Consider the following 144,179-nt stretch of genomic DNA (forward strand, 5'->3'; position numbering starts at 1 on the left):
CTAGTATTTTTTTAGTAACAAATGTCTTCGTACTTCCTTCAATACCTTGTCCGTATTTGTAAAGAAAAACTCAAAATTACGTGTTTGCTTTGAGCAGAACCTTTCATATGCAGACCTGTGGCCATGAGTGAAAATAGTAGAAGTATTAAAACATGTCTTGTGACGGATGATGAAAACGGTTGACTTGGTATAAAGCTGGTTGCATTGGTTCACACTGTCCCAGTCCCCAGTTTATGGAGTGCTAGCTCGCCCTTAAAAAGGTTAACACCCACACACACACACATTCTGTATGTGTCCGTTTCTAGTCACGAGACGTTAATACAGTGTTTGTCGTTTGTTTCTATATACTATATTTGTTTCTTATTTATTTTGTACATCAATCAGGCCGTTAGATTTTTCGTTTGTTTTACATTATTCATTTTGGGAATTGAAGACTATGCAGTATGAATTTTACTCATTGTTGAAGCCCGTACGGGACCTATAATTGTTAATTTATGTCTCATTTAGAGAGTTGTCTCATTTGCAATCATATCACATCTTCTTTTTTTATATGGAATACTTTTGAAGTTTGGGGTACGTTGCAATGGAAAAAGGGGGGATATAGTTTCAACACCTATAATGTAATAGATATTAACCAGAGTAAAATACACAACAACAGATAATACTATGGAAGCAGTAATAGTTGTAAGAGAAAAAACCAAAGCAACGAGTAGTTGATAAAAAACCTAAAGTATGCGCAAATTCAATTTGAGGTCATATTTGACTGTAGTGTTTTATTGCTTTGGTTTGATACCTCACCCAATATTATAGTTAAAAAAATAATTTTAAACTATTGTCCTGCATGACACTTGATTTTTACCTGAAATTGAATTTTTTCATAAGGTTAAGGTGCTCTAAACATTTTATAGGTTGAAAACTTGATTTTGAAGTTTTGTTTATAAAACGTCGTTTTAGGATTTGTTTTGATAAAAAAAAATCTCAATGATTAAGGTTTATGTATAATAACAAACATTACTAAAGCCAAAACAATATCCTTTGTATTAAGGTAGAGTTTAAAATAGAAAAAAATATCAAAATTGAAACCCTCCCAAATTTTCACAGATTTTTACATATGACCTTTGACCTCAATTTTCAAAAAATGTGACCATACCAAGTACTGACGACAGACATAATGTTATAGCACAAGGTTTCCTCTTTCCAATGATATATTATATAGGTGTGTGTTCGGTGGGGAGATTAAATTTTAAAAAATCAGCCTTCAGTCACCGCACTATATGTTCCTTCAAATTATAATATATACTGACTGTTAAAAAAGTATTTCATGCCAGAATCAGTTTGAATTGAAGTGGCATAAATTCCTAAGGCCTTACGGGCAATATATAGAAATGCAAATCAATTGTAAATTGCACATTGGTGTGTTTCTTTTTTTATAAAGATAAGATTTTGTACCAGTTTAATAATTTTCACATTCGTTCTGGCAAATACACACAATTGCTTCAAACAAAACTGAATTAAAATCATATAGACACAAATATCCATTCTGAGGCAGTATATATCATGTATATGTTAATATGTTAGCATACACTAATATATTTGTCACCCAGTTATAGCTTATTTTTCAAAATTCGTACAATATCTGCAATTATTTTAACACCAATGTCCATTTTCAGAGGCCCATGGGGAAACATTAGAGCATTGTGAAATCCTTCAGGATAATGAGCCAGTTCTGTTTTAACATTTAAATATTTGAGTTTCTCGTGAAACATTATACCATCATCACGTATAAAATCATATCCACATGTCATAATGTAAGTAAACGGAAGTCCTGATAAAGTCTCGTCATCGGCTATCAATGGCGAAATTAAAGGTTCTTTAAGATATCCTTCTACTTTTTTAAATAATTCTTGATTTCCAAAATCTTTCTTATATTCAATATTTTCCCATAAGTCCTTCGTTCGAACGTATTTTTTTGGCATCCATTTTTTCTGATCGACGCTGTCAAAATATTTAGATTTTTTAAATTCAGGTGATGTGTGATTGTTTATCAAAAATTGATGTGCGTACGCAGGTGATAAATTGAGGTAGTTCGTAAGAAAAACCAATGAATTCGGTGAGTTTATACTCTTGTTAAGGTAAAGTACATTTTCCATATATCCTGTTGTCTGCCAATTGATAATTTGTAAAACGGGAACAAGCACGAGTTGTAAAGCTATCCGTTTTTGAAGCCGAAGAGATATTGCTGCCGCCATGTTTCCTCCAGCGCTGTCGCCTCCTATAGCAACTCGTGACGAATCAACACCTAGTGTGTCACTGTTATCCAAGACATACTCCACAACATCAAAGCAGTCGTTTAGTGGTACCGGAAACGGATGTTGTGGACTGAGTCTGTAGCTTAAATATAAAAATAGAACATTGTAAATACAATGGGCACCTTATCTGACAATTAGTACACAACATCTCTTTTTCAATCAAATTTGACTGGTTTTTAATTGAGTAAGAGGTTACAGTTTTGCCAGGTTGCAGTTCGTCTGCCAAACCCCGCGAAATCGCTCAAAACCCCTCGACATCGCAGGTCGGATTGTTTACATGTTGAAGCAAACAATACATTTGAAGAAAATGACAAAAAATCTACAAATTGCAATGTATTTGGCTATTGTCTTATCTACGACGAAATTCGCGGAAAGTGAGACATACGAATTGCTTTAAGTTTTCCCTATGGAATAGTCCAGTGATTTTTTATTAATAAGCAATGTTCAATGTCATGTTTTCTGTTCAATTTTGTTTGATAGGAACTACTTGTAATATAATAATGATTAGTTCTATTGTTTCTATGACTTGCCGTTGGCATTACTATCAGTACACATCAGTTTGATGACTATTTCGAGGTCCAATGTTATGATCAAGCGACTTTGAATTTTTGCTTTCCATCAGATCAACTTGTTTCCATTTTTTTGTAACAGGTGAGAAGCATGTCTGTGTCAACAGTTTATTCAATATAACGTTTAGTTTTTTATACTCTTTAGATTTAAATGTTGTTTTGCAGAAAACGCTTATACATGAAACCTTATAAACCAAAGTCAGCCCATGGAGCAGCAGGTTTGAATAAAGATAAAGAAAAAAAGGGGGGGGGGACATTAAGTTTCCGAGTAATTCCACAAACCAAAATAAAAGATCGGGCAGAAAGAATAAGTATAAACCAGATTATATATGAAATATGAAAAACCATGAGCGTAACAGACTTGAGCATATCATAAAGTTATACGTAAAACTATTTCCTACAAAATTGTAATCTCGAAACAATAATGTATCTGTGGAATATTAGTTTAAGTAGCTTGATCAATTAATGCATAAAACATAATCAATAATATAGAACGGAACATTATCATAACGAAAAGAAACATAACAAGTCTCCATACCGGTCATTTTGAGAAGGAATATTGCGATTTCTGTTTTACTTTCAATATGTATATTCAAAAATCCTTTAATCATGTTAATGATGATAAGTTATGCAGTTGGTGTTTAAAGCAAACAACACGTGAGTGTTTAGAGCGTGTAATATGATAACAGAATCTGGTACCTACTCGACTGATATAACAACAACATCGCTTTCCCGAGATATCTTCCTCATGATTGGGTCGTAACAATCTGAAAAGACAATAGTTCTGTAAAATTATTGGATTAAACATGTCTCAAAAAAATATTAATGTGATCTTAAAATGTGGGCACATGAACATACTCCGTCCGCCAATTAACATAAACTAAATAGTCTTCATAGCTGAAATGTCCATTTGATTTACAAATGATAAAATTGAGAATGGAAATGGGGAATGTGTCCTAGAGACAACAACCAAACCAAAGAGTAAACAACAGCCGAAGGCCACCATTGAGCTTTCAATACAGCTAGAAATTCTAGTACCGGGGGGGTACTTCAGCTGGCCCCTAAACAAAAATTTATCATAGTTCAGTGATAATGGACGCCATACCAAACACCAAGAACTAAGATTTAAAATCATATAAGACTAACAAAGGCCAGAGGCTCCTGACGTGGGCTAGGCGCAACATTGCGGCGGGGTTAAACCTGTTTTTTGAGATCTCAATCTTCACCCGTTACCTCTTACCAATGTAGAAAAAACAAACACACAACAATACGCACAGTAGAACTCAGTTCAAACAAACACACATTGGAATTTAAATTTTCAAAAGCCATTCAGAGCTAAAAAAAAAAAAAGAAGGTCTTCAGCAATACACCTTTGCATAGATATAAGAAGATGCGAATTACATGTATTGCCAATGAGACGAATCTCTATCCAAATCCCAATTTGTAAAATAAACCATTAAAACAGTACTGTATTTTTCACGGAATCTTGGTTATCACCGAACAGCAAGCTATACAGGCTTAGGGCTCCCAACATGTAAAACCACTTAAAAGGGAAAACGAGTAACTTATTAACCACATCAACAAACGACAACCACCGAAACATTAGGTTACTGACTTAGGAAAGGTGCAAAACGAATACAGCGGGTTTAGACGTTTTAAATTAAAGTATATATTATGTATTATGCCTTAAAGTCTCCCTGTTTATACAAGCAGTAAATATATTTACCGGCCGAAAGTAAGCTCCATCCTCCACCGTGAAAATACACAAGTACGGGACGTTTCTTTTTACCAAGACTGTTTGCTGGCTGGTATATTTTTACTCTCACATCACGAAGTTTAGTATCAGTTATCTGTAAAGAGATATTATGTAGCTTAACTCCCAGTCGAATTTTAGTGACACGGCATCATCATTACAAGAAAAAGAACCTTCATGACCTAGCAGAATGATATTTTGGTCTTTGAGAAAAATGTAAATGAAATTGTGCTTCACATAAGTACAAACACAATTTGGTCAGTAGGGCGCACTCATGTATTTTGAAATAACAATCCACATTTGTCTCGTTTCAGCTTTTATTATTCGGGCAATGTTACGTTTTTTCACTATTTTTTTGGCATTCAAGGAATAGACATTTTGCACTGAAGGAAGAAATCATGTTCACAAATAAGTCAAAATAAATAACTAACTCCGAAATATGCATTTGAAGCTTGCTTACAAATTGAGTAAAGATGAAAATACTTGTTTTATCATAATAATGAAAATTCAGGTGGATGATTTCCTACCAAATACGAAATTAGCCATGATGGTTCGTGCATGTTCTTGGTTTTCTTAAATTATTCTTACTTGAAGTCTGGAATCTACACCGGAACCCCATGGGAAACCCGTCGTCATGGTAAGTATGAACCAATCAGCTATCTTCCTGTCGGCGGGAGAAAAATATTCGATCAGTCCTAATGAGGTCATACCAGACATCTGAAGGAAAAACAAATATGTGCACATGTATGACTCGTAGTTAAAAATCCTGGTAATTTAATTTTGGATGTAACACGTCTTCTGATAGGCTGACAGTGTTTTGTCTATCAGCTCAAAAAACATAATTTTGTCATGTGACCGTGACGTCATCAACGTTTTCCATGATGTAATCCGGTTCGTACTCCTAGATTACAGATGCTGCGTTTAAAAATAACTCAGACAGAAAAGAACGGAATTATTGCCATTCTTCAAAACAGAATATCTTATGGAATTATCGCCAAATTCTAACTTAAGACAGCATATCTAATGGAATTATCGCCAATCTCTAACTTTAGACAGAATATCTAATGGTATTAACGCAAATCTCCAAGACAGAATATCTAATGAAATGATCGCCAATCTCTAACTTAAAACAGAATATCTAATGGAATTATCGCCAGTCTCTAACTTAAGACAGAATATTTAATGGATTTATTGCCAATCTCTAACTTAAGACAGAATATATAATGGATGCATTGCCAATCTCTAACTTAAAACAGAATATCTAATGAATTTATCGCCAATCTCTAACTTAAAACAGAATATCTAATGGAATTATCGCCAATCTCTAACGTAAGACAGAATATCTAATGGAATTATCGCCAATCTCTAACTTAAGACAGAATATCTAATGGAGTTATCGCCAATCTCTAAGACAGAATATCAATTGGAATTATCGCCAATCTGTAACTTAAGACATAATATCTAATGGAATTATCGCTAATCTCTAACTTAAGACAGAATATTCCATAAAGTCATCGCCAATCTTTAAAACAGAATGTAACAGAATTATCGCTTATTTCTAGTTTATTTTTATTTTTAAGTGTCCGAAAGGACAAAATATAACACATTGATTTAACACATTTGTTTATATCACCAGTATAAAGTTGTTTATATCACCAGTATAAAGGGCAGACAACAGATCAACCTGACATTACACTTTCCAAAATGAGAGTAACGGCTCCAGTTAATTGCAAATGATAATGGTGAAGTTTTTTTTTATATTTTTCATTTTCAGAAATAATATCCGCAAGCAATTTGAAACCCCCAAACAGGTAAGATTCAACACAGAGTTTTACACCCTCTATGTTGTTTATTGTGTTTAAAACAAGGACGCAATTACATTTTACTCGGAAGGGAAAATGTCGTATTCAATTGCTAGCTTGAATATGAAAATACAAGAAATAAACGTTATGCGCTGTAATAAATAAAATGAAAGCATGCCTACATTGCAATGCAAAGTTTAAGTAAATTAAAATGTAATATAAAAGGTGTGGTATAATTGCCAATGAGACAACTATCCACAAAAGACCAACACGACACAAACATTAACAACTATAGGTCACCGTACGGCCTTCAACCACGAGCAAAGCCCATACTGCATAGTCAGCTGTAAAAGGCTCCGATAAGAAAATGTAAAAGAATTCAAACGAGAAAACTAACAGCCTCATTAATGTAAAAAATGAACGAAAAACAAATATGTAACACATAAACAAACGACAACCACTGAATTACAGGCTCCTGACTTGAGACAGGCACATACATAAATAATGTGGCAGGGTTAAACATGTTAGCGGGGTCCCAATCCTTCCTTAACCTGGGACAGTGGTAAAACAGTACAACATAAGAACGAACTATAAAAATAGGTTGAAAAAGGCCTAACTCATCAGATAGACAAAACATACAAGTGGACGTGGCCGGGTAAGGCCGATTTTGCTTATTATCTAAATTAATGTCACATCCCCTGACCAAATTTTAAAAACAAACCGGGCAGGTTTCCTTTTAAAGTTGTATAATATAACTAACAGTCTTCCCATTTTAATATGAGTTTAAGTAAAGCATAATAAAAACGTGCAACCTTTATTCATAGTAATCAAATTTACCGTGTAGAACGCCACATGTGGTGTGTCGGCTATGCTTGACACGGGATGGCGGTTTTGAAGCAGAGGGAAATGATCACGACAAGTTCAAGTATCAACATGTCTTTTGAGAATGATTGATACCAAATAATAAATTCCACGTAAATGCCAGCAGAAGTAGATGTTTGCAATGACATGTTTTCTCAAACACCTCTGTGTTTAAAGTACAAAACTGTTGAATAACAAGCCTATGACTACAAAAGTATATAGGTTTTTTTTCTAAACAAAGTTGCACAGGAAAGAAACTAAAGCTAATTCTACAAACAGATCAATCATTTATCTTATCTGTGTTTCAATGTCGTAAATGAAAAGATATATTCGAGATCAAAAATGATTTGCACATATCTGTTAGCTCAATACTATAATGTATGTATGAATGACAGAGGCGGATCCAGGGGGTGGTAACCCGGTGTCGGTGACCACCCCCTGGGTTTGCCAAAATGGTGCAATTTCAATACGTTGCCGATATTCGTGTAATAGTTGCCACTGGATATTTAAAAATCAATTATTTCAATGCTTAGTACTAAGATAATCAATTTCTCTAACCTCTCGATCAAGAAATTAATTAAGTATTTTACAAAAGCACGCAATTATCACAGCTTTATCTATTTTATGTGTACAAAAACTTCAACAGGGAAACAAGTTCAGAAGCAACAACACTTTTGGCAGCTATTACAAGTTTTAGTTTTGACATTACTCTTATCACTGTAAACAAATCTTATGGGTAACACAGTTGGTTTAAGCAGAAAACTTCAAGGAAGAAGTCAAGACATCATATCTGCATATATGAGTGTCCAATCAGTATTGTCTCTTCTGATCGAGGTAAGAGAAAAAGTTAATTTCAAGTTTCTTGGAGAAACACCTGATGTTTACTTTCGACGTACACTCTGTATTCCGCATATTCATGAACTGATCGGCTTTGGCATTAATAATAGATTTTATTCTCTTTCTAAACCCGCTGTCATGGCACTTGTTTAAATTCCGGAAATGAAAATCCAGAAAAAACACGCTAATGTTTCTAATTGACTGAGAACCTAAAACCATTTCTTGATTTTATAACTCTGACTTGCCTAGTCCATATGGAATTTCTTCGGTAGTAGATATGTAGTTGCATTTCTGGAAACATACCAAAGATACATTACCAAAGTCAGCTGTTGAAACCATTATGAAATGCAACAAACTTGTTTACCCGAAAATATATGCTATTCTCAAAATTATTTTCACAATGAGTGTAACAAGTTGTGAATGTGAGCGTTCGAATAGTGAGCTCGGATTACTAAAATTATTTTTACATGCAATGGGCCAGGATCGACTAAATGGACTTGCACTGATGCACATGCATTACAATTTAGATTTAGAACTTGACATGATTGTTGCCATGTATGCACGCAGGCGTCCAAGAAAAATGAAATTAGAATCAATTTTATAAATCTTGTGTATTCTATTTTCATGATGTCAATAAAAAAAATGAATTTTAATTTAAGATTTCAAAAGGTGACCACACCCTGACAAATTCCTTTATTTGTTTACTTTAAGACTTTTTCTCTTATTTCTACATTACACATGAACACTACTTAAATATGTGCGAAAAGAAATACTGAAAGTAAAAGGTAATGTGTCATCATAACAGATTAGGTAGTATCAGATATTAAAAGGCCGAATTAAATGCATTTTTAAATGAAATAAAGTCACTGCCCCTAAAGACGCATATGTGCGACATGTTTTGATGAAAAAAGAGATTTTTAAAAAGTTAAACAATATTGTTTCCCTAGAAAGTGGCAAATGGTTAAATTTTATGATTGAGTTCGTTTCTTATATCGTAAATCATACAGGAAAAAAATCGTCAAAAGTAGCATTTTATGATGAGACTCGCATATAAAGCCTCGAAATCTGTGACACGGAAAACTAAGGAGAGGTGTTGAAGAAAACTGGCCACTGCAAACATGTACTTCAAAATGCAGGAAATAGATTATGGTTCTGTTCCTTCCGTACAATATATTATTTGGTACTTTTAATTCTCAAAACAGAAATTTCGATACATGAACCTGCCGTACGTGATCATTTTTCTTCGCTTCAAAACCTCCATCCCGTGGTAAGCATAGCCGACACCCCACATGTGGCGTTATACACAGTGATATAGTAAAAAGAACATGTGGTGTTATTGACGATGAGACAGAAATTAATAACTTTAGGTCACCGTAAGGCCTTCAACAATGAGCAAAGCTTATACCATATAGTCAGCTATAAAAGGCCGCGAAAAATTACAATATCACTCGAGAAGTGTCTCTCAGTTAAACAACCAAATACGATATAATACTTACAACGTGTCCGTAAGTTTTCATGAAAGCGTCCATTATTTTCAGTTTAAATTTTTGTGGGAATTGTTCCGGTACATGAGCGTCCAAGTAAAAATACAAAAAGACGCTTAGCAAAACAGCCACTATAGAAAACGTTGTACGAGAAGCCATGTTTATAATCCATATGTGTGAAAGAGTTAAAGTCCAACCACTGATGACAAACTAATGACATATGTACACTATCTGTATGTTTAGTTAGCATGTAGATAGCACAAAAGGAGGGACGTTTTTGTTATTGTAGTCTAAATTTTATCATATACTTAATCAAGAGGTCACATTACCTACTTGATATAGCTTAAGATCTACTTAAATTCATTTATTGATAAATAAACCGTGATCTATATTTTCTTATTGACATATATATCTATATCCGATATAAAAATAGATGTATTCCAAAAATAATTTAAGTACATGCATTTATTTATATCGCACTTCATTTGCCACTTGAAATTGTGCAAATCACGTGACAACGACAGTATCATGATATATCTATATTAATATCTATTCCTATAAAGTGACTATTTTTGGATTGAATTTAATGAGGATCATATTTAAGTTAGTTTCATAACAGGGGGGATTAACTGGAGATCAATCAGACGTCAGTAAGATGGACGTGTCCTAAACATTAATACAGTAGATAAAACGAAGTTTGTGGGGGTTGAGGGTGTAAAAGATTGGAAATAGAAATGTTTTTTTCTGTTTATTTAACAATATAAATTTAGGTAAAATAACGCCTTTTCGGTTCATCTTTCTCTAAGCATATCATTGAGGAAAAGAAATTCAAAAGCAATTAATCCTAACTCAATAATCCTTTCAGTTATGACATTTTCATACACCGATCATTTGAAATTACACAATTTGTTAAAGTCTCAATCGTCACTGGTTAAATAAAAATTGGGAATTAATTTAACAGAAACGATAAAAAAAATCTACCATTAAATCGCAGTTTTAGAATAAGTATAATTATAAAAAAAAAGTTAATTTAAAACTTACCAAAGTCGTATTTCCCCCTTTCATTACCCTTACAAAAAACTTTCCTAGGATCCGTGGATTGTGGAAATCGTCCACATTTCTAAAGCATTCACGAAAATTGATGGCGTCATGTGTTAAAACAGTTATTGGCCAATCAAATCGGTATATACGATATAATCTGCACGCTTTGGATGACCCTTTAACCAGAACTCCTACGTCGTTCGAGTTAATTAGGGTTACCACAGTCGTGCAGATTAAATCGTATATACCAACTTGCTTTGTTAATAACTATAACATATATACCATTGATTCTATGTACGTATGACAGAGATAAACATATCTCAAATGTCCCAATTATTGGTGAACTTTACCATAAATCCATGCAATCGCATTAGTCCATCCATTAATTTAAATTTGAAATTCTCTGGGAATTCATCTGGTACCGGTGTATCCAAGAACACACAAAGAAACAGTGCAACCCATAATACAAGCACGGAACAAACGATCACGGAGACACTGAATCGTAACTTCATTTCAAATATACGTTCCTTAATATATCGTATGTTTTCCTAAAGATTTGGTTGAGATAACTAACCTTGGTCAAAATATTTAAGATAAGACCATTTGAGGTATCTGAAGGGATTGTAAAGTCGAGTAACACATTACATGAAATAAATAAATAAATAAATAGATACATATAAGCAATCACTAGAACACACCCCGTGATATCGCGGGTCCGTGACTCAATTAAAGTATAAAACTATGCGTTAGCATTCAGCATTGGGATTGTCATCTGATAAAGTCATGCCGATTATAAAATACACAGTTTTCTCTGCTTTCAAAATCTTTCTGTTTGAACCCGTCGACCTGGAGCTAATCAATTATTGGTAATATTAATTATTTGGAAAACAAAAGGTCCTAGAATGGAGTTTTTATAAGCAACAGCTTTGTCATATATTTATTAATTTAGTTATAAATAAAGTTGAATTCTTTGATTTGCTGTTTTATGTCATGCCCGCTAACAAATCGAAAACTGTACCCTTACGCCTTATTTTAAATCAAGAGTTCTAGTATTCGTATTGTCATCTTAGAAAGTCTTTAGTATTGCTTTATATACATATACTACAATAGAGAACCGAAATTTGTTAATTATTGGCAATATTTATTTAGTGGAAAACAAAAGGGTTGGAGTGGTGTAATTTTAGTCAACACCATTGTCTAAAATTGGATATATATAAAATTGAATTCTTTGATTTATCATTTTTAACCCATGACGGCTGACAAATTGGACCTCGTTATTTAGTATTAAAGATGATCCTTTATACCACACCGGAACCATATCAGCTATTTTAATCACCACGTTAGGTCTTCAGGAACATTTATCTTAATTTAATTGAAAAATAAGGAGATGTGGTATGATAAACAATGGGACACATATCCACCAAAGCTTGAAAGATGTTGATGTAAACAACGAAAGGCAACCGTATGGCCTTCAAAAATTAGATAAACCAATACTGTATAGTCGGCTATAAAAGGCTCCGACATGAAAATGATGAAAATTAAGAAATACTATAGTAATACAATTAAGAACATATAACAGAATATATTTGTTAGCTTTACTCAGCTCAAACCATATGAGATCGTATTGTAACAGCACATCTTAAAAACAAACTATGAAAGAGTTGTTTCATTGGCACTCACACCACATCTTCCTATATCTATGTGAAAATCAGTTGAAAAGGTATTAACTCATCAGATCGATACAAACCATAAAAATCACCTAGCAAATACAGAAAATCCTATAAAACATACATCAGTTTGCTTGTTTTCTTGTTTGAACTGTTACCCGCTTATTCACATACTTTACCTGAACATGAAAGGTCATTTATTTAGTTTGTGATTGAAACATCATAGAGTACACAACAATTACCCTCTAGATAAAAGGTGCTGAATCTTAAAATAGATAATGATTTGATAAAGAAAAGTTAACAAAATGCGATTGAAAATCTGTCAGAATATGTTGGTTTTACCGGTTTGTGTTTAACTGATATTTTCTTGTTCAAAACAAAAAAATATATAATCAGAGCGCCTGATCTCACTTTGTAAAACGTTTTTTTCAAAATGTTTATACTTGGCTTTAATCGTGTAGTAAAGACTACAGAGAAACAAAACATGAACAGATTGTTTGTAATGTCTTTTCAATCCTTTTGTTAGATGAGTTTATACTTTGTCGTATTTTCTTCCACAAGATATAACATTTATTAAGTATTCCCACTTTTCCGAGGAAAGACCTATGGCTTTTGCTGTGATTATTCTTTTCATTTTTTGCCGGCTAATTGTTTTCTTGCACTGTATAGTTGTTTTAAAGGATGTCGCATGTTATATCGAACAGCTTATACGCTTTTACAACAGACACTGCTTAAGATAATATCTAAGTTTATTAAAGTTATCTCCCCGTACACAAAGATTTCAACAAATCTATTTTCCTAAATTGCTCACTTAATCTTCAGGATGTTGAGTTTGGGTTTCACCGAAGAGTTACGGGGACTCCATATGAGAGTAATCTCTCCTGATGTATTTGATATATGTGATTTCCATGGTAAATAATTATTGATGGAGACCTAGAGTCTTTGGATTTGAGGTCCATGTTTTAAAAAAAAATAATAAGTTTAAGGTCTTATTCTAAAATTTGATTTTGGGTTATTTTCACCTCTTTTCAAAAAACCGCATAAGATATCGACAACATGATTGTACTAAATTATTACTTGCGAAATGTCGGAACACATACATTTTGGAACAATAGACCACTTTCGAGTTCATCCGTCACCGGAAAAAACTCGTCAATTATACGCGCCTTTATCACCGTCATCTGTGCGTTTAGGGGCGTCGTCACTTTCTTACAATGTTGAGCGAGTGGTTGGAAAATTATAATTCTATATTGTACGAATTATTCGGCAAATTGAATTCTGAAAATAGACAATCAACACTGCTGTCATTAGGGAATTGTCAGTAAGTACCTACAGAGCAACCATTATTTCTAGTTTATCCTGCACAAAAACGATCACTTAGACGCTTGATGAACGTAAATAGTGCAGGGATACAGGCGAGCCCCTCTATCTGGTAAATGACGTCATAAAGGCGTGTATAATTGACGAGTTTTTGCCGGTGACGGATGAACTCGAAAGTGGTCTATTGGTTCGCTTACATTTAATTGGAGTTTACTCCCCTTCTGCATTTAAAATTACGTGTATGGTGATATAACTTATAAACCAGTGTTAACCATAGATAATTAAGACATAGGGTTTTTTGATTTGAGGTCAATGGTTTATGACTTGAAATTGAGCTCAAGGTCAAAAGCATATTTGTTTTCCTAGATTTTGACCTTTGCTCTTATCTCAAATGTATACTGCCATGTAACTTTTTGCATTAGAATACCGGAAGTTACTTTTTGTAAACCAGAAGTAGCTTTTTTGTACTTATTTAGTGTAAAAGTATACAGAAACATATATTTAGCGAATCAGTGTCAATATATCTATGATTGTAGCTGGAACTGATAATTCTAAACCGAATTTTGATAATTTTTCATCGAAATAGATCTTTAGTTGTAGAAAGCACTTTACAATTTCTAAACAACTGGTTTTAATTGACTTTTCTTCGGCCGAATATTTTTGATGCGCTGTATCGTTATTTCAAAAGATGTCGCTTAGTAATTTAGTATTTGATATCGAACGTAAGAACACTGTTTTTCTTGGGTGAACTACTCCTTCTCAACCGTAAAAGATTATGACAAATTTATTTTACCAAATCACTCATTACATCCTCAGGTTGCCAGAAATCATTTGGATCGAATGGATCTGAGCATTCAATATGAGGGTTATTCCTCATGATGTCTAGAAAGATATGTTTCTGGAATAAGTGTCAAGTAAACTATCAACAGATACTTTAGTTGTCAGTTTTCAAACGGGAAGTAATAAATCATATCCTTTTTTCCAACAAAAGTGTATAGAAACCATATATTTAAGAAATCAGCATACAAGAAGCTATTGTTTGACACTGGAAATGACATTATAAACTGGTTTTTAATATTTTCATATCAAAAGATATCAGTTCAAGAGGAAAAACCCACTATTGTTCTCTCTGAACAATTGGTTTATAATTCTCTTTTTCATTTGAATTTTGTTATATTCATCATCGAACACTAGCGTGGCGAGTAAGGGAATAACCGGATATAGTTATAATGGCTGAACAAATTAGACAATAATAAAAAGTAATTTCAATCAATTATTTTATTTCATTTTGGAATCAGAAATATTTGTCTGTTGGTATGAGTATGACTATGGCCCATTTGCTACTGTACAGGACTGTAATAGAAAACATGAATGATAACGTTAAGCCTTATACACATGACTTAATAAAAGCAAATTTAAACTGTTAGTTCACCTTATCAATTTAATGTATGATTATGATAGGATTTAACTTAAATATTGCAACAATGATGGGTCAACACATTCAAAAGTAAAATATCAAAAATTAACAAACGCTGAGGAAAATTCAAAAAGGAAAGTCCCGAATTTAAATAAACTTTGATAGTACTACACTACTTTTATAAAATTTACGGAACATGAAGGGAGTCACATGTTGAACAGAACCTGGTTACTTTTCAGGGGAGTCCAATATCATCCATGGTTGTCAGTGTCATGACGGGTATTGCATATTGACCAGGATCTGATTACCCTTCATTCGCATCTAATAGTATCCCTGGCTTTCAGTGTCATGACGGATGTCCCTTGTTGAATAGAGTCTCCTTACAATTTAGAAGCGTGTAATATCATCCCTGGCTTTCAGTGTCATGACGGATGTCCCTTATTAAATAGAGTCTCCTTACAATTCAGAAGCGTTCAATATCATCCCTGGTTGCCAGTGTCATGACGGGTGTCACATGTAAACATAGTCTGCTTACACTTCAGGAGCGTTTAATATCATCCCTGGTTGCCAGTGTCATGACGGGTGTCACATGTAAACATAGTCTGCTTACACTTCAGGAGCGTTTAATATCATCCCTGGTTGCAAGTGTCTTGACGGGTGTCACATAGTTAACATAGTCTGTTTACACTTCAGTAGCGTTTAATATCATCCCTGGTTGCTAGTGTCTTGTCGTGTGTCAAATATAAACATGGTCTGCCTACACTTCAGGAGCGTTTAATATCATCCCTGGTTGCAAGTGTCTTGACGGGTGTCACATGTTTAACTTAGTCTGCTTACGCTTCAGGAGCGTTTAATATCATCCCTGGTTGCAAGTGTCTTGACGGTTGTCACATAGTTAACATAGTCTGTTTACACTGCAGCAGCGTTTAATATCATCACTGTTTTCAAGTGTCATGACGGGTGTCACATGTTCTTACACTTCCGGATCACCTAATATCATCCCTAGTTTTATTTGTTTGTTCGTCCGTCGCAGTTCTATACAGTGTTTTTATTAAAAAAAAAACCTATAATAGTAAGTTTAGCTTCGACTTGTTTAAAACAAAAACTTTTTCTAGTATTAAGGTTTACTTTTACAAATTATAACTTTGATGGAGAGTAATCTCCTTGTCAATTATACCATATTTTCTTATATCTGAGAACAGATTAATTTCCTTCGACCAATTATTATTCTCGTTGATTCGAAAAGCAAAATATGTAAAGTGTAAGTCATGAATTCATTGATACATACAAATAGATGTCTTAGATTTGTGAATAAATATCATATTTGAAATGGTTCTTCTATCTGTGAAATACATGCAAAGTATCGTACATTTGATGGCGTCAACGTAGGCAATATCCTTCATCATAAAAATTAGTTCAATCGAAAATACCTCCTTATTTTAAAGACCAGTCTGTACCGATCATTTCTTATACCTATACCAGACCTATTGCAACTAAAATTTTCAATTACAAACACGTTTTGCAGGATGTCGATATTGACGACTTTAAGTGTAAACCTCCTGATTGTACTTGTGCTAGTTCCCAATTCACACACAATCCTGCTGGCCATGTAATAACCGGTGATCTCAACATTTTTAATAACACTTCTCTACGAAATGTGTTATCGAAAGGTGCGAAATATCATTAGCCTAAATCCATCAATTGGAAATACAATTTTAAAATTCTGATGGATTCAGTCGAGGATTATGCCAGGCAATGGGCTAAGCGCGAGAGAGAAGACGTAGACACTCTTTCCGAATGGATTAAGGCAGTGAGATCGTTGATACAATCAGAATTAAGAAACTGAATGAGTCCATCAATCTTTAAAGAGCCAAATGTTGCAAAACACCTATCCGACCTCCATGACAAATATGTTGTTGTCACCGCCGATAAAGCCCCAAATAACATCGTTTTTGTATGTAAAAGTCATTACATAAACTACTTGATAAACGAATTAGGTATTGCCAATTCACTTGGAAACCCAACATATACCCTCACGACACTTACGAAAGAGGAAATCCTTGATAATCATAGGTCTGTTCTATATTCCTCTGGAATTTTAACCAAAGATGAAGAACTGGATCGTCCATCACTGTATTGGAAACCTAAACTACATAAGTGTCCTTACAAACAACAGTATATTGCTAGGTCTTCCAAGTGCTCCACGAAACCCCTTTCCACATTATTATCATCTATTTTATCAGCAATCAAAGACGGGCTTCACAGTTGTTGTAAAACTGCCTATTCTAGAGGTGGCGTGAATCAGATGTGGATACTTAAAAATTCCAAAGATCTTTTAGAGTACATACACTCTAACTCTTTTTCATCTTGTAACAGTATTAAAACATTTGACGTTTCTACTCTTTACACAAGTATTCCACATTTCAAACTAAAAGACAAACTGAAAGAGTTGGTATTGCTTTGCTTCATAAAAAAGAATGGCCAACGTAGACAAGTATCTTGTCTCAGAGAGGAATAACATTAATACAATAATACAAGAAAAAAAGGTAGAAAACTTGACCTGACCAAATTAACTTTGAAACTTCTTATATCCTGACAGCTATGAACCCGCGATTTTTTTGGTTATTAACAGGATAGACAAACTCAATACATGGGCAGATTAAAACATTTAATACAATGATACAAGAAGAAAAAAAGAAAAACTTGACCTGACTATCTACATGTTTCCCGTGACTAATGTCCTGACCGATGTAAATTGTTTATAACTCTTTTTTCTTTGAAGGATCGGCTTCAAATTTGATGTCAAGGAAGATTCTGACAAATAAAGAGATATAAGAAACGGATCATTTAAAGAATAATAATTAAAGAGTTAGAAAACTTGACCTTACAAACATCGACTCTGCTCAGACGTATGGCCTGACCGATGAAGAAAATGTTAATAACTTTTTTTATTATTGCTCATTATCAATCTTTAAAAATGTATTACTTTACTTTTAAATATTCTGTTTCTTTAAAGTTTAAGCATCTGAACGATTTATCTACATATAATAGACTGAGTTTTATCACAAGTCTTTATTCTTGGTATATGTTTGCAATAAATACTTTTTCATGATGAACGCCGTATTCCCATGAAATTTTGTTTTGAAAGTAGAAATCTAATCTATAGAAACTTAGGATGATGTGTAAAAACACGGGGAATTGTTGGTACATCTATTAATTCGTGTTAAAATGTTCGTCAAAAACACCGCTCGGGCAAAATGGAAAAAGGAAATTTATCTGGGTGAGAATACGGATAGAATTAGGCGATAATGCACAATACAAGCAGACTTTGCAACTCATACAAAAATAGTTTGTTTGTATGGAAAACAAGTTTTTTCTTTCAATTTTAGCATAACATATAGTTGCAGCTGAAGGTGAAACAAACAATTTTTTTTTTCTCAGGGTCAAAAACAATTTTTTTTTCCTCCAAAAACTATAAACAAACTTTCTTTCCAAAAAAATCCATAGTCTAGAAAAATCAAATGGTTGCTGCCTTATCGTCGGGAAAAGCCCATGAAGTTTGACAGTATTTAAAGGAGTTTTTAGAACAAACATGCATCTACCATGTATGCATTTCTTTCTGTGGATAAATATACAATATAAAAAAAAAATCATATACATGTATGTATATTGTAAGGCCGGCTAAAGGTAATATATGAAATATACACTCATATATTTCGTGTGTCAGATGCGCTTTACTGAATTCCACTGCATCAGTAACCTTCGAGCCAGGACATTTTTATGCCAGGGAAACTTCGGTAATCCTTACACTTATATTAAAACAATCACTGCCTTTGCCTATATTTATGACAATCATTCAAAACACAATGAACCAAGTGTCATTTTAAAAGTCTTATAAGACTTGATTAAATATTCTGTTTAAAAAAAAACCGTTGACATGACACAAAATAACAAAACCAAACGTCTAGAGGTTACATTAACTAGGGGGTTTTAACACATTACCAGGTATTAAACAGAAGAGAAAACTATTTAAATTTGCTTTGGGTTTTATTAAATGGCTTAAATTGTATGTTAATGGGTAAAGTTATGTTTAACTTCCAAAAGATGTTACATGAATCCAAAAAATCTTGTTTCTTTTAATTTTATTAAATTAAAATGATCACTATTTTTGTGAAGAGATATAGGAAGATGTTGTGTGAGTGCGAATGAGACAACTCTCCATCCAAATAACAATTTAGAAAAAGGAAACCATTATGGGTCAATGTATACGTACGGCCTTCAGCACGGAGCACTATTGTTGTGAAGGTTCACAATGTAACATGAGATGTAAAGAAGTAACTCCATACCGTGAGTAATCGTTTCCGTTTCGGAACTGTTTTCCTTTACTCCTTTAGCCAAGAGTTGTATGCGGATAGGAGATGCGACTGCCAGGCAGTTTGATAATAACTAGGTCAAGGTCATGAAAATAATACAAGTCTCTATTGACAATGTTGAAGTATGGCTCCATTTATTTATTCAAAATACATAAAAAGCGTTTAGAATTCATCTGCCGAAACGTTCCGTTTTTGAATTTGCTCAAAGCAAATGACCAATGACAAATCTGGTGGACTAACGTCATATAGTTTTAAAAAATCTTTTAATGTCACCGGAAGTTCTAACATGTCAACAGCAGGAAATATTGACGTATCTTTGTTGACGGATATAATATGACTCCGTATTTTGGTCCGAGCAAGGTGTTTTAAGCTTGCAAGACGACCAGTAATTTGCATGAATTCGTCATCTTTTCCAAAGTCAAAACGGTCTTTAATATATTTATTCTCAACATATTTAATATCTGTTGCGGTAAGTCTATAACCAGCAGCTAAAAACGTTCTCAAAAATAGTTTGTCCTTGACACAGTAATCGTGCTTTCTGAAATGTTTAAAGTGTGGTCCTAGTTGTTTCATGATATGTCTGAGACTATAAAGGTTCGGGTCTACTCCATGTTGTAGCAACAGTACGGATGATGTACAAACAAACCATGGAGGTGGAATCCAAGTTGTTGGAAATTTAACTGTAAAAACTCTTCCTCGTCTGAAAAAAAAAATCCATTAAAATATATGTTTATTTAAACAAAATGGGAAAAGAAAATTCAAAAGAGAAGAAAAAAATGTATAAAAAAATGTATAAAAGTTACCGTTTTGGTTTAATTATTCATATCATTATCATACAAATGAGGAAACACATGTGCCATTCTCTTAACAATTTATATCTTACTGATTGTAGAGGATAGTATTGTAAATAGTACTAAATACATAAATCCAGGATAAGTAAAATGTTTAAAAATTACGGTAATATAAATTTTTAAGTAAATAATAACACTATAAGTATGTAGCAGTTTATATAAAACACTGAATAGGTTGTAAGCCAATGTAGCGGTTGACGCGGGTTTAAAAAAATTGTCACCTGGACTTAGCGTTCGACAGTGTGACACATGCATGTTTGGTTGTGTTCGTTTTGTTGAACAGCATGTATATAGACAATAACTGTTCAGTGTCTTTAAATATGATTAAATATCAGCTGTATGTGTACGAGGCTAGGAAATTAAACAAGGTGTATGCGAGCTTTTAGCGAGCTACTACACCTGTTTCGAGCCGAATACAAATACAGCTGATATTTAAAGACACTAAACAGATATTGTCTTTATCCTGCAATTAATTCTGTATATTGTTTGTGTTTTGAAAGACACAAAAACTAACATATTAAGCATTTATTTTCGATTTGTAACCCCTTGAGGCCCGCGTAGTAATATCAAAATCACACATTACGCTGAAGACAGGTTCGCAAAAATGAATCTCGAATGGTCATTAATAATACATCACTCAAGGTGAATAATTATCTATCTTAACATGACAACTAATTTCAAAAGTAAAAACAAATAACAAAACATTGTCAAATTTGAAACAGAAGTGTGCGAGTTGTCCTACGCTTCAGACTTGACATTCACTAAACATGCATGCTGAAATTGACATGGTTGATTTTGTAACACAATCAAACACATTCAAGTTTGGAACGACAATTGTCATCGTCATTGGAATTCAACCGGAATACACATTCTGAGGTCACACAGGTTCAAACAATACTCAGTCCGACAGTGGGAGGAGCTTTAAAGCGATATCTGTATAGTATACAGATACAGCATAGCGATATCTGTAGGGCTGTATCTGTATAGTACGACACCCAATTGCAGGATAAAATACGCAACCATGTCCGAAGGGAACGGGAATTTTATATTCGATATCCCTTGTTTGGAAATTTCGAATGACAAGCATTAACCACCTTAGGTATTGTTTAAATTGTTTTCCTCTTGAATATGCTTAAAAAATTAAACACTGGAGCGTAAAACAATAAAATCAATAACTTATAAAAAAGAAGATGTGGTATAATTGCCAATGAGACAGCTCTAAACCAGAGACCAAATGACATGGAAATTAACAACGATAGGTCACCGTACGGCCTTCAACATCGAGCCCCATAAAGCATAGTAAGCTATAAAAGGCCCCGAAATGATAAATGTAAAACATCGGGAGGTGAACTTAAAATCGTAAACATCGTTGACAGACATTATGGAACTGAAAGCCCTATTGGTAACAATGAAGGTGAATGGAAAAGAACAGAATTGGAAATTCACGGCCAGTTCTGACCAAGTCTTAGTTCAGCTTACTTGGATTAAGATCAAGGAACCAGATACTTCATATAGGAAACGTGGGCCGGCCCTGATAAGTAATAACAATCCACCATCTACCAATGTACCAGAGGAGGCAAGGCTAACCGTTACACCCAGTGGATGGCCACATAAACAGCCGTTGTACCCGCTGAAGAAGAACAACAAACCACCAGTGTAGACCACACAACTCAGACCGAAGCTAGAGACACCATAGTCGGTCAAGTACTAACACCAACAAAGTACAAAGGGGAATCAGTTGGAGTTGTAATAAACAGGGATATTGTCACTAGTATTTACAACCCCAACAAGGCCTGTCATCGCCTGATCTACTACACCTCTACAAAAGACAGAGGCAAGCGTAGTAGGATCGAATTCGATGAAGGGTTTGCCATCAACGACCCAGACCTACTGCGCACACTACCACATAAATCGCACGTCAGAATAGAATAAAAAAAGGCAATGCAAACGGCCATCTTGGCAGAACGGCATGATACTCCGTACCAGCCACAAGATCGCAGTCGCAGTAAGATGAAAGCCAAACGACATACATACCCAAATCTGTAAATATGTATATAAGTCTACAATATCAAAACAGGATAGCCGGACGGTAAAACACACATATCATCAATGTAAAACAGTTCATACTAGAAAACTAACGGTCTACATGTACAAACAAATGAACGAAACACAAATATGTTACGCATCAACAAACGACAACCACTAAATTAAAGACTCCTGACTTTGGACATGCACATACAAATGTATATACAGAATATGGAGGGGTTAAGTATTTTAGCGGGATCCCAACCCTCCCTTAACATGAGACATATGTGTTACATTACAACATAAGAACGAACTATCAAAGTCAGTTGAAAACTCATCAGAAGGATACAGAAAGAAATACTATACAGAGTTGACGTGGCCGGGGACTAAATCATCAATCAGTACACAGCCAACATCAAGTGGATTTAGTGTAAAGACGTCATCAGCGGTCAGAGGAAAACATGACTTTGTGCAAGCATGTTTTAATGACTTATATGAATCATGTCATATCTTATTCATTAGTTAGTTACACATGGTAATAGTATGATGTAAACTTACCCTAGGAAGAGGCATGGTCCCCATGATGTTGTATTGAGTTTCACACCAGCGTTCAAATACAATTCAAGAACTTTAATTAACAACTTGGGGTCAGGTGAAGGTTTGTTCAGTCCCCACAATGTGTTGGGATAACTGTAGGGTCCAATGATTGCACGTGTGTCAGACGGGTTTTCTATGTTGATATCCTGTGGGAGTCCCTGGAATTTGTTGACGTCCACGCCTACAAGAGATTTCTTTTCATTATAATTTTTCTTTACAGAGAGATTGACTTTCGAAATTTCGCGACCACTGATTACCCAAGTACGTATACATTGCTTAAAAACAAATGCGTTCTTTAGAACAATTCAAAAGTCTTGTGTCAAATACTTATGTGAAGAATAAATCATAGATTGATATACCCAGTGGCGGATCCAGAACTTTTCATAGTTGGGGGCTTGCTGATCGACTGCCTAAGAGGGGGCCCGCTCTGGTCATGCTTTAGTGATTCCTTATATAATCAACCAATTTCTTCAAAGAAAAAGGGGGGCTTACCCTCTGGCCCCCTCCAAATCCGCCTTTGATACCAACCTGCATCAATAAGAATGTTCAGTATTTCTATGTCGCAGTTGATAGCAGCACAGTATATTGGTGGTACATTATTGTGGTACTCGAGACTAGATTGTTCGCCATTGGCAGGATGATCGACGTTTGCTCCATTCTCTACAAGCTTTTTCACAAGTTTTAATTCACCAAACCTATATTGAACAAGAAATGGTTATTTTTACTGTACTGTATTTCATATAAAACAAAGAAGATGTGGTATAGTTGCCAACGAGACAACTCTCCACAAGAGACCAAAACACAGAACTTAACAACTAAAGGTAACCGTACGGCTTTCAACAATGAGCAAATCCCATACCGCATAGTCGGCTATCAATTCATACCGGTTTACCAAATTAAATTTTGATTTAAGTGAACTAAATGTTACCTATTAGCCACAAATGAAGTGATCCTTTTATTGTAATTCTATTGTTGGCTAGATGATCTTGAAACATCTTTTTGCAGATCAGCGAAGGCCTGTGATATAGATGTAAGTGCCAATGAGACAACTCTCTACCCAAGTCACGTGCCAATGAGACAACTATCTTCCCAAGTCACGTGCCAATGAGACAACTTTCTACCCAAGTCACGTGCCAATGAGAAAACTCTCTATGTATATTATATTGCACCGACTTAGATAAGCATTGGCTGCAAGTACGGGGCGCCGAATGGGACTCTTGTGGTTTTGTACAAAATTCAATTCTGTCATTACAAAATCATTTTTGTCTTACAAAACTATGTGCTACAGACTTGTTTTGTGAAAACTTCAATTTTGTGATGACAAAATTCATTTATGTAGACAAAATTCATTTTTGTCATGACAAAATTCATTTTTGTAGACAAAATTAATATTTGTAATGACAAAAGTCAATTTTGTCTGAAAGGTATGCAAATATAAACATATTTGCATACAAAATTGACTTTTGTTACCTGATATGGAAATTAAATCACAAAAGTCAATTGTGTGAGGTAAGATTCAATTTTGTGAGACAAAATTTACTTTTGTGAGACAAAATTAACTTTTGTGAGACAAAATTAACTTTTGTGAGACAAAATTGACTTTTGTGACAAGTTTGTCAATTTTGTTCAGACAAAATTCAAGTTTGTCAATTTTGTTGAGACAAAAATCAATTTTGTCAATTTTGTTGAGACAAAAATCAATTTTGTCAATTTTGTTGAGACAAAAGTCAATTTTGTCAATTTTGTTGAGACAAAAATTAATTTTGTCAATTTTGTTGAGCCAAAAATCAATTTTGTCAATTTTGTTGAGACAAAAGTCAATTTTGTTAATTTTGTTGAGACAAAAGTCAATTTTGTCAATTTTGTTGAGACAAAAGTCAATTTTGTCAATTTTGTTGAGACAAAAGTCAATTTTGTGACGACAAAATTCAATTTTGTGACGACAAAATTCAATCTTGTAACAACAAAATTAACTTTTAGGAGACAAAATTGACTTTCGTGAGACAAAATTGACTTTCGTGAGACAAAAATCAATTTTGTTGAGACAAAAGTGAATTTTGTCTCACGTTGGTCAATTTTGTCTCACAAATGTCAATTTTGTCAATTTTGTTGATCACATTGGTCAATTTTGTCTCACAAAAGTCAATTTTGTCAATTTTGTTGAGACAAAAGTCAATTTTGTGTAACAAAAGTCAATTTTGTGTAACAAAAGTCAATTTTGTGTAACAAAAGTCAATTTTGTGTAACAAAAGTCAATTTTGTGTAACAAAAGTCAATTTTGTGTAACAAAAGTCAATTTTGTGTAACAAAAGTCAATTTTGTGTAACAAAAGTCGATTTTGTATGCAAATTAGTTCACAGAAACCAAACTAAACTAATTTGAATACAAAATTGATTTTTGTCGCCCAATTTTCAAATTAGATAACTAAAGTCAAGTCTGTGTAACAAAAATGAATTTTGTCATGACAAAAGTGACTTTTGTCCGCTGATAGATAATTTTGTATGACAAAATTTTAAATTTGTAGTATGATACAAATTTTGTTAAACTGAACTTATTTTTGTTGAACAAAAGTCATTTTTTGTCCGTACAAAATTGAATTTTGAGTACAAAACCACAAGAGTCCCATTCGGCGCCCCGTTGTAAGTGCAAATAACATAGAAGTTATATAATTATAAAGATTGTATAATCAGCATAATGTCTTTGTTACAAAACGATATTTTGAGAAAAGATATGTATTTAATTATAGTACAAGTACTTATACTTGCTTAAATCCGTGTCACCTGTATTACTTTGGATAATTGTTTTATTGACAAAAACAAAAACTCATATTTTTATCTTTATATCCGCAAATCTCTTATCAAAATAAAAGATTTTTTTTTATATAAAACCACAGAATACTAACTTACAGACACGCTATTGTAAGAGCTGTTAGTTCTATCTGCTTTATCAACACACGGTCATTGCGACCAGATCGTTTTATAATCCTTTCTTCTGTCATTACAATTATTTGATCTACATCGTCACTGTCAGCTAGGCAAAAAAAAACAAAAAAAAACCAAGCATCACATGACATTTTTATTTTTATCTGAATGGTGTATTTAAATCGAAATAAAACAAGTAACAAGTAACAAATTGTGAAAAATTGCATTCAAAACTATCATTAAGGTTCAAATGAAAACCTAATTGTATATTATTGCATTTACCTAAATCCAAAAAAAAAAGAAAACAAGTATTTAAAAATAAGTTTTAACACCAGCAATACTATTTTCATGTAACCAATGTGTGTTTCAGAAGTGAATATTGTTTCGACAGTAGTGTATATTGTTTCGACGGTAGCGTACATGAGGGAGGGAAGAGGGGTCCTGATCCCGAATTCCAGGACTTAAAAACATGAGATCCCGAAATCCCGGGCTTAAAAACACGAAATCCCGAGGTCTCGAAATTCAAAAGCAAGAATTCCCGGATCCCGAAAGTGTTAATACCAAAATCCCGAGATAAAAAAACACCTGATTCCGGAGTCCCGATAAAGGTCCTATCCCCCTCGTACATGCACATGTATATTGTTTCCACGGTAGCGTTCAATACGAATACGAATATTATACGAAATTGTTTATTATAGTGACAATGTGTATATATACAGTATATACAATGTGTGTACACCCGGTCCATTGGACCTATAAGTCACTTAAAAAATATAAATCTTTAAATCATTTCATAGGAGAGTCATGTAGTTCAATGATGTACATAAATGAATTGTCTGCGTTTTGTAAATGCATACCCAACTATATCAGTCCTATTTCAGGACCGATAACTCTGTCGATATCATAGATAATATCGGATACATACAATATTGTTAAAACCAAACCAATCGTATTATTCGTCTCTGTTGGAATGTATACAATAACTATATGTTTTACATAATTTAAACTTTATATCGATTTATTGCCTGGATTTAGCTTTAAATATTGAATTAAAAAAATAAATAACTATAAAATGATATTCAATGATCGAAATTCATTTAAATTAAAATTTGAATCAGATTATTTCTTTGAAATAATTAAAGAAACATAAAAACATTAGAATGCCTTTTAAGCAAAAAATATTTTTTTAAAGAAATTTTCATAATATTCATATTTTCCTAAAGTTTATTATGAAACATACTTCTTCTGATTTGACACGGGAAGGAGAAGATATTTATTTGTACATTTATGAAAACTTTTGTATATCACAAAATTTAAACTCTGGTAATACATGTATACACACTGACAGGATGTTGAATGTCACCTGGTTGCTTTTGGTTTGCACGTCTACCTGACAATATATTATGATGTAACATTATAAGATTAGATTTCACCTGTCCGGTCAAGGAATGATATTTTTAAGGTATAGAATTTTTATCTATTATAATTGGACATTGTTTTATTTTCTCTTAGGATGAAAACATTTTTTGTTTGTTTTAAAATGAATGTATTAATATATTTCTAAAGAAAGATAAAATATACAGAAAACTTGAAAACACCTTTAAAAAAAAGGAGAGATTTTTTTTTATTTAAGATATTGTAAACTTTTTTCTGGTAACAGTATCTCCTGGATGAATATCTGTCAAAATACATGTGTCACACTTAAAATATTTTTTTTTATTAAGAAATTTTGAAATCAATGATATCGAAATATCACTAAAGGAAAATAACAGAAACATCAGAGATTATTTATAGAATCTTAAATATAATCTAGAAAAGTCTTACTATAGAAATCATTGATTTGATGCAACATTTCCATATGATACATCAGCCGCCATTTTGAAAAATCTCGGAAAATTCCCTTTTTTAAATCGATGTTTGACCGAATTTGCCCTGAAATTAAACTGTTTTAAGTAGTATTTTTCGCCAGCTATATGTTTGAATATACTTAATCGATTTGCAAAGTTTGTTTTTTATTTACAGAATTTCTTTATTTGTTGTAAACGTAGACATGGGTATCGGTAATTTAACATTGAGTCAACGGAGAAATGACGAGAAAAAGTGCATATTTTACGATTCCGATTTGACCGAATTTAATCAAAAATTAAACTGTTAGGACCAACATTGTTTGATAGAAATATGTATGAATATCAAGGATTGATTTGCAAAAGTAAGAACACGGATCAGGTTTATGAGAAAATTAAACTTTATTGAAGCATATATGCTTTTTATATGGGGAAATATAATACAAAATGGCGGCTATTATACGTCACAAAAGTCACGTGATGTCTAACTTAGTTGGATATGACGGTAAAATATATTTAGCTATTTTTCTTGGAAAATAAATAAAAAATTGTATTAATTGTTCACAGATTGGCAGTGATAAAAATGTTTCTTTGCTTGGCATGGTTGAGTATAAAGTTCATTTCGAAGTTCATTATATAAATCACAGTACATGTATATTGTTTCGACGGTAGCATACATGTATACTGTTTCGACGGTAGCGTACACGTATATTGTTTCAAAATGGTACTTACCGTCTGGTAGGACATGAGTCAGTTCAACGCCAAGAGGTAAAAGCAACATATTTTCGGCAAAATGAGAAGCCTTCCGTTTCTATTAACAAGAAAATTATCTTTGAACATATAACCTTCCCCTGAAATTGCAACTCATCTTATAAAAAGTATGTTTGATTACACTTATTTGAATGCGTTTTCTTGACCGAGTACCATGATGTCCTACCACTGGGTAAATAACCTGTCGAAAAATTATATAATCTTCTCTTACAAATTTCCCATGCCGTTGTTAAAGCTGTATCCTTTCCACACGTCCTAACATTATACTGCTGGACTTTTGAACTATGCTGTCTCAAGTATGTACTTTGATCATATGATTGAGACCAGAAGTCTGTCATGTCCAGAGAGTGAAAATTTTACCATACTATAGATGTCTTGCAAATTGAATATTCTTTTGAGTATTGTTTTCACTGAAATAAAAATAAAAGTGATTTGATTCTTTATCTGTGTGTGAAATTAACAGGGCTTATAAAGGGGGGGGGGGCAATTTAACTTCAAAGTATGGTTATTTCCTAAAAAAATATTCTATCCCAAATTTGACAGATGACCAAAAGATATATATTCTAGATCTAGATTTTTCTCATATTATATTTAAATTTTGAAAAAAAATTAATTTGATTGATAGTTTCAAAAAACTTAATAAAAATTTTCGCGCTTTGTGCGATTTTTTCCCCTGACAATTAACATTGGAGTCGAACGCACACTCAAGCTTCATGTAGGGTTCGAAATAACATTCAACCCCAGTATTGACAGTGACACAGTAGATTCACTGGGTAGTTAAATTCTTAGACAACTCTGATATCAATGCCCCCATTGTACTTTGAGCTCACGACATTTTACTTCAGTTAAAGGCGCTTAGGTTAATTTCTTCTGATTGTAAAGTAATAATTCACGAATGTGATGATATAAAATAACCATGTTAATATTTAAACCGCTGCCATGGGACACTGAAATCCATCAATACATCTTCTGTTTTAGTCGGGTCATAATATAAATTAACAGATTATGTATTATAAATTGAAAGTTATTATTATATTTTAAGTAATTTGCAACCAAAAATAATTGAAAATATTTGCTAAACGGCCCAATATTGATTATTTAAACTACATGTATGATATAAAGTTCCACTCACCTTTAACCACACATAGTACAGGTAAACATATTCACGTTGTGTAATCAGTATATAGATAACACGTCTTACGATAATGCGTCTATATTTCATTCTACTAAGATCATCATTATCATTTCCCTTAAATATTTAAACCAAATCACATGTTTATCATATGAACCTGAATAGGCAGATTTAGGAGGGACCAGGGTGCCCGGGCCCCTTTGTTGTGGGAAAATTATGTTGATAATATAGGGAATTACTAACTAAGGGTCAACTGTGAGGGACCCCCTCTTCAGCAGTCAGTGCCCCACCAACCTTCTGCATCGGCCGCCGAATCTTGCAAGTCGTTCCTCCAGTTGTTGTCCTCTAGATATCTTTTAGCTATTTTCGTCGCTTGCTCGTGTCTTGTTGCTATTTGCCTAACATCTCATTAAACGAGAGTACCACGCTCTTTGCACGTTACGAACCCTTGCAACAACTCTTTGAGGGGTCCGTAGGTGGCCTGTTGCAAGGCAAAATGTTGGTCCCTATCCAATATACCCTCATTTTCCTGTTGCAGTTCATTTTCCCGACCATCATCGCGAATGGCCTCTATTATGACCAGACCGACCTATTGTAATTATTGTGAACTTGTTCTCGTCCTGAATATGCATGAAATATTTGCCACTGGACGTTAAGCAACCAACAATCAATCAATCAATCTCATAAAACGAATGATGAAAATATATTGAACAAATTCGACCACGCTCCTACTGTTACACCACAACTCATTTCAAAGACATTAGATTTTTTCATTTTGTTCATTTGTATCATAAACTGGCAAACAGATTAAAAATGAATCAAAATTCGCCAACAATACAGAGATGAAGATATCTTTAGAATTGCTACAAGTATTCAAGTAAAGTCCCAAAAATATTGAAATCCGTGGAAAATTCAAAAAGGAAAGTCTCTAATCAAATGACAAAATCAAAAGCTAAAACACGTCAAACGATTGAATAACAACTGTCACATTTCTGACAACAGAATCAACGGACAGTCGGTATTCCGATTGCAATTAATTGTGCATCCCTACTTGTCGACTTGATTCTGTACTGATGAAGAGACGGAAAAAGAAGAAAACAACATTTTGGCAAAGTAATTAATTCTACTAAAAGAAATTTCAGCATTTTTCATCTTCCAAAGTGTATATAAGCATAATCACTACTAGAACAGTTACCAATCCGCCAATTCAAATGTTAACTAATGTGAGATACAGCCAGTTTCTGTAGATGATATGAATCAAATATAATCCTCTATTTCAAGTTTACCTGCACATGAACTAAAAAGAAGAAACACATTAGCAAGGGAAATAATTATTTAGACATTGATCACAGTACAACAGGTTGACATTAGGACGAACCACCTTTAAAATAGTGGCATCGTTGTATTCTTCCATATTTTAATAATGAAGTTCGTGATCGTCTTAAACAGCTGTTAACTCACTCTTTCTGGTCTTCCAACGTTGCTTGACACGATAAAGGCAAAAGTTTGCTGAGTTTATGCGTAGAATATACTAGTAGTCAGTTACATCATCAAGTACAACTGTGTATGTCTGAGTAACTCTTACTCAAGATATCTCTGAACTATTCAATAATTATTTCCCTTGCTAATGTGTTTCTTTTTTTTAGTTCATTTGCAGGTAAAGTTAACATCAAAACATATATAAAGGCGTAAATGCATTGCCAAGGAGCGAGTGATGCACGAGCACAAATTTAAAACACTTCACATGCTGGATAGCATAAGCCGAAAGTCATCACATTCTCTAAGTCATTGAACTTCATACTAATGCATTGATGATTGTTAAACGTGCTTAATTCGCCGTTTCAGAATCTAATGCATCCTGGGTAATATTTTCAAAAGCGTACACCAAAGCGTTTTGATTAGTTTAAAACGTTATAAACAATGGAAATTCAACCAATGACGTAACGTTATTTTGACTTTGGGGTACGAACAATGAAATTACCCATGATACTTTAGATTCTGAAACGGCCAATTGTCTCAGGAGCAGGATGATAAGAAGGATCACCTATGCCAATTGTTGCCTTGGTAAATATGAGATGAAGTAACCTGTCCACAATTTGGAGTTCTTGTCGTTAAAGTGTCAAATGAAGTAAAAATGTCCACTAATACATACTTGGCTTCACCGTAACTGTAGTTATAATTACAATCAACTCAAGGATGAAGGGTGTCACACGTGGAGCAGCAGGCATAAATTATCCTTCGGGAGAATCTGTTTATTTCTGTTTTTTTGTTGGGTTCAATTGTTAGATTTCTACGAAGTGTTAAGTTAACTTTTTCATCATTTCGTCGTTTTTTGACATGGCGTTGTAAGATATGATTTTTGAATTTCCCATAGGTTCCCTACGTTTCTTTCCTTCATTTGTGTATTGACGTCGACATTACTTGATGCTTTCGGATATAGATGGATCGCAGCAGTTCTGACCTCCTACATAATCGACATTTTTTACAAATCAGAAAAGGCTAATGCAGGTGCTTATGGATTATCTATATATTTCCACATGTGGGACTGGTTGTGCTACATCTTCCGGAGCACCTGAGAACACCCCTAGTTGTAGGTGGGTGTATGTTTCTTAGTCTTGGGTTTTTTATGTTGCGTTTTTGTGATCTGTTATTTGTTTGTTTGTCTGTTTGTCTGTTTCTTTCTTTTTTGCCATGGCGTTATCAGTTTATTTTCTACTAAATTAAATGTGTGTGAATGTCTTTTTGGTGTCTTTTGTCTCTCTTTTTCATGATCAGATACCATTCAGACTACCTGCAATAAAATCAACGGTACCAATTTTGTTGCACCAGATGCGCATTACGACAATACATGTCTCTTCAGTGATGCTCGTGGCCAAAATATTTGAAATCCAAAGCATATATAAAAGATGAAGAGCTATAATCCAAAAGGTCCAAAAAGTATAGCCAAATTCGAAAAAGGAATCAGAGCTGTGCATGAGGGAGATACATTCCTTAATTTATAATAATTCCTAATATTTTGTAACAGCAAATTTCAATAACACAAAAAATCCGTATTTTGCAACTTGCACGATACCTTACTCAACGATTACTCCTAATGAATTTGTTGATCTGTCACTTTCATCTTAGAAATTAGTTAGATAGAAATCGAAATAAGACAAATAAAGATTAATGAATGAGTAAATTTTCTGGAAATTAAATCACAGAAAACCAGATACTAGTAAACAACAGCTAAAATTCAGTGAAAAGAGTTGCACTTGAAAATAACGCAGGATATAAATTATCTACAAGTCCGGTAGTCTAACTGCATGAAAACTAGTAGAATTAAAAACCAATTGTTCAGAGAACAATTGAAGGTCTTTCCACCTAAACGAATTTGCTTTAATATGAAAGTTGTAAAACTAAGTTTAAAATGTGATTTCAATAGTTAAAAGATAGCTTATTGTACGCTGATTCCAAAATGAGAGATAGGAGCGTTCATATCGCTTCGGACAGACTAGGACAAATCTTGCGAAGTAAAATAAATCTGTCGTAATCTTTCACAGTTGCGAAGGAGTCGTGGACACAAGGAAAACAGTGTTTGGGGAGATAACTTCTACAAAGAAAAGTGTTCGGATACGCAGGGAAAATTTCAAAAGCGCATAAACTGTTCGATATCATATACCAAATATCAAAGAGACATATTGCCAAACAAATGTTTATCGCAAGAACAAAATTAGGCGGAAGAAAAAAAAAATATTCAGAAGAAAAACAATAGGTCTTTCCACAGAAAAGTGGAAAGTCCTAATAATCAGAACAAAAACAATAGGTTTTCCCACAGAAAAGTGGAAAGACCTTATAAAATATTATACTGGATGACACGCCGCCAAGGATAAAAAGGTGTCAATCGGCTGTTGTCAAGGACAACCACAATACCGATTCTATCAGGTGTTCCCAGGATCATCTTAAATGATGTAATGAAAATGACACATGTGTAGTCTTCTGAATCCTCATTGTACTATCAAAATTCAGACAAGTTTGAATATATTCGGCCGTGTACTGTTCAACTTTCAGATATTTTAGATTTCAATGACAACCACTAATATTGATAAAATTGAGAATGGAAATGGGGAATGTGTCAAAGAGACAACATCCCGACCAAAGAAAAAAACAACAGTAGAAGGTCACCAACAGGTCTCAATGTAGCTAGAAATTCCCGCACCCGGAGACCAGACATTGGGTTATCGTAATCAGTAATCATAATCAGGTGTAATTGATTACATTTTGCAGTGTAATTCCATTTTATCAGTAATCATGCCATTTCTGATTACAAGTAATCGTAATATGTAATCAATTACATTGCAAAAACAGGTGTAATCATGATTACTTCTAGATTACTTTAAGATTACATTCATATGATAACTTGCTGATTACAAATCTTGTATATATATATGAAAAGATTTTGATAGACAAGAAGAAAATATGAAAATGTAAAGCTAGAATGAGAAATCATAAAACTAGTATTCACAATGAAGGGACCTTGTTTAATGTTATAAATTGTAACATCTTTATATCAAAGTATAACCAAGTGTTTTATTTTGTTGACAGTTTACTAAAGGAAATTGTCTTTTCAATATTTCGTTGTGAGATTGAGCTCTTATGATACCTGTACAAGAATATGTCTTGAAAGCATTTGTTTTCCTTGTTTGAAAACTTCTTATATTTACTCCAATATCACAAAAGTTTACCCAATATTTTTACATAAACTACATTGAAATTCAAAATCTTTTAGTTCTAATTTGACTTTGATGGTCGACATAAATATATGAGCCCACTTTGGAAGTTAGAACAAGACTACCGGACTTGTAGATAATTTATACCCTGCGTTTTTCTAGTCATAACCATGACATTATTTTCAAGTGCAACTATTTTCACTGAATTTTAGCTGTTGTTTACTAGTATCTGGTTTTCTGTGCTTTATTATCCAGAAAATTTACTCATTCATTAATCTTTATTTGTCTTATTTCGATTTCTATTTAACTAATTTCTTAGATGAAAGTGACAGATCAACAAATTCATTAGGAGTAATCGTTGAGTAAACTGTTCGATATCATATACCAAATATCAAAGAGACATATTGCGAAACAAATGTTTATCACAAGAACAAAATTAGGCGGAAGAAAAAAAAATATTCAGAAGAAAAACAATAGGTCTTTCCACAGAAAAGTGGAAAGTCCTAATAATCAGAACAAAAACAATAGGTTTTTCCACAGAAAAGTGGAAAGACCTTATAAAATATTATACTGGATGACACGCCGCCAAGGATAAAAAGGTGTCAATCGGATGTTGTCAAGGACAACCACAATACCGATTCTATCAGGTGTTCCCAGGATCATCTTAAATGATGTAATGAAAATGACACATGTGTAGTCTTCTGAATCCTCATTGTACTATCAAAATTCAGACAAGTATGTTTATAGTCGGCCCTGTACTGTTCAACTTTCAGATATTTTAGATTTCAATGACAACCACCAATATTGATAAAATTGAGAATGGAAATGGGGAATGTGTCAAAGAGACAACATCCCGACAAAAGAAAAAAACCACAGTAAAAGGTCACCAACAGGTCTCAATGTAGCTAGAAATTCCCGCACCCGGAGACCAGGCATGGGGTTATCGTAATCAGTAATCATAATCAGGTGTAATTGATTACATTTTGCAGTGTAATTCCATTTTATCAGTAATCATGCCATTTCTGATTACAAGTAATCGTAATATGTAATCAATTACATTGCAAAAACATGTGTAATCATGATTACTTCTAGATTACTTTAAGATTACATTCATATGATAACTTGCTGATTACAAATCTTGTATATATATATATATGAAAAGATTTTGATAGACAAGAAGAAAATATGAAAATGTAAAGCTAGAATGAGAAATCATAAAACTAGTATTCACAATGAAGGGACCTTGTTTAATGTTATAAATTGTAACATCTTTATATCAAAGTATAACCAAGTGTTTTATTTTGTTGACAGTTTACTAAAGGAAATTGTCTTTTCAATATTTCGTTGTGAGATTGAGCTCTTATGATACCTGTACAAGAATATGTCTTGAAAGCATTTGTTTTCCTTGTTTGAAAACTTCTTATATTTACTCCAATATCACAAAAGTTTACCCAATATTTTTACATAAACTACATTGAAATTCAAAATCTTTTAGTTCTAATTTGACTTTGATGGTCGACATAAATATATAAGCCCACTTTGGAAGTTAGAACAAGACTTCATTTTATTGAGAAATTGAATAAATTTCGTTTTTCATAAATTTGTGATTTCTAATTTTTATTCTTTACTAACTTTGAACTCATCAGTATAAACAAGTTTATGTACTTGTACAGTGTATACATATGGCATAATATTACAAAAAGTATGCATAGTATTAATTATTAATTTCATCAAGTATTAAAAATTTTCAAACAAATAATGACAATCAACCACTTTTAACTTTATTGATATCGTTATTAAAACAATAAAATGTTAATACCAAGCTCACCTATTGTCTGTTTAAAAAATGGAATTAGTGATTAACATATGTAAAAAACATTATTGCTTAAATGAATGTTTCAATTGTATCCCAACAGACAATAAACTATACATGCTATACTTAATTATTTTTTCCTTATTTGTTCAGGTTTCGTTTGTTAATTCGACAGTTGGTTAAAATTTGAAGAAAACATAAAGTTATATCTTTTACATAGAGAAAGGACACTTGTCTATAACTATTTTTTTCAAATTACACATGTTACACTGTACTTGTCTATAGATTCTTTTAAATTCTTTTTTAAATCACCAAAATTTGCTTTTTTGTGAGGATAAAAAACTTTGATATTGCAAAATACAATTTAATTATAAGTAATCTAAAGTAATCATGATTACTTTAAAGAAAAGTAATATAATGTAATCGATTACATATGAAATAGGATGTAATCGTAATGCAATCAATTACATTTTATTAGCAAAGTAATTGTAATTTAATCAATTACATTTTAAAATAATCGACCCCATCCCTGCCGGAGGCGTCCTTCGGCTGGCCCCTCAACAAATATATACTAGTTCAGTGATAATGAACGCCATACTAATTTCCAAATTGTACACAAGAAACTAAAATTAAAATAATACAAGACTACAAAGGCCAGAGGCTTCTGGCTTGGGAAAGGCGCAAAAATGCTGCGAGGTTATACATGTTTATGAGATCTCAACCCTCCCCCTATACCTCTTGCCAATGTAGAAAAATAAACGCATACTAGTGACAATACGCACATTAAAATTCAGTTCAAGAGAAGTCTGCGTCTGATGTCAGAAGATGTAACCAAAGAAAATAAACAAAATGACAATAATACATAAATAACATCAGACTAGTAGCAGTTTACTGACATGCCAGCTCCAGACTTCAATAAAACTGACTGCAAAAATTATGATGGCATCATATGAACATCCGGATCAACCATTTCCGTAAGGGGTTTAGTATCATACCATCATAACATTTATGAGAAGAACATAACCCGTGTCATGCCAACAACTGTTTTTTTGAATAAATGTGTTTAGTTCCGATGCAAAGACCCTATAAGTGAATCAATATTAACGCCAAAATATGCAATCTTTAATGACCTGACAACAGTATCGTAACTATATATTATTTCATTTAAAATAAGTCTATTCAAAGGTTTTGTTAGTCTCTGAGGTGAATACTGACACCTTTGTGCTTTATAAAGAAAATTTCCATAACAAATATTTCTCTATAACCGTAAAAATTGTAAAACCTGTGAGATACTTTTATCTGATATCCACTTTCAAAGTAATTTAACCACAACAAGTTACAATACACACAGTTATGAGAATTTGAATTGCACTGCTTCCAATATTGTGTACGGTATTGAATGTACTCTTTGTGGATTAATCTACGTCGGGGACACTAGACAAAGACTCAATTTTAAAATGAATAATCATCGGTCTAATGTAAATGATCCTAATAACATTACATTTTTCTATATAAACATTTCAATCAGCCTGGCCATTCTATTGTTTCAATGAAAGTCCGGATTATAGAGAAAATATATCATTCAACAAAAGACCCCATATTGAGTACACCATATCGTTTACAAAGAGAAAACTTTTGGATAAGAGAGTTAGGAACATCCATTCCCTATGGACGCAATAACAAAATTGATGGTGTAGGTATTTTGTCTAGTCTCAGGTATGTACTGTCAATACATTCAAATTATTTAATACTTCTTCTCGACGAAATAGAAGTCATGGTCACAGAAAATATATACCACCTGCTGTGCACACCGTGACAATTGATAGTCTGTTAACGTCTTTTCTCGTTCTGTTTTGTATAAATTAGTTGCAATAATCATGGACATTGCTAGCCATAGACTATTCATACCCGTATCGACTACATCCAAAAATGAGGAAAAAAGTATTTCTTTTAAGGTAAAATTCTAACCTTAGATGCTGTATATATTAGCAATATTTTCCATCAGAAATCTGTACAAAAACTAGACCTGATTAAAAAAGCTACACCTATTATTTCTTTAACTTACACCAAGTCTCTTGCATCCAAGATTTTAAACCACAAGAGGGTTTCATAGGCCTTTAACATCAAAGATGTGAAATCCAAGCCTCCGGATTGCTCATGTGCATCAAAATACAATATAGTGCAGCTGGTCATGTTATTACTGGTGACCTTGGCATCATTACCAATGAACATCTAAGAGAGTTGTTATCCAAGGGACCAAAATATAGAATTTCCCTGCCCATCAACTGGAAAAAGAACTTCAGGTAACTAATGGATGCAGGTGACCACTATGCAAGAAAGTGGGTAAAGCGCAGACCAGACGAACCAGAACTGGACACTTTGTCTGAATGAATCAAAGCTATTCGAGCATGCTTTCAGAAACGCATTCAAAATACTACGACGTACTATGAGTACAAGAGTTACTAACCCTTTCAAGAATCCGGATGTTTTGGATGCTTTATCCTCTTTGCATGACAAATATGTCGTTGTTCAAACAGATAAAGCCTCCAATAGTATTGTCTTCATATGTAAAAACCATTATTTGCAATGTCTCACAACAGAGCATGGAATAAATAGAACTACTGGTAATCCTACATATTCTTAAACATCATTTACCAAGAACAAATTTTATAAAATCACAAATTTGTCCTTCTTTCTTTTGGTATCAACATCAAAGAAAACGAAGAAAATTTACGATCATAATGCTGGATACTATAACTACACAAAACTTCATATAAAGAACGATACATAGCTGGGTCATCAATTTGTTGACTAAACATCTTTCTAAAGTACTGACTGACTACTATTCTTTCTACAGTTAAAGATGGGCTTCAAAAATATTGTGATGAAATATATTCTACCAGTGGTGTTAACAAGATGTGGATTCTCAAAAATTCTAAAGATCTACTGCTTAATCTTCGATCACAATCTTTGCAACTTTGCAGCAACATAAAGACTTGATTTTTCTACGCTTTACACTACTATTCCCCATGCTCAGTTGACAGATCGTCTTTACCATCTCATTAAACAGAGCTTTTTCTATAGAAATGCGAATCTAAGATACAAACTTCTTGTTTTGGGTTACAATAATTCATATTTTGTGAAGAACCAAACTGAATCTAACAGAAAATATACCGAAATTTTATTATCATAATGCTGGACTTTTTGATCGACAATATATTTGTTGAGTTTGGAGGATTTATATTTCAACAGACAGTCGGTAATCCAATGGGTACTAATTGTGCACCTTACTGGCCGATTTGTCGTTGTTCTCGTATGAAGCAGAATTCATTCAGAACCTTCTAAAAGACAAAAAGAAAAAGCACCTCGCAAAATTCTTTAATTTTACTTTCCGATATATTGATGATGTCCTAACATTAAATAACCCTTATTTCAGCCAATTGTTACATCTCATGTATTCCAGAAAATTTGAAATTAAAGTCATATGAAACGAGTGAGTGGTGAAAAATAATGTTTATCCAATTCTTAAACCAATGCATGCATACATCATAAACTTAGTCCTCTGTGCACGAATTTCTCTTTTTTACGCAAATATATCGTTTAATCGTCAATTTTTCTTTCACTGTTTGTTATGATTTAACAAATATAGCTGCTCATTAAATGCCGTGTATTGGATACGAAGTGTACCGATTGTCACCTTATAGTAAACATATAACAAAAAGTATGGGTATTGAGCACGTGTTTAACATGTACAATCAGATAATTGTTTATTCTAATGACATGCGTATTGCGATCACTTGAATTTTACGAGGAGGGTTACGCTCAGGTCACTATGCAAACGGAAAATATGTCGGTGAATTGGTTCCTGAAAGGAATCAATGAAAAATAATTAAACTTTTTTCTAAATGTGGACAAATTAAAGAATTCTCCTCAGAAAAAAGTACATGTTCATAAGTTGTATAATGAAAACTATCTATTTAGTAATAAAAACATATGCGGATTTTTTTTTTAATTTGAGGTTTCATATGACTTTAGGGATACTACTGATACTAGAAGGACTGCTTCATACCTTGATTTTTCCTCAATATTGACACAGATGGACGCCTTCACACGATCATCTATACTAAACGGGACGATTTCAACTTCCCAATTATCAATTTCCTATTTCTTAGCAGTAACATACCATTTGCCCCTTCGTATAGTGTTTTCATATCTAAATTGATACGTTATTCTAGCGCATGTTCACACTTTACGGACTTCATATACAGGAGTGTGTTCCTAACGCAGAAACTGCTCCAACAAAGTTATGACGAGGACATATTAAAAATGACACTCCGTAAATTTTATGGACACCATCACAAATTGGTTGATCCATACGATCTGTGTTTGTCCAAACTAACTAAGGACTTTTTTACCACGTGATAGATTGTGGTTTGTCAATACGTCGTCTGATCTTTTAATTACCGAACGTTACTAATTCCCGATTGTGACGGTTTTGCTGAGTGTGAATTCGCATTGCTATAAGACGTGTCACGGTACTATCCCAAATTCATTTACACAGCTATTTTTGCAAAGGTACTATTTCTGTACTAAAAATATGTAGTACTGGAAATTTACTTTTAATATTTAGTACTATTTCTTTACTTTAAAATTATTGTAATATTTAGGTACTTATATTTCAGAGATCACCCCTAGTTTTTGGTGGGGCTCGTGTTGTTTATTCTTTAGTTTTCTATGTTGTGTCATGTGTACTATTGTTTTTCTGTTTGTCTTTTTCATTTTTAGCCATGGCGTTGTCAGTTTGTTTTAGATTGATGAGTTTGACTTCCCTTTGGTATATTTCGTCTCTCTTCTTTTACAGTACTTGATTTGTACTAAATATTTTAGTACAGAAATAATACAATATTCCATGTTTGAAAATCATGATTTTAAGAGATTTGAAATAGGAAAACTTTCAAAATGCTGAAAATGTAACGGTAGTATTAAAAAATGTCTAGTATCTAAATTTCAAGTACAAATTCAGTACTGTAAAATACAGGTTCCTAAATATTACAAAAGTTCTAAAGTCACAAAATAGTACTGAATATTAAAAGTAAATTTTCAGTACTACAAATCTTTAGTTCAGAAATAGTACCTATGCAAAGTAGCTGTGTATTAAGTTTTGATGTTATATTTGTTATGCTCATCGGATTTTGTCAAATGTTTTAACGTTTGTAGTTATAATTTTTTTTCTCTGTTGTATTCAGGTGATATGGTAAGGATAATTAAAATCTCCCAGTTTATTTATTTGTTTTTAGTTTGGGTCAACGAAATTTATGAGATATATTTGGTTTACAGTTTGATTCAGAAGAAAAACCGACATAGCACAGTAGATAATACAATTAATTATCTAATTACTACGGGTAACCACAGTTTGATATTAATTAGTATTGTAATTTTCATTGTTATTAATAAATGTTTTATCAGTATTACAAATCTAATCTTGAATTCTATCCTAATTCTATCTTATTTTTGGGAATTGTTTTTTTGAAAATCAAATGTGACGTCACTTTGTTCGTTTATGGCTTTGGCTAACTCGGCTGTGGATTTTTATGTGCTGATTTATGTTGTTTTATGTCATTGTTCCGTTTTTTATTCTGTAGTTAGTCACCACTTCGGTTTTATCATGTATATCTATTATATAGTCAATTTATAAAAAAAAAAAATGTTTGCAAAAGTATGAATTATTCTTAACAATAAGGATGTTATTATCCAAGGCAGAAAACCCTAGGCACAACTTTTCTGAACTTTTGGTCTCTAAATGCTCTTCAAATTTGAACTTGTTTTGGCTGTCGATTTTTTTTCATCTGAGCGTCACTGGTTAGTCTTTTGTGGACGAAACGCGCGTCTGGCATATTTAATTTTAAACCTGGTACCTTTTGTTAGCTATTATTCGTGTGTTTCTCTGTCCTATATGTTCTCCCATTTATTTGTATTGTAGTCCTGTCATGTAATGTTGCCATTTGAATGTTATATTTAACGTTGCCATAAAAGCGGGAGGTTTGGCATGCAACAAAACCAGGTTTAACCCACCATTTTTCCTTAAAATGTTCTGTACCAAGTCAGAAAAATGGGCATTGTTATATTGTAGGTCGTTTCTGTGTGCGTTTCATTTTAATGGTGTATTTCTGCTGTGTCGTAGTGTTTATTTTCTCAATCGATTTATGAATTTAGAACAGCGGTATACTACTGTTGCCTTCATTTATCAACTGTATATTACTACCAAATAATGATGGCGGTTGTAAATACTAAAGACACATTTGGTATAGAACGTATCTTTCATCGAAAATAGTAACTTGAAAATATATTAGCTTATATATTTTCAAATGAAGTTCCTATTGGAAGAATTCATAATTTAAATAGTTTATCAGCATCGATATTCAGATGTCTGGTATCTTGTTTTAAATTGTTGCTTAGCTTCTTTCAATTTTTTTAATATTTTCTAAATAGGTTTTTTAAACGGCTGACACGGGGGAAAACAACACTTTATTCACGCATTGGAATGTCGTTTGATTTGTAGGATAACACATATGTTAGAAAACACATTTTTTAATATATACTATCAATGAAACTAATAATAACACGATATCAACCTCCTCGTTCTTGTAAGATTTGTATTGCTTCATACGTCGCTTCAGATGTATTTTTTGTTGGCTTTCGATGATCTTTTCGTTGTTTTTCTTTATGTTGCCATTGCATTGTCGATTTTTCTCTTACGTTTTATTAAAGATTATTTTATCATTTAATGTGATATCAGTTACAGAAAACGTATTATTTTGATAATATATGTTTGTTATGAAATTATTTTCTCATTAGGCAAACGAGATATCAAGGCCTTTTCCCTTTATTGAGAATTATGGATACAATTATTGGGGTTATCTTGCCCTGAAGAAATGAATATAAGGCCTAGGTTTCACTCACAAAATATTTCATAAAGTAAAATAAACATTTGTTTTAGTATTTTGCGTCGTTTTAAAGAATTTACTACAGATTTGGTATAAAATTTAAATAGGTAGACAATTTTTGTATAGTTCTGATGCAGATGAAATATTGAAATGACCTAATGATGAATTTTACAAAGATAGACGATGTTTACACGTAAGAGAAGCTTTACCTAGTTTGGTTACAAAACCAAAAGGTAATTATACGTCAAGTGATTCACCTATCTCACCTAGTCAAAAACCATTTTTTTTCACCATATTTTTTGGCCAATACCTGTACTAAGTCCGGAATATTAAAATTGTTTCCAATTGTTTTGTTGGTTGATTTATTTTAACGTTTGATAAAGATGTTTAGTACGCTTTATGAACTTTCCCCATTATGCTTTTACTCAAGAGGTCGGTATTTTTGCAAACACTTTTTGTTTGTTCAATTCGTTATTGTCATGCATCCATGAAGCGGATAAAATAGTCGTCGTGTTTTGTTCTATTACATCCGTTCTTATGCGACAGATTGGACTGAAAATATCCGAAAGTTAGGCTTTAAATAATTGAAGGAAAAAGACACACTGTTGTGTGACTGTATTATAGAGTAATCATCGTCTGTATTCATCGCAAACAATCGATGACATATCGAAAGGACTCACGTCATATAGTTTTAAAAAATCTTTAAGAATCGTTGGAAGTATTAACTTGTCGATAACCGGAAACACAGATGTATCTTCATTCACGGATCTGATATGTTTCCGAATTTGTGTTCGAGCAAGGTTCTTTAACCTTTGCGTTCTTCCAAAGTTCCCTATTTGATAGTCAGTATCAGATACGGTAAGATCATATCCAGCAGCAAAAAATGTTGCCTCTAATGTCTTTTTATCAATACATCGAGAAAACTTGCAGTGATTGATATTTTGACATAAAACATCTCCAAGCTTGTACAAGTTAGGATCTACTCCGTGTTGTAGTAACATAACTGCTGTAGTACAAATAAACCACGGTCCAGGTATGAGTAAGGTCGTTATAGTTTTCTCATAAACCTTACCTCTCCTGTTGAAATAAAAGAGATGTAAGCTTTAATAAAGATTTTTTTACTTTTCTACATTGGCTAGAGGTGTAGGGGGAGGGTTGAGATCTCATAAACATGTTTAACCCCGCCGCGATTTTGCGATTGTCCCTAGTCAGGAGCCTCTGGCCTTTGTTAGTCTTGTATGATTTTAAATTTTAGTTTCTTGTGTATAATTCGGAGTTTAGTATGACGTCGATTATCACTGTACTATAAGCATATTTTCAGGGGCCAGCTGAAGGACACCTACGGGTGCGGGAATTCTCTCTACATTGAAGACCCATTGGTTACTTTCAACTGTTGTTTGCTCTATGGTCGGGTGGTTGTCGCGTTGACATATTCACCATTTCCTTTCTCAATTTCATTTACGATCTGACTGAAATACATCATGTGCCAACGATTCGCTGTCTGACTTTTGTATGATAGGTATTGTACAGGACTTCAAAACGGCCATGTATGACATTAAACCAATTACACTTATTTCTTATCCAAATTATATTCTAGTCATACAACCTGTTTTGAAAAAGAAAGTCAGTGAGTCAAATATTAGAAAATATGTTTTGTGCCTCAAATTTAATGTTTTTGCAAATATAAAACATGAATGTTCAGGACGAGAACAAATTAACAATATATACTAAAGACACGTCCTGTAATAGAAATCGTCGGATTTGATGGTTACGATAATTGTAACTGTCACTAGAAAATTACGGTAACTTGGATAGAGACAGAAATTTTGCCTTACAACATATCACCTAAGGACCCCTTAGAGAGTTGTTGCAACGGTTCTAAACATGCAGAGAGTGTGTCATTCCTTTTTCCAGAAAAATCGTATGTAAGGTCCTCATTTTGACTGTAAGTAACGGCGTACTTGGACATCCCGCACAGCCAAACGCATACTTCATTTCTACGAGGATTTAAATGCCGTTCAGAAAGTGCCCACAAGCCCGTGTTGTCCCCATTGGGTGTCTGATATACAATTTTAAATTATATACCACCAATAAGTATGGCTTCAAATTTAAAATTGATAAGAATAACTATGTTCACTGACACACTGCCTCTGTGTATATTAGAAAATTATATTTTCTATAAATAATTTCAAATGCATTGTCTATCATTATGCATGATTTAGATAATATTGATCTGGAACATAAACTATTATAAAAGAAGTATGTACAACACATAACACGCAAGTACTAACGTCAACAATATTATTGTATTTTTATCATCATTTGAACAAAATTAATTTACACCATGTTTAACTCTCACTGTTTACTTAAGGTAGTACCTAATACATATACCTTGACTAAACATAAAATAGCTCTTTAAAATTTCATTCTTATAAAATTTTATCAAAAAATGTACTATGACCGGTCGACGAAAATTAATAAAAAAAAAAATTGAACCACATACCTTATCGGAAAAACTTAATTGGATATATAGCAGTTTGACAAACACTGATTAAGATCATTGAGAAGCTTCATATTTCTCTAACAATAGTACGGGATTAAAACGTTCGGCAGATTTATACAGAGTTATCTCCATGTAGTGTGATGTATTACCTTGAGCTAACGATAGAGTCAAGAGTATCGTTTTGTCCTAAAATAATTTCAATCATTGGATAACGTAATGAAACATATATTTAAGAAATAATTCCTTCGTGTCATGCTCTATGCTCATTTTAACATGGGTAGGCATTATATTTGTCGATATTTTACACTGAGCGTTAGCGAGGTGTAAAATGTGGTCAAATATAATGCCTACCCATGTTAAAATGAGCATAGAGCATGACACGAAGGAATTATTTCGATTCTAATAGGACATATACAGTAATTTTATAAGTCGAAGCGTACGAAAATACCGTAAAAATGTTCAAGCTTTTCCCGTTTTTTTTCCCGAGAAGTCTGTGCATTACATTTCATATTTGATAAGTTTAAAAACTATAAGCAGGGTAAATATATGTTGTTTTATAAAAAATATATAACAAAAGTTTATTCCTGCTGCTTAAATGTATACATTTTAAAGGATAACGATGGGAATAACGTTTAAATACACAGCAAGTTCGTGCGCATGTGTCAAACATATTTTTTATGCTCATTAGAACACGGCTTTGTTTACAAAGCGTAATCAGGACGTCATTTTAGAATTATAAGCAGGCAATATCTTATAAGTCAGTCTAATCAAAGAGATTTTAATTTTAATTCCAAGGTCCAGGGAATAAGATGCTTGGGGTAATTCTGTTGTATGTTTTGTTACAATCTAGACACGCGGTCACCTGCTTCATGGATGTCGTCCTTACAATTTTTGATTTCATGACATATAACTAATAAGAAAATGATACCCGAACAAGAGAATCCAAAAATTAAAAAAAGGGACCTTATGAATAAATCTCCCTCAATTCAACTGAAAAATTTTAAAGAAAGAAAAACAAAACTTCAACAAAATTTATGATACTGCGAAGATCTTCATACAGTACTACCCGTGACTTTATCTTATTAATGGTGACCATAACAAATATGTTCACCATGGTGGCCCTATATGTTCATCATCATACCCCCTGTTGCTTTTTTTTAATACACAAGGTATTAATCAAAAACTAGTCAAGGATAAAGGGAAATCTTGAAAACATTGAAGTGTTAAATTATATAAATTACAGGTTATGTGTCTCAGGTAAAATATGTATGTGTTTGTCAAATTTAATAACTGTGATTATGACAAGAAATTAAAAAATAAAATGAAATGAAACTAGTTGAAAAAAACAGCTTAATAAAAAAATTATTGTCTCATGACTATTAGTTGTAATATTATACCTTTTAACTAATTTTTAATCAATTAAAAGTTATTTTTTATATTTAAAGTCTATTTTTTGGTAAGTAAAAAAAAATGAATATCATTTTCAAATATAACTGCATTTACAATACCTGCCTTTTTCTATTGACAAGGTCATGAAGGTGTTTCTCAATTATTTTTTTTAAAATCAAAATGGTTTATTATTGTATATAGACAGCATTCGACATTGTTTAACATATGTTTAAGATTGTCTTTAGGACTTATGCTAAATAAAATTTAAGCAATTCATTATTTCTCTAAATATTGAATAAAATATAAATATTATAAATATTCATTACAGCAAAATTTGATAATATTTTTATTGTCATATGATATTTTAGACATGATCCATGTTTTAGAGGTTAAGCATTTCTTTTACTTTTTTGTTTCAAGGTAAGCCACATTATTATGAGAAGGTAAATAATTTTCCAAAAAAATATCTTATTTAGATGTTTTGTTTATTCCAAAATCAAGGAATAGGTGTTCTTCATTGACCGATAAGTGGCAATTTACACATTCTATCCTTTTCAGGAGTTTTATACATGTTATATTGTCCACTATTTTCTATTTTTAAATTATGACCAAAAATTCTCTACCTATTGACACAATAAAGTTAACAGTATTAATCGTAAGTTTTTATTCTTAGATTTTTCTTTAAATTAATTTTTATTAAGGTCTTTAAAAGTCTTAATTCATTTTATTCCCTGCAATTATTAATTTTATCTAAAAGGCCTAGGTTGAGTGAAATATTCTTTGCAAATGTATACCAAGAATATGTATCATGCCAGTCCAGCACTATCTACAATATAATACACAAGGAAAACAATAATTAATTAATAGACAATAAAAGTGTCACCATCTTTAGAAGTGCACTTTATATTTGAAAGAAATTAACCAACGTGAAGATAATATATTAAGTTTCAAGACAATTTCTTTAAATAATTTATTTTCATAAGATTTACTGTAAGAACATTTTTCATTATGATTAGCATTTTTAATGAACATTTATCAAAATTTGATGATAACTAGGTGGGAATTTGGAAAATAAGTCTTTTCAATGATTGTTTGTGCACAACTCTTGTTTAAAGATTTGAAAAAAGTTTAGATAAACAAAATTAGTTGTTTTCCTAAACCATAATGATACTTGTAGTTTTCCTGAGTAGTATTAGACATGTTAGATGTTATCATATACATTTATATAAACCTTAAAATTATTAAAAGTTTGTGTATTTCAAATGCTAATCAATAACTTTATCTTTGACATTTTGCCATTTCTCCTCAAGATTCTTACCAAGAAGAAATTAAAAGAATAAGGAACAAAAAAGTACTGAAAAAACAAATGCACAAATATAAAAAATCTAAATAAGATTAAATACAAAAAAATAATAATAAATATATTCTATTCTACAATCTCAAAAAAAGGTGAAATGTCAATTTTAAAAGAAACCTGAGTTACCTGTACAAGTAAATATTAATGTACCCTACCAGCTGAAAACTTCAACCCTGATTGATTTTTACAGGTAACATAATTAGATAAAACAACAACCTATGTTTTATGACCCCCAATAAATGGCCAACATCTCAAGATTGAATACCCCAATAAATGTTCACCATTGGATGTTGATCATGCAAGAGGGTGGACATAACTAAGAGAACGTCACAGGTTGTACGGTACCTTTTTGAAAGTTAATCTTTTATAATTTTATAATCTTTAATGATTTAATTTTGACAAATTCAAAAAAAATCTCGACACGTAAACATAGCAATTAAAACAAAACGTATTTGAAAATGAAACAAGAGACTTACCCTAAAAAGAGACATGGTCCCCAAGATGTAGTGTTAAGTTTAACGCCAGCATTTAAATACTCCTCAAGTACTTTTAAAATCCTTCCAGGACCAAAATAATGTCTTGAAAATCCAAAATATTGAAACCTTTTAATGGGATCAATGATTGCACGACTGTGTTGAAGTCCCTGGAATCTGTTAATGTCCACTCCTTCAATAGAACACACCACATACATGACATATGCTTTACAGGAATGTTGAAAAATATTTAAACGAGAATATCAAATTATTAAATATAGGGAATATAGCTGTTTTGTAGTAATTGTATACAGAGATAACTTTGCAAAGAATTATGGATCAATATAGAGGTAGATACAATTTAAAGAGAGGCCACAGCTACCATAGGTACATTCAAACTCGTGTGTCGAAAATACACTGACAACGCCATGGCTAAAAAGAAAAGACCACCTACAACAGTACACAATACACAACATAGTGTATGCGTAACGCTTATTTTTATGCCACAATCAATTCTGTTCCCATGGATACGAGGTCGTACAACTGAAATATCAACTAAGACATTAGACCATTGTTTATTATATAGTTAAATATGATTTCCTGGTTGATTATAGGGATAGAATGATCTATTGAAAGTGGGCTAACACTTTTTGACAGGTATTCACACATTTTTTTTATTACAATTTATATACACGACTGTCATTCGATTTGCTGCTTATTGATAATCTTTCCCAACAATTACTTGGGTACTTCACTCTATTTTGAAAGTGTGTGTGTGTCATTATTTGCACTAAATATTCAGCTTCCAATTATTTAGTCACAAACTTTAATAACAATACTTTGCTAGTCTTGCCTAGATTTAAGTGTTACAAACCTGAATGATGAAACCATAAGTCTAATCAAAGGTACCAGGCTTATAACTTAATATGACAGACGCGCATTTCGTCTTCATAATACACATCAGTGACGCAGATCAAAATAGCTCGAACGCCAATCAAGTACAAATTTTAAGAGCATTACAGACCCAATATTCCAAAAATATGTGCCAAATACGGCTTAGGTAATCTATGCCTGGGTTAAGAAAATGCTTTAAATAATTCATACTTTTGCAAACAGTAAATTTACAAAAATTACCATATCGTTGATATTCATGTCAACACTGACGTGCTGACTACTGAGCTGGCGGTACCCTCGGGGAAGAACGTCTACCAGCAGCGTCACCGATCCAATCTAGTAACGCGGACAAATCTTGTGTAAAACTTTTGAAATGCAATGGACACTTGGATAAACATAATATATTCAAATGAATGAATTATACTAAGAATGCTCTTTTTTTTTTATATCTAACATTGCCATAAAAGTGCAAGGTTTAACTAGCCACAAAACAAGGTTCAACACACCTTTGTTTTTCTTAAAATGTCCTTTACCAAGTCAGGAAAATGGCAATTGTTATATTATAGTTCGTTTCTGTGTTTGTTGCATTTTAGTGTTGTGTTTTTGTTGTTTCGTTGTTCTCCTCTTATATTTGCGTTTCCCGCAGTTTTAGTTTGTAACCCGGATTCGTATTTTTCTCAATCGATTTATGAGTTTCGAGCAGCGCTATACTACTGCTGCCTTTATTTATCTCAATCATTTTCCAAAACCTAATGGTATAATTTACTTTAATGACAAAAGAAATAGTTGCCTACGTTATATCTACGTTAACAAAGAAGTAAAATAAAAAAACAATTCCCAGTAAAATTTCAAACTAATCAAATGGCAAAATCAGTAGCTTAAATAGATCGGATGAATAACAACTGCCATATTCCTGACTTGGTACAGGCATTTTCTGCAATACAAAATAGTGTTTAACAAACGATAGATATAAGGTTCAAATGAAATATCTAAATTCATAAGCCAAAAACAAACAGACTACCCCAACCTCCACATTATATCACATACCTGCTTCTATAAGAAGTTTCACAATTTCAACACTACTGTTATTTGCAGCATAGAATATGGGAAGCACACTGTTTTCATTGTTTCCATATTGATTTTGATATCCTCTGGCGACTAAATTTACATCTGCACCTTTCTTTATCAGTTCCTTAACAAGTTTAACATCATCATTCCTGTAATTTAAGTTCAATAAGATGTAAACTATAATTTCTTAAGGTTCAAGAAATAATTAAGGAGTCTAATTACGTTTTTTGTTTTTAACTTTTGGTCATCTTTTTTTGGTTTCTCTTCTTTGGTTTTAATATAAATAAAGACGTTAAAAATTCCCGTCTTTATATTGGTTAAATGTGCACTTTTTGCATGCTTGCATCTTATAAACCTATTGAATTTGAAATTAAGGATATTACAGAAACTTGAAAGTCTGCTTTATGTCTATATCTTTATGTAACTTCAAACTAGAATTTATCACAAACGAGATGATTTAAACTTTTCAAATTGTTTACCTTCCATTCCTCAGTTGTAATGTTCTGTGTCCAATCGCGTTGCGTTCATGTGTCAATTGATACGATACAATGTTGTATTGTGACACCATTTGGACTTCATATGTGGAACAAATGTCACGCCAGAACAATTGTTTGTTACACTTACATAACAACAACTACGATATGTCTCAACTTTTTAACGACATGTTTACCCGGTAGGAGCTCTCTAACTGGCAGAATATTTTTACATTTCCTCAATGTGACATTTTGACTGAGGATGGATTTTCTTGCAGCTAATCATGAATATCAAAAAGTGTTCACCCTTTCCGACGCAGTGGAGTTATCTAAGGTTAAGTTTTTACCTTGATTAGTCTCTTTTAATTTTAAATGAGATATAAACATCGGTAAAAAGTAAAATAGCAAAACATACTGAATCCCGAGTAAAATTCAAAACAGAAATTCCTATATCAAATGGCAAAATCAGAAGCTCAAACTCAATAAACGAATGCAAAACAACTGTCGTATTCATGACTTGGTACAAATATTTCCTTATGTAGAAAATGATTGAAATTGTTAACTACAGTCGCCTTTATTTCAGACCTGTGAGTTTTATTATCGATTTTTAAGACGCTTATGCCTATTCAATGTACACCCAGTACACTTCCCTTCAGAATCAGAAGTCAAATATTTTTTTCTTTGACCTAAATAACTACATTCGTTTGTGATATTGTATAATTGAAGCTGCTGAAATGATGGGAGTGTTTCTCGTTTCTCGTTTTTTTTTTAATAAAAATTAGACCCTTGATTTTCCCGTTTGAAGGTTTTAAAATAGTAATTTTTGGGGCCCTTTATAGCTTGCTGATCAGTGTGAACCAAGGCTCCGTGTTGAAGGTCGTACTTTGACCTCTTATAGTTTCCATTCTTAAATTGTGACTTGGATAAAGAATCGTCTCACTGTCACTCATGCCACATCGTCTTATATCTTATAAGTCGATAATCGTTTATCAGTTTGAATGTCCTGCATTTTGAATTTTAGATTTTAACAGTTGTATACTTGTAGCTAAACTAGCGTCAACTAAGTATCAACATAAACAGTATACCAATTCATAAATAATGTCAAAATAAGTCATTTTCTGACAAAATGAAACTACTGAGTTTGATGACAAATGGAATGCTATTTCCGATGGTGATGTTTTGGTTAAGTTTATATGGATGCATGCATATCAAGAAATGCTCATTCTGTCGACGTACCGGTCGCACTTCTTTTGTTTTTGTTGATAAGAATATCAGTAAACTACTGCTGCTTCAATTTGATAACATCTACTTCATATGTACAACGAACTACAAATTCCAAACTCAAAGGAGAACTAAAAATGGGGTAAATTTATGAAACAAGACTAAACAAATGCTCGACTATATCAACCAACGGATGTAGAAATGGGTAGCACTTTGAAAATACAGCTGTTTCACAAAACACGCCTCTTTTGGAAAGATATATAATATCCATATTTTTTTCGTTTTGTTTACGTACTGCAGGTTCTCAGATATGATTTCAATGTTACATCTCCCAGACACATAAGATGGAAATGTTACCAGTAAATATTAACACGCATAGCGGTCAAATTACAATAAAGTCAAGGTTGAGGAGTACAGAACTTTAGTATAAGTTTAAACTCTTAGAAGTTCGGGGCATATAAACAATCAGAATATGCTGCACAGCCCTATATTTTGAACTTAGAACAATCATAAGTGTATTTTCAATTCAAGGATATACTAGTAATTGTTTTCCAAAATTCAAAGTACAAGTGGTACAGTTTTAGCCATTTAGCCGTTCCTATGGGAAAATACAGTGCCGATATTTACAGAAATGTCACATACTTGATAAAAAAAGAGAACATGTATTAATTTACCAAATCTAGTTTATTATCAGAATGAAATTTACTCAAATATAAAATTATATGAATATTGTGAAATCCTTGACTTTTACTGTGAAGACTCAGCATATATTCACAGTTAACAATATGCATAGTATATCTAAGGCTCTATTTGCAAAGTAAACTCATAATATATTCTCATTTGTAATTTTAATTGTTGACCAGTGTTATATTTACTCTTTTGCAGTCAATGAAACTCATAGACCATTGTTGCTTATTGCTTTGCTGTTTGGGTATTAGTTTTGTGCTGTTGAGAACCACAACATATGCCTTTACGCCTGATTTATGTTTCTTATCACTGCGGCATAAATCAATACACTTAAACTATAGATACCAAAATACTTCAACAAAACTTACATTAGGGGTAGTAGGTTACATAAAGTTAGTATCAGTTTAAACTTTAGAATTTCCAAGTATATGCACGTGAAAATATGCCGCACAGCCCTATATTTTGACATTTGAAACAAATAGTAGTGCATAAAAACTATTCATCCCAATATATATTTTGTTTTAAAACCTCATAGTAAAAGTGGGACAGTTTTAGTTGTAAAAGGAGTTCCTATAAGAAATTGCATTGTCGATATTTACCGAAATGCAACCTGTATCCAATTATTACTTACAAACAAGCTATTATTAATGCTGTTAGTTCTACAGGTTCTGTCCATCGATCAACTGTATAACTATGACGACGTTTCGATTTTTTCTCTTCATACATAATAATTTTCTGATCAACATTATCGCTGCTTGCTGTAAATACAGTAGAATCAATTATAAATCATTCATAGTATCCCTAATTATGAATTTTTAGAAAATCCCCTCTTAAAATCTCATCGAAGAAACGATACAATATTAAATAATCTGCAAATCAAAATGTAAGTGATTTGTGATATGACTCTTATAATTCATAATGACCTATATTATTTAAATGTTAATTATTTCAAACTTGTTGGTTCTGTTTTGTTGTGGTATATCTTATTTGTTTAATAGATTATTACATTTTACAGCATGTTACTGTACGACTGTCAAAGCTTCGGCGCTCACATCTATGTTGATCGAACCCCGCTTCGTTCTGAATGTACATAGCCAAAGCAAGGAGCCTGCAATTAAGAGGTTGTAGTGTGTTGCAATATATCATTTTGATTTGTATTTGATATTTGTGTGCACATATAGATTGTTAGTTTTGTACTTTTCTAGATTGAATTCTTTTACATTTATAATGTTGAGGTCTTTATAATGTAATATGCGTTATTTTGCTCAGTGTTGAAGGTTGTAAGATGGTCATAATTTACTAACTTCTACGTCATTTTGTCACTTTTGGAGAGATGACTAATCATATTCAGAAAAAAAATGCGGGCGTGAAAAATGTAATATCACAAAATTCATGGGATTCTGACCAGATGTTCCAACCATGTAAGCATCGGAAATGCCTTAATAATTTAAGAGTAATTTACAGTTTAAAGCATGGCAGAGTCAGGAGTTTATATGTTGAAAAACTCAGAATAAGAAAACCTTTGTTGGTAATACAAAAGAAGATGTGATATGATTGCCAATGAGACATCTCTCCACAAGACACCAAAATGTAACAAAAATTAACAACTATAGGTCACCGTACGGCCTTCATCAATGAGCAAAGCCCATACCGCATAGTCAGTTAAAGAAGGCCGCGAAATGACAATGTAAAACAATTCAAATGAGAAAACTAACGGCCTTATGTATGTACCAAAATGAACGAAAAACAAATATGTAACACATAAACATACGACAACCTCTGAATTACATGCTCCTGGCTTGGGACAGGCACACACATACAGAATGTGGCGGGGTTGAAGTTCGGTTCACTACCTTGGAAAAATAAATGAGATTTCAATTAAAACAATTATAACTATTAAATTTGGAATTCGATAGATGTAATATCATAATATTTTTGTGTATCATGTAGATATAACAGAAAGTTATGAAAAAGAAACCAATACACATCTGATTTTGTATCTTACAAATTTTCCAGGCTGTTTCTAAAGCTGTATCGTTAGAACATGTTACTCCCTCAGAGTTTGACCAAAGTTGTCCCATATTTACCAGAAGTATGTTTTTCCTGAAAAAAAAGAAATAACAACAACAGATTTTAGTTCCAGTACACGCAGTAAAGCGAGAAACAAACAACCTTTTGTACTTAACAGTCATAGATTCTAAACTGGCATGGCACTGTTGCACTTAAACCAAATTCAAAGGGGATAAATTAACTTCTTCTTATAAATCTTATGATGGTATGATACTAAATCCCTCAATGGGAGGAATTGTGCTTGATTTTCAAACGATGAAGATATATTCGTTCAATCAGATTAATTGTGGTCTGGAGCTGGCATGTCAGTAACTGCTAGTAGTCCTTTGATTATTGAATGTATCATTGTCATTTTACCTAGCTTCCTTTGTTACGTATTCTGACATTGGACTCGAACTTCTTTTAAACTGAGTTTGACTCTGCGTATTGCTGTGTGTTTGTTTTTTTTCTACAATGGCTATATATAAATATAGGGGGAGGGTTGACTTATCACTAAACATGTTTAATCCCGCCGCATTTTTGCGCCTGTCCCAAGTCAGGAGACTCTTTGTTAATTTTGTTTGATTTTTAATCTTAGTTCAATCATACGTTTTATATGTTATATATTATAACGTCCGTTTTCACTTTTACTAAAAATAAAACTGAGAATGGAAATGGGGAATGTGTCAAAGAGACAACAACCCGACCAAAGAGCGCACATGTTTGTTAAGGCGCCTGCTGAAACACGCCTTCGGGTGCATGATTTTCACGCTGTGTTGAAGACCAATTGGTGGCCTTCGGCTGTTTTCTGCTCTTTGGTCGTGTAGTAAAGTTATCTTTTTGGCACATCCTCATTTTCATCCTCATTTTTATTATCAATTTTGATTCATCTACTCTTATAACATGTATGATTAAAGGAGAAATACTTTCGCTCTTCTTAGGCTACACTGCTTTGTGAAAAATAATCTTCTGTGATACACGATCTTTGCATATGAGAACTAAAAATAACAAAAGTGTATTGCGCAAGTCTTTTACAACAACAGTTCACGTGAAAACAGTGCTAAAGTCGTCGCGTGTTACATAGTTTTAACTGCTAGATCACGTCTACCATAAATTATCTGATTTTCGCGGATACTTTAATATGCGTGTAGCCTTTTCCAGCCCATTTCGCGGCGATTTAATTTCGCGATTCTCAAATTTACTTGATATAGTAAAAAAAAAATTTCACGTGAACTGTTGTTGTGAAAAGACTTGCGCAATACACTTTTGTTAATTTTCTACCCAGAAAAGTCGCGAAAATAAATAGCTCGCAAAACGTAATTGGTTTATAGTATTGACATGTTAACCATCAGGTGCAGGATTTATGAAAGGGGGAGCGTAATTCCTGAAATTGGAATGTAAATTGACGACCTTTAAAAGAGCATGGGAAACGTTTTGTTTGACTATTATGCTAAAATGAATAATTTTCGAATGAAAGAGGTATGCCCTCTATGCACCCTCACGAATCCGCTACTGATCACTATGTGTCACACTATTTTTGTTGAAAATTAGTTTTTGCCTTTTCCCCAATTGATTTTTTTCCGTATTTTTCATGTTAGTACCTTTTATAACCGAGAAAACGGTATGGATATTTCTAATTGTCAAAGATCTTTTGATTGCCTATAAATGCTAGCAATCCACTTTATTTGGACTCTGGTGGATAGTTGTCTCTTTGTCTATCATACCACATCTCATTTTTGTATATAGTCAATTGACAAACAGTTTGGAGGTAAGCTAGCTGTCAAACCATGTTTAACCCATCATTTTTTTCGTGAAAAATCCTGTACTATATTAGGAATATGAGTTGTTTTTTAGTACTTCAATCGGTTTTCTCAGTTAGTATATTTTGACTGTCCCCCTTTTTTTATTATTAACCTTGGAGTTCGTTGTTTTGTTTTATTATTTAGGAGATAACTGTATTGTATTTTAAGCTCCGATGACATCAATTAGGGATTCGAACGTCACAAATTAGGTTTACTGACGACGCGTTAGCGGAGACAGAAAAGGGTATTTGCGACCATCAAATCCCCAATTGCTGCCGTCTGAGCTAAAAATACAATATTGTTATTTCCATTCTAATGAAACTGACAGAAACGTCAAAACATGTAATTTTATCTGTCATATGCCGTCTGCGCTTGCGCGTACGTCCCATAGCATCAATTGTCAATTGATGCCATGTAATATAGTGACGTTATCCAATCAAATTGAACGTTACAAACGTTGTTGCATTAGAATTTCAAATGTCCGCTTACCTAAATAATGAGTTATCCTGCAGATTGGCAAGTGCTTGCTGTAAAATGTAAGAATACATACCTAGTATCCGTCATATGATAAACACAATGATGATGAATGAAATTGAACACATGTAATAATAAACACAAGATGTGTATTTCATGTCTATTTTTAGATTAGACAGGTATGTCCGAACAGTCACAACGGCAGGAACACTTAAATTATAATTCTGCTTTTAGAAACAACAAAGACGGCTTACAAATCTATTACGGGGAATTCTTTGTAGCTTTTCTTCCACACTATATCCTAGTCGCACAGGCACTTGTCTCTGAACAAATTACTTTATATCTTTATATTTTAAAATATATTATGTACTTGTTTTTAGAGACAAGTACCTCCACAAAGTCATTTTGATAAAGAAACTGTCGAATTTTCGAAATCTCTTTTATAAGGTGTATATTCTTTGTATACATATGATAAAAACGTCTTACCAGATAATAACCTTGATTAAAAAAAAATTGTTCAACTGTGAGAATATAACAGATATAAAACATTTAAAACCAGAAACTAACCAGATGCTCCGCCCGGTCGGGGCAAGTATGGACACAACATTCAAGCTGTATTCAGCTCTAAATTTGGATCGTGATTAAATAGTTGACACAGCATAGGTTTCTGACACAGAATGAATTTGTTCTAATGAACTTAAAATTTTTGTTTTGTCTTTGAGCAATTCACTATGCTGTTGAATATTAATCCTCTCAAACAAAAAAATTAAGAAATTTTCTTTTTATTTATGAAATCTGAAATGAGAAAAATTGAAACCCCCCGACCTATTTTTTTTTTCACATTCCCCTTTTCCTTATTCCAAAACTGATCTCAATTCAAATTTCTAATGGAGTTTGCAACAATAACTACTTATTTAAATACATCATAAAATATCAAGATGTAAAAAAAGTGTTTGTTATAACTGAATGGTAAAGATTGCTTTAATTTATCAGTTGGTAGTAAAAGTGAATATACATTGTATATTGTATAAAACAATGATTTAAGTTGATTCATTAACTATTCTGGACAAAGAAAGATAACTCCAATTACAAAATTTCTTGCTATTGCACAATATTGTGCAATTAAATATTTCTTGCTATTGCGCAATACTGTGCAATTTAAAATACTTCCTATTGCACAATACTATGCAATTGAAGATTTCTTGCTATTGCGCATTACTGTGCAATTTAAAATTTCTTGCTATTGCACAATACTTAATATAATAATTTTGGATCCTGATTTGGACCAACTTGAAAACTGGGCCCATTATCTAAAATAAAAATAAAAAGTACATGTTTAGATTCAGCGTATCAAAGAAGCCCAAGAATTCAATTTTTGTTTAATCAAACTTAGTTTAATTTTGGACCCTTTGGACTTTAATGTAGACCAATTTAATACGGGACCAAAAATTAAGAATCTACATACACAGTTAGATTCGGCATATAAAAGAACCCCAAATATTTAATTTTTGATGAAATCAAACACATTTTAATTTTGGACCCCGATTTGGACCAACTTGAAAACTGGGCCAATAATAAAAAAAAATCTAAGTACATTTTTAGATTCAGCATAACAAAGAACCCAAAGGATTCAATTTTTGTTAAAATCAAACTTAGTTTAATTTTGGATCCCCTGGACCTTAATGTAGACCCATTTGAAAACGGGACCAAAAATTAAGAATCTACATACACGGTTAGATTCGGCAACCCAATTATTTAATTTTAGATCTATGTTTAATGTTGGACCCTTTGGGCCCCTTTTTCCTAAACTCTTTGGACCAAAACTCCTAAAATCAATACCAACCTTCCTTTTTGGTTATAAACCTTGTGTTAAAATTTCATAGATTTCTATTTACTTATACTAAAGTTATGTTGCCAAAACCAAGAAAAATGCTTATTTGGGCCCCTTTTTGTCCCCTAATTCCTAAACTGTTTGGACCTGAACTCCCAAAATAAATCCAAATCTTCTTTTTGTGGTTGTAGAACTTGTGTTTAAATTTCATTGATTTCTTTTTACTAATACTAAAGTTATTGTGCGAAAATCAAGAATAATGCTTATTTGGGCCTTTTTTTGGTCCCTAATTCCTAAACTATTAGAACCAAAACTCCAAAAATCAATCCCAACCTTTCTTTTGTAGTCATAAACCTTGTGTCAAAATTTCATAGATTTCTATTTACTTAAACTAAAGGTATAGTGCGAAAACCAAGAAAATGCTTATTTTGGCCCTTTTTGGCCCCTTATTCCTAAACTGGTGGGACCAAAACTTCCAAAATCAATCCCAACCTGTCTTTTGTGGTCATAAACCTTGTGTTAAAATTTCATAGATTACTATTCACTTTCCCTTAAGTTAGAGTGCGAAAACTAAAAGTATTCGGACAACGACGACGACGCAGACGACGACGCGAACGTGAAAACAATATACGACCAAAAAAAAATTAATTTTTGCGGTCGTATAAAAATGAAATAAAATACCTTATAAAGCTTAATAAATATAAAATGAATAAAATCGACGAGAGTAGCAATCTTTTTCTGTATTAAAAAATAGACCTTCACTTGAAGCAAATTCTTACATATTGTTTCATGATTTTTTTATCAGGAATTTTGTACAAAAATTTGCAAAATTGATCATGGTCTTGAAATAAAACATGATAGTTACATTAATATTTAATGAGAACAGAGACTGTGCAAAACTTGTAAAGTCTTCAGAAGAAACAATTTCAGACAAAATATATTTAATGATGTATAATTAGATGATGAACATTTCATTCATTTCCCTGATGAGCAAATTTATCTTAAATACTACACCCTGCTTTCTTGAAACATGTAAGAATTGTTTTTTTTTATTTAAGGTCATTAGAACTGCAGATGTCACATCGAACATGGCTTTTGAATATTGTAATATGGAAAATCTATCACATATTTTTTTGGTATTCGGTTTTGTTATTATTTTGATGTTTATTGGTTGTTTAAATTTACATTGCCAAAAAAATTACTTTAAAGGTTTATTGACAATAAAAGTTATTTTACTTTTGGAATTAGAAAGAATGCTTATTTATTGAGAGGTTTGAATTTTTCGAAAAACTAAGGGTTTTCTTATCCCAGGCATAGATTACCTTAGCCGTATTTGGCACAACCTTTTGGAATTTTGGATCCTCAATGCTCTTCAACTTTGTAATTATTTGGTTTATAACTATTTGGATATGAGCGTCACTGATGAGTCTTATGCAGACGAAACGCGCGTCTGGCGTACTAAATTATAATTCTGGTACCTTTGATAACTATTTACTTATTGATAACGCTGCTAGTATAATTAGTTTGTACTTGTTGATTTTAATTATTTGTTTCTAGTTATTAAGGTTTTCTATCAAATAACATTTTGAAGTTTGAAACACGAATTAAGTGGCTGTTTTATTTCGTTTGTGCATAAAATTCCATGAGCTGATTGATCAAACACTTTCAGCCAATCAGAAGACGTGTTACATCCAAAATTATATTATTAACTACTAGTATTGAACAAAATGTTGTTTTAACGAATGAAACTAAGTAAGAGCTGTGCCTTTTTTCAGTCGGATATTACATTGATTTAAATTTGGCAGTGACAGGGTATTTGACATAATAAAGAAGTAGATAGGTTTGTTGTTACACTTATACGTTTTAAATAATAATAAAAACATGAAGCAATTGATCAGGACAAAATTGAAATAAAATCGTTACAAAGTTCGATTAATGCAATTCAGATTTGTTCATATTGTATGTAACAATGTACAATCTCTTCGATTGTTTACATACCTGGGAAAATATATTTCATCTAGGAGAACAGAAACTCTTAATTGAACTATAAAATTACCAAGAATCCTATAGATTAACGAATACATACATATTCAACAAAGGATAACACAAGTGTAATGATAAAAATACGACGTAATATATGTATATTGTACATATCATTTATATTTATAAACTAACAGTAATGTCCGTGTGATCAGCTATTAAAGGCGGAAATGTATGCACTCGATATCAGAGGTTGGTTCGTTCTTCGTTATTCGATAATTTACACTTGATATCCAACCAGCCGGAACAATATTCAAAATGTCTTAAAAAAAAATTATAAAACAGTAGATATTCAAAATTATTTTACCTTTTTGTTACGACTAAGTTTTCGAGCAAGCCGATTTGCTCATTGACTTGAAGTGATCATTACAATTTAAAACTATGTTCACGTTGGGCTCTTGTCAGGCAAGATACATAAACATCATAGTATAAGTGATTGGAAATGATAATTATTATGGCGATCATAAAAATTCAAATGAAAACACATAATCATGAACAACATAAGATAATATTAGTCTTTAGTCGGTCGATTTGATACAAAATAGATATTAAATTTATAACGAAAAAATAAACAAGTAACATAGATTCATCTTGAGTAGGAGTCAACATGACCAGTAAATATCAGAGATGAACTTATCACGACAATGGAGAGGTTATCAAGAAGTGATAATTTAGAACCAGCTTCAAATACATGCTTATTTTTCAAAAATAGTGGTTTTCCTCATGTCTTATACACATCAGTAAGGGGGTTAGTTACTCTGCAAGATTCACCAAAGGACGATACTCTAGACCTCATAAATGGAAAATTCTAAAATGTAAGAGAAAATTTCATCTGAGATCTAGGCTCGAACATGACGAATTCAAAAAGGAAATACTTCGATAGATGTGTTTGTGTCAATTCCATCAAAACGCTTTTCATTCTTACTAAATATGTATAATTTTTAGAATGATTTCTCATCTTCATTTTTCATTTACCATATCAGGTTATTTGTTTGGGTTTGATTCTTTAAAGTTCTTGCAAAAATTAGTTATCACTGATATTACATCTTTTCGTTGTTCTGATAGACTCACAATTGAAAAGAAAATATTTTATCTTCGATCGAATTACTGCACCATCTTTAAAATACCTATTGTGTCGAGAAGTGGTATTACATCTACCTCTCTCTATATGTAAGTGGTTAGGAGAATTCTTGTTAGAAGTTATCTTTCTCAAACAATAGCAAGATATTGTTTGCAACCAAAGTTACATTGAAATGTAACATATGTACAAATTATCCCTTTGAATAGTTATTGAATTATTTTGCCAAAATACAAATTGGCAATTCTAAGTTTTCTGTTTTCAATTTGTTTGCCCCTGTCAGACTGAGGATGTTATATGAATATTGATAATTGAAATAGGTTCCACGACATGTACCATAACGCTTTATTTTGCTGATACAATTTCTTAACTTCTTAAGATATGTAGATAGTACGATTATAATGCTCATTGCTAAAACCATACGAAATAAAATGATAGCAATTATAAGTATAATTTCTTAAGCGATCTTTTAAGTAATAGCTGTCAATTGATGAGTAGCAATTAAAGCAAACTAATGAATGAGATATAACGAGTCCAGAACCAATTCTATATATACCAATACATATTCTTAGTATTTGACTTTATTTCATAATCTATTTTGTTCAATTCAATATTTTATCATAAATATTTGTTGTTTTTTAAGGTGTTTCGGTTAAGGTTTAACTACCAAGGCTTTTCCTCATCAGGTATCCCAAGCCTCTAACTAATAAAATAATCAGTTTCAAAGTAAAGTTCAAAGCATCCATACGCATAGAATTTAAAAATTCTGCATACCGGGATACGACACCTGGTAACTTTGTATTGATGTATTGTATTCTAAATTAAATCAGTTTATGATTTGATATAACTATTGTCTTTTATGTTGTGATTTATCCTATAACTTGGTTTATCCTATAATTTGGAGGATGTAAGTAGATCCTTCAAGTTTTTGTGTCTTTTATATGCTATGATCGGAGGTTTTGGAAACATGGTTTTTGTGCTAGCATTTTGTTCAATTAGGTGCCAATGTTTTTTTATTGCTTTATTTAGTCCATTGAAGGAAGGATTAAATTTGCTGGCTAAAACTAATGGAGGCATTGCTCTTTTGTTTTTAAGCTTGTACCTTAGACAATCTTTTCTTTCCTTATGAAGTGCATTTGTTATAATGGGGTTGATATCTTTTTCCGAGTATCCCCTTTGGAGAAGTTTTGTTTTAAAAGTTTCAATTTCTTTTAGTGTATCTTTTTTGTTATTTGATGATCTCATAAAACGCAATATTTCCGCAGTAATAAATCCATTGAACACCGATGATGGGTGAGCTGACGTTCGTTCAAGATACTGAAAGTTATCAGTAGGTTTACGGTATAGTTTTACGTCTAATATATTATGATTAAGGAATCTGTTTCCTTTAAAAATTGTGACGTCAAGGAATTGAATGCTAGATTGTGATATTTCATGCGTAAATTTTATCAACGGGTGTATATTATTAGCAATGTTAAATAATTCAGTAAGATTATTTTGACTAGAATTAAAAAGAATGAATCCATCATCTCTGTATATAGATAACAGTGCTAAGTTATCTTTAAAAGGAAATATATCAAGAATATTCGTTATAATCTCGAACATTCTTAAATCAGCCAGGGATGGGCTCATTGGGGCTCCCATTGGGATTCCACATGTCTGCCTGAATATCAAGTTATTAAATTCAAATTCATTATTGCATAGAATGAATTGAAGTATTCGTAAATAGTCCTTTTTTGGTGGTAGAGGTATTTCATGTTTATTACGACATATTTTGTACCATGCTCTGTCAACTGCTTGCAGTATTTCATCGTGAGTTAAGGAATTGTACATACTCGTAATATCAAAAGTGCACATAATTATGTCATCCGGTGCCCTTATTTGTTCTATTTTGTTGATAAATGAGGTCGTGTCCTGTGTATAAGTCCATAATTGGCTAACTACCGGTTTTAGGAAGTGGTCTATAAATTGACCAATTTTTTCAATTGGACTATTGCATAATGATACAACTGGTCTCCCAGGAATATCTATATTTTTAAGGAAATCTTTGTTAGTTTTGAGTTTTTCTCTATCTTCATGGTTAATTTTGTGAATTTTTGGCAACATATAGAGTCGTCCCACTCGTATATTGGCATTATTGGCTAGGTATTTATATGTTATATCGTCGATATATTCTTTCTTGTGTAGTTGTTTGATCATTTTTTGAATAGTTTCGGATATTTTGTTCGTATTAAATTCATGAATTTGCTCATAGCATATACTGTTGTTCAGGAAATTCAGTGTTTGTTTAATATATAGATTTTTATCCAGAACAACAGTAGATGAATTTTTGTCAGCTTTCTTAATAATTATATTATTATTTGAACGTAAGGTTTTGAGTGCCGCTCTCTCATGTTTAGAAAGATTATTTCTAACTTTGTTTATTTTAAGTCTGCATATTTCCATCTTTGTGGCAAATAGATAATTTTCTATTGTGTTGTTTGCTAAAGAGGGTTTAAATCCCGATTTGATTCTAAAAGGATGATTGGTGTCCGCATTAGTTTTATCACTAAAGTGATATTTGCATCGCATTTTTCTACCTAGTTCGTCAATATCTCGTAAGAGATTTTGTTTAATGTATTTTACATCTGGACTGGGAATAAATTTTAATCCCTTTGCAAGAACTAATATTTCATAGTTTGTGAGATTCTCCCGTGAAAACACTTCTATATAGTTTAAAGCTTTTTTTACATTTTCATGAAAGTGTTTTGTGCGTTTAAGATGGCCTTTGTTATTATTATGTATACGGAGTTTACTTTTGTATTTTACTAATCGTTTTTTCTTATCCCTTTTTCTGAGAGATCTTTTTCTGTTACTCATAGTAATTTATTTGTATAAAAAAATTTTTGTGACAAAACTATTTTGTTTGTTTGTATAATTATTTCAACTCTAATTGAGAGATGAAATGAATATATATGAAATTCAACTCTATTTGAGAGATGAAATGTATTTTATTAATTCTACTCTATTTGAGAGATGAATTGATTTGTATTTTGTTTAAATCTATTTCAAAAATTATACATTGTATATGTAACCTCTGTTGAAGTGTTTGTTCACTTCTGCGGCAATCAATGTGTACTGCAAATATACACCAAGAATTACCACGTGCATACATTAGTCTAAGACTTAGATTATGATTGGATATTCCAATGTTCCCACGTCACTCGTAACAAGCAACAAAGTTCGTCATTTGTATTCTCAATCTGATTGGTTGTTTCGTAATTAGTGTAGATCAGTTACTACGTCATCGAGCCATCTAACTCTGGTCATATGTGTGTATTTTATTAGATAATGATTTAACACTTAATTGTTATTAAACTAGTAAGATAAAATATAATGCTAATTAAATTCCTTTATATAAATAAGTAATGCTTTAGACAATACTATTAAATTACGATATTAATATTATCATTCTAAAAATAAATAGAGGTAATTGTGAGACAGATATAATCTATTCATGTAAAGATAAGGGTTGTTGATGAAATTGCACTGTTTGCCCTTGCGTAGTCATGTGTATAATTTATTGATAACAATCCTGCTACGTGTGTATGATACCTGTAAAGTTATGTGATTTTTTTTGAAGATGTTGTAGATAATCCATATACGAACGAACTATAATTTATAGAATATTTGTACCTAGATAGTACGATTATAATGCTCATTGCTAAAACCATACGAAATAAAATGATAGCAATTATAAGTATAATTTCTTAAGCGATCTTTTAAGTAATAGCTGTCAATTGATGAGTAGCAATTAAAGCAAACTAATGAATGAGATATAACGAGTCCAGAACCAATCCTATATATACCAATACATATTCTTAGTATTTGACTTTATTTCATAATCTATTTTGTTCAATTCAATATTTTATCATAAATATTTGTTGTTTTTTAAGGTGTTTCGGTTAAGGTTTAACTACCAAGGCTTTTCCTCATCAGGTATCCCAAGCCTCTAACTAATAAAATAATCAGTTTCAAAGTAAAGTTCAAAGCATCCATACGCATAGAATTTAAAAATTCTGCATACCGGGATACGACACCTGGTAACTTTGTATTGATGTATTGTATTCTAAATTAAATCAGTTTATGATTTGATATAACTATTGTCTTTTATGTTGTGATTTATCCTATAACTTGGTTTATCCTATAATTTGGAGGATGTAAGTAGATCCTTCAAGTTTTTGTGTCTTTTATATGCTATGATCGGAGGTTTTGGAAACATGGTTTTTGTGCTATCATTTTGTTCAATTAGGTGCCAATGTTTTTTTATTGCTTTATTTAGTCCATTGAAGGAAGGATTAAATTTGCTGGCTAAAACTAATGGAGGCATTGCTCTTTTGTTTTTAAGCTTGTACCTTAGACAATCTTTTCTTTCCTTATGAAGTGCATTTGTTATAATGGGGTTGATATCTTTTTCCGAGTATCCCCTTTGGAGAAGTTTTGTTTTAAAAGTTTCAATTTCTTTTAGTGTATCTTTTTTGTTATTTGATGATCTCATAAAACGCAATATTTCCGCAGTAATAAATCCATTGAACACCGATGATGGGTGAGCTGACGTTCGTTCAAGATACTGAAAGATATCAGTAGGTTTACGGTATAGTTTTACGTCTAATATATTATGATTAAGGAATCTGTTTCCTTTAAAAATTGTGACGTCAAGGAATTGAATGCTAGATTGTGATATTTCATGCGTAAATTTTATCAACGGGTGTATATTATTAGCAATGTTAAATAATTCAGTAAGATTATCTTGACTAGAATTAAAAAGAATGAATCCATCATCTCTGTATATAGATAACAGTGCTAAGTTATCTTTAAAAGGAAATATATCAAGAATATTCGTTATAATCTCGAACATTCTTAAATCAGCCAGGGATGGGCTCATTGGGGCTCCCATTGGGATTCCACATGTCTGCCTGAATATCAAGTTATTAAATTCAAATTCATTATTGCATAGAATGAATTGAAGTATTCGTAAGAAGTCCTTTTTTGGTGGTAGAGGTATTTCATGTTTATTACGACATATTTTGTACCATGCTCTGTCAACTGCTTGCAGTATTTCATCGTGAGTTAAGGAATTGTACATACTCGTAATATCAAAAGTGCACATAATTATGTCATCCGGTGCCCTTATTTGTTCTATTTTGTTGATAAATGAGGTCGTGTCCTGTGTATAAGTCCATAATTGGCTAACTACCGGTTTTAGGAAGTGGTCTATAAATTGACCAATTTTTTCAATTGGACTATTGCATAATGATACAATTGGTCTCCCAGGAATATCTATATTTTTAAGGAAATCTTTGTTAGTTTTGATTTTTTCTCTATCTTCATGGTTAATTTTGTGAATTTTTGGCAACATATAGAGTCGTTCCACTCAAAAAGGAAATACTTCGATAGATGTGTTTGTGTCAATTCCATCAAAACGCTTTTTATTCTTACTAAATATGTATAATTTTTAGAATGATTTCTCATCTTCATTTTTCATTTACCATATCAGGTTATTTGTTTGGGTTTGATTCTTTAAAGTTCTTGCAAAAATTAGTTATCACTGATATTACATCTTTTCGTTGTTCTGATAGACTCACAATTGAAAAGAAAATATTTTATCTTCGATCGAATTACTGCACCATCTTTAAAATACCTATTGTGTCGAGAAGTGGTATTACATCTACCTCTCTCTATATGTAAGTGGTTAGGAGAATTCTTGTTAGAAGTTATCTTTCTCAAACAATAGCAAGATATTGTTTGCAACCAAAGTTACATTGAAATGTAACATATGTACAAATTATCCCTTTGAATAGTTATTGAATTATTTTGCCAAAATACAAATTGGCAATTCTAAGTTTTCTGTTTTCAATTTGTTTGCCCCTGTCAGACTGAGGATGTTATATGAATATTGATAATTGAAATAGGTTCCACGACATGTACCATAACGCTTTATTTTGCTGATACAATTTCTTAACTTCTTAAGATATGCTTTAGGAAATTAGTACTAGATTTTTCACCCCTGTAATAGTATTAAATTATTTCATTTTTTTAATATATTGTTAGTCTTCCAAACGCCGTAAAACTTAAAGAGAACAGCAAGTACCTCCTTTTAAACATCGAGAATACATGATTCTTTATACTGTGCCACTGTAAAGGATCCAGATATGTTTAAGATTTAGTTTTTGCCATTTGCATGTATTCCATTTAGAATTTTCCACGGAGTTCGGTATTTTTGTTTCTTTTATTTTTTTACACTATTTAGTTAGTAAATTTTCAGCAGGTAAGTTTAAGTTAAGACTTTGATAGTTTTCAAAAAAATAATCCCATTCTGAATTTAGCAGGCAATTGATTAATTAAAGCAAATCATTTTTCGCAATTGTATAAAATGATAGGTTTGATTTTGTGATCAAATACATGAATGTTTCTTTTAACTAATGGATGGAAACACTTTGACAGCTTAAAATATTCTTTTATAGCCCAGAAGTACAATAATATATTTTGATATTTATCGTATTAATATAGTAGTACCAGTAGTTCATTTACTAGAAAAATTCGGCAATTGGCTATTAAAAATAAAATGGAGTTTAAACAAATGAAACAAGGTAGGGGAAGTGATTTTTAATAGGTTATTTGTTACAATTTTATATGTTAAAAACAACGTGGTGGCTATTTGTCCGGCTAGCCGGACGAATAGTGCTAGGGCTATTTGTCCGACCATGGAATTGCGCATGTTATATCATGCGCGTTCGGACGCGGATGTAATATTATCTTCAGTAGCACCAAGGGGGCGCGTGTAATCTGATCACTGATATTCAATTCTAAGATTGCTGAAAACAGTGATATCAATATTTGTGATAAAATCTCTCACCTTTCACTCAAAATATGGATAACTTTAAGGCAAGGGGTCTATAATTCTCTTTGGCAGCTATACAGACATAATAATTTTGTACCTTTTTCAGCTAGACAAAATTATTTACGCTAACTTAAAATGCACTGCGAGTCAAACACTACCCAAATTTGTTTTACACGTAATTTCTTCTCTCTTCTTATATTAAGAATATAGGATATTTTATGATTTTTTTCGATGTATTTTTTATCCACATTGGACTATATACTGGTACGAAGAAAACAATTTCACTTTCTAGTAACAAGATTAAGCCCTAACACTTAAGGTTACAAACATGTGTTACCCTCTGGTGCTGCTTAAGATAATATTACACACACACACACTAATATTATAGTGACATGCGCATTGTATTGGCCGGACAAATAGTCCTGGTACTATTCGTCCGGCTAGCCGGACAAATAGCAACTGCCTGAAAACAACATGGAGTAATTGTTCATGAAACCATTGAAAAACATCATCACAATAATTGATTAATCCAGTCTAGATTTGTACATATTCTTTGTAACAAGGACTACAAACCGGTAAAAGTCTGAAATGACGTATATCTGTACGCGTCTGTACTGATTTGAACCAGTCTGAATCGGTCTGCATTTTACTTAACCATACTCGACTGTACTGATTTTTACTAGACCCTTATCTTTGCCAACAGTCTGAACTAGTACCCAACCAGTCTGAAACAGTCTTAACCTATTCTTGACCTGAACTCGACCAATACTCGACCAGTTCTCAACCTTTTTTTTCGGTCTGATCCATGATCGACCAAAGTCTGAACGATATCTTGACCTAATTACCTCTATTTTTTATTTTAACTGTTAGAATAACTTTTTTTAAACTGACATGGCAACTGCCACAAGCGAATAATGATAAAGATATATATATATATATATAAACCAATTTTTACATCTTTACATGATTTTCAGATTTATCCCTCGAGATAGTTAAATTATCTAATTTGAAAATTGGAGAGCTCTATTAGAAAAAACAAGATATTCTTTTACCTGAAAACCACGCCTATAATGAGGGTAATGAAACCTTATTAAGGTGCTTCTTGTTTTTTTTAAAACAAAACTTAATTTTCCTAAATTCCTTAATAAAATCTATATAGGTTTCATGTTTACATACAATATGTATATAACTATCTTTTAAATGAGGTTACAGCAACTTAATAAATACAATCACTGAAATGGTTTGACCTTTTATCAGAAATATATATATATATATTCTTATTACAGTTTGATATGTATATATATATATATATGTGAGTCTAAATTGAAAACTACGTTCAAACATATGACTGCGTTGGATAAAAACCGCAATTTTTATACGTGTGCATGTCAAACAAATTTCGTTGTAGAAGGGTCTAAAAACAGCACAAACAACATTTTCCAAAAGACCAAAAGAGTGAAAAAGTATATTTAAACAAAACGCATTTGACTAACAGGTCGAACAACTGATGTTCTTAAACCCTGCTGACTGCCATTGGCGATTGCCAAATAAAATTGATCACAGGTTGTAACAAAATGGATCTTATAATAAATTTAATACGTCACAGAAAAAAAAATTGTTAACTTGTGGACAGGATGTTGTGCCACAAACATTCGGTGTCAATATTTCTTTAGTACACCATATCCGGATTTCGACAATAAATGTCTCTTCAGTGATGTTAGGGATCGAAACGGTATTTGGAAGGCCATATAAAAAGCACCCTCATTTTTAGAGAAAGTACCCTCATTTTTAGATTAACTCTTGAATTTTAAGAGTCAATATATAGGATGAACGGATCATATAAACCGGAGGGAAAATATGATACATGCCCAAACAAAAAATATAAACGAGTCTAAATTGAAAACTACGTTCAAACCTATGACTGCGTTGGATAAAAACCGCAATTTTTATACGTGTGCATGTCAAACAAATTTCGTTGTAGAAGGGTCTAAAAACAGCACAAACAACATTTTCCAAAAGACCAAAAGAGTGAAAAAGTATATTTAAACAAAACGCATTTGACTAACAGGTCGAACAACTGATGTTCTTAAACCCTGCTGACTGCCATTGGCGATTGCCAAATAAAATTGATCACAGGTTGTAACAAAATGGATCTTATAATAAATTTAATACGTCACAGAAAAAAAAAAAAATTGTTAACTTGTGGACAGGATGTTGTGCCACAAACATTCGGTGTCAATATTTCTTTAGTACACCATATCCGGATTTCGACAATAAATGTCTCTTCAGTGATGTTAGGGATCGAAACGGTATTTGGAAGGCCATATAAAAAGCACCCTCATTTTTAGAGAAAGTACCCTCATTTTTAGATTAACTCTTGAATTTTAAGAGTCAATATATAGGATGAACGGATCATATATATATGTGATATAAATCAAAAAGAGATAAAACAATTTAAAAGAAATTAGTTATATTATTCTTCTGATTGGTGGTAAACTATAAAGTAATGCCGTCTGCAAATTCGTTAAAATAAATCACACCTAGTCAGAAAGTAATGAATTTTAAATAACATCAATTTGAAATTACAACATCCTGTAAATCTTAAATCACAAGACAGTTTGAACTGACAAGATATGTAATATATGAGTTTAAGAAAAATAGGGATTTCTTTTTACCAGTAAAACAGATGCACATAAATTGAGGTAATTAAACATTATAAAAGTGCTTCTTGTATGAGTAAAAACACAAAAATACTAAACTCCGAGGAAAATTCAAAAAGGAAAATCAAAAATCAAAAGGCAAAATCAAAAGTCCAAACACATCAAACGAATGGATAACAACTATATGCCATGTCTTTAATTTTGACTGCAACTTTTCACAAATGATATCGGATATGTTCCTGACGTCGTAACTACAACCCCTTTCCCTTTCATGAATGTGACCTACCAAATTAGACTATTTACCGGATTTGTAATCACATAAGCAACACAACGGGTGCCACATGTGGAGCAGGATCTGCTTACACTTCCGGAGCACCTGATATCACCCCTAGTTTTTGGTGGGGTTCGTGTTGTTTATTCTTAAGTTTTCTATGTTGTGTCATGTGTACTATTGTTTTTCTGTTTTTCTGTTTGTCTTTTTCATTTTTAGCCATGGCGTTGTCAGTTTGTTTTAGATTTATGAGTTTGACTGTCCCTTTGGTATCTTTCGTCCCTCTTTTAAACATATTTCCTTTATTCAAAAGTTTTCAAGGATTACTATGGAAGTTCTATTATCATGGTAATATACATTCTTAAATTTACGAAACAAGTGGGGAATTATCTACCTCTTGATTTCATTTAAAGATTTATTTGCAGATTAACGCCGTTTATTTGCACTGCCGATATATCTGTAATATTTTCCATTGGACATATAACAACAGTGAATGAATTCGATTATATTACGCGTTTCTGTTGAAATTTGATTAAAAACCCCGCCAAATATTTAACACGAGCCTTATTCAAATGTAATTCATACCCACTCATATTTTATTCATCAGTACTATATTTAATTTATAACAACGAACAATCAAATAAAATACCGAATACGCTTTTTTGATCATTTCAGTTTCTTGTACTTTTTTTCTATTTTCTTTTCTCTTTTAAATTAGAATATTAATTATTGAAGAAACAATCCGAGTAATTTTTGTATTTTTTACTTATATATATATAAAACTCGACTAAACATCAACCCAACAATGTTAGATCTGTAAATTTGCTTTCGCATATTTTTTGTTCTTTCCTCGCCGGGATTCGAACTCATGCTACTGAGATATCGTGACACCAAATCGCCTGCACTGAAACCGGCCCGTTAGACCACACGATCACCTGGGCTACATAAAAATTAAGCTTTCGGTGGCCGGGTTTTACCTTTCCACGTCAGTTTTAATCTAGCGTCGTACTACAGTGAAACATAAAGCATGGAGATGTTATTTTTACAGATCAGCTAAATTATCTATAGTAAAGGATCCTATAAATTCATGGAAGATACAGTCACAGAAAATAATTATATTTATAAGTACGTCTGAGCCAGTGACAACTCTACAACAGATTTATCCATCAGATCACCAGCAGTGATGTTGAAACATGGCTGTGTACATTATATATATATAACTTGTCTAAACATCAACCCAACAGTGTTAGATCTGTAAATTTGCTTTTGCAAATTTTTTGTTCTTCCCTCGCCAGGATTCGAACCAATGCTACTGAGATATCGTGACACCAACATGACCAAATCGCCGGCATTGTAGCCTTCCCGCTAGACAACACGACCACCTGGGCTACATAAAAATGAAACTTTTGGTGTCCGGTGTTATATATACGATATTAGCTGTAGAAAATTAAAATATTTTAAGGAATGATATTTTAAACGGTAAAATTTAAATCAAATCTTTATGTGAAATTTATTCTTTCTTTTATTATTGAATACAGTAAATGTGTTCAATATTATTATAGAATTCACTGACTCACACATAGTTTAAACATTTGATATGTTGTAGATGCACAGAGGAATGAGACTCAATGGAAAATATTCGTTTTTATCCACTTGGATACTATCTATGACAGAAATTCAGACAAGATTTGCATTGGAAAACAAATTGTGGATTATATTGTTGAATTTTAGTGAATACAATACTATATTTACACAATGGAATTACGTCTCGCAAATAAAAGCTGTTTGTTAATACAAGTAGTTAGATATTTAATGTTTATTGCATCACTACGATCCCAATTTAAAAAAAAAATCAACTATTAGTCGTTTTAGTTTTATCTTGATGCAATTTCGAGTTACATCCTTTAGAATTATGCCTATGGGTGAACACTTTCTAAGAAGTGTCTATGGAAATATTAAAAGGACAAAACGTCCGGATAAATGAAGAGTAACAATAAAAAATAACTCCATTTCTGAAAAATAATGGAGAGTGTGAACAAAAAAATACGTCACAGGTGTATTTTAAAATAGATATATACAAAAAAAAAACAGGTCTAGGGTAGTAACATGTAAGTCTTCGTCGGGTATGGTACAGACTAGGTCGAGTATGGTTCAGACTAGGTCGAGCATGGTTCAGACTAGGTCGAGCATGGTTTAGACTAGGTCGAGCATGGTTCAGACAATGTCAAATATGGTTCAGACGAATATAAAATGATTAACATGGTTAAGTACTTGTCGAGTATATGATCAGACTACATTCGAGTAATTTCAAGTAAATTTCAGACCAATACAGACTGGTCGAATAAAAAAACAGTACAGTCGACTACAGATATAGGCCATTTCAGAGTTTTACTGGTTTGTAGTAAAATGTACAATCTTTTCGATTATTAACATACCTGAGAAAAATATAATTCATCTAGGAGAACAGAAACTTTTGATTTTAACTATAAAATTACTTAGAATCCTTTACTGTAGAATAATAAATACATACCTATTCGTCAAAGGATAAATAACTGCTTGAATGATATTTAACACGAATAATGATAACAGTACGATGTATATGTATATTTATATGGAAATATCATTTCTATTAATAGATTATCAGTAATGTACATGTGATAATTTACTAAAGGCGGAACTACATGCATTCGAAATATGCGGTGGGTTGGTTCGTTCTTCGTTGTTCGATAAATGACATTTAATATTCAACCAGCTGGAACAATATTTTAAAATTTCTTAACAAAAAATTATAAAACAGGAGATATTCAAACGAATTCTTGAAATGATAATCATGGTGTAAAATGTATTTATATATCAGGGAAACCCCCGATATAAATAATTTCCTATCGTAAATTATGATTGTCCAATACTATCAAAAAGATGGCTCTAAATATTTTCATTTTTGATACACGAATATTCTAGGGCCTCAAAGTGACACGTTACGTTAAAAAAACGAAAATCTATATGTAGCTTACTATATATGATTTTTGTACTAATCCTGTCAAAGTTCTTATAACCTTCAAATTACTATAATACATTTGTTATAGAATGATATAGACTTGCACATGTGTACAGTGGCGTAGGAGTTGAAAAGTTGGAAAGGTGACTTTAATTCTGGCTTAAAATACAGAAAAAACCTTCTACAGTCTTCTTGATTAAGGATGATTGCTTGTCATGTTTTGGAATTTTTGTCAGATTTTCGGAATTCTCTGGTTTTATCCATTTGAATCCCTTAAAAAAATTTGCCCATGAACCACAATTTTTCTTTTTATTAATCATTTACATGTTTAATTATAAACCATCTGTAAAAGTATTAAAAATCTTATTTATTTTTAAATAGTATTTGAGAATTTGACCTGGTCAATGATAAAGCCATGAAAAATCAAGAGAAATTATTTTCCCGCCAAATCCCAATGGCTAATATCTCGAAAACAAGCACATTGACACCTAATATTTTTTGGGCTGTTTTGATTCCTCAATTAATCCCCTTTTAATATAAACTAGTTATATGAAAAGTTATTTATTTTGAAACTGAGCAGCAAACATCCTTAAATGTTTTTCAGAGTCCCGTTTCTTTTTTAAATGACTTTACTTTTTTCCCAAAAAGGGGAAAGGGTGGGATGGTATTGGATCCGACTTCTCACCTCCATGTGAATTTTTCAAAAAGGTCATATACTTGTATCAACAATAAAATCGTCTCAATCATCTATCTTCTTTTATTAGATAAAAACCAATTTCAACCCACCATTTTGGCTTAAAATGTCCTGTATCAAGTCAGGAATATGGCAGTTGTCATCAAAAAGTTCGTTTATATGTATATTGACGTTTGTTTTGTTGCACTTCAGTGTTTCTGTTGGTCCGTTGTTTTTCTGTTATTCATGTTATAGTTTATGTGTTGCCTTCGGTTTTATTTTGTAACTAGGATATGTTTCTTTAAATCGATTTATAACTATTGAGGCCTATCGTGGGGGTGTCCAAGTGATTACATAATCATATGTTTGTCATTATGATCACATACTCATTAATCATTTTTTATAACAAGATTATCAAATATTCTAATGCAATTATTTTGTAACAACTGTTCTGATTGGATGACAGCAAGCGTAAAATTCTCTATCTCCTTGTCTGTAACTAAGGAAGCCGACATTTTAAATTTCGGAATGTATTGACATGTTATTTCTACAATAATAAGCAAAAAACTCACTTGTTGCGCCTAAAAATCATCTTTTTATCAAATTTTATTACATTCTGAAGCGGCACAGAAGCCAGAAAACGCCCGGTGTTTATGTTTGACGCCGGAATCATACCTATGACGTCACCTAGTACGGGGACCAAAGAAGATAACATCTTTTCGCGGATTTTTTTTCAATGAAGATTTTACACTGACATTATGATAAAAATTTAATTATGAGCTTGTTTTGCATTAGAATAGAGATAACTGTATTGTATTTGAAGCTTTTCGGAAGTCCATCGGTAGTTTTACTGTCGCAAATACCCGTTTACCTGTCTCCGCTCCGCGTCGCCAGGTAAACTAAATTTGCGACAGTAAAACTACCGATGGACGTCCTTAAAGCTTCAAATACAATACAGTTATCTTTTAAATCAAAAATACAGTCATAAATTATCAAATAATCAAATAATCATGAAATATTTGGTCTGATTATCAAATAATCACTATAAAAAGTAATCTCATGCTCGACACTTTACTTTATGACAAAAGAAAATAGAGAAGATATCAAGGTTAAGTTTAAAAAAACATAAGTCGAAAAAGAAAGAACACCATTAATTACAGAAAAAAAAACAATCCACAAAATACTAGATAGGAATCTAAATTAAAAAAAAAAAGAATGGAACACCCTTTAAACCTGTATGTTTTATCAAATATTACACAAGGGTAGTCAGGTGGTTTACTCAGCGACTTTCTCGTTCAAATTTTCCAAGTCAATAAATGGAAATAAGTTGTAAACCTATGAGGGTCTGAAAGTTTCTTCAGCAAATTGAATACACACATGGTCATTCATGTCTTTCGTCGAACTACGGAAATAGATTCAAATTTTATCGTAATTAACTGCTGACTCAGAGGCATTCTTCTTAACAGCAATCTTTTTTTAGGGTGCAACATGTTGAGCATGATCTGCTTACCCTCCCGGAGCACCTGTGATCACCCCTATTTATTGGTGGGGTTCGTGTTGCTTAGTCTTTTTTTTCTATGTTTGTGTTTTGTGTACTATTGTTTTTCTCTTTGTCTTTTTTCTTTTTTTGCCATGGCGTTGACAGCTTTTTTAAGATTTATGAGTTCGAATATACTTCTGGTATCTTTTGCCCCATTTTTAGGGAACGTAAGCTCTTGAATATTGTATCAACTGGGATATATATACTCAGCATACATGTGCTGCTTAAATATTGCCTCATAGGAAAGCCTACACCAGGACACATTGTATGTCAAATGTTCCTGTTTTAAAGAAAAAGCTACGCTTCTGGTTTAAAATTAAAAAAAAAAATTATAAGTGAGTGAGCTCAAACTCTCATTACATAATAAATTACACGTATTATCAAATAAATTTTAACGAACAGCACGTTGTTTAAGATCATTCATCCGTAATGAAATAAACATCAGCATTAAAGAGAACGAAAAGAGTGCTTCAAAATTGAAACTGCTTAATGTTGAGGAATATCTAATGAGAAAAATATACAGATGAAAAAAAAAATGTTGTTCAAATGGTTAAACATAGCGTAATGTATAAATATATAGATAGATGAAAATCATTTTCAATTATAGTTTTTATTTCCTCGTTTGCATTTTCCCAAAAAAATGAGACTGTAAAAATTCAGGGTTCCCTTAGTGTCTTCCCTGCACGACGTTTATGTAAAAAGTAAAATATAAAAAAAAATGAACTCAAATGGCAAAATCAAAAACTCAAAAAGGTATATAATAATAGGTGATAATAAATAAGTTACGTTTCAAATAAAAAAAAATATTTATCCATATTGTGCAAAAAAACCCAGCTAAGGTAATCTGAAATGATGCAGAATCGTATTGTATGCTATAGATTTAACATAGTGGAGAATCAATGCTGACAATCAATAGCACACGAGAGGACTGAAAACAGCTAGATATGCAATAAATAGTATTCAAAAATAAAAAGGACAAATTATACCATACGAACTGCCATAGAGATCAGAAGCACAATGCCAACAACCATAAAAAATCGTCACTTTTTATAGAAACATAAGCATGATACAACTATCTTTAACTGTTTAAAGTAATAACGAATTGTGACAGGTATCTGATAACGACTCAATTCTATCAGGTGCGAAATTTACCAACGACTAGTAGAATCGTGACCTCTAAGTCTTACAAATATTTTACAAGTCCTCTTAATAAAAAAATATCTCACATTACAGATATGTTTGACCTTCAAACTTATCTGAAAATTAAATGAATGGAAACTTTCATACGAAAATAAAGAGGATGTTTGACAAAAAAAGAATTTAATTACTACCTTTATTATTCAAAATATTATTTGTTTGGATCGTTTCTTTAATAACATAGTTACCATTTCAGACTGTCTCTGAATACGGAGCTCATCCGTGGCTTTGATAAAAGTTTCATGTAAATTTGAGGAGAACAAGACAAAACAATGGACACACAGAAAAGTCGTTATTGTTCTGATTAGATATTTTTCAGTAAAACAATAACAGCTTTTGTGCGAAATAATAAATATATGTCTCACTTCGAGGTGTTTATATATTTTGGTGAAGTATTGAAACGATACCAAAAATAAAGAACTACATGCTAACTTTAACTTTACAAAGAATGTTCGCTTTTTAGTGAAAAAATATTATTTCAATTAACGTAATCTATGTATTACTTGTAAATAATTAAGTTAGGGATTTTATACCACAAATCACTGAAAACCTTTACTAAATTTGTCCAAAGATACACATATTTGGAAGGAAAGTTTGACAATACCGGTAGAAAACTTAGTTTAAACGAATTGCACATCCGAAATGTTATGGTGATGTTGTTTACAGAGCCCGAACATTTAGATACGACCATGGTAAACTTATCAATCTTTTAAGTTAACTGAGTATAAAAGGCTACCAATTAAACATTGTAAATAGATCTATGAATAATGATTTTATTGGTTTAAACAATGATTCTGTTATCAGTAAATTAAAACTATACTGAATAGGTATGAAATGTACCAAGCTTATAATTTAATACGCCAGACGCGCATTTCGTCTACATAAGACTCATTAGTAACGCTCAGATCAAAATTGTTATAAAGCCAAACAAGTACAAATTCACTTTGTGCGTCGATCTGTTCGGCTAACTCTACTTTTTGTGTGCCTGTTTAGGTTGTTTTATGTATTCGTATTTATTCTGTAGTTGGTTAGTCACCACTTTGGTGTTATAATGTATATCTATTATATAGTCATTTTTATAAATTTACTGTTTGCAAACGTATGAATTATTCTAATTAATAAGGATGTTCTTATCCTAGGCAGAAAAAATTATCATTAGCCCCAACTTTTCGGAACTTTTGGTCCTAAATGTTCTTCACTTTTGTACCTGTTTTGGCTTTCAAACTTTTTTGATCTGAGCGTCACTGTTTAGTCTTGTGTAGACGAAGCGCGCGTCTGACGTATTAAATTATAAACCTGGTACCTTTTGGTAGCTATTATTTGCATGGAATATTTGCAACTGGACGTTAAGCAACCAACAATCAAAGCTATTATTTGTGTGTTTCTCTGTCCTATAGGTTCTCCCGTTTATTTGTAGTCCTGTCATGTAATGTTGTCATTTTAAAGTTATATTTAACATTGCCATAAAAGCGGGAGGTCTGTCTAGTCACAAAACCAGGTTCAATCCACCATTTGTTCTAAACAATGTCATGTGCAAAGTCAGGAAAATAGCAATTGTTTTCGTATAGTTTGTTTCTGTGTGTGTTGTCGTTTGTTCGGGTTTTTTGGTTTTTTTTTCTCTCATTTCAGTACTTCTGTTGTTTCTGTTGTTTCGTTGTCGAAATGTACTATATTGTATTGTTTATTTTCGGAATTTTCTGTCCTGAATGTTCTTGCATTTGTACTATATTTCTGTCATTTAATGGTGTCATTTAAGTGTTAAATTAAAATTGCCATAAAAGTGCGAGGTTTGGCTAGCCACAGGTTCAACCCACCATTTTTGTCTTCAAACTTCCTGTACCAAGTAAAAAAATTGCCATTGGTATATTATATACAATAGATTGATGAATTTCGAACAGCTGCATACTACTGTTTCCTTTATTTAACCTAAGTTTTTTGAAAAAAAATCATTCTTTTGTCAACAGGAACTTACAAATGACCATAAAACTGATATTAAAGTAATAAGAAACCTTAAATTAAAAAAAATAATGCACATGTTTTTTTATAACTAAATGGATGGTTGTCATTATAAAACTTATGAACATATACTTTTGACTGAAGAAAATTCTTTAGTTTATTCATATTTAGAAGAAGTTTACTTTATCTTAATTGCTTCTTTCTAGGAAGCAATGCCCCCAACATATTTTCCGTATGCAAAGTGCCTCAGTATGACCCATCTCGTAAAAATCCGGTGATCGCAATACACATGGATGTCCTTAAAATAAACTGTTATCTGAAATTACATGTTAAACACGTGCTCAATTCACATGCCTTTTTGTTGATTGTTGACACACAGGTGACAATCGTTAAACTTCGGCTTCAAAACACGAACTTTTATTACCTGCCATATTTTTCACAACACTGACCGATTGTACAAAAAATGACGATTATACGAATTTTATGCGAAAAAAATGAAAAATTCTTGGACAGAAGACTGAGTTTATGATGTTTGTATGCATTGGTTCAAGAATTGGAAGATCAATATTTTTCACCGGTCATTCGTTTTTTATGACTTTAATGTCAACACCGAAGTGGTGAGTACTGGGCTTGTGATATCCTCGTGGACGAAACATTATTGTTATGCACATATACACTGTCATGGTACTACAATCTGTCGATACCTATAATTTGGCATTGCACGTCTTTACACTAAATACATTATATATTGGATGTATACTGATTGACATTTTGAACACATGTTTTTTTTATTAGTTGTGTTTGGCTTTTAACTAGCTGTCAATGATAACTTAGAGTTCTCTCATATTTGTACTTCTTTCTTGTGTTGTTGGGGCTGTTTTAAAAACCTCGATACGTCTCGTCGATGATTTTGTTAAATATTTTCTGCTTTGTATCGATCTGATGAGTTAAGCCCTTTTCATTTGATTTTTATAGTTTGTCCTAATGTTGAACACTGAAGTTACTGTCCTAGGTTAGGGGAGAGTTAATTGCTCTCAAACAAATTTAACCAAAAAAACAAAAACATGTACTCTTTATAGTTCGGATGCAAATGTGATATTTAAATGATGAAAGATTGATTGTACAATGTAAGGTAGACGAGGTTAACACGCTTAAAACATGTTGACAATTTGTTAATATATACAAAAAGGCAATTTTCGTTCAGTTTTTAATTATCGTGATTCCGCATTTCAGATGATTATTCGTCGTTTTTTGTGACCGTTCTTTGGATTATATTTATTCTTTTATGACAAATCAAAATAACATTGATTGAAGGTGAGGTTCTGGAGAGATTTCAGAAAATGATACTTTTACATACATTTATTATACAGTAATCATCCTCTGTGTTCATAGCAACACTAGTAGCCCGATTTCAGTCTGAAACGGTCATTTTGGTCTGATCACATCTTGATTGACTGAATTTACCGCTAGAAAAATTCGTCAAGATATTTAAGATTGTTGAGTCGCCGTTCAGATCGATAGCCTCATCAGGTAAATCAGTTCGTTAAGGCGTGTCAAGACGGTAAAGACTGATTCGTCTAGCGGGTTGTTTGGACCCGTTAAGACCATGTCAGACCAAAACAGACCATGGATGCAAAGTTACGTCAAGATGTTGTCAGACCGTGTCCAGTCGTGTTCAGATTTTAATCATTTGGACACAAAACGAGTGAAACTTTCCCATTGTTTATCAGGGGTTGCTCCCCTTTTAAAAATAAAATAAAAATTTGAAAGAAGACGGTTTATGTTAACTGAAAGTCTACCACGTCCCTTTAATCATGTTAATTAAATAAAAGAAATATTCAATTTGAATTCTTACTTCATCCTATTTAACATGTTTTGTATATTTTAAAAAGTAGCTCAAAGTCATACTGCTGAACAAACCGCCGCGAATTGACTAAAAAAAATCAACAGATTGCCGAAATAATATTTATTCATTGAATGTAAGCACCTGAACCTTTATATTAAAGGTTTACAAGTGATTACAATACATGTTTTTGCAATTATAGACTGTCGTAAGTGGTGAAAAATTTGTCATGTTAACGCAATAGATCATTTTTACACCCTTATTAAATATTTATGGATGTCGGCCGTGAACACTTGAAAACGCGTGATCTTAATAATTATGTTTAATTAAATTTAAGATGTAACATTTTTTCAATATTGTAAATGAATGCATTATCATTTAACTTTTATTGTTGGCTTTATAAATTGCATTTGAGTAAATTTGAGGCAGGGAAAAAATATATATATATATAACTAGAATCTATGTCTTTTCTCGTTTTCCGTTTACTGTCATGCCATTGTCCGTTCATTTTTGCCAGACTCATGCGTTTGACTTTCCATCTTTATTTTTTAATTAGTCTATAATTCGAGAGCCTTTTATAAAAAAAATATTACATACCAGAAGACTTCGTGAATATTATAGCAGAAAAAGGCCAGTGTACGTACCGGAAGTACATTTAAAGACCAGGTTATATATATATTAGATGCATACAGCATAGTAATTTAAAGCTGGTTTAATTTGAATTACAATATCTATTAGGGACATTTTCCGACGATAATTAATCAAATCTGACAAGTTTGATTAAAAACGGAAAATACGCCCGTAAACGATTTAACGTTACCGTACCCTCTTTAGGGAAAACGGTAGTATTACATTTTCCCAGCATTAGGTTGGCCTTTTGTGTACCCAAGACAGGTGAAGGAAGTCAACTTATGAGCGCTGTGATTGGATGTAAGGGTACAATATATTTTTTATTTATCTATGAATAACTGCAGTTTGTATATTTACAATATAAATTTTAAAACCTATTGAAATATTTTCTAGAGAATTATATGAAAAGGCTTCCAAATTTTCATAAATTTGGTGCAAAATGACGGTGGGCATGGATAACATAAACCAGCTCCGTTGGAAATTGGTCATGATACTATTTGGCTTCAATTTTTAGAATACAGTAATAAAGTACAAACACCACACATAACTGTTTTATCCAAGTTTTTATTATAAAAGCTGGTAAATTTAGAAAATGTTAGTATTGTCGCCTATGGCAGAATAAATACTACCGTTTTCCCTATACTCAAGATAGCAAGGGAAATCAAAATCAATCAGACTTCAGTCATATTATACTATTTTGAAGCATTTGATAAGAACATTTGATTTTTATCACAAAGAATAGAAATTTTTATCTGAGGACAGTACAGTATTGAGAAAAGTGCTGAGTCATCATAATAAGTCAAATTGATGGGTACTGATATACAACTTTATTCTAGGGTGTCAATATTAACTACATTGTATAAACTGCACCAAACTATTGTTCTTTTGTATTTGTTTTCACCATTCGCAATGATTAATTCAATTTGAAAACCCAGATTTTAAGTCGCGACATATAATTTTAACTGAAATATTTGCCTTTTTTGCTGTATAATTCCCTAAATGTATAAATTGGGTATTTCCCTTGACACAATCTATTAAAATTGGATATTGTCTGGTTAAGTTTGTACTGTTTATATAGTAAGACAATATTTGGTCATACTAGAAGCATTTTAACTGTTAGAATTGTTCATCTAAGAAAAAAAGAGGCCCACTGGGGGCTAAATTTAGATAGAATTTATACTCTCCTGTGTAAAGAATTGCTCACATTGTTGGCTATTCATGCAGCAAATATTTCAATAGTGCTTCATTTTGTAGTTTCTATCTTTTGTTATATCAGGCATATACAATTTGTCATTTTGTACTGTTTGAAAGGACTTTTGTTGGAATTTAATACTCCCAAGGGACATAATTCAGCTTTTTCATAGATTAATACAGGCAACAAAGGCAACTTTACAGCTGAATATTTTGCAGATTTAATGTTTTAAGTGTCTAATATCCTTGTTTTTATAATCTCAAGATAGAAAAATGAATTTTATAACCAGCTCTGAAATTTTGAACCACAATATGGCATATACTAAAGCATGGAATGGAGATTAGTATGACAAATCTTGAATTTGTGCTTATGTTGTAAATTTTGGATAAAATGTATACAAATTGAATGGAATTGTCATTTTTATTTGTTTAAATGGAAATGTTTATTACTATTCTTAAATAAGATAAGATATAGTTGGAAACAGGTTGTTCGTTTAGCCTTATCTGAAAGAAGTAGAGAAAGAGGTAAATCAGCATTTAGGGGTGGGGACATAAAATTATCCATGTTTCTTTAAGTAATGGGGATATACAAGTATTAATTATAGTCAAGGTTTCCACAATAACCTAGTATTGTATTGATGGTGTCATAAGAATTCTTTATAGCTTTGTGTCACAGTATAGGGAAAACGGTAGTATTACATTTTCCCAGCATTAGGTTGGCCTTTTGTGTACCCAAGACAGGTGAAGGAAGTCAACTTATGAGCGCTGTGATTGGATGTAAGGGTACAATATATTTTTTATTTATCTATGAATAACTGCAGTTTGTATATTTACAATATAAATTTTAAAACCTATTGAAATATTTTCTAGAGAATTATATGAAAAGGCTTCCAAATTTTCATAAATTTGGTGCAAAATGACGGTGGGCATGGATAACATAAACCAGCTCCGTTGGAAATTGGTCATGATACTATTTGGCTTCAATTTTTAGAATACAGTAATAAAGTACAAACACCACACATAACTGTTTTATCCAAGTTTTTATTATAAAAGCTGGTAAATTTAGAAAATGTTAGTATTGTCGCCTATGGCAGAATAAATACTACCGTTTTCCCTTTACTTGTCGCATGTCGGCATCTTCAAATGGCAAATTTTTACACAAAATCGTTGACATGGTAGATGGACACTACAGCACAATATAAGCTGAGCTGGAAATTACAATTGGTGAGTAGAAATGAATAATATTTAAAAACATGCCTATCAGAATTGAGAATAATAATTGATCCGGCCAAGAGTTTGAAGGAAAAATGTTTACATTTGTTACATTTGTGCATACAGGTATGAATCGACGTTCTTATACACAACATTCTTACACAGTAACGTGTTCAAAGGCAAAGTAAGAATTTGGGCTTGTAAAATAATTGTTCCTGTGATTGGACCCCCCCCCCTTTTTTGGAAGATCAATGCATGATTTGAAAAAGGTACATATAAACTATGGATTAAATCCCCCCTTTTAAAAAGGGCTGGATACACACCTGTTTATTGCCTAAACCATTGTGTGTATTCACAATGGTTTGGTTGTGGGGGTGGCCTATCACCAGACCTAACCCCCTGATGGAGTAACCCTACATAGTCATATGTATTGTATGTTTAATAATGTATTGATAACTGTCACGTCCTAAAATTTGCATGAAATATTTGTCACTGGATTTTTTATAACTCATAACCAACCAATCTTCACATGTATGTTACAATGATGATATACCTATTTATATAGCCACTGGTCATTTGCTGGTGGGTGATGTACAATAATTATAATTTATCACATATTTGTTATGAATACCTTCAAGGCTTGGGTTTGCATATATGCAATAACCTTAAAATGCCTGGGGCAAAAAAAAAGAGTATATTGATATTGTGCCCTGATTCCAAATGATGTGACAGCATTGCGTCCTTAACGACAATTTTTTACACTTTTGTGATAAGAAATTAAAGGTAATTTTCCGGGCATGTTTCATTAAATTGCAGGCGCGGATCCAGAGGGGGGTTCCAGGGGTTGGAACCCTTTCTCTTTTTGAGGATCAATGCATTTGAAAGGGGACATGTAATTGGAACCCCCCTTTGTCCTGGTTTTCAAAATGGCTGGACCCGCCCCTGAATTGTTATCAATGATTTAAATGTTTTGCTCTAAATTTTGTAGAACTTAAATATATACATATATTATAACATGTTATAATCTATACATACCATTGCTTTGTCATGTATGTAGTATTATTCTAAAAATTCTAATTTGAAATAAAAAAGTATTATTAAAAGAATTTGTTGAATTATTATTACTACACATATGACAAATCAAATACATGTAGTTACTGTAAATTCAGAAATTATTGCTTGCATTTATTATTGCGAATTTGTTATTTTAGACTTAAGGGGGTTCGCGGGTCTAAATCATTTATATAGGATTTCTCTATATTTTTCTATACATAAACATTATCTTATAGTTAATAGAAAAATAAAATAAAAAGGTGGGGTCACCGTTCATTTGCGCTCACAATCTGCCTTCGAAAGAAGCATACCTTTTTGTAAAGGTGTTTTTTTTTCTGTTGGAGTAATAGGAGAAATAAAGGTAATATTGAAATTAAAAAAGAAATTTATTACAGAAGTCGCTCAATTTTACAATAATTTAGTTAAAGTACAGCTTATATTGAAACTATATTAAAAAATATAGGTCACCGATGAGTTAAAAAAGATATTTCAATTTTGAAGCCAAAAAATGGCATTTTTAATCCAAAGGGAGATAATTTTGAACTTTTTCAGTGATGGAAACATTTTAAAAGTCATCTGGGCCCAACACGGATTGTTTGTTTTGAATGATTTGTGTACCATATGATAAGTTACAACTACAAAAGGTAACAAATAAAATTTGAAATGAAAAACTGTGAAATGTTTATTTTTTTCCTGAAATTTTTATACCCTCGAGCCTCCTTAAATGCGATTTTAATTTTTACGATTTTGTGGAAAATCCTGTTTCATTCATATAAAATATCACAAAATGCGCGTTTAAACTATTGCGTTTACAACTCAGTCGCATTTTTCGCAATAATAAAAACCTCTCATTGGCACTCACACCACATCTTCCTATATCTACTCGCATTAATTTCTGAATTATAAAATAGTATTAATGCTTTTGACTTATTTAATTTTATACATGTTATAGAAGTCACATGTTATACATGTTATACATACTTTTAAATTCTTAATGTATATATTTTTGCAGATATAAAGATATCACATTGGTTTGAGCATGATTCCCAACAAGATTATGAAGGGGCATATATATCATATATACATAGGAAATATATAGTGTCACCAAATTACTCTCATACCGTACCTCATTTGTACCTGTAGCTGTAAATTGTGAAACTGTGGATTCATTCATAATTTTGAGTTACTTATTGCAATTGGAAATAACGTTGATAAAGCTAACAGCATTATGCCTTGATGTCGATGGGATGTTCTGATTGGACAAAAAGGAAATTGTGAATTGAACAAAAAGCAAACTTACAATTCATAGGAAAAAAAGTAGAAAATTGGAATAATGAAAATTCATAGTTTCAGTGATTACCTTACAATCATCATGATCATTGTCAATATTACAAGTGCATCATCATGATCATATATATCTGAATTCACCTTGGATAATTATTCATTTAAAATAAGAATTTGGATATAATAAGAATTTCTATGCTGGCGTTGCTACTGTTGGCTTCATGTACCACCAGGGAGTGTTAAACCTGTTTGACCTTTCATGAGGGTCTGGCACGGTCCGTCACTATTGGTTAGTGTCATATATGCATGATGATGGAAGTTTCACAAACCTAGACAGCTTTACAGCCCTGGCACAGTTGTTGGTTGGACTTAGAGTCAAATGACAGCTTGCTGTATACATTTGTAGTTCAAATAGTCTGAATGAATCTACATGTATTTTGACAATCTTATAAATTACTGTTCATTCTGAAACTGGCATTTTATACTAGTACATGTAGTAGTCAAACATATTAAACAATACATGTAGCTTCAAAGTATCATTTTATTTTGTCTCGCCTTACATGAAAGTCATGAAAGTTGGTTGTATATACATGTATGCAAGAAATATGTATTATAGTCTTGGGGTGATGATGTAAGCTATTTTTAATAGAGCTTTACATTTATAAAAGCTAAAAGAGCTGGATGTGTGGTTCAGTGACTGATTGTAAAATATACTGTTACATTTTATTACATGAAATTGGATACATTGTATTGTATATGAGTACCTTGCAAGGTCTACTTGTCTATCAGGTTAGGTTGCAGTGATATTGTTTGCCTTAAATAAGGGGAGAATAAAGGCTTTTTCCCCTGGAGAAGAATCCCAATTTGAAATAAAATGGTTTAAAATTATTCTCAAAAAGACAATTTTTTTCCCAAACAGTGCTGTCTCAGTAGAAATTGTGCATGAATATAAACTGAAAAACACTCATTTGAACATTTTTCACGCCTAAAATGGCTATATTTGCAGATTTGAGGGTCTATTTATGGATCATCACTGACAAAATGAGGTCTTATTTTAAAGCAGGGTTTGACTCTTGAAAATGGCTCTGTAAATTGAAGTTTCAGTAAAATTCATGGTTAATTTTAAATTTCCCAATTTGATGAAAATGACGCATATTTTCCCAATAAAAAAGGGTAGAGGTAGTTTTGGAAAAAGCCAACAATATCACTGGGTTGACCTGACCTTAATTTTATTTCATGGATAATTTAAGTGATTTAGGTTATTTCAGTTTAATACAATGTTAACATGGTTAGGTTTGTTTCTCAGATACTTCTAATAAAATTAGAGACTGGAAATTGGGAATGGGCCAACAAGACAACAACCCGACTACAGAGCAGACAACAGCAGAAGGTCATCAATGTTTGAATTGTTTCTAAGAAGCTGTAAGCTACATTGTACATGTTGGAAACAAACATAATTTTTATTTTTGCCTAAGGAGATATGGTATCAGGGGTGAATTCAGCCATTTAAAAAAAGGGGGTTCCTAACCCTAGTCAGCTATAAAAGACCCCGATAAGACAAAGTAAAACGATTCAAACGAGAAAAGTGACGGCCTTATTTATGAAAATAACTGAACAAAAACAAATATGTAACACATAAACAAACGACAACCACTGAATAACAGGCTCCTGAATTGGGTTTATTTACTTTAATGTAAAGTAAATAAAATTAACTGATGTCTTGTACAAGTATTACCCCTGACGTTCCGTGAAATTTTTTTTCAAAAATCTAATTTGTCCATAATTCTTTTATGTAATAAACTTATTTAAATAAATTTAGACCTTCCCTTGTCTGATCACCAGCATGGCTAAAGGTATTACTCCCAGGTTTATTGGCAGGTGACACCTCCAGGTATTCAAACGATTTCCTGTCGGACTTGCAAGTTCATGCATCATTTCACTTCTGTCTGTACACGACCGAAAACTTGAATCTTTCCATTTTAAACTTTCAGGTGCATAGGTAATCATTTGATAATATACATCTCTGTCATGCGTGTCCGATAGTGATACACTAGTCATTACTGTTAATAAATAACATTTCTGGTGTAAAGAATATTATTCATAAAAATTTAAATAATTCCAAAAAAGAGATTTGATAAAATAAAAATGTGCTTACACATTTTTTCCAATGGTAAATTTGTGGAAATGTAAGTACTCGTTGTCAAAAGTGAAGGACAGTTTGAAACATACAAGAAAAATTGATTTAACAAAAATATACGCACTTAACGACCATTCTTTTGCCTTCTTTTATACGCCTTGATAGTTACGGAACTATAGATAGTTGCAATTTGAAATTATATACATTTTTACATTGAACATAAGAAAGAATAAAATTGAGAATGGAAATGGGGAATGTATCGAAGAGACATCAATCCGACCATAGAAAAAACAACAGCGGAAGGTCACCAACAGGTCTTCAATGTAACGAGAAATTCCCGCTCCTGGAGGTGTCCTTTAGCTGGCCCCTAAACAAATATATACAAGTTCAGTGATAATGAACACCATACTAATTTCCAAATTGTACACAAGAAACTAAAATTTAATAATACAAGACTAACAAAGACCAGGGGCTTCTGACTTGGGACAGGCGCAAAAAATGCGGCGGGGTTAAACATGTTTATGAGATCTCAAACCTCCCCCTATACCTCTAGCCAATGTAGAAAAGTAAACGCACAACAATACGTACATTTAAAGTTCAATTCAAGAAAAGTCCGAGTCTGATGTCAGAAGATGTAACCAAAGAAAATAAGCAAAATGACAATTGTACATAAATAAACATGCATTTTGCCCCCTCCCTTTTTGGGAAAAATAATGGTTGCTTATATAGGGAATCACTGAACCGTGACTGGAGCGGGCCCCCTCTTAGGTCAGCCAGTGGGCCCCACTTACGAAAATTTATTTTCGGAAGTGGTCCCTATATACTATTCTAAGTGTTAGAGAAAAAACAAGACTTCAAAGGAAAGATACCTATCAACGGAGAATATAACCTGAGAAAACTATACTAGCATAATAGTCAAAGATATAAAACATGTATTATATGGCTCTGATATTAACTTTAACGTGTTCTGGAAAAAAAATATATGGGTGCGATTATTTGAATTACCTGATAAAGGCATCTCGATCACTTTTGACAAAATATAATTGCACGAATTTTTAATCGATCGCTGACCTTTAATTCTAGAAGTGACTTGTGACTGTTATAAACATGCAGAGACAATTCTATGCATTATGGTTTAAGTTTACAATGAACACACTATAGTTATACATTTTCGTTTTAAATATCAAATAGACAATCACCTTTCGGACAGACTTGCTTTTTCTTTCTATTCGTAAAAATTATCATTCGTTCATTTAGAGACATAAATTACAAGTTATATATGTCTCTGGTTTTTTATATTTGAACACTTCAAAAATGCTTTAAAATACTATGAGCCTGTATTGGGATCCCAACCGAGCACAACAAAAAGGGGCGAGTTCCAACTATATGTCCCCATTCAAATGCATTGATCGTCTTAAAAGTTTATGATTCGACGGTTTCCTCCAACAATATGGTTTGATAAATTTCTTTCGAAGTTCATTATACTTTTTACATACTAAAATAAAATGATATTCATCTTCAATTACTTGTTTATCACACATATTACAAAATCTCGGATATGTCTCAATATTATAAAATCGACAAATTTCTATATTCAAACAGTGAGCAGATATATGCGGTATTTACAAATGAATGGTTTTATAAATATAATTAACAGCATGATCTAAATAAAATTGTTGGGGTCATATACATCTATGCAACATACATTTAGGCGAGTCTTCAAAAAATAGTACATTTCACTATTAAAGCTACCGTTTAATCTATCTTTGAATTCAAATTAAAACAAAATAATTCACATTTTTTACACCCTGATGTAACCGTATTTTTAAAGCGTTGTCATCCGTATCAATAAATTGATTAATAAAATTGAAGTGCATGAGTATTATTAACGTCTAGGATAAGTGTGAGATTTCTGATGATGGGAATAAACAAAACTTAGCTGAATTTGTATTATTTAAATTAATGACAAGGCAAGCTAGAGTGTGTTTGAAATGATATTGTTGAAATGGATTTATAGCATGAAAAATGTGTGTAACCGATTTTACGTTGACTTGGATTGCGAATTTGAAAATAATATATTTGTGAAATCACATTCTACAAGATGACATATTTTGTAAGTACGTTATACTCTATAACCTTTTATTCTAATTATGGTATCTTTGAAATGCATTTTATAGCTGACTATGCGGTATGGGCTTTGCTCATTGTTGACGGCCGTACGGTGACATATAGTTGTTAATGTCTGTGTAATTTTGGTTTCTTGTGGACAGTTGTCTCATTCGCAATCATACCACATCTTCTCTTTTATATTTATATAGCTATTACTTGCAACTGCCATGTGTACATGTTCCAGACTCATGCCGCAGAAAGAGGTCTCCTTTCAAGTTTGAAAATAGGTGGAGAGGTCGGGAAAACTATCAGAAATATACTAGTATATGATAAAAAAAAATCAGTAAAGTTCCCACTACTCTTTTGGAAAACTGTTTTGCTATTCCCGAGTGTGTTTTAATCAAAGAAATTTCTCTCTATTGACACAATGGTATATAAACTCATCATATATTTTCGCGCGGAAGACGTCTAAAAAAAAAGACTCATTAGTCACGGCCCCCGAATCAAAAATTCAAAGGAGGCCAAATAAAGTACGAAGTTGAGGAGCATTTAGTACCAACATACCTAGAAGTTTTCCCAATAGACTAGTTCAGGGAAAGCTTTTTCGCGACCTAGAACTCTGAGTGGGTCAAGCAATAACTAAATACTAGTAGATAAAAAAAAAATAACGAATACAAGATACATAATTGTAGATAAAACAAAACTAGCTGTATGGCATTATAAGTAATAACACGGGCCATGCTTGTAAGAACTGTACGTGTGATATTGGTTAGCTCGTATAATAAGTCAACGTTCGGTATAGTCAGGGACAATTTTACACCAGGTACGGTGAAATCGAAGACATCCAAAACCTCATATTCGTTAGCTAAGGGTCACGATCAACGCCCGCTCTCCAGAGTGGATCGTAACCATTTGGCTAGCGAAGATGCCAAAACCTTTGATTTTAAAAACATGGAACTATTTTGTTGCCAAACAGCCAATTATTGTACAACTAAATAATATTTTTGACTCATTGGCACGCATACCACATATGCAATGCACATCTTCGTATATCTATCTTTACGATTACGTCGCTTTTATATACCATAGTCCATATTTAGCAAACAACAGTGTGAATATTTTGTGTACGAGTTACAAATGATTCGATGCCATAATTATCAGCCTTTGGTAGTTGTTAGTGTATAATACAGGCTTTAATCTTTAAAGCATTTCTTAGTACACTAAGAAGAAAGTTTTAGAACTAATGGCTCTCACTGAAACGACGTTTTAAGGCCCCAGGGAACATGGATATAAGAGAATATTAGTATATAATTCAAATATATGGTATCAATAGCTATAGTAATTGTAAAATTAAATGACTTTTAAATCAGCGTGTGTCACTCGGCACGTGACCAACGGCTTAATGCAAATTCCCAATCATCACAATAAAAAGGGTGAAACAACTTGTATGATTGGAGCTCTCAAACTAAATGGTAGACCCAACCCCCAACATAGAAGGGTTCAAATTTTGAGTTGGAGCCGTTATACTGCTCTATAATTTGATATAATTTGTATCGAAAGCAGTATAGTACACTGCAATGTGAGTATTTGTTAGATCACGCGCGATTTTATTATTTTAAGGAAATGCTTTACGAAATAACTAAGAACAGTTTATTTGTACTCGTAATAAAAAGGAGAAAAGATTGGGCTGCCTCTCTTCAATTTTGTCCAGTTACCAACGTAAAATCAAATTTAACTTCTTCGACAATGCACATTGTGATATATTGTATATGTCATTCCAACACTCACACTTGTTCTTTTATTTGTGTGTCTATTTAATGACCATTTTAATTAAAAGCTTGGACTTGCATCCTTCATTCTGTACAAAATTTTATGGATAAAGATTGGTTAAAAACTGTAATAAAGCAAAGACTGTTAGACCAGTTTCTTCAGAATTGAAATTCATGAATTTAAAATTCGTCAAAATTTTTAAGAAAAACTGGGAATTTGAGAAATATTTTAACATTTTGAACTTTAAAGACGCCGTTGTTCTTTGCCGATTTCGAACGACCAATAACAAATTGCCTATTGAAACAAGAAGATGGCAAAATGTACTGAGAGAAAACCGTGTTTGTCATCTATGTAAAAATTGACAAATTGGTGACGAATATCAAAGGGCACACATTTATCTTTCGTCTGACAGCACGAATACACCGCGCGCAGTTATTGTAAATTATATAAACATATAAAAAAAAATAGCATTATTTTTTAAAGACAAAACAGAGAAAAGAACTGATAAGTGCGGGTAATCCATGCGCCTTGCCTCCTTTATGTTTCGATATTTAAGAAATTAATTATTCTTTTACCTATTTTAACACGAGAAAAATACACCGGTGAGTTCCATATATGTCTTTAACTTACAGCTGGTCCTGAAAATGCATGAAATATTTGCCACTGGACTTTAAACAACCAACAATCAATCACACTACAACTTATAGTATATATAGTAGTGAAATACAAAATGTATATTATAATGATACAATTAGCAAAATAAATAGAATACAAATACACACTACTTTATTTAACTGACACAATTTAAAGGAATACTCTCTAAACTATATAAGTAGAGAAGCGAAAAGTTTCTTTTGAATACTTAACAAACGGCTTCCGAACAGTTCATGTTTTTTGCTCAATTTAAAAACTTGAAAACATAAGCATGTATATTAAAAACTGACGACCAGACATCACTAATACGTGTATACACAAATTCATTAATTCTTTATTAACGTTCAGCCCTACGGCACCTTTCTATTAAGAATGATGATGAGAGTAATTGTAATATATAATAGGCATGTACTTTCTTACGTTACGGATCATTGATTTTGTTACCTGTTGACCCGGTTGATTACTAGCACGTGCCATCGAACCCGACCATTTTAACTAAAACAGATTTTGTGTGAATTAACGCCATATTTATATATATACTATGTACACTATACCTATCATATGGATTAGAAAATAAATATTATAAGGATACATTGTTTGAATGAAAAATTCTATACGGTGATACTTTAACACCGTCCCGACAGAGACTGAATGAATGCAGTATGATGATCAGGTTTCGGGATCCGATAAGTCATTTTCGAATTTCCGGATGTCGGGAATATTTTTTTCCAACTTAAATAGAGTAAATCGCACTAAAAAAATTAAACATGCAAACAAAAAGCAACAGCTTCAACGGTTAACTAGGACATATATCAACAGAAAATGAATTAAAGCAAATGTCATACATAAAACAAAAATATGCATGTGTTAATTTGCATCCGCTGCATTTCTGTGGATCCTTAACTTTTTTAGGTTACGTTTAGGATTTTCCGTTACTAATCTTCAAATACGAAAAATATTTTCACCGGTCTTCACAACATTTTAAGGTTTATGGCATACATTCTGGTGTGTATACAATTAACATACGTCCTTGCATTTAATTACCAATATATATTTATATAAACTAACATTTATTAAAAAAATAAACAATATATATAGACGAATAATTTATTAGTTCCTCGACAAAACAAGAAAAGAAATAAAGAATCAACAGAAGATTTTTTTTTTTTTAATTAATCAAAATATACTTCAAACAAATCCTAATATTAAAAAAACATATATACATATTAATCTAAAATGCATTATCGAGTAGAAGGGGTGCAACTCGTGTTATCAAACCGGTATACTCAACGGATCTAAACAGGGTCTGAACATTTTGAACGTAATTTTGTATCCATGGTCTGTTTTGGTCTGACACGATCTTAACGGGTCTAAACAACCCGCTAGACGATTCAGTCTTTTCCGTCTTGACATGTCTTAACGAACTGATTTACCTGATGAGGCTATCGATCTGAACGGCGACTAAACGATCTTAAATGTCTAGACGAATTTTTCTAGCAGTAAATTCAGTCAATCAAGATGTGATCAGACCAAAATGACCGTTTCAGACTGAAATCGTGCTACTAGTGCAAACAATTGACGACAAATCGACAGGACTGACGTCATATAATTTTAAAAAATCTTTAAGAACCGTTGGAAGTGTTAACTTGTCGATAATCGGCAATACAGATGTATCTTCATTTACGGATCTGATATGTTTCCGAATTTGTGTTCGAGCAAGGTGCTTTAACCTTGGCGTTCTTCCAAAGTCGTTCACTATTTGATAGTCAGGGTCACTCTTAAAGGGATCATTTTCATAGCGATTCATATCAGATACGGTAAGATCATATCCAGCAGCTAAAAATGTTGCAAAAAATGTCTTTTTATCAATACAGTAGTTCTCTTGTCGAGCGGAAATGCAGTGTTACTCTTGTTGACGTGAAACATCTATAAATCTGTACAATTTCGGATCCACTCCATGTTGTAGTAACAGTATTGCTGTTGTACAAATAAACCACGGTTCGCATATTTCTAAGGTAGTTGGCTGATTTGCTTCATAAACCTTGCCTCTCCTGAAATATATAAAAGAAAGATATAGTTTTTAAATTATTTAGAAACTCCCTCAGACAAAGTTCTCAGATGGTTCTCTTACAGCCTTTGCTTTCAAAAAGTCGGCATTGAGCGTTCTTAATGAAGGTAAATTCAGAAAAGCAGTGCTGACGCATGCAATTTATAGCGAGTTTTTTTAATTTTTTTATAATTGAAATAAAGAGACGGAAATTACTATTAAAATTATAAAAAAGATCCTGTTTTTCGCTTCGTTTTCTTACTTTGATATGACACTTATTGTATAAGCTTACAATACGTGAAAATCCGTATAAGAAATAAACCAAATACGCTTCTAACTTATTAAGTCGCCAAAACGGAGTTTTGGGGACTTTATGTTTTTGTTCCGTTTCTTATTATTATTAAGTCACCAAAACGGAGTTTTGGGGACTTATTGTTTTTGTATCGTTTCTTATTATTATGGCACCCTCAACGGAGTTGGGGTGACATATTGTTATTGTTCGTTTCTTTTTGTCTTATTATTATTTTATGGCACCCTCAACGGAGTTTCTTTTTCTTTTTATTCTTCCACACATTTTGTCCACGCTATTTCTCGTAATTGGTCAGACCAATGTTGATGGAACTATACCATAATATGAACCGCCATGTGAAGTTTTGCAAGAGATAATGGAATGGTAAAAAATGGCCGCCGTTACCATGGAAACTACAAAAATGTAAAAATAAAATCAAAATTTTAAATCTTTCGTTATAAGAGGCAAAGTCTTGAAAGTTTATGTAAATGTTGGTAGTGGTGCCCCGAGGTACCAACAGTACTTGGAATTTTCAAAATGGCTGTCATTGCCATGCAAACTGGACAAAAGTTTAACATTGACCCTATGGGAAAATGCATTTAAGCTGCATTTTCTTTTAAAATGTAACAATTCCACGGAAATCGTAATTAGGAGTATGTGCATATGGTCACATGCAATGCTGTACTGCTAACATGTACTAGAATATTCTAGAATAAAAATATGTATTATGTTTAATGTGCTTTAAAGCGAGAAAATCGCCACTGAGAGAACGAGAAACACTCAGAGTACAAATTACTGACATTTCTGCATTTGCGTTAAAGTACATATTCGTGAATGACACACCTGCTAAAATATACACATTAGCTGAAATCAATCGATAAACATGTAATTAAATTGTATACGATAAGTTACATGTATTGTATGATACGCGAGCTATTGAAGAATAAATTGAACAGTTAATACGCCGCTCCGTCAATATATACACGTGTTGTCTGTCCAACGTCACCTCTAAAAAGAATATTAATATTGTACTTTTGTAACCATGGAAACGGCAAAAATATGATAAATCTGAAAATCCTTTATATTTAATGAGACATTCCACACACGTTATGCGGCATCATGGATACCGCAGAACAATGATTTGGGGTCCGTTTTGGCGACTTTTGTGTTAGCATCCTAACACAGGCTTACTTGTTTAATTATTGTTCTACAACTTGTTTTAGTTGAAAAAAATGTTTTATGTCTCAAGTATATTTCTTTGCATATAGGCAAACTATGTTTTGATTGTTACCTCTTTTTTTTTGTATATACCAAATAAAACTCTTTTTCTGTTCAAAGATGGGCGTGCTTTTTTGGCAAAACTATTGTTTTGATAAGAAGTAATTCGTATTGGTATTTACATGTTTTTCTTACATTTTATTAACTTATTCAGGGTTATTGCGTTTGTTTGAACTGTCACGTAGTGTTGTTAATTTCAGCTATATCTTTAATATTGCCATTTAAGCGGAGGGTTAGGCTAAATGAAGGCAATAATAATACACCGCTGTTCAAAAGTCATAAATCGATTGAGAGAAAACAAATCCGAGTAACAAACTAAAATCGACGGAAACATAACAACTCTAAGAGGAAAACAATGGAACAACGTACAGAAACACTGAAGTGCAACGGAAAAAAAACCGCCAACATACATAGAAACAAATTATTTGATAACAACAAGTCGCATTGTATACTCCAGTTCGATTTGGACTAAAATACAAAAACTGTCAGTATATTCAATTCCGGATTCAAATCGCCCGTGTATAATTTCCTCCTCTCTCCGTAGTACATTCCCAATTCTATAATTACTTATCAAACGTACCAGGCTTATAACCTGGATTAAATGAATAAAATTTAAACAAAACATCTAAATACCAAAATGAACATACTTTTATTATATGTTAATTTGAAAAACTCGACAGAACTACGTACTTAAAAAAAGTGTAATCCAAAAAAACACTTACCCTAAAAAGAGACATGGTCCCCAAGATGTAGTGTTAAGTTTCACGCCAGCGTTTAAATAATGCTCGAGTACTTTTAAAAGCATATGTGGACCACAGGAAAGTCTTGTAAATCCAAAATCCTGCCATCTACTCAGACATGTTGGATAAATGATTGCACGTACGTCAGGTGGTTCCTGTAAATTGATATCTTGTGGAATTCCCTGGAATTTGTTAATGTCCACTCCTTCAAAGTTGTATACTACGTTATAGATAATGCATATTTTAAGGTTTTTCTTGTCGTAGAACACACCGAGGGGTGTCAGGATTGATCAAATGAAAGACCGACCGGAGGGAGGTCTTTCTTTGAACAATCCTGACACCCCTCTGTGTGTTTTACGACAAGAAAATCCTTAAAATATGCATTATCTGACTTATATACCGTCAAAAAATATTAATTTTATAAAGATTTGTAAAATTTAGTATCCTTTTTTACCGACAACACTAAAGTGGGATATTCCTTTCTAATGCGTTCAGGTTTTAATACGCCCTGCGGATCATTTAAAATGAGAAATAAAACTCACTAAATAACTTAGATATAAACCTTTTAAAAATTGTTATCCATACACAATAAAAATATTACTGTAACTGCATGAAGTAAGACACAAATGTATTGTTACCATCCGATAACGGTGTATGACAAATACAAGACACATTGTAAGTTATTTATTGTATCACTTAGCATATGGAAAAGGGGGAGGGTATGGTTATTTTTTTCGTTTTGTTATGTTATTACTATCGCGGAAAAGTTGTTATTTATTTAACCATTTTACCTGAATCGAATGAAAAATTCAGAAAGATTGTCTTTCGAATAGCAATACATTTTATTAAAAGATAATCAGGATAAAATTATAGACCCTCCGCACCCGACCCTTTCGTGAGTTACGTTAATGTTATTCAATAGAATATAAGATTATTTTATTAGTTGATCATTTGATAGAGTAAAAGGTATACATAAATTTTAAAAAGTTACGAACTGACACGAAGACGAATATAAATACATGTAGGTCACAGTATGATTTCATATTCAGTGTGTCTCGTTCTGAACATGTATGAAATATTTGCCACTGGACGTTAAGCAATCAACCTATTCAGTTTGACTCAATAAGATTTTCAAAATCTTACACACGAATATATTAAATCTGGATTTATTTTATGAAAGTCTACATTAAAATTCTTCTGACCTATATGATAATGTTTCTTTATTATAGCGATAAATCAATAAAACTTCACGTTATGTGTTTCTAAAATTAAATTGCGGGTCTACAATGACGGTTTCTTTTACATCTATCATCGGTTGAACTTTAGAAACTAAATTTCCATATAGGCAACAAAAAACTATTAGACGAATAAAATTTTGAAGTAAATCATAGATTGCATGTTTCTCAAGGAAAATAATGACCTTACACAGGTCATTATTGTATGCCTTGGAGCATATACCATTGAAACATGGTATCGTCCGGGTTGATTCTGAAAAAGAATGACCTGACGTTCTGAAAGAAAATAACTCCATATAGGTATATAAATATGATTTAATGAATGACTTTGTAAATGTTCCCATATGTTGGAAGAATATTTGGCAGAATAAGAACAGTGAGATCAAATTAAGTAATGCAGGAAATATAGCCGTTTTATTGTAGTTGCATATAGAGATAATTAGGCAAAGACTTGTGACCGTTGGATGGATCAAAGAGGTAGACACCATAACATGGTTTATATATAAATAAAATATGGAATTCCGATTTTAATACTTCAGTGTCAAATAAGACTATTATTTATTATTAAGGCAAACATGTTTTGCTGGTTCAAAATATAGATAGCATCATTTGTTGGAATGTAGGCTAATATATGTTACAGTCGTTCCCAAGTCAGGAATATGACAGTTGTTATCCATTAGTTTGATGTGTTTGAGCTTTTGATTCTGTCATTTGATTAGGGACTTTCCGTTTTGAATATTCTCGTAGTTCGTTTTTTTTTGTGATTTTACTTTTTCCCATATATTTTTCTCTGCAATTTATGTACGACTTTCATTCGATTTGCTGAATATTTTCTACAGGTACTTGGGTACAGTATTTTTATGTCATATATGTTATATGCTATTCTATACCGAATACCTTACGAACTATGCTGGTCTTGCCTAATTAAAAAAAATCAACCCTTATACAAAATCCTAATTTAAAAAACACAAGTGCAGTTCCTGGATGCCCTCTTGTGTAAAACGTAAAACTTAAAGTTATGTTGAAAGTGCAAAATACACTTAAATAAACACATTCATAAGCTTTGAAAATATCCAGGATATGTTTTGTTTTACCTATCTCAAAATTCAGTAAAGTCTAGGAGACTACTAATGATTTAACTTTCGGTGGCTTTTACATGTATTAGTCAACATCTAAGTCAGTGTACATATAGTATTACATTTTGTTATATTGAATCGTCAGTTTCTCTACATTCTAAGGGCAATTTTATGTGATGTTGCTAATATTTCAAAGATAAGCATAGTTCTCATAAAACATCATGATCAAGATACTATCTATAACAATCTTTTATAAAAGCCATGCATATTTGTGTTAACTGAAAACTGTACAATTGGAATAACTACCACTCAAATGATAGGTATTTCCAAACTTAAGAATAGAGAAAAATTTAGAATTCAAAACTAAGCACAGAGTGTGAAACAACTCTTTTCCAAGAAGACATTTTAATTGTTTATCTCCAGTAAATATGAAATAAAAAGTTACGAACTGACACGAAGACGAATATAAATACATGTAGGTCACAGTATGATTTCATATTCAGTGTGTCTCGTTCTGAACATGCATGAAATATTTGCCACTGGACGTTAAGCAATCAACCTATTCAGTTTGACTCAATAAGATTTTCAAAATCTTACACACGAATATATTAAATCTGGATTTATTTTATGAAAGTCTACATTAAAATTCTTCTGACCTATATGATAATGTTTCTTTATTATAGCGATAAATCAACAAAACTTCACGTTATGTGTTTCTAAAATTAAATTGCGGGTCTACAATGACGGTTTCTTTTACATCTATCATCGGTTGAACTTTAGAAACTAAATTTCCAAATAGGCAACAAAAAACTATTAGACGAATAAAATTTTGAAGTAAATCATAGATTGCATGTTTCTCAAGGAAAATAATGACCTTACACAGGTCATTATTTTATGCCTTGGAGCATATACCATTGAAACATGGTATCGTCCGGGTTGATTCTGAAAAAGAATGACCTGACGTTCTGAAAGAAAATAACTCCATATAGGTATATAAATATGATTTAATGAATGACTTTGTAAATGTTCCCATATGTTGGAAGAATATTTGGCAGAATAAGAACAGTGAGATCAAATTAAGTAATGCAGGAAATATAGCCGTTTTATTGTAGTTGCATATAGAGATAATTAGGCAAAGACTTGTGACCGTTGGATGGATCAAAGAGGTAGATACCATAACATGGTTTATATATAAAAAAAATATGGAATTCCGATTTTAATATTTCAGTGTCAAATAAGACTATTATTTATTATTAAGGCAAACATGTTTTGCTGGTTCAAAATATAGATAGCATCATTTGTTGGAATGTAGGCTAATATATGTTACAGTCGTTCCCAAGTCAGGAATATGACAGTTGTTATCCATTAGTTTGATGTGTTTGAGCTTTTGATTCTGTCATTTGATTAGGGACTTTCCGTTTTGAATATTCTCGTAGTTCGTTTTTTTTTGTGATTTTACTTTTTCCCATATATTTTTCTCTGCAATTTATGTACGACTTTCATTCGATTTGCTGAATATTTTCTACAGGTACTTGGGTACAGTATTTTTATGTCATATATGTTATATGCTATTCTATACCGAATACCTTACGAACTATGCTGGTCTTGCCTAATTAAAAAAAATCAACCCTTATACAAAATCCTAATTTAAAAAACACAAGTGCAGTTCCTGGATGCCCTCTTGTGTAAAACGTAAAACTTAAAGTTATGTTGAAAGTGCAAAATACACTTAAATAAACACATTCATAAGCTTTGAAAATATCCAGGATATGTTTTGTTTTACCTATCTCAAAATTCAGTAAAGTCTAGGAGACTACTAATGATTTAACTTTCGGTGGCTTTTACATGTATTAGTCAACATCTAAGTCAGTGTACATATAGTATTACATTTTGTTATATTGAATCGTCAGTTTCTCTACATTCTAAGGGCAATTTTATGTGATGTTGCTAATATTTCAAAGATAAGCATAGTTCTCATAAAACATCATGATCAAGATACTATCTATAACAATCTTTTATAAAAGCCATGCATATTTGTGTTAACTGAAAACTGTACAATTGGAATAACTACCACTCAAATGATAGGTATTTCCAAACTTAAGAATAGAGAAAAATTTAGAATTCAAAACTAAGCACAGAGTGTGAAACAACTCTTTTCCAAGAAGACATTTTAATTGTTTATCTCCAGTAAATATGAAATAAAAAGTTACGAACTGACACGAAGACGAATATAAATACATGTAGGTCACAGTATGATTTCATATTCAGTGTGTCTCGTTCTGAACATGCATGAAATATTTGCCACTGGACGTTAAGCAATCAACCTATTCAGTTTGACTCAATAAGATTTTCAAAATCTTACACACGAATATATTAAATCTGGATTTATTTTATGAAAGTCTACATTAAAATTCTTCTGACCTATATGATAATGTTTCTTTATTATAGCGATAAATCAACAAAACTTCACGTTATGTGTTTCTAAAATTAAATTGCGGGTCTACAATGACGGTATCTTTTACATCTATCATCGGTTGAACTTTAGAAACTAAATTTCCAAATAGGCAACAAAAAACTATTAGACGAATAAAATTTTGAAGTAAATCATAGATTGCATGTTTCTCAAGGAAAATAATGACCTTACACAGGTCATTATTTTATGCCTTGGAGCATATACCATTGAAACATGGTATCGTCCGGGTTGATTCTGAAAAAGAATGACCTGACGTTCTGAAAGAAAATAACTCCATATAGGTATATAAATATGATTTAATGAATGACTTTGTAAATGTTCCCATATGTTGGAAGAATATTTGGCAGAATAAGAACAGTGAGATCAAATTAAGTAATGCAGGAAATATAGCCGTTTTATTGTAGTTGCATATAGAGATAATTAGGCAAAGACTTGTGACCGTTGGATGGATCAAAGAGGTAGATACCATAACATGGTTTATATATAAAAAAAATATGGAATTCCGATTTTAATATTTCAGTGTCAAATAAGACTATTATTTATTATTAAGGCAAACATGTTTTGCTGGTTCAAAATATAGATAGCATCATTTGTTGGAATGTAGGCTAATATATGTTACAGTCGTTCCCAAGTCAGGAATATGACAGTTGTTATCCATTAGTTTGATGTGTTTGAGCTTTTGATTCTGTCATTTGATTAGGGACTTTCCGTTTTGAATATTCTCGTAGTTCGTTTTTTTTGTGATTTTACTTTTTCCCATATATTTTTCTCTGCAATTTATGTACGACTTTCATTCGATTTGCTGAATATTTTCTACAGGTACTTGGGTACAGTATTTTTATGTCATATATGTTATATGCTATTCTATACCGAATACCTTACGAACTATGCTGGTTTTGCCTAATTAAAAAAAAATCAACTCTAATACAAAATCATAATTTAAAAAACACAAGTGCAGTTCCTGGATGCCCTCTTGTGTAAAACGTAAAACTTAAAGTTATGTTGAAAGTGCAAAATACACTTAAATAAACACATTCATAAGCTTTGAAAATATCCAGGATATGTTTTGTTTTACCTATCTCAAAATTCAGTAAAGTCTAGGAGACCACTAATGATTTAACTTTCGGTGGCTTTTACATGTATTAGTCAACATCTAAGTCAGTGTACATATAGTATTACATTTTGATATATTGAATCGTCAGTTTCTCTACATTATAAGGGCAATTTTATGTGATGTTGCAAATATTTCAAAGATAAGCATAGTTCGCATAAAACATCACGATCAAGATACTATATATAACAATCTTTTATAAAAGCCATGCATATTTGTGTTAACTGAAAACTGTACAATTGGAATAACTACCACTCAAATGATAGGTATTTCCAAATTTAAGAATAGAGAAAAATTTAGAATTCAAAACTAAGCACAGAGTGTGAAACAACTCTTTTCCAAGAAGACATTTTAATTGTTTATCTCCAGTAAATATGAAATAAAATGAATGCCTTTGTAACTTTTACTTAAACATAAAGGCGGGGGCTACAAAGGGGATATCTAAACTCTTAGGTCGAAAATCAAACACTAAATTCCGAATTATATACCACTTACCTGCATCTATGAGAAGTTTTACAATGTCGACGTTACAGTTGTTCGCAGCATACAATATGGGTGGCGCGCTGTTTTCATAAAAATCAAAATGTCTATCTCCTCTGGCAACTAAATTAACATCTGCACCTTTCTTTATCAATTTTTTAACAAGTTTAACATCATTCTTCCTGAAATGTCAGTTCAATTAGAGGTAAACTGTATTTGCTAAAGATTCAACAAATTATTTAGTATTTACATCATGTTTTTATTCCCTTGCCAACATGTATTTTCTGATCTCTCCTTTGTTTCACATAGTTAAGCACGTTAAAAATCTCTCGTTTTTTTTTTATTAAATACCTGAACCTCAGAAACATCTTCTAAAAGATTGATTTATAGCCGTTGTTTGAACCGTTCGACTAAACAATTTCTAAAGTCCTTAGGTACCACACCACAGTTAGATTTGAAGCTTCGGCCCCTGTGGATTTTTCAAATATGACCGCTAGTGTGCATTAAAATTCATTTGTGGATAGCTAAAATCAAAATATTCTTCATAGTGGGTTTATAGGAACATCAAGATTGTGTAATGTATGTATTATGGGATGTTTTCTGTATAAGTGTCCGTATTTTCATATCCATACAAAATATTTGTCCGGCAATTATTGTAATGTTTTTGTTTCCTACTTTTATTCACACGAACTTTTAGTTGAAATTTGACGGAAAAATGGCGGAAGACACCAATGTTTTACATGTTTTATTTGATCATGTGGTAAATTAATGTCAACAGTTTCAGAAAGCCTATCACTCAAAGACATTCAAGTTCTATTTTATACAAAATTTGGGGGGAATATGTGACATTTTCACGCCCCATTTTGCAATATTGTATTGTAAATAAATGCAGATTGTCGCCATGGATATACAAAAAAGAAATAATTTTTCACCATTTTTTCCTTTTCAAATCAAATCAATGGAAGATACTGATAACATATACATATATATGACGTGAATTCAAACTAAAACCCTATTCTCTTCAGTCAACAACTATTAAATTGAATTTGTTAGATTGCTTTACCTATCCTAGTATTGTGTACTTTTGTCCATCTTACATTGCGTTCTGCTTTGCAATTTCGAGTCTTTTACATTCATTACTGAATTCGATTTTGGAATTATATTGATTATGCTCCAACTATTAAAGGAGATGATAAAACTTCAGCAAAACCTAATTTTAAGGTTAAGGTTTCATATTTTATTCAATATGTGTATGATTGAACCTATGTATACCTCAAACTAGCTACAGTGTAATAATTCATATTCAGTAATAAGATTTTTACATGACACAATGAAACTACTTTGTCAAAATTGTGAGTTTGCTAATAAACGATATGATTTCAACTGTGAAATTAGTAACTTCCCTTTTCAAAGAAAAACAATATATGCTTTACAGCATCGTATGGCGTTTACATAACTCAATTGATAAATTACACTCGGGCATGTAACTATATATACGGACCTCATTCATTCATTAGCATGGCTTCTTAAATAAAATTTGGTCTAAAGAAGTATGGAGTACGGTAGACTGAAATCGACTCTGCATAAAAAAAATCCATTATTATCACGAATTCGTTGACTGATACGATATATATATGTCTCAAACCTAGCATCATGATATTGCAGTCTTCCTTATTTAGATGCCACAATAGTCGTCTAATCTATCATGTTACCGATTGTGTCCTATTTTCTGTGGTGGCATTTTTGGTAAGTGGGGATATGCATGGCTGCTGATTCATGCATAGAAAGAGACTATTATCCTGTCGACGCAGGTCTTTTTGAATAAGAAAATGCGATATGAGTGCCAAAGACACAACTGCCCATCCAATTTACAATGTTTAAAAGGTAAACAGTTATAGGTCAAAGAAGAGCCTTCAACACAGAGGCTTGGCTAACATCGAACAGCAACATATAAAGAATCCCACAATGACTAGTGTAAAACAATCTCGCTCATTTTGAAGTTTATGCAAATTCTTCCGTTTTGGTTTATTACCATGATTTGTATTATTTCATAAGGTTTATCACCAAACTACTGGTGCCTTCATTCGATATCATCAGTTAAGTATGTTAGGTTTATCAGCTACAGTTGGGCAGAGACCAAGCATTACATAAAGAAAACGCAAGTTAACGCCGCGTGCACATATTTCGTTAGTTAACTTCAAATTTCCCGTTTACAAGTAAACGCCCGTTTACTATAATTACGTTAACGCGGTCGAAATGGAAATTTCTAATGTCTACCCGAGTAAACGGGCGTTTACTTTGTGTCCGTTTAGTCAGTAATAAACTGGCGTTTACTTCAGAATTCGTTATATTTATTTTTACGTGCACTTAAAAGTGAACGGGCGTTTACTACATATTTTAAAAGTGTATTTTTACGTGCACTTGAAAGTAAACACGCGTTTACTTTTCGCGCTAACTGATTGGCTAAATTTAGAAATAAACTTCAAGTTCATTTGTACATTTATTTCATAAAAACGACCTTTAGTCTTTGTATTTTACGTATATGTGATTTAAAACAGAACAATTCAAAAACTCTTTTAATTCGAATATAAATTTTATTCAATTACACACAATCAGTTCCATTCAGTCCATTATTTTTACTGATCAGCAGATTTCCTATATTTTCTTTTCAAAAGTTACATGTACAAATATCGTAACAGACAGAAAGGTAACTCGAAACATCAGAAAAATATTTTTATATGATGGGATATAAACATCATGGTTAACGTGTTTCTTTCCCCATTTTTAATTGTCTCTTCGAATTCCTATAAACTATAACTCGGTGCATTTAATACATTTTTTTTATTCGCAATTCCCCTCGTTTGTCTCGGATTAACATGATTTAAGATTCTGTTTTGACAAATTATCAAACGTAAATTGTACAGGGATATTTATAAAGTGTAACATAAGTATGTAGGTCATTTGTACCATTCCGTCAATTTAAATGTTCAAATATTTCTATCGAGATTTCTATCCTTTACATTGATATATAACTCATTTACTATTCAGCTATATAGAGTGCTAATATGGTCTGTGTTGGTTGTTGCGGACAAATAATTTTATAAACGAGTCAGTCGTATGAAAACGACTGAAATTTGTTTCAATTCAATATTTTGAATAAAAAAAGGACATGGTGGAACTCTTAATTGACATGATTGATGCGAACAATTTTTTTTAGTCATAATATTCAAATATTGCTACCTTTCAGATTTATATAATACAATCAATCCTTAAATGAAAATATAACTCATTTACTATGCAGCTATATAGATTTACATGAAAAAGTGTTAATATGGTCAGTTATGGTTGTTGCGGACAAATAGTTTTATCAATGAGTCAGTCTGAGGTATGAGAACTACTGAATTTAAAAAAGGACATAGTGACACTATAAATTGGTGTGAACCATTTTTTTTTCATACTGTTCCAATATTGCTACTGTTCTATTTATACAATCAACCCTTACATGAAAATACAACTCTTCTATTATGCCACTATATAGATTTACACAATAAAGTGCTAATATGGTCAGTTTTGGTTGTTGCGGACAAATAATTATATAATACGAGTCAGTTTGATATAATAAAATTAACTGTACCAATTTTCTTGCACCAGATGCGCATTTCGACAATATATGTCTCTTCAGTGATGCTCGTGGCCAAAATATTTGAAATCCAAAGCTTGTATATTGTATTCGGTGTTGACATGAATATCAATTATATGGTCATTTTTATAAATTTTCTGTTTACAAAACTTTGAATTTTTCGAAAAACTAAGGATTTTCTTACCCCAGGTGTAGATTACCTTAGCCGTATTTGGCACAACTTTTTGGAATTTTGGGTCCTCAATGCTCTTCAACTTTGTATTTATTTGGCTTTTTAACTATTTCGATCTGAGCGTCACTGATGAGTCTTGTGTAGACGAAACGCGCGTCTGGCGTATAAAATTATAACCCTGGTACTTTTGATAACTATTGTATAAAAGATGAAGAGCTATAATCCAAAAGGTCCAAAAAGTATAGCCAAATCCGTGAAAGGAATCAGAGCTTTGCAAGAGGGAGATACATTCCTTAATTTATAATAATTTCTAATATTAATATTTTGTAACAGCAAATTTTAATAACACAAAAAATCCGTATTTTCATGCCAGTACCGAAGTACTGGCTACTGGGCTGAGGTATGGAAACTACTGAATTTTGTTTACAATTCAATCTTTTGAAGAAAAAAAAGGACATGCTGGCACTGTAAATTAATGCGAACAAAATTGTTTTGTCATAATATTCAAATATTGCTACCTTTCATATTATACAATCAATTCTTACATGAAAATATAACTCATTTACTATGTGACTATATAGATTTATATAATAAAATGCTAATATGGTTAGTTTTGGTTGTTGGGAAACAAATAATTTTATTATATGAGTCAGTTTGAGGTATGAAAACTACTGAATTTTGTTTATGATTCAATATTTTGGATAAAAAAAAGGACATTGTGGCACTCTAAATTGATGGGAACCAATTTGTTTAGTCATTATATTCAAATAAGACTACCTTTTATATTAAACAATCAATTCTTACATGAAAATTTAACTCATTTACTATGTGACTATATAGATTTACATAATAAAATGCTAATATGGTCAGTTTTTGTTGTTGCGAAACAAATAATTTTATAAAACAAGTCAGTCTTAGGTATGAAAAATACTTTAATTGGTTTACGATTCAATAATTTGGATAAAAAAGTACATGCTGGCACTCTAAATTGATGTGAACCAATTTTTTTTAGTCATAATATTCAAATATTGCTACCTTTTATATAATACAATCAATCCTTACATGAAAATATAATGCATTTACTATGTGACTATAAAGATTTACATGATAAAATGCTAATATGGTCAGTTTTGGTTATTGCGAAACAAATAATTTTATAAAACAAGTCAGTCTTAGGTATGAAAAATACTTCAATTGGTTTACGATTCAATAATTTGTATAAAAAAGTACACGCTGGCACGCTAAATTGATGCAAACCAATTTTTTTTTGTCATAATATTCAAACATTGCTCCCTTTTATATAATACAATCAATCCTTACATGAAAATATAACTCATTCACCATATGGCTATATAGACTTATATAATAAAGTGCTTATATGGTCAATTTTGATTGTTGCGGACAAATGATTTTATTATATGAGTCTGTCTGAGGTATGAAAACTACTGAATTTTGTTTACGATTCAATATTTTGAATAAAAAAAGGACATGCTGGAACTTAAACTTGATGAGAACAAATTGTTTTAATCATAATATTCAAATATTGCAACCTTTTTAATTATAAAATCAATCCTTACATGAAAATATAACTCATTTACTATATGACTATATAGATTTACATTATAAAATGCTAATATGGTCAGTTTTGGTTGTTGCGAAACAAATAATTTTATAATACGAGTCAGTCTGAGGTATGAAAACTACTTAATTGGTTTACGATTCAATAATTTGTATAAAAAAGAACGTGCTGGAACTCTAAATTGATGTGAACCAATTTTTTTTAGTCATAATTTTCAAATATTGCTACCTTTTATATAATACAATCAATCCTTACATGAAAATATAAGTCATTTACTATGTGACTATATAGATTTACATAATAAAATGCTAATATGGTCAGTTTTAGTTATTGCGAAACAAATTATTTTTCAATAAGAGTCAGTCTGAGGTATGAAAACTACATCAATTGGTTTATAATTCAATGATTTGTATAAAAAAGTACTTACTGGCATGCTAAATTGATGCAAAACCAATTTTTTAAGTCATAATATTCAAATATTGCTACCTTTTATATAATACAATCAATCCTTACATGAAAATATAACTTATTTACTATGTGACAATATAGACTTACATAATAAAATGCTAATATGGTCAGTTTTGGTTATTGCGAAACAAATAGTTTTATAATAGGAGTCAGTCTGAGGTATAAAAACTACTTAAATTGGTTTACGATTAAATAATTTGTATAAAAAAAGTACATGCTAAATTGATGCGAACCAATTTTTTTTAGTCATAATATTCAAATATTGCCACCTTTTATATAATACAATCAATCCTTACATGAAAATATAACTCATTAACCATATGGCTATATAGACTTATATAATAAATAGCTTATGGTCAATTTTGATTGTTGCGGACAAATAATTTTATTATATGAGTCAGTCTGAGGTATGAAAACTACTGAATTTTGTTTATGATTCAATATTTTGAATAAAAAAAGGACATGCTGGAACTTAAAATTGATGAGAACAAAACTTTTTAGTCATAATATTCAAATATTGCTACCTTTTTAATTATACAATCAATCCTTACATGAAAATATAACTCATTTACTTAGCAAATATACAGATTAACATAATGAAGTGCTTATATTGTCAATTTTAATATTGTGGACTTAAATTTTCTAATACTGTGAAAGTACTTTAATTCGTGGGTATCAATTTTCATGGTTTAGGCAATATTTACATGTTCGTGGGTTTTTAAATTCGTGGATCTTAATTTTCTTAATAATAATTGAAAAAAAATAAAGCCTTTAGACACGATGTTTGCAAATATTATTGATTGAAGGAAATTGTAAAGTAAACATTGACCCGTGTAAATCGTATTGACAACACTAATTAACCTAAGATAAAGTGATCAACAGATTAAAGACAATGAAAGGTGTTAATTAGGCCATAAACATGTCACCTAAAGGAAACAGTAACATAAACAAATGCTATAAACGTATTTTGAATTGTCAAATAATTCTTATCAAAATCAAGCCCAGCATGAAATTATTATTTCCCATGTGTACGAGACCTATAGGGATATAAAATGAAAACTTTATCATACTAGCATATCATTACCGGAAATCTGACTTTCATCGATCGAAAATATTTTTTATGAGAATTAAAAGATGAAAAAGTTGTACAGTTTATGGTTATTAAAGATAAAATGGGTACAATCTTGTATGCAGGTGTAGTTCTGTGACTGCTATTAAAGTATTTTCAGATTTGACGATATTCAAAATATGCTCTTGATCATTTCAGTATTCAAACATACATGGGGATCTTTCCATGTCTTGATTTGGACAATGGCTGTTTTATTTCGTTGGACACTTAAATTCGTGGATAAAGACATCCACGAAAACCACGAAAATTGGTACCCCACGAATAAAAGTACTTTCACAGTATAGGTCAGTGACTGACGTATGAAAACTACTGAAATTGGTTTATGATTCAATAATTTGTATAAAAAAGGACATGCTGGCACTCTAAATTGATGCGAACAAAATTTTTAAGTCCTAATATTCAAATATTTCTACCTTTTGTATTATACCATCAATCCTTTCATAAACATTAACATGATTAAACTCATTTACTAAGTGGTCAGTCAGTCTGAGGAATGAAAACTACTGAAATTTGTTTACGATTCAATATTTTAAATAAAAGAGGTCATGCTGGTTCAAAAATTGCTTTCAATTGCATTATATGGTACATTTTGACATAAATATATAACTGAATCACTACTGAATAGATAACTTGATAAAGGGTAAATATGGTCCGTTTTGGTTAATGAGATCAAATAATTTTGTTTTAAGAGTCAGACTGTCTTAGATGAGAAAACTGTTTGATTATGGTGAGGATTAAGTTATTTGAATAAACATACTTAAACTTTTTATTTGCGAAGAAATTTACTTCAATTATTTTTCAATTAAATGCAAATGTGTGATAACATTTATAATTAACTGTAATCGTCAATATGTCAAGCGGACATGACCAGTTGGTCATTTAATTTTGATGTACCTTTTCATTTGATATTTTAGGTCATTGTATCCAGGATACGATGACAATCTGCGTTAACGCGCGTTTACTACAAACAGTAAACGTGCGTTTACTTTTTACGAAAATAGAAGACGCGCATCTTTTCACGTTAACGCGGAGGTAAACGCGAAAGTCACTCCCGTTTACTCTTTATAAAATTAGAAGACGCGCCATTTTTGTGTTAACGCAGAGGTAAACGCGAGAGTAAACGCCAGTTTACTTTTAATGTCTACTGCAATTTCTGAGTTAACGCACAGTTAACGCGGCGTTTACATGAAGTGCACGCGAGTAAACGCCGCGTTAACTTTTTCGGCCCGTCTACATGTAATGCTTGGTCTGCACCCAACTGTAACTACTGATTCCTTCATTTGATATCATCAGTTAAGTATAGTAAAAAAAAATATAAAGCTTCAAGGTGAATCAAATAAGGGGGAGTACATAAAACCCGACAAATCAAAACGCCCGACTATTACATTGAACGTATGACGGTATATTCAATTATTACTTACAAACAAGCGATTGTTAATGCTGTAAGATCAGTATGTTTTGTTCATCGATCATCTCCATTCTAACAAAGTATCGTTTCTGTCTTAACTTCCATAGTAATTGTCTTATCAACATTAGTGCTGTATGCTGTAAGAAAGCAAAAAGATTCATGGTAAATGTTAAAGAAATGAGTTTACAAAAAATTGTTTAAGACACTATTTACACGATGAGTTCTTATATTTTAAAACATGATTAGGGGTTATTTGAAAACTACGCCGACATTGACTTACTATTTTTACAAAATTCCAAGTCGTTTTGTTTCTTTCTTCCGTTCCATTTCAAGAATTGAAATGTGAATTCATACAAAGGAAATTAAGTATTTTCAGAAATCGTAAAAAAATGATAACCTGACGATCTGATAAGTCAAGCCTTTCCAACTGAGTTTGAACAGTTAGATCTTCTACTATGCTTTAAGCCAACTCTTCAATTTTTTGGGCCGAGTTGAGCGATAACAAACTTATATAATACCGCATCATTTTAAAAGACAGAGAAAGTAAATATTGATTGATAATGTGAAGATAACTTATTCAGATTGCAACTGCATTTCATAGTTCGTTTTTATGTTGCACTGTAATACCATTGTCCCAGGTTAGGATCTGCTTACATGTTTAACCCACCAAATTATGTGTGTATGTGCCTCTCCCAAGACAGGAGCCTGTAATTAAGTGGTTGTCGTTTGTTGCTGTGTTTCATGTTTTTTTTCGTTCAATGTGTTACATAAATTAAACCGTTCGTTTTCCTTGTTGAATTGTTTCATTTGTGTTTTTAGGGCCTTTTATAGTTGACTATGCGGTATGGGTTTTGTTCATGGTTGAAGGCCATGCGGTGACTTATAGCCGTTAATTTCTAAGTCATTTGGTCTTTCATGAAGAGTTGTCTCATTGGCAATTATACCACATTTTCTTTTTCTAATATAGCTATGCGTATTATGTGCAATACTTAGTTATCTGTTAGTGACATAATGACGTTCGACACTTGAATAAAATATAAAATATAAAACTCATAACTAAAGATTCACATAGTAGATCAGGAATAAAACCTGTTTACTTAAAATAGTTTCAAGGAATAAGACAAAAATGATTTGTCTATGTTAATTTGTTTCATCATCTTTGAAGCGTTTGATTATTGATAATTCTTGAAATAATATTAGGGAATTTGTAGAATAATAATTAAAATTATCAGTGATTATATAAAATCACTGATCATTTTCAGGGAATCATTATAATCACTGATTATTTTAGTGATTCTACATCAGGGACTCTACATTATCCCTGATTATACAAATTCATTGTAACATATGCACATGTGTTATGAATACAATGTATTAGGTTTGTGTAAAATGTAGATGTAACATGCAATTATGAAGAAGAATATAACACATCTGATTTTGTATCTTACAAATTTGCCAAGCTGTCCTTAAAGCTGTACGTTTAGAACATGTTACTCTATCGGAGATGCACCAACATTGCCCCATAATAACAACAAGCAATTTCTTCCTGAAAATGAAAAATAACAAAAACACGTTCAAAATCAATGCTACAGTATAAACGAGAAAACCTGTATTTTTATTTTTTTATTTCTAACAGTTTGTAGAACAATACATACATGTCACTGTTGCACAATCGAAGTTGTAAAATTTATTTATAAATGCTTACTCTACCCGTATAAGACGGTACACTTTGGCACCTTTTTGGTCAAAATGAATTGTGAATAACAATTGATTGATATATACGACTGTAGCATAGGGGAAACCACATAAAAGAAGTTACGAGAGGATTTCACGCAAAACAGTGCAGACGTCACGACCATATGCCTTCACTAGTTACAATTTATACCTAATTTTAACATTTGAAAAAAAAAGAGAGTAGTCTTATTTAAAACTGAATAGATAAATTGATGAATGTCCAAAAAAACACAAGATGCAATAATGAAAACTAAAAGTTAACTCAAAACCGTAATTTGTCATTTTTCCCGTCTCTATAACTTAACATTCTTATGATATAGAGGAATGATACAGGAATACGTGTTCATAGACTTGCACTATCACATTTCAATGTGCGGTTATTCAAAAAGTAAAAAACATCCAATTGGCTTTTGTATTTTAGAAAGTTCAAATATAATGATTTAATTCGGGGTTTTGTCCTCACCTTCAATATTTGCTGAAATCTTGCATACATATACATGTTCGATTTGAAATATTTGCAGGATCTGAAGAAAATATTACAAAAAAGTTATCACATCCATATTTTTACGGAGATGATTCTTATAAAGTACGTAAATTTTCCTACAAGTACGATTCTTTAAACCTTGTTGATCCTTTGAATAAACCATTCTTAAAAGGTAATCAATTCACAACTGTAATCATATCTTTAACTGTTGTTATTTAATTGCTTCTTTAAAAATTGATATTGTTATTAACAGAACACACCGAAGTAGATATTGGGTAGTGCAGAACCGATCAGCAGGATAGAAGAGAATATTATCATTGATCGGGTGACAGCAGCTAGCATTGCATGTTCCGTGGTTATTAACAAAATTGTGAAGAATGTAGTTATGGATACTGGAGCAGAGGTGGGAAGTGAAACCTTCAAGTGGCCAGTTTATGTAGCACCAATTGGTTACAATATGCTATTAGTTTGTGACTTGATAGATGATATGAATATCACAGTTAGTTCACAGAAAAGCCTACAGATTAATGGTCAGTGGATTGAGTGTGACAAAAAAAGACTAACTGTTGGAGTAGTCAGATTCGGGAAAAAGGCCACCACATCTGGTATTATCATTGGCAAAGAAGCGGAAAGTAGTGATTACTTGTCGACCAAAGATTCAATGGAAGAGCCGGTAATGACAGATAACAAAAAGATCATGGTAGCAAGTACGCAGGACATGCATGTTTATATAGGTAATATGGCAAGTGCAAGTTATGAAGGTAAACCGACGGACAAGGTCGATGTCCAGATGGTACATGAACTGCTGTAACATGTTACAAAAGAAAATGCAAATGCTACAGAAGAAAATATAAATGTTACCTATAAAAATGTAAATTTTACAGACAAACTTCATATACTATAGTTTCATGAACATAAAGACTAATTTTTATAGTTCTCACATCCTTTTAAGTTTAAATAATCAGCCAAGAATTTCATCATTTTTTTCATGACATTATAAACCGAGTGTTAACCTTACAGTTCTTATTTCTACTCTGTTCTTTATGGCATTTTAACAAAACTTTCCCCCAAATACTTTATATTTGGCCATATATATTATTGCGTAGCTAAATCTTAGTTATGAATATTTTTGTCCATAAATTCCTTATCTAAAGAGATGTGTTTTATTTTCTTACATGTTGCAAATAAACTCCATAGATACCAGGATTAAAATTGTATATGCACGCCAGACGCGCGTTTGTCTCAAAAAGACTCATCAGTAACGCTCGCATCAAAAACATCTACGGTAATCTATTCCTGAGGTAGAGAAACCTTAGTTTTTTCAAAATTACTAAGTTTTGTTAACAGTTAATCTATAATTATGAACATATCAACTGAAATCAATACATAGTCGCTGACTACTGGGCTGGTGATTCCCTCGGGGAAAGAAAACCTCCACCAGCAGTGGCATCGACCCATGGTCAGTGGTTGCAAATGAACTCATCATACATTGTAGATGACAGGATTAAAATTTTATATTCACGCCAGAGCGAGGGTATGTATCACTAATCTCTGTAAGTCAGACATAAATATGACTTGCTGTACTTGTGCAGCATTCCTAGCGCATGCTTCTATCGAAAAAAATCTCAGTTAAGATGAGAAACAACCGCGAAATTGTCCACAATGTCTAAAATTTGCGATTCTTCAAAATCCCCCTTTTTGACCTTTGACCGCAGTTTTAAAAAATCAGCACCCATTTGGCACTCTACGACATGCCTAAATGAAAGAATATTATATTTATCTTCAAAATAAGACCAAAATTAGCCGTGAGTTATTTCGGTCCCCTGAATTTTCAAATGTTCCTTATTTGTCACTTTACTAATTGTTTTATATGCCGTTGGTACAATTTTGCTATTATATGTGTCATCAGTCGTGATATCAGGATATTCGTGATCTAGACAAAAAAAATCTTAATTCTAATATTCTATTGAGACAACAGTAGCATGTTTAAATTTTGTCTGATTGTATACAGTGATTTAATATTTCGCAGTTATTTAAATTTCGGGACGAAATTCTATTTCGACGGAGGGCAGTTTTGTGAACGATAAATAAAGCGGCAATCCCTTTTTGTGTTATCATAACGTCGTTCCCGGCATATTGACAATTGCCGATTTAGTGTTACGAAATTCCGCCAGCATGTGGTCATTTGGATACCATCTTTGTTTTCTAGCTTGTTATGAACCGCCCCACCCTCCGCGATCCAATAGTGAGATACATGACTGTCATTCGTTAGTATATAAGAATATTTTATCAGTTGATCATTTGATAGAGTTAAAAATATATATAGACGTAAAATGACATAAAGAGCGCACGAAATCGTGAAACATTTATACGTAACAGCATGATGTCCTATGCAGTGTGACACAATAAGATTTTCTATTCTTACACACGAGTATTTATTTCACCTGACTTGGCGGAGTTTAACTGGCTCGCTCATAATAAACCAGTCCATCTATAGATAGGTGTTTTAGGATAAACTCATCAATGAAATGTCTAGTCATTATTTTGTAAATTCCTTTGATGACACTGATTGGTGATTAGAAATCAGTATTAATTATAACGGCAATCATCCTTATCACACACATCTTCAAATAGACTGTCCACATGCAAGTTTAAACATTAGCTCCGCCCGATCAGTTGAAATTACATTGGTAATAGTCTGTTGTTATTTATGCATTATTGTCATTTTGTTTATTTTCTTTGGTTAAATCTTCTGACATCAGACTCGGACTTCTCTTGCACTGCATTTTAATGTGCGTATTGTTATGCGTTTACTTTTCTACATTGGTAAGAGGTATAGGGGGAGGGTTGAGATCTCACAAACATATTTAACCCCGCCGCATTTTTGCGCCTGTCCCAAGTCAGGATTCTCTGGCCTTTGTTAGTCTTGTATTATTTTAGATTTAGTTTCTTGTATACACTTTGGAAATTAGTATGGCGTTCATTATCACTGAACTAGTATATATTTGTTTAGGGGACAGCTGAAGAACGCCTCTAGACAGGGTGCGGGAATTTCGCGCTACACTGCAGACCTGTTGGCCCGGGGGGGGGACACTTCAAACTTTTTTTGGTAGGGGGGAGCAGCTGAGACATCAAGTACCCCACCCTTTTCATATATTTTGTTTATCAAAAATATATACCTTGTCATATATTTATAAACAAAAAACAGACCTATAGACATTATAGATATATTTGAATATTTTTCATCTTCTTGTACATTAGTTTACAAAATTTTTGAGGTCCCGCTCATTTCACGTTCTTGTTTAGAAGCAAGGCAGTCGCATTTATCACACCTTGCTTTTCCAATAAATCCGTCACGATTCTTAAAACTTTCCTCTATTTGCCCCTTTTTATATATCTTCAATTATGAAGAAATTTCAATTTCAAAAGACAATAAAATATGTTTTGTCAGATAAATGTAGTAATTAACACTTCAGATAGTATCACTTTTACTGAGTTCAACATCTATTAAACACTGGTGAAAAGTTTTTTGCCGTTCCCTCTCGAAGGACGCAGACACTATGCTATGGAATTTCTTTAAATGTTTCATGTATACAAACCTTTCAATGTTAATTAGTTGGAAATGTCAAGATGATTGGATTTATTGCATCTACAACTAACCTCAGTGGACATACCACATTGAATAAATAGAGTTTAATTGGTTTGACAAATAGTTAATGCATTTACCACTGTGGTTTAGCCGCATAAAAAATAAATACGACCATTAAATTAGTTTCAGATACTTATGATATAATCCAGCAAGTGATAATATCAACCCATTGATATATTTAATCTGAATTTCTCACCCTTTTCATATATCATGAAGCATGAAATAGTGACCTATTCCAGCGGCTCATCCCTATCAGTCATTACATAGGAAGTGCCCCCCTAACCCTCCCCCGAGCATGTTGGTGACCTTCTGCTGTTTTTTTTATTTGGTCGGGTTGTTGTCTCTTTGACACATTCCCCATTTCCATTCTCAATTTTATTTTACACATATGGTTTTCATCAGTGTGTATGCACTTTCACACTTAATGAATTTATCTTGGACGGTTCGGTATTTTTGTAATTTATTTTTTTACTGGCTGCTTGCCTAAATAATGAATTATTGTTAAGAATTAAAAGTGTTTGTGTGCTATATAACATCTACCTATTCGTCAAATGAAAAACAAAATGATGATAAATAATATTTAACATGTGCAATAATGAACACAAGATGTTTATTTCATTTCTAATTTTAGATAACACAGGTATGGCTTAACAGTAACAACGGCGGGAACACTTGCATTATGATTATACTTCTTTTACACAATTGTTTATTTTGTATAATATTGACAACGATGTGTAAGCAACACAGACATATCAGACATATCAGGCAAATTTGTAAAAAAATGGACACAATGGTCAATATTGTTTTATAATCCTAATCACTAAAACAAGATATTTAACAAAGAAGCACAAAACTAATAAAAACATACACAAATTACTATAGTACAATACCACAATGTAAACTGATACTACAAATTTCCTTGTTCAGCACTGTAATAAGATCATTGGAGATTATAATATTGGTATAAAAAAAAAATTAGTAAATTTAAACATTACTAAATATTATTGTTATATATACACATATGCACTTTCACGGAACTGCAATCTGTTGATACCTTTATGTTGGCATTTTATGTCTTTAAACTAAATCCATTGGATATTGAATGTGTACTGATTGATATTTTGGTCGTAGATACATATTCTTATAAGTTGTTATTAGCTTCGAACTTGCTGTCAATAACTGTGAGTTCTCTCAAATTGGTACTTCGTGTCTTTTCGATGTAAGGGATGAATAAATACCTTGCGCGTTCGTTCTGTGCTTTTGTTAGAAGTTTTCTGCTTTGTATCGATCTGATGAGTTAAGAATTTTCACCAGATTTTTAAAGTTTGTTCTTATTTTGAATTGTGACATTGATGTCCCAGGTTCGGGAAGTATTGAGCACTCACAAACATGTTTAACCCCGCAAAATTATGTTTATGCCTATTGCAAGACAGAAGCCTGTTGTTCAGTGCAATATTTTTTTTCCGTAAATTGTTTTGTGCTTACATCCGCTTCATTAAATTGCCTTTTAAGCATAAGCAGTTGTTCATTTGTGAATCTAAGAGATAAAACATGAACAAAAACAGTGTAATACAGCATGTTTATTTATCTTTAGATACCAGAATGGTCACCAAAACTGTAATTTTACCGATTGTTTCCTATATCTCTTTGTGATTGTTTTGACAACATATAGCTAAAGCAATGCATGCAAAGAATGGGACTTTACCCTAATCATCGCATCATGTCGCGTCCTTTCGGAGTTTGTGCGATTTCCTAAGTTTTATCCTGTTACCATGATGTATCGATCTGATGAGTTAAGACTTTGCACCAGATTGTTATAGTTTGGTCTTATTTTGAATTGTGACACTAATGTCTTATGTTAGGGGAGTATCGAGCACTGACAAACATTTGTAACCCTGCCAAATTCTGTGTATGCCTATTGTCATGTTGTTCAGTGATTGTCATTTGTTCATGCCATATTATTTTTCGTATATTGCTTTGTTATAAATGCAGCATATTAATTTTCTCAATTGAATTATTTATATTTTTCAGGTTGAGGGCTTTTATAGCTGACTTTTGATATGGGGGATTCTAATTATTGAAGGCCGTACGGTTGTCTGCAAGTGCTTGTATCCGCTTCATTGGATATTTGGAGGCCAGCTGTTTCATTGGCAATCATACCGCATTTTCTTTGTTTTATAATCAAGTTATTATGTTATTCTTTTAACCTATATAAGGCGTTGCAAGAAAACAAAAAACAAAAAACAAAAAAACGTCACAGCAATAGGTTTTTCAACAATTTGAATGAAGGTGATTCCCTATACACTAGAGTTCTGGAGAAAAATAACTTGTCTTTTTAATCTGAAGCAGTTGTTCCTTTGTTTCAGGTTGAGCTAACGATGATCTACGGCGAGGCTCTGCAGAAACGTAAGGAAATTACAATGTTATACCCTTTATTACACAGTAATCATCGTCTGTGTTCATGACAAACAACAGATGACATATCAGAAGGACTCACGTCATATAGTTTTAAAAAATCTTTTAGAATTGTTGGAAGTGTTAACTTGTCAATTACCGGAAATACAGATGTATCTTCATTTACGGATCTGATATGTTTCCGAATTTGTGTTCGAGCAAGGTGTTTTAATCTTGGCGTTCTTCCAAAGTCGTTCACTATTTGATAGTCAGTTCCACTTTTGAAGTGATAATTTTCATAGCGATTCATATCAGCTACGGTAAGTTCATACCCAGCAGCTAAGAATGTTGCCACAAATGTCCTGTCATCGACACAGTAATCATTCTGTCGAGAGAACATACAATGTGATCTTTGTTGACATAAAACATCTCCAAATTTGTACAAGTTCGGATCCACTCCATGTTGTAGTAACATAATTGCTGTAATACAAATAAACCACGGTCCGGATATGTGTAAGGTCGTTGGACGATTTGCTTCATAAACCTTACCTCTCCTGTATAATATATGAAAGAGATATAAGCTTTAATAAAGAGTCTTCATTTACGATGTGACTGAATGACATCATGTGCCAACGATTTGTACGCAAGTCAACAATACATTTTTATCATAATCTGAATATAATTAATTCAAACCATGTTCAACTCTCACTGTTTACTTAAGGTAGTACCAAATACATGTACCTTGCCTAAAAATAATTTTGCTTGTTAAATTTTCATTTTTCATTAAATTTTGACCAAGTGATTTTCTTTGACCCGTCAACGAGAAAAATATAAAACCACACATTTTATCGGAAAAAATTGGATATATAGCAGTTTGACAAACACTGAATTAGATCATTGAGAAGCTTACTATTTCCCAAACAATAGTACGTGCTTAAGAAGTTATCTCTCTGTAGTGTGATGTATCACCTCAAGGTGGTACCCAACACCTTCATTTAAATTAATTTGGCTCGTCTAATTTTCGTAAAACTTTGACAAAGCATTTACTTTCACCCTTTGACAAAAATATAAAATTTTGAAACAAATTGAGCCAACCATTTGATCAGAAAAATTATACTGGTTACATAGCAATTTGACCAACACTGGTTTTGATCATTGAGAAGCTAAATATTCCATTAACAACACAACGCGATTAAAACATTAAGCTGATTTTACAGAGTTATCTCTCTGTAGTGTTATGTTTCCCCTTAAGCTAACGATAGAATAAAGAGTGTCGCTTTTACGTGCAATAATTTCAATCATAAAAGAACATAATGAAACATGTATTTATAAACAGTCATTCATCTTGAGTCAGTCTGATCGATGTGATCCAAATTTTAATACCAAGGTCCAAGGAATAAGATGCTTGGGTTAATCTCGTGTATGTTTTGTTACACTCTAGACCAATTCGTGGTCAACTGAACGGAAGGCTCATCTCTGCTTTATGAGCGTCCTTACAAGGTTTGATTTTATGACATATAACTAATAATAAAATGATACCCACACAAGAGAATCCAAAAATTAAAGAAAAGAGACCTTATAAATACTTATAAGGATAAAATAAAAACTCCTTCGTTTTAAACTGAAAAATCTAAAAGACACAGAAAACAAAATTTATGATACTACGAAGCACTCAATGCCTTTTTGAAAGTTGATCTTGTATTTTTTCATAATCTTTAATAACAAGCTCGACGAGTAAACATAGCAATTAAACCAAAACTTGCTTAAAAATGAAATCAAACTTACCCTAAAAAGAGACATGGTCCCCAAGATGTAGTGTTAAGTTTAACGCCAGCATTTAAATACTGCTCTAGTACTTTTAAAAACATTTGAGGACCACCAGAATGTCTTGAAAATCCAAAGTACTGAAGCCGATTTGGACCAATGATTGCACGTGAGTCAGTTGGTTTCTGTAAATTGATACACTGTGGAAGTCCCTGGAATCTATTTATATCAACTCCTGCAATATTATAATACACTACATATGCTGTACAGGAATGTTGTAAAAATTGAAACGAGAAAATAAAATAAAAAAATATAGAAAAAATAGCTGTTTTGTATTAGTTGCATACCTTGATAATGGTGAAGTTGAAAACATCCCTTCTTAAATTTTACGGACGCCATCACGAGTTGGTTGACCGTTATGGAATAACCGTTTCAAAAATGATATCGGATATGTTCCTTACGTCGTAACTACAATCCCCTTGCCTTTCATGAATTTGACCTACCGAATTAGACTATTTACCGGATTTGTAATCACATTAGTACCACGACGGGTGCCGCATGTGGAGCAGGATCTGCTTACCCTTCAGGGGCACCTGAGATCACCCCTAGTTTTTGGTGGGGTTCTTGTTGTTTATTCTTTAGTTTTCTATGTTGTGTCTTGTGTACTATTGTTTTTCTGTTTGTCTTTTTCATTTTTAGCCATGGCGTTGTTAGTTTGTTTTTGATTTATGAGTTTGACTGTCCCTTTGGTATCTTTCGTCCATCTTTGATAACTTCGCAAAGAATAATAAATCAACATAGAGGTAGATACAGTTTAAAGAATGGCGGCAAGTATCAAACTCATGTGCGTAAATGAATTGACAACGCCATGACTGAAAAAGTAAAGCCCAACAGACAACAGTACACAATACACAACATATGTGTTACAAATAAGGAGTTACGCTCGTTTAGATGCAATAATTAAGTCTGTAAGTTCTTTCGGATACAAGGTCGTAAAACTGATATATGTACTAAGGAAAAAGATCATTGTTTTTTTTTATTTAGTTAACTATTTTTTTTTCTGGTTGAAAATAGGCAAAGAATAACCCCTGAAATGTGAGCTAACATTATTTGACACTTATTTAAGGAAAATCAGTACTGCAGTTGAAGAGTTGCCAACGTCAATAGTCGATTTGACGGTCGCTAATGCAGTTTCACTGGCAACACGTAGCGACGATAGTAAACGGAATTTTGCGACCGTCAAATCAAGATTGACGGTGGCACCTCTTCAACTTCAGTACTGTTATGTCGATTCTAATGCATTACAAAAAGAAATAAAACGTTAGAGTTTGAACAAATTTATAAATTGACATACAAAAACATCCCGCGAAACTTCATGAATAATATTGGCGCAAAAACGTCATGGCTAAAAGTGACATCATACAAATGAAACTCTACAAATTGGAGGTTATAACGTTAGGGTTATGATTCAAATTCGGATAAAATCACATTAAAACGACGATTTTGTAATAAGTGTTGTTTTATTTTCGACAATATTGTAGTAATCGAACTTTTGGTGATCCAATCAATTCAAAATAGCGGATCCGTCCTTATTAGTTACGCCTGGTCAACTGTGGATTTGACAGTAACTTTTAGCCAGTGAACAAAAAAATGTTACATATATTGCATTAGAAAAAAACATATATTTATTTATTTTTATCTCAATTATGATGAAATTGATATGACCACTAATGATTAATTTTCGATGATTTATTGTTTATGTTTATTTGCCAGCATTAGCATTTCAAGTCAGTCTGTTTATAATAATTGTATTTTGTTAATTCATCATTTTCTCTCACTATTAAGGGCAGGTAAAGTTCTGTAGAAAATATTCTTAGTGATACTAATAATTATTACAATAGTCGCGTGGACTATAACGATCAAGATATTATCTAAATCAAACAATTATAACAACCATGAATATCTGTTTAAATATAAAAAAAACAACACTATCCATTATTAGAATAACAGATACTTTCCAAAATCTAATGTAATGATTTACTTAAGTGACAAAAAACGAGTAACACAGTTAACGTAATCTACTGTGCCAAAAAAGTAAAATCACAAAAAACTCCCAGTAAATCTTCAAAACGGAAAGTCCATAATCAAATTGCAATATCTTCACCTTTGTAATTGTTTGGCGTTATAAATATTTTGATATGTGCGTCACTGATAAGTGTTTTGTAGACGAAACGCGCGTCTGGCGTACTAAATTATAATCCTTATATCTTTGATAACTAATTAAACAAATCAACCGAATGGATTACAACCTCCATTTTCCTGACATGGTATATAAATATTCTAAAGAAGAAAATGGTGGATTACAAAAGATAGAAATCAAAGAAGATATAAATGGAATATCTTAATGCATAAGCCGAGAACCAACCGACTACCGGCTACCTCAGCAATATACAACATACCTGCATCTATAAGAAGTTTCACAATTTCAACGCTTCTGTTATTTGCAGCATAGAATATGGGTGGCACACTGTTATCGTAATTTGTATGTTGATCTCCTCTGGCAACTAAATTAACATCTGCACCTTTATTTATCAATTCCTTAACAAGTTTAACATCATTATTCCTGTAATATAAGTTTAATCAGTTGTAAACTGTAATTGCCAATGATTCATGATATTGTAACGCTGTAAAATTACGTTTTTATTCAATTTTGGTCATGTATTTTCTGATTTCTCTTTTGGTTTTAATATAAATAAGGACGATGAAAATATCCCGTCTTTTATATTTTTTTAAATATGCACTTTTCCAAAAATTGTGCAGAATTTATCTTTGTTTCAAATAAAATAATACTTGACATGAGTAAAGTGTTTTCCTGTCCAGTACTATAGACAAAAATGCAAATAACATTTAATTGCATTTAATAAATTGAGGATTTTTCCGTGGAACACAGATGATGCCCCGCTTGCATATCATATAAAGTTATAAAGTTATAAAGGAAGTTTTGTGGTAATAAGCATTGTGAATAAGTGTCGTTTTGGAAGAGGCTAACTTAAGTTAGAGAACGGAAACGTAAAATTCAAAATTTTGGACGTAAGTACGGACGGACAAAGGTAAAAATCAATGCCACCACCACCACGGCGGGGGGCGTCATAAATAAATATCAATGGAAGTTAACCAACAAAATTTTTACCTCTTTTTGTCACCTCTTTTTTAATCTGTGTAAAAGCTTTAGTAACCATGTAACCTCAAGTTTCCAAAATATTCCATAGAAACACCAAAATATTTCTATAGCAACACCAAAATAAAAAAAAACAAAGGTGCTTTGAAAGAACCAAGATATTTGTTTATGACCAAAGGTTTCTTTTACTGCAATGAGATGTAGGATTAATTTCCTACAATTGTCAAATTCAAGGGGACATTTTTTTTATCCTTTTTCGCAACCGGATGTGACGTTTTATTATACTTTGCTGGCATTACACACAAAGATCGATATAAAGACGGTTGTGAAAATGTTCCACTAATCAATGTGCTAAAGTGGTTACCCCGATTTTTTTACGGTTAAAAAATGGTCTTCAGAAACATTGTGATAGTGTATATTCAACCAGCGATGAAGTGCTTCGGAAGGGTAAGCAGTTCCTGTCTAGTGACACATATCGTGTTACTCCATGTACTCATTGCAAATAAACATCTAGCTACAACCGAGAACAATAGACGCAATCGATATTCATTTTTTTAATGTTAACACTCGTTTGTAGCTAGACTAGTATCAAATAGACAATAGTATACCAATTCATAAGTAATGTTAAGGATGTCTGCTGGTCATGTTTTGGAATTTTTGTCAGATTTTCGGAATTCTTCGATTTTATCAATTTGAATGCCTTAAAACAAATCCCCATGAACTCCTATTTTTCTTTTGATAAATCTTTAACATGAATAATTATAAGTCATTTGTAAAAGTCTTATAAACTTTTATTTATTTTTTGATAGTATTTGAGAACTTTAGGTGGTCAACGATATAGCAATGAAAAATCAACTGAGATCATTTTCCCCGCCAAAATTCCAATGGATAATATCTCGAAAACAAGCACATTGACCACTATATTTAATGGGCTTTTTTGATTCCTCAATTTATTCCCTATCAATACATACTAGTTTTATTAAAAGTAATTTATTCTGAAACTGAGCAGCAAACATCCTTAAAATAAGTCATTTTCTGACAAAATGAAACAGTATGCCTATTCCCTATCATGGTGATGTTGTGGTTAAGTTTACATTCGCATGGCCGGTGACGTATACATATCAGGAGACGCTTATTCTGTCGACGTACTGGTTTACCTTCTTTTAGTTTTTGTTGATAAGAATATCAGTAAAGTACTGGTGCCTTAATTTAATAACATCGACTTCATATGTAAAAAAGTACTTAGAAGTACTTAACTCAAAGGTGAACTAAAAATGGGGTAAACCCATTAAACCCGACGAAACAAACGCTCGACTATTTCATCCAATGGATGACGTTATATACAATATTTACTTACAAACAAGCGATTGTTAATGCCGTTAGTTCTGTTTGTCTTGTCCATCGATCAACTACTTCACCAAAACGTTTCGTTTCTGTCTTTTCACGCATGATAATTGTCCGGTCAACATTATCGCTCTCTGCTGTAAACACAAAAAAATAAAATATCAACCCTTCTTGGTATCAACTGTAATACAATGAAATCTTATCGAAGAAACAATAAAATTTCAAATAAGCTACAATGAAATGTAAGTGATTTGTGCTATGTTATGACTCCTACAATTCATAATGTTAATCATTTCAAACTTTTCGGTCGTTCTCTATTGTTGCGGTATATATTATTTCTATGATTCCGGTTATTATATTGTACAGCTGGTTTTTGTAGTGTACTGTACGATTGTTCAAGGTAAATGGACGGTTTGTCGCACAAAAATATATTGTTCAAACCCCGCTACGTTCTGAATGTCGTTGCCAAAGTAAAGAGTCTGCACTTAAGTGGTTGTAGTTGGTTGCAATATATCTTTTTTGCTTTTTCGTTGATTTTTGTGTATGTAGATCGTTATTTTTTTTTACTTTTCTGGATTGAATTCTTTTCCATTTGAAATATCTAAGCCCTTATAATGTAAACTGTGATATAGATTTTGCTCAGTATTGAAGGTTATAAGATGGCCATGATTAACCAACTTGTACGTCATTTTATCTGTTTTGGAGGGATGCCTCATCTCTGATATTTTAAGTTCTGAATGCTTATTGAATATCTTTAATTTTGTCCTTTTACTCATTTGATTCGATCGTCAATGATAAGTCTGTGGTAAACGAAACGTGCGTCTGCCGTACAAAATGATAAGCTTGATATCTATGATGAAATTGAGAAAGGAAATAGGGAATACGTCAAAGAGACAACAACCTGACCAGAGAACAAACAACAGCAGTAGGTCACCAATAGGTCTTCAATACAGCGAGAAAATCCCGCACTCGGAAGCGTCCTTCAGCTGGCCCCTAAACTTCAAGAAAAGTCCGAGTCCGATGTCAGAAGAGATAACAAAAGAAAATAAATAAAATGACAATAATACATAAATAACAACAGACTACTACACTACCAATAATTTACCCATACTTTTTTGGTACATTTCTACCCTCGTGCATATCAGTACTGCAAGGAAAGACTGAAAACTTATAATGTTATACTTTCAATGAAATCAGTACTGATTTTGTCAGTACTATTTCAGTACTGATTTTGTCAGTACTGTTTCAGTACTGATTTTTTCAGTACTGTTTCAGTACTGATTTTTTCAGTACTGTTTCAGTACTGATTTTTTAAGTACTGTTTTAGTACTGATTTTTTCAGTACTGTTTCAGTACTGATATTGTCAGTACTGTTTCAGTACTGATATTGTCAGTACTGTTTCAGTACTGATATTGTCAGTTCTGTTATTTTCAGTACTGATTTTTTCAGTAAAGTTTAAGTACTGATTTTTTCAGTACTGTTTCAGTACTTATTTTTCAGTACTGTTTCAATACTGTTTTAGTACTTATTTTGTCAGTAATGTTTAAGTACTGTATTAGGACGGAATTGGTGACCAACTTTGTTTTTACTGTTCCAGTACTGATTTATTTAGTTATGATCAGTACTTTTAGTTTAGATATATATATACACACGTATATATTTCTGTTTTATTGTATCAATCTGATTTATCATAACTGTTTTTGTACTGCATACATTTCAGTACACGCATTAATAGATCACTGTGTTATTTACAATGTTATTTTTCCTAACCAAATGTTAATGTTTTAATGCTTAATCGATGCTCAATGAAAACCCAATAAAGTATATAATTATGTTTTAATAGCAAGATATTGCTGGTCTTGGGTTGTACTGTACATTTGGGTTGGTATTTTTTGTCTCTTTGACATATTGTATGCTTCCATCCTTTATGAATGTTGTTATTCATTCTAATTTTTTTTGTGCTGTTTTTTTTTTTATATCTGATTTTGCTTTGCTTCAGCAGCTATTTAAGAAATGTTCTTGTATATATGTTTTTCGGCTTTATGCCTAACTTACATTATATTTGATAATACCATATTATCTGTGTCCTGCTTAGGTAAAGTCAAAACATAATTACCAAGACTTGAAAATTACAAATGTATAATTATATTGCTTTCAAATAGACTTTAGTGTGGATGTATTGTTATCCAGTGGCAAGTTAAGTGCCTGATTGGGACAAGAATAAAAACAACTACTCATTTTGTACTACACTGATTAAATATGCACTAACGAGCTAACTGTTTAACATGCCATCACAACAAGAAGTGAATCCGCAGGTGACGTGGTACCTAACATGAACAGGTAACTTAAGACTGGGACTGTTTTTCTCTATCATGATGTGTTGTGTGAGGGAATAATAAGCATAAAAACAATATTTCAGTCTTAAATTTGAATTCTGTGGTTTTAATAATACTATTTTTTGCCAAAACTGATTATTTCATAACAAAAAATAACATAATGCCAGCCTCATTTATATGCTCATTTGTAAGATTTTTAATGATAAAACCATGTACAGATTTCCTTTTTTCTATATAAACATTTACCAATTCTTTTCACTTGTAATTTGTCCAAAGCTAGCATGTATGAAGTATATATCCTGGTACATTGCATGAAGGGAACTCTTACAAATTTACAACTGCACCAATTGTTACTGAACATATTTATATGCTAGTATACATATATTATAGAAATCATATTTACAATCTGTTTGTTGATTTATCACATTGAATAACAAATATTAATAATTTTTTACAAACATATGTAAAAGATGTTTAGAACTGTTGAAAATGTACACTTATTTTAGGTCATCAACTATATTATTTTTTTCAAGCAATCTGATCTAATCTGGTACAAACTTGATACAATAAGGTTAAAACCTAATCACAGTTGGTAACAACTATTATTAAGATTGTTCTTGATAATTTCTATTTATGCTTGCAAGATAAATTTGATCAACTTGGTTGCTATGTACATGTTGTATGTTTGGCTGTTTATATTACAAACACAATGTAGGCAGAGTTTAAGTCATACTAGAATTTGATTGGACAATGAAAATTAACTTCACTTCGCACATAGTTAAGTTAAAAAACATAGCAAGCAACTGTTCAAAGTTTCACTGTTCATGCATGCTTTTATAGAAAAATTGTAATGCAGCATGACCAGTAAATGCCATTCCCTCAACAATACATCAAATAAAAAAATATAAATTTCTGTAGAAACTAAGGTTAATTCAATTCTATATTCTCAACATAATGAAAATTGAACTATCATATAATAAATATTTCTTCTTATAATTTCTATACTATATGCAATGCCAAAACATGTTAAATTTATAATAAATACATGTAATGCAAATATTTTATTAAACCAGTCTTCATAGAATTGTGTCCTCAGTCAATATACCTCTTTCAGGTCAATATATCCTTGTGTTGACCAAAGGCTATATTTGTATAATATTGGTAACATCTTCAATATTTGAATGAATAAGGTTACAAAAACATAGTGACCATAACACTTTACCAAGGCTTAGATATAGGAAGATGTGGTGTGAGTCCCAATGAGACAACTCTCCATCCAAATAACAATTTAAAAAATTAAACCATTATAGGTCAATGTATAGAGACTGGTTCACACCGAACGGCTATAAAGGGCCCCAAAATTACTGGTGTAAAACCATTCAAACAGGAAATCTATGTTTAGGACAAAATCACAATTCTATTATTTAACCACCAAATTTTTTACAATTCATTCAGTTAAAAAAAAAAATTTGCAAAGAAAGAAATTAACACTATTAAATTTTGAAGCAATTATGGAAATAATACAGACAGAACACAAATATTTATTATTGATAAATGATTCCTAGTGTCTATCAACCAAAAATATGCTATACAGAAGAAAAAGAGACAAAAATTTCAACCCTTGCCCTATACCTGTAGCCAATGTAGAAAAGTAAACGCACAACAATAAGCACATTAAAATTCAGTTCAAGAAAAGTCCAAGTCTGATGTCAGAAGATGTAACCAAAGAAAATAAATAAAATGACAATAATACATACATAACAACAGACTACTAGCAGTTAACTGAAATGCCAGCTCCAGCCCTCAATTTAACTAGTTGAAAGATTATGTCGTCATCATATGAATATCAGGTACTATCGCTCCCGTTAGGGGTTTAGTATTATACCATCATAAAATATATGAGAAGAACATAACCCATGTCATGCCAACAACTGGTTTTAAAATATTTTCGATATCACAAACTAGTCAAAACATTTACTAAATTTTTTCATCGGTAAAAAGACATCATTCGTAAATATAGCTCAACATGGAGACTTCTAATACGTTTAGATACATGTATTTCACATACAATTTTTTTTATAGAAATATTGTTTATAAAGCACAAAGGTGTCAGTATTCACCTCAGAAACTTACAAAACCTTTGAATAGACTTAGGCAGCAACCTTTTGATTTTCGGGGGGGGGGGGGGGGGGGGGGGGCTATGTTTTTTTTTTGGAAAAAAAAGTTTGTTTCCATTTTTTGGAGAAAAAAATAATTTGTTTTTGATTCTGAGAAAAAAAATTTGTTTGTTTCACCCTCAGCTGCCACTTTATGTAATGCTAAAAAAATAATTTGTCAAGAAAAAAAACCCATGCCCCCCCCTTCCAGAAAATCAAATGGTTGCTGCCTTATTAAGAAGGGATATAATTACGATACTGTCGTCAAGTCATTAAAGATTGCATATTTTGGCGTTAATATTGAGTCACTGATAAGATCTTTGCATCGGAACTAAAAACATTTATTCTAAAAACAGTTGTTGGCATGACACGGGTTATGTTCTTCTCATATATGTTATGATGGTATGATAATAAACCCCTAACGGGAAGGATTGTGTCTGATGTTCATATGATGAAATCATAATCTTTCAGTCAGTTTAATTGAAGTCTGGAGCTGGCATGTCAGTTAACTGCTAGTAGTCTGTAGTTATTTATGTATTATTGTCATTTTGTTTATTTTCTTTGGTTACATCTTCTGACATCAGACTCGGACTTCTTTTGAACTGAATTTTAATGTGCGTATTGTTATGCGTTTACTTTTCTACATTGGTTAGAGGTGTAGGGGGTGGGTTTAGATCTCACAAACATGTTTAACCCCACCGCATTTTTGCACCTGTCCCAAGTCAGGAGCCTCTGGCCTTTGTTAGTCTTGTATTATTCTAATTTAAGTTTCTTGTATACAATTTGGAAATTAGAATGGCGTTCATTATCACTGGACAAGTATATATTTGTTTAGGGGCCAGCTGAAGGACGCCTCCGGGTGCGGGAATTTCTCGCTACATTGAAGACCTGTTGGTGACCTTCTGCTGTTGTTTTTTATTTGGTCGGGTTGTTTTCTCTTGGACACATTCCCCATTTCCATTCTCAATTTCATGTGTGTCCGATGCAAAGACCCAATAAGTAAAATCAATATTAAAGCCAAAGTATGCAATCTTTAATGACCTGACAACAGCATCGTAACTATATTCTGACTTAGTCTTAATAAGTCTGTTTGGGGGTTTTGATAGCTTCTGAGGTGAATAATGACATTTTTGTGCTTTGTAAAGAATATTACCATAAAAAATTGGATGTGAAATACCCGAACGTATAAGATTTCTGCATGTAGAGTTATATTTACGAATGATGCCCTTGTACCGATGATAAAATTTAGTAAACGTTTTTACTAGTTTGTGATATCGAAAACCCTGTTGTAATTAATGATGAATATATTTACAATCATACGACATTATCTTTTTTATATTTAAGAGAAAAAATGCAGTCTGTAGGATTTGTTTTAAAAGTGCAAATATTTTTCATACATCCTTGTATTAAAATCTGTCATCAAATTTACTCAGAAAACATAAACAATCCTCTTTATATTTGAAGTATTCTCTGTTCGTAAAAGATTTCTAAACATTTGAAAAGGAGTATATACCTTTACCTTTTATTTAAAAGTAATAATTTACTCACAAATCATAATTATATTAACAAAAAGAATGCTTGCGTGAAAGAATGAAAGGAGCAGGTTCAGTTAGGCCCCTTTTTGGCCCAAAAATATAGCAGTTTTACAAAATTGTTATTTATTGGACAGCAGAATGCTTCTGCTACATAAATATGGGCTGTTTTTTTACAATACAATGCACATATATCGGGTATTAGCACCTGTGACGGATGGGTTAACTAAAAGTCTAGACAGGCAGTAAAACATCGTCTGGTTCGTTTGATCGTATAATCTCAACTCAATATAGCAACATGATACATAACAATAGCACAACGTTAACAGAAGATAATGATGACGTTAACAATGTGAATGGAAACGGCGTTAAAAGTAGTGTTAACGTTTGACGCGTAAGTTAAACTGTCTCTAAATCACCGACATACTCGGGGCCGTTAGATGCAATGTCCATTAGCTGTGATTTGTAGTGGCATGCGGAAAGAACAAAAATAGATTGATCTCACAAATAATGAAAAAAGGATTAAATTATTAAATTACGTAAAAAACTCTTTGAATTTACAGTCTTTTCACAAATAAGATAAAATAACAAGTCTGTTCACACACGTTAGTTTCTTCGTTCACTTCGTCTCAGATAACAGTCCATGCTGTAGACTTCTAATGGGTAGAGTTTCGTCACGGGTCGATTTGTAATTCCTGATTTGGTACGCACCATAGCGACGCGTACTAAGCCGTCCTTGCCTTTAATAGTGTCCTGCACAACTCCAAGTTTCATATGCACGCACTTTGATTCGTCGTGTATCTGAACAACATCGCCTTCTTTGATCTTCCGAACGTCGACTCCAGCTCTTTGGTGATATTCTCGCAATGAAGTAAGGTATTCTCCTTTCCATCTTGTCCAGAAGTTCTCAATCAATTGTCTCTGTCGTATCGCTTGATTGTTCAAGTTTGTGTGTGTTAATTCACAAATATTTAGATTGTCAATAGCACTTTTTGACGATCCATACGGTAAAGTTGTTATCCTTCGTCCATGTATAAGATGGGATGGTGTAAGCGGCTCCGGATCTCTGATATCTGTTGAAATATACGTCACTGGTCGATCGTTGAGTGTGGCTTCGATCTCTGTTAATACAGTCCTTAGAGTCTCATTGTTGACATGTGCACGTCCTAATACTTTCTTAAGTGATATTTTTGTTAAGCCAATCATTCTTTCCCACATGCCCCCGAACCATGGAGCTCTATTTGGGATGAACTTCCATTCAATGCCATAATTCTGAATATTTTCTTTAACTTTTCTAGAATTGCAAAGTCGTGAAATTTCGTTTGAAGCAGCTTTAAATGTTAGCGCATTATCTGACATCATTATTTTCGGCACTGATCGTCGACTTACAAATCTCCGGAAACACAATAAAAAAGATTCTCCGCTGAGATCGTAAACTAATTCCAAATGTACGGCTCGAGTGACAGCACATGTAAATAGGCAAATGTAAACCTTCGATTCTTCGTTGTGTCTGTTTCTTGTCGTTAGCGCACCTGTGAAGTCTACACCGGTTATGCTAAAGGGTGTGGCATCTTGAACTCTCTCTTTTGGTAATGGTGGAATTTCTGGTGCGGGATAAGATTTTCCGATTACTTTTCGGCACGTTACACATTTCATCAATATAGATTTGACGCACTGTCTTAATTTCGGAATCCAAAATGTTTGTTGTATGTATGCTAGAGTGATATTTATTCCTGAATGTAGTGTATTCTCATGTGCTTCTAACACTATCAAATGTGTGAGACGGTCCTTTGCCGGTAACAGATATGGAAACTTGACTGTTTCTCCTACTGTCGCATTGTCTATTCGGCGGCCACCACATCGTAATAATTGCTTTTCGTCTAGAAAGAGCTTTAATTGTCGCACAAGTGTTTTGCGTTTTGTAGAATTATCTATACAATTTATTTCGTCACTAAATATTTTACCTTGTGTATATCTTATCCATAGGAATTTTGCATTTTCAATTTCATCACTACGTAACAAATCTTTCTTTTGTTCAGTTTCCGTTGCTCTGCAGTTCGTTGCGAATCTCATTACATATGCGGTAATGCGGGTTAGTTTTCTATAAGAATTGTACCGTTCGATATCTATGATTTCTCCTATACCAATACGTACATTTTGATTATTCTCCATAGTTTCAATTTTGTCATCGTTCTCCAACATTGTTGTACATACACTAGACGTTACATTGTTTCCGTTCCATGTCGGCCAATCTTCTTTGCTGTTTAACCATTTAGGTCCACTAAACCACATTTCATTCTGTTGCAGTTCTTCAGATGTTATACCACGTGTAAGTAGATCTGCGGGATTGTCTTTCGTAGGGCAGTATCTCCATACATTATCTCCACACAAACTTTTAATTTCTTCAATTCTGTTTTTGATAAATTGTCTCTGTGGTTTTACGGATGAAAGCCAACTAAGTACGATTTGACTATCACTCCAAAATTGTATTTCACTGAAAGTTTCTGGAAAGTTTTTGCAGATATGATCAGCAAGTCTTGCTCCAATAACAGCCCCCATAAGCTCTAGTTTTGGCAAAGTTATAGTCTTGATAGGCGCAACTCGATTCTTTGCCATTACTATTGTTGGTTTTCTGTCATACAAGATGTACGCGCATGCGCCGTACGCATGAGTTGAAGCATCGGTAAATACATGTAGAGTTGGTAAATTTCTGTTATTCTCGTTTTGTGTCTGTGTACTTCGATGAATCTCTGTTTCTAAGCTCGATGCCAGATCTCGTGAAATTAATATCCATTTTGATTGGATATCTTCCGGTAATACTTCGTCCCACTCCAAGTTTAGCTTCCAAAGTGATTGCATAAAGATTTTCGCCTTTACAGTAACTGGGCTTAATAGTCCTAACGGATCGAAAATCTTGGATGATTGCCGTAAAACATATCGTTTTGTCAGTTTTCCTTTTTTGTCCATCTCGAACGTGTTACTTTGGTAAAACAACTTGTCCGATTTAGCGTTCCATTGCATACCAAGAATTTTAGTGAGCTCATCTTTGTCTAAGTTTTTTTCTTTGCTAGCGATTTCTTGTAATTTTGGACTGTTTGAATTCCATGAGCGTAGGTTGAATCCGCCTTTCGAAAGTAATTCTCTCGATCTCCTGTAATAATCTATTACGTCATTTTCGTTATCAAAGCTAGTTAAAATGTTGTCCACATATAACCCATTTTCAAGTGTATCTGAAAGTTTCCCCGGATTTTCTTTAAAGTGCTTGAGAAGTGTGGCGCTCAAAATAAATGGCGAACATGTAGCTCCGAAGAGTACGGACTTAAAGCGATATGTTATTAGCGGACTTGATGTGTTTGTTGGATCGCTAAGCCATAAGAACCTCGTTGCATCTCGGTCTTTCTCGTCGAGCTGTATTTGTAGAAATGCCTTTTCTAAATCTGATGTTGTAGCATATTTCTTAGCGCGAAATCTCATAAGTATTCCCGTAATATCATTCATAACAGGTGGGTTTGATTCTAAGCATTCATTTAGACTTGGATTATCTCTTCCATCTTTGCAGCTACAATCATAAACAATGCGTATTGGCGTAGTAGATGATTCCTTTGAAACAGGATGATGCGGGATATAGTGCACGGGTCGATCGGTAGGAAGTTTTGTTTCCTCAACCTTTTCAATAAAATGTCTTCTCTCCTGCTCCATTATGATATCTCCATATATTTTTAATAAATCAGGTTTGTTTGCTAGACGTCTAATAACGCTTCCTGTCCTCTGTTTAACCAATTCCAAGTTATGCGGCAGCGGAAGGAAATCTGGTTTCCATGGTAACTTAGCTGTGTACTTTCCATTTTCTAGTATTATAGACTTTTCTCCGTATTCTCGTACAACTTCAGACTGACTTTTAATGGTATCGCTTCCTGAAACCCCCAACGCTTCTAAGTTCCAAAACTTTTCCAAGTCGCAAACAACGGCTCTGTGATCAGTCAAAATATTCAGCATTGCTGACTGTTTGGAAGTACTTCCGTTCTTAGTAAGTACGGGTCCCGACAAGAGGTAACCAATTTTCGACTTAACTGCGGTCGGTCCATTTCCTCTAATTATTTCATCTTCAACTATTGACCAGTAATAGTCTGCGCCAATCAATAAAGATATGTTAAACTTGTCTTCTGCGCATATCGGATGTGCGAGTCGTAAACCACGTAAGTATGGCAGTGCTTTGATTTCCTTTTGTGATTTTGTCTGAATAGGAGCGGCAATTTTCGGTACAATTATTACGTCTATTTTAATTCTTTGATTATCAACTGTTTCAATAGCTATGTTTGCTTTATCAAGATGACGAACTTGTCCTTCGTTTCCTCCAAATCCAGATATTTTCAGTGCAATCTTTTCGGTGGACTCAATTTCTAATTTTCTAGCTAAATCTTCAGTTATGAATGAGTTCTGTGCTCCCTCGTCAAGTAAAATATTTGTCATTATCGATCGATTTTCGGACCAAACTGGAGTTACGGCAGTTTTTAGTAAAACATCTGTATGTGCAGTAACAGTAGAATGCAATGATGTGGTTAGCTCCAGTGGCGTTTCCTCTACGGCGGTATGTGATACGGTCTTTTGTGTACTATACTGGTTTTCTATTAAGCTCTTTGGTTCTGTGTTATGTACTTGTACATGTATACTCGTGTGATGTCTCTTTCCGCACTGGCGGCATTTAAATTCTGATTTACATTCAGCTACTCTATGACTTCCGAAACAGTTAAAACATACCTTTTTTCGCTTCACAATTTCTATTCGTTTCTCAACATCTTTCACGTTTTTGCATGTATTTGGATGATGGGATTCTTCACAAAATAAACATTTCTTACGTGACTGTTTCCTGTTCTTTCCTGGAAATGTTTCGGCAATAAACGAAGCGGTCGGTAAAATTTCTAAATCTTCATTACTTGGACCTGTAGATTGTCCTGCGCCCTGTACGCATACTTCCCTCTTAATTGCTGTTCTCAATGATTCGATGTCCCAGTCGTCGTTTCCGCGGTCTCGGGTTATGTTTTTTCGTACATCGGACGGCAACTTATTGTATATTATAGGCGTAAGAATGGCTCCAAATGTACTCTCGTTTGTTCCTAACGATTCTAATCCGCGTATGCTACACTCAATTCTGTCGGAAAAGTTTCTCAAACTGTCTGCGTTTGACCTCGGTGCGGGTAAATCAATTAAATTCTGAATATATGCGTTCGTGATTTTGTGGTTCTGACCAAACCTCTCTCTCAGTATTGATACGGCTTGATAGTAATTTGCACTTGTGAGTGGTAAACCGGCGATACATTGCGCGGCTATTCCCTGAATTTGATTTTGCAAATATGTAAACTTCTGCACGTCTGTTAAAGTATGGTTATCGTGTATTGTTGATTGATACGCATCCCAGAAAGGTTGCCAGTTTAACAAATTGCCATTAAAATATGGTAGATTCAATTTTGGTAGCTTGTGGTAGATGCTAGAATTTGTTGCGCTCATTGACGATCTGTATTGCATATCATTATTCTGCATGGGATGTGGAGTATTACATGTAGATGTGGAGTTGATGAAAACAAAATCTGCTGCATTTGGATTTAAGTTCTGATTAGAGCTAGTTTCATTTGATTTATTTTTCTGTTTTGAACTTGATGAATTGCGTACTTTTGTCAAAATCCGTTCTATATCTAAAACATACCGATCTGAGTCTTCTATCTCTGCTTCCATGTTTTCCTCTGCAATCTCCTCTAATATTTCATTATCAAGTTCCGAAAGAATATCCCTCTTTTTCTTCAAGGTTTCAAATAGGCTTTCTATTTCGTCGCGTTGTGTTGTTTCTTTCTCTAATTCCTCTTCAATCTTTGAAATTAATCTTCTTGCGGCTCCTCGATGGCCCACTCTAATGGCTTTCTTTTTCGTCATTATCCTGGTCACGGCACCAATGTGACGGATGGGTTAACTAAAAGTCTAGACAGGCAGTAAAACAACGTCTGGTTCGTTTGATCGTATAATCTCAACTCAATATAGCAACATGATACATAACAATAGCACAACGTTAACAGAAGATAATGATGACGTTAACAATGTGAATGGAAACGGCGTTAAAAGTAGTGTTAACGTTTGACGCGTAAGTTAAACTGTCTCTAAATCACCGACAGCACCATTAAGTCATGCTAAATTACTGAAATCTTCACAATTTTAGCATTTTAGTTAAATTTTAGACAGTTTTCGTGTAAAACGAAAGTGGCCGCATTCGTGTTCATCCTTAATATTGGAATGTAACTTGTATTTTATGATAAGACATAACATATTTAAAGATTGAGGACGAACACGGATGCGGCCACTTTAATTTTTTGACAAAAAACATTTGAAAAGTGACATTTTTAACATATTTGGTAGATATTTCATATGAAAGCTTGAATCGGATCGTCTTAATGACTAAATCAGTAAAAATCTTTCACATAAACTAATTGATTCATGTGAAATAGCTCTAAAGTGTAAAAAAGTGGTCAAAATCTTCCGTCAGATGAACTTGAAATTTGAGGCTAAAATTGGTCCTTATCGGACCTACTCCTTTACAACATTAATTGGATTCAGACCAGTTGTTCAAACCGTATTTTAAGCATCTGAAATGCCCTTTTGATCCAATAGTATTAGACAGTTATAAGCATGACAGAATAAGGTATTCCATCGAAACACCGTTAACCAGGTGAGTTTGTATGTAGAAACTTTCATATTTGGAAAACCTTTGTTGATAAGTTCAATTCACTTCCCTGGAAATATAACTGAGATTGCGATTGCTTTTTAAATTTGATAGATGTAATATAGAAATATATGCACATGATGCATATATTTTTTGTGTATCATGTGGATATAACAGAAAGTTATGAAGAAAATAACCAACACACATCTGATTTTGTATCTTACAAATTTGCCAAGCTGTCTTTAAAGCTGTATCTTTAGAACATGTTACTCCCTCGGAGTTTGACCAAAGTTGTCCCATATTTTTTTCCTGAAAAAAAAACCCCCATCGACAGTGTTCAATGTTGCAGTAAAAAATTACATGAAGTCTATTTTTTGCCTGATTAAATCAAATATGTAATAAAAAAATATATCTTCATGTGCTACTTTTTTAGTTAAATGAGGTCGAAATTTTATATATTTAATCAAAATTCTAATTTGTGGCCGTATATTTTCTTTTCGAAAGAAAGACATAACTTTTTGTTTTAAAAAATATCACACAAATTGTTTTTTGTTACATAATTATTAATTTCTGTATTTTATAAGTATCCTAAAAATGTATGATTTTTTTATTCAGGAATAACTCATATTTATCAAATTGTCATGAATTTAGAAAAAAAAACATCATTTTTTGTGTATATTTATAAAAACTAAAATTTCGTCCACATAATCTGCCTGCAAAATGAATGAAACAAAATGGTGTTTTTAAAAGATAAAGGTCCATGCACTCGTTTTCAAAATTAATCAGTTTGAATGATAAAAATCAGTCGAAAATTGCATATTTTCTCGATATGTCACAGATAATCTTCTGTAATACACGGTCTTTGCATCTGAGAAGTAAAATTAACCAAATTTTATTGCTAACAATCTTATATATATATATATTTATAAACGAGTCTAAATTGAAAACTACGTTCAAACATATATTTATATATATACAACTCGTCTAAACATCAACCCAACAATGTTAGATCTGTAAATTGGCTTTCGCAAATATTTGGTTGTTCCCTCGCCGGGATTCGAACCCATGCTACTGTGATATCGTGATACCAAATCGCCTGCACTGCAGCCGTCCCGCTAGACCACACGACAACCTGGGCTTCACAAAAATAAAGTTTTCTGTGGCAGTGTGTTACCTTTCCTCGTCAGTCTAGCGGCGTACTACAGTACATGATATATAAGGCATGTAGATGTTATTGTTACAGATCAGCTAAATTATCTATAGTAAACGATCAATAATGGTGATACATGGCTGTGTACATTATGCATATACAACTCGTCTAAACATCAACCCAACAATGTTAGATCTGTAAATGTTCTTTCCTCGCCGGGATTCGAACCCATGCTACTGTGATATCGTGACACCAAATCGCCTGTACTGCAGCCGTCTTGCTAGACCACACGATCACCTGGGCTCTACAATAATAAAGCTTTCAGTGGCCGTGTGTTACCTTTCCTCGTCAGTCTAGCGGCGTACTACAGTACATGATATATAAGGCATGTAGATATTATTGTTACCGATCAGCTCAATAATCTATAGTAAAAGATTCTACAAATTCAAGTAAGATACAGGCACAGAAAATAATTATATTTATAAGTACGTCTGAGTCAGTGACAACTCTACAACAGATGTATCCATCGGATCGCCATCAATGATGGTGATACATGGCTGTGTACATTATGCATATACAACTCGTCTAAACATCAACCCAACAATGTTAGATCTGTAAATGTTCTTCCCTCGCCGGGAATCGAACCCATGCTACTGTGATATCGTGACACCAAATCGCCTGCACTGCAGCCGTCTTGCTAGACCACACGATCACCTGGGCTCTACAATAATAAAGCTTTCAGTGGCCGTGTGTTACCTTTCCTCTCCAGTCTAGCGGCGTACTACAGTACATGATATATAAGGCATGGAGATATTATTGTTACCGATCAGCTCAATAATCTATAGTAAAGGATTCTACAAATTAGTGTTAGATACAGTCACAGAAAAAAAATATATTTATAAGTACGTCTGAGTCAGTGACAACTCAATATATAGCATGAAAGTTTAGTTATATGTTGAAAAAAATGTGGTATCTGTAATCTTTGTTCTGTGTGCTGTATGTGAGAGCCACAGGGTAGATAAGTGAATAATTATTGATTCGCCCTCTTTGAATACAGTTATTCTTATTATTGTCACATTCACCATCAAAGGTAGGTATTATGACAAGGGGAAAAAGAAGGGGCGTAATTCATGAAAAAAGAATGAAAACTGACAAGCTCCAGAAAGGCAAGGCTCACACTTTTGGGGAATATTAATGCCGAAATTGTGTATTTTCTAATAGAAAAGGTACAGTATCTATACCCCCCTTTTCTGATCAAATATTCTACTGATCACTATATATATTTGTCACATATTATTAATTATTGATACATTACCAACTGATATTTTTCATATTCTTCATGTCAGTGCCTTTACTATCCGAGTGAGCCAAACATCTATGATTGCTGAATGCATTTCATTTGAATTCTGATGGATATTTGTCCATTTTTCAATCATAATAATAGTTATCAAAGGTACACGGTTTATAATTTAGTACGCCAGACGCACATTCCGTCTTCATAAGACTCATCAGTGACGCTCATATCAAAATATTAATGAAGCCAAACAAGTACAAAATTGATAAACATGACTGAATCGGCATATGTATATGGTCAACTAAAAATCAAGGACGAGGTAAAGGATGCTGCCAAACCAATTTTTCGTAAAAAAGTGACTGTATTAATTCGTGAGTAATATGAGTTGTTTTTTCAGTACTGTAATCGGTTTTGACAGTTAGTATTTACTTTCCCCCTTTTTTATTTTAGCCTTGAGTTCGTTGTTTTGTTTGATTATTTTTCAATGTCCGCTTACCTAAATAACAAGTTATCGTGCAGAATGGCAAGTACTTGCTGTACAATTTATAAATATACATACCTTTCATTCACATGATAAATGATAACAAACACTTGTAATGATAAACACAAGATGTGTATTTCATGTCTATTTATAGATGAAATAGGTATGTCACAACGGCGGGAACATTTGAATTACAATTCTGAGCAAATACATCTTTTGGAGTTTTTTGTAGTTTTATTCAATATCATATCCAAGGCGCCCAGTCACTTGTCTTTGGCAAAATCACCTTATACCTACATATATAAAAATATATGTATACATTTGTTGCAGATACAAATACCTCTAATGAGTCATTTTGTTCGTCGAATTTTCTTGATTTACAAGGTGTATATTCTATGTATACAAATGATAATA

The 144,179-nt window shown here is 32.4% G+C and overlaps 5 protein-coding genes across 11 annotated transcripts; all 5 read right to left on the minus strand.

The window, feature by feature from the left end:
- Positions 1-1,436: 1,436 nt before the first annotated feature.
- LOC134680601 (arylacetamide deacetylase-like) lies at positions 1,437-11,215 on the minus strand. Of its 2 annotated transcripts, none has more exons than XM_063539705.1 (5): positions 11,007-11,215; positions 5,220-5,348; positions 4,605-4,728; positions 3,582-3,645; positions 1,437-2,391 (listed from the first exon to the last, which is right to left on the minus strand). In XM_063539705.1, the coding sequence occupies exons 1-5, from the start codon at positions 11,166-11,168 to the stop codon at positions 1,605-1,607; spliced, it is 1,266 nt and encodes a 421-aa protein (XP_063395775.1). In that variant the 5' UTR covers positions 11,169-11,215; the 3' UTR covers positions 1,437-1,604. The 2 variants fall into 2 exon arrangements, with proteins under 2 accessions (XP_063395775.1, XP_063395776.1); XM_063539706.1 differs by lacking the exon at positions 11,007-11,215 and adding an exon at positions 9,628-9,890.
- Positions 11,216-19,541: 8,326 nt separating this feature from the next.
- Positions 19,542-29,654, minus strand: LOC134680602 (uncharacterized). The gene is made up of 6 exons (XM_063539707.1): positions 29,575-29,654; positions 28,654-28,852; positions 25,813-25,936; positions 23,435-23,601; positions 22,868-23,087; positions 19,542-20,133 (listed from the first exon to the last, which is right to left on the minus strand). The coding sequence occupies exons 2-6, from the start codon at positions 28,778-28,780 to the stop codon at positions 19,596-19,598; spliced, it is 1,176 nt and encodes a 391-aa protein (XP_063395777.1). The 5' UTR covers positions 28,781-28,852; positions 29,575-29,654; the 3' UTR covers positions 19,542-19,595.
- A 12,935-nt stretch (positions 29,655-42,589) lies between these two features.
- LOC134680603 (uncharacterized) lies at positions 42,590-74,813 on the minus strand. Of its 4 annotated transcripts, XM_063539710.1 has the most exons (7): positions 74,721-74,772; positions 57,446-57,483; positions 55,111-55,208; positions 53,737-53,863; positions 50,704-50,873; positions 48,766-48,955; positions 42,592-44,117 (listed from the first exon to the last, which is right to left on the minus strand). In XM_063539710.1, the coding sequence occupies exons 3-7, from the start codon at positions 55,184-55,186 to the stop codon at positions 43,670-43,672; spliced, it is 1,011 nt and encodes a 336-aa protein (XP_063395780.1). In that variant the 5' UTR covers positions 55,187-55,208; positions 57,446-57,483; positions 74,721-74,772; the 3' UTR covers positions 42,592-43,669. The 4 variants fall into 4 exon arrangements, with proteins under 4 accessions (XP_063395778.1, XP_063395780.1, XP_063395779.1 ...); XM_063539708.1 differs by lacking the exons at positions 57,446-57,483; positions 74,721-74,772 and adding an exon at positions 57,507-57,552 and having other exon boundaries at positions 42,590-44,117; XM_063539709.1 differs by lacking the exon at positions 57,446-57,483 and having other exon boundaries at positions 74,721-74,813.
- Positions 74,814-96,010: 21,197 nt separating this feature from the next.
- Positions 96,011-106,467, minus strand: LOC134727389 (uncharacterized). The gene is made up of 5 exons (XM_063591767.1): positions 106,439-106,467; positions 105,182-105,348; positions 104,453-104,475; positions 98,774-99,048; positions 96,011-96,488 (listed from the first exon to the last, which is right to left on the minus strand). The coding sequence occupies exons 1-5, from the start codon at positions 106,465-106,467 to the stop codon at positions 96,341-96,343; spliced, it is 642 nt and encodes a 213-aa protein (XP_063447837.1). The 3' UTR covers positions 96,011-96,340.
- A 13,774-nt stretch (positions 106,468-120,241) lies between these two features.
- On the minus strand, positions 120,242-143,908 carry LOC134680604 (uncharacterized). Of its 3 annotated transcripts, none has more exons than XM_063539712.1 (6): positions 143,844-143,908; positions 141,065-141,149; positions 128,123-128,246; positions 126,047-126,210; positions 123,609-123,822; positions 120,242-122,377 (listed from the first exon to the last, which is right to left on the minus strand). In XM_063539712.1, the coding sequence occupies exons 2-6, from the start codon at positions 141,138-141,140 to the stop codon at positions 121,876-121,878; spliced, it is 1,080 nt and encodes a 359-aa protein (XP_063395782.1). In that variant the 5' UTR covers positions 141,141-141,149; positions 143,844-143,908; the 3' UTR covers positions 120,242-121,875. The 3 variants fall into 3 exon arrangements, with proteins under 3 accessions (XP_063395782.1, XP_063395783.1, XP_063395784.1); XM_063539713.1 differs by lacking the exon at positions 143,844-143,908 and adding an exon at positions 143,781-143,828; XM_063539714.1 differs by lacking the exon at positions 143,844-143,908 and adding an exon at positions 143,306-143,428.
- Positions 143,909-144,179: the final 271 nt, after the last annotated feature.

This window comes from Mytilus trossulus, chromosome 8, assembly GCF_036588685.1.
Source record: "Mytilus trossulus isolate FHL-02 chromosome 8, PNRI_Mtr1.1.1.hap1, whole genome shotgun sequence".
Classification (NCBI taxonomy): domain Eukaryota; kingdom Metazoa; phylum Mollusca; class Bivalvia; order Mytilida; family Mytilidae; genus Mytilus; species Mytilus trossulus.

Bases quoted from the DNA above. Each gene is read 5' to 3' on its own strand.
- LOC134680601 (XM_063539705.1), bottom strand. From the start codon at position 11,168: ATGAAGTTACGATTCAGTGTCTCCGTGATCGTTTGTTCCGTGCTTGTA. The intron at 5,349-11,006 runs GTAAAGTTCACC...TTTTTCCTTCAG, and splicing joins TGCGATTGCATGGATTTATG to ATGTCTGGTATGACCTCATT. The intron at 2,392-3,581 runs GTAGGTACCAGA...TTTATATTTAAG, and splicing joins GTTGTTGTTATATCAGTCGA to CTACAGACTCAGTCCACAAC.
- LOC134680602 (XM_063539707.1), bottom strand. From the start codon at position 28,780: ATGACAGACTTCTGGTCTCAATCATATGATCAAAGTACATACTTGAGA. The intron at 25,937-28,653 runs GTAAGAGAAGAT...TTTTTTGCCTAG, and splicing joins AACAACGGCATGGGAAATTT to CTGACAGTGACGATGTAGAT. The intron at 23,602-25,812 runs GTAAGTTAGTAT...TGTTCAATATAG, and splicing joins GCTCTTACAATAGCGTGTCT to GTTTGGTGAATTAAAACTTG.
- LOC134680603 (XM_063539708.1), bottom strand. The intron at 50,874-53,736 runs GTAAGTAATAAT...CTTAAATTACAG, and splicing joins GCATTAATAATAGCTTGTTT to GAATGATGATGTTAAACTTG. The intron at 48,956-50,703 runs GTATGTGATATA...GTTCTATTGAAG, and splicing joins GAAACTTCTTATAGAAGCAG to GAGTGGACATTAACAGATTC.
- LOC134727389 (XM_063591767.1), bottom strand. From the start codon at position 106,467: ATGAATTATTACACTGTAGCTAGTTTGAG. The intron at 104,476-105,181 runs GTAAGTGGTATA...TTTTTTAATTAG, and splicing joins AAAACTTCTCATAGATGCAG to GCAAAACCAGCATAGTTCGT. The intron at 96,489-98,773 runs GTAAGTGTTTTT...TATATATTTCAG, and splicing joins GGACCATGTCTCTTTTTAGG to GAGAGGCAAGGTTTATGAAG.
- LOC134680604 (XM_063539712.1), bottom strand. From the start codon at position 141,140: ATGGGACAACTTTGGTCAAACTCCGAGGGAGTAACATGTTCTAAAGAT. The intron at 126,211-128,122 runs GTAAGTAAATAT...CTTATATTACAG, and splicing joins GCATTAACAATCGCTTGTTT to GAATAATGATGTTAAACTTG. The intron at 123,823-126,046 runs GTATGTTGTATA...ATAATATTGCAG, and splicing joins GAAACTTCTTATAGATGCAG to GAGTTGATATAAATAGATTC.